The sequence below is a fragment of the Microtus oregoni genome, unplaced genomic scaffold (genome assembly GCF_018167655.1).
Source record: "Microtus oregoni isolate MIOR12 unplaced genomic scaffold, Mior012 000000F_ref0000247, whole genome shotgun sequence".
NCBI classification, from domain to species: domain Eukaryota; kingdom Metazoa; phylum Chordata; class Mammalia; order Rodentia; family Cricetidae; genus Microtus; species Microtus oregoni.
In genome coordinates this window covers 74,703,804-74,847,982 of record NW_024543059.1, presented here as the reverse complement: position 1 = coordinate 74,847,982, position 144,179 = coordinate 74,703,804, and the positions used below count along the sequence as shown (strand labels likewise).

At 44.5% G+C, this 144,179-nt stretch overlaps 1 protein-coding gene across 2 annotated transcripts; it reads left to right on the top strand.

Moving 5' to 3' along the window:
- Positions 1 to 27,471: 27,471 nt before the first annotated feature.
- On the top strand, positions 27,472 to 135,254 carry Elovl6 (ELOVL fatty acid elongase 6). Of its 2 annotated transcripts, none has more exons than XM_041646984.1 (5): positions 27,472 to 27,502; positions 27,891 to 28,011; positions 102,929 to 103,060; positions 124,048 to 124,199; positions 129,932 to 135,254. In XM_041646984.1, exons 2-5 carry the CDS (start codon positions 27,923 to 27,925, stop codon positions 130,354 to 130,356), a joined length of 798 nt encoding a protein of 265 aa, XP_041502918.1. In that variant the 5' UTR covers positions 27,472 to 27,502; positions 27,891 to 27,922; the 3' UTR covers positions 130,357 to 135,254. The 2 variants fall into 2 exon arrangements, with proteins under 2 accessions (XP_041502918.1, XP_041502851.1); XM_041646917.1 differs by lacking the exon at positions 27,472 to 27,502 and adding an exon at positions 27,647 to 27,735.
- Positions 135,255 to 144,179: the final 8,925 nt, after the last annotated feature.

Genomic DNA, 144,179 nt, shown 5'->3' with positions numbered 1-144,179 from the left:
TGCCAAGTGCCCACATCAGGGTGCCAGAGGACAACCTGTGGGATTGGTTCTCTCCTTCTAATGTATGGTTCCCAGGGATCCAACTCAGATCACTGGGTTTGACAGCAAAGCACATTTACCCAGCTCTCCAGCCGCATGGCTCCTCCTTCTCCCTGTGATTATTTAGACTACTAGAAAAGCATTCGTTCACTATTTCTCAGACTTGCATTAGCTAGCACCTTTCATGTGTTGTCTTACTTGATATGCACAACGGGGACTGGCAAGACGACTAAGCCAGAAAAATCTCTCTTGGTTCTCCTTGCACAAGCCTGATGACCGGAGTTTGAGTCTCTGAATGCCCATAAAAACGGAAGGGGAGGGAAAACTCCATAAAGTTGTTCTCTGACTCTGACACACCACACACTGCGACATTCTTGTAACCCCCGCCCCGCCCCGAACACACACACACATCATACACACACAACAATAATTCTAAAATGTTGATATCCACAATGACTTCATGGTCTTGGTTATGTTAGCATTTCAAGGTATGTGAAAAGAACAGTGAAGGATTAGACATCTCATGTTTACAGAGCTAGTAAAGAAAAGGCAGTCTTTGCCAAGAAACATTTTTAGCTAAGCGCACGCTTTTAATCCCAGCACTTGAGAGGCAGAGGCAGGTGGATCTCTGTGAGTTCGAGGCCAGTTTGTTCCAGGACAGTCAGGGCTGTTACACAGAGAAACTCTATCTTGAAAAACAAAACCAATTCAATGCAATGCCCAGCAAAATTCTTCAAAGACGTCGAAAGAACAGTACTCAACTTCACGTGGAAAAGCAAAGAACCCAGAATAGCCAAAACAATCCTGTACAATAAAAGAACTTCTGGAGGCATCACAATCCCTGACTTCAAACTCTACTACAGAGCTACAGTACTGAAAACAGCCTGGTAATGGCATAAGAACAGACAGAAACCAAATAGAAGACCCAGATACCAATCCACACATCTTTGAACACCTGATTTTTGACAAAGAAGCAAAAAATATCAAATGGAAAAAAGAAAGCATATTTAACAAGTGGTGCTGGCATAACTGAATATCAACATGCAAAAGATGAAAATAGACCCATATCTATCACCATGCACAAAACTCAAGTAAAAATAGATCAAAGACCTCAACATAAAACCAGCCACACTGAGCCTTACAGAAGAGAAAGTGGAAAGAACACTTGAATTCATTTGCACAGGGAACTACTTCCTAAATATAATCCCAGCAGCACAGACACTGAGAGAAACAATTAATTAATGGGACCACCTGAAACTGAAAAGCTTCTGTAAAGCAAAGGACATAGTCAACAAGACAAAAGGAAAGCCTACAGAATGGGAAAAGATCTTCACTAACACCACATCAGACAGAGGTCTGATCTCCAAAATATACAAAGAACTCAAGAAATTGGCCATCAAAAGATCACATAATCCAATTTTAAAAAATGAAGTACAGACCTAAACAGAGAACTCTCAACAGAGGACTAAAATGGCTGAAAGACACTTAAGGAAATGTTCAACATCCTTAGTCATCAGATGTAACGGCGTTAACGAATGCAGACAGATTGTAAATATGTAAATATTTACATATTTAATGGAGAAATAGACTTACAGAACCACTGTTCCAGTGGAGACCAGGAAAGCTGAAGTGAGTGCAGTGAGCATGCTCGCCAGATTTATAGGTAAACATTAGCCCGAGGCGAACATGCCCCCTAAGAGGTGGGACTTATCCCTACATCTCCCCTTGTAGCGGCGTAAACGAATGCAGACAGATTGTAAAAATATATATAGTTTTAATGTAGAAATAGACTTACAGAACCACCGTTCCCGCCGAGACCAGGAAAGCAGAAGAAAGAGCTCGGAGCATGCTCGCCAAATTTATAGGCAGACATTAGCCCGAGGCGAACACGCCCCCTAAGGGGCGGGACTTATCCCTACATCTCCCCTTTTTGTCTAAATAAGACAGAACTAAACCAAATACAACTACATACAATAACAACAAATAATAAATATAACAAACAATATTGAGAACAAAAGCTTTGCTAAACATTCTATCTCAAGGAGTCCAAATAATGTAAAGAGTAACTACAATTATATAATCTTCAACTCAGTCAAAGATCTGAGAAGGGAATAAACACTACTCAACAAACGAGATATATCCAAAATGTGCAACAATTGACAGAGACAACTGACTACCTGGGCAATCACCCAAAGTCTCGTTTGCAACGTTGAGTCAACCAATTTTGGCTAAGGCCTAACATAACTGACATACCATTATTAAAGGCAAGGAACTTTTCAAAACTATCTTACCCTGTCTTGGCAGGATATGACAGTCCTGATTTATCCATTGATGCATGCTCTGTATCTGTGTCAGTGGTTGAGGTATGGGCATTTCTTTGCCCAAAGGCCAGTTCTGCCAAATAGAAAGGCTCCAGGTGGAGTGTCTTTGGTGCTCAACATTCTCTCGGGAATAGAGCAGTGTTGCCAGGAGCAATTGTGTCTCACTATCACGAAACTCTGAGTTAGATTAAAGGCCATTTTCTACAACTCTTTGAAGAGGTTGAAGATTATCTATCTATACTGAGTATAATCTCTATATATCTAAAGAACCTGATTAGTCTGATTATAAATGACAAACTTAGATGACTATTTATCTATATAATTCTCAATATCTATCTAACTTAAAGACTAAGACAATAAACAACTGTGTAACAAATGAGGATAATGACCTCCAAATATAAACACTGTACAAATATACATTGCAATATGGCAAATATATATCAATACACAAACATTATATAAGTATCTTAATCAGAGGTAGAAATGTACATTGCAATATGGTAAATATATACAATATATATATCAATACAATATATGTCAATACATAAAAAATATTTTAAACAGAGATAGAAACATGCATGCATACAATAGTCAATATAATTTAACTTTGTATCAATATACAAGAATCTATACCAATATATTTGTCTAAAAGCAGTAACTCACAAGTATAAATCTATTATCCCATCATCCCTCTTTTTTTTTTTCAAAATGATCCCTGAGCTTATAAAATTCCTCCCCCAACCTCCCAACCCCTAAATGATGTCCCTAAACCCAGGGGTAAACTTTACTGGGAGAGGGGACGTCGTCCTCTAGAATTACTTCCAGCTGTCATGGGGGCGACGTTCTTTCTGGGGGATCCTGTGAAAGTAAAATGATGGTTAAATTTCAAGATCAATGTCTTTTAAAATTGCAAATAGTCTCTGAGTATTTTGTGGAGGTCTGGCCAGAATGTTGTACAAGATGTGCATCATTTCAGCTAACCAAGTTGGGATCGTCTTGTGCAGCTGGTACCCAAAACAGGTCTTGTAGTAGCGCTATCAGTATCATGACGTCATATAAACCAGGTAGAGTTGTTGTTGTGGGGCCCCATCTTCTTCCTGAAAACTTCAAATGTCACTTCAGGAAAAACTCATTTTTCATTATGAAAAACTTAAACATTAATCATATAGACATACATATATATATTCAATGAAAGGCATGATAGATATATTCAATGAAAAGTATGATAGATATGGAGAAAAGCAAAGATGTTTTCTAAACTCATATTTCTTTCTGTCCCATATCATGGCTCTTGACATGAGACAGAAACTCCAGAAACTCTGGGTTTTCTCTTACTAACAGGCTTGGAATTGGAGAGGGACTGAGCCAGAGTCCAACTTCAAAACCAGCTCTATATATTTATAAAGAAATGTTTAATAAGACATATATATATATTTATAAATTAATACTTACAAAATGTGTCCATCCATCAGTAATTAAATATTCAGGGTCCCTTAATTTCTTTGAAGATGAGTATTTTCCTGTGGAGATAAGAAAAGAACCCTGCCTCCAACCTATATGTATTTCTTACCATCAGTATGCTCGCCATCCTTATGAAAGAATTGTTATTTATCTTTTCCAAGTGCCTTCTCTTCTTCAAACCGAACCTTTATTAATTTTGACGGTATCCACAATTTTTCCTCACCTGTGGAGATAAGAGCAAAACCCCTTCCCCAACGTAGCACATCTCCTGGCTTCCATTGTGAGGTCAGCACATCCTTGAAATAAACTGGTTGATGTAGTTCAGTAGACTTTTCCATTATCCAATGTCTTTCTGCAGCTGTTGATCCCTTCTCATTAGCGTTGAGAAAATTCAAGGTTAACAAAGCATTCTGTAACCTATTTCTGGGAGTGTTTTCCACCCCTTTCTGTTTGTTCAACATATCCTTTATAGTTCGATTTGATCTTTCTATGACTGCTTGACCTGTAGGATTGTATGGTATACCTGTAACATGCTTGATATTGTAATAATCAAAAAACCGTTTCATTTTCCTAGAAACATAAGCAGGACCATTATCCGTCTTTATTTGTGTAGGTATACCCATGATAGCCATGACTTCTAATAAATGGGTTATTACTGAATCAGCTTTTTCTGAACTTAAAGCAGTTGCCCACTGAAAGCCTGAATAAGTGTCAATGGTGTGATGAACATATTTTAATTTTCCAAATTCTGCAAAGTGGAACACATCCATCTGCCAGATTTCATTTCTTTGGGTGCCCTTTGGATTAGCCCCTGCAGGCAGTGGCGTTTGGTTATAGAAAGAGCAAGTAGGGCATTTCTTTACAATCTCCTTAGCTTGTTGCCATGTAATTGAAAATTCTTTCTTCAAACCTTTGCTATTAACATGATGTTTTTTATGAAATTCAGAGGCTTGTAGCACACTACCAATCAATAATTGATCAATTTCTGCATTACCTTGTGCTAGAGGACCTGGCAGACCCGTATGGGATTGGATGTGTGTTATGTACATAGGGCAAAGCCTGTTCCTGATCAAATCTTGAACCTGGAGAAACAATGAGGTTAGTTCTGTATCATCAGGTATAAATTCAGCAGTTTCAATATGTAAAATAACTCTTTCTGCGTATTGTGAATCAGTGACTATATTAATAGGTTCTTTAAAATCCCTTAGCACCATAAGAATGGCATATAATTCTGCCTTCTGGACAGAATTATACGGACTTTGTTCCACCTTACCCAAGTCTTCTGATTTGTAACCTGCCTTCCCTGATTTATTGGCATCAGTATAGAATGTACGGGCTCCAGTTATTGGAGCATCACGGACAATTCGAGGAAGAATCCAAGAGGTTCTCTTTATGAAGTTAAGCCTCTTGCTTTTTGGATAGTTGTTATTAATGTCTCCCAAAAAATTAGCACAAGCTCTTTGCCATGGTTCATTATCTTCCCATAATTTCTTTAGTTCATCAGCAGTGAAAGGCACTATAATTTCTGCTGGGTCTATGCCTGCTAGTTGACGAAGTCTCAGCTTGCCTTTTATAATTAACTCAGAGACTTTTTCCACATAAGTTTTCAGTTTCTTACTTGGTTTATGTGGTAAAAAGATCCAGTCCAAAATATCATCTCTCTGCATTAAAATTCCTGTAGGAGAAATTTTTGATGGTAGTATGACGAGAATACAATCGAGCTCTGGATTCACCCTGTCCACATGTGCCTGTTGTAATTTTTCCTCAATCATTGTCAGTTCCTTTTCTGCTTCAGCTGTTAATTCTCTGGGACTGTTTAAATCTTTATCACCATCCAAGGTTTTGTTCAAATGAATTATTAGATCAGGTGTTATTCCAATAGCTTGTCGTAGACTGGAAATGTCTCCTAACAGTCTTTGAAAGTCATTAAGAGTCCGTAGGCGATCTCTCCTAATTTGTGCTTTTTGTGTCTTAACTTTTTGCAAACCTATTTTATAACCTAAATAATTAACAGAATCTCCCTTCTGAATCTTTTCAGGAGCGATTTGCAATCCCCATTTAGGTAAAAGTATCTTTATTTCTTCAAACAGTCTGTTCAAGGTATCCATGTTTGAATCGGATAACAAGATGTCGTCCATGTAATGGTATACTATAGATTTGGGAAATTTCTTGCGTATTATTTGCAATGGTTGGTTCACAAAATATTGGCACAGGGAGGGGCTATTTAACATACCCTGGGGGAGAACAATCCAGTGGTACCTCCTCGAAGGCTGAGAATTGTTATGAGTAGGCACTGTGAAGGCAAGTTTTTCTCTATCTTCTTTTTGCAAAGGTATAGTGAAAAAACAATCCTTTAAATCAATAACTATGAGAGGCCATCCTTTTGGTAATAAAGAGGGCAAAGGAATTCCAGATTGCAGAGGGCCCATAGGTTGAATAACCTTGTTGATGGCCCTGAGATCTGTCACCATTCTCCATTTACCTGATTTTTTCTTAACCACAAATACAGGAGAATTCCAAGGGCTGGTAGATTCTTCTATATGTCCAGCATCTAATTGTTCTTGTACCAGCTGTTCTAAAGCCTGTAACTTTTCCTCAGCTAAAGGCCATTGTTTTGTCCATATTGGTTTCTCAGTCAACCATTTTAGAGGCAAGGCTGTTGGTATCTCTGAAGGGACATCAATTGCTTGTTCTTGTACAGCCCGAATGGCCGGTTTTCTCCGTTTGTAATATCTTATAATATTATTCTCAGAAATATAGGCTCTAGATTTAGCAGGAATGTTAATTTCGGTATTCCATTGTTGTAATAGGTCACGACCCCATAAATTCATTGCGATATTGGCTACATATGGCTTTAATTTTCCTATTTGTCCCTCTGGCCCTATACATTCAACCCATCTCGTGCTCTGCCTTACTCGAGATAGGGTTCCAATTCCCAGGAGCTGAACATTTACATTCTGAAGAGGCCAATACGGATGCCAAGATTCTGGGGTAATGATACTTACATCAGCACCTGTGTCCAGCAGGCCAGTAATAAAAATGCCATTTACACACACTCTCAGTTTAGGTCTTTGATCATTTATAGAAGTTTGCCAAAACACATGTAACTTATCTTTCTGACCATTATTGCTTGTAACAGTAGGCATGGGGTTTCCTAATTGTCCTGATGAGGCACGTTCTCTGCAGAAACTGGAAATGACTGAACCATGTTTGCCATGGGGGCCTGTGAGGCCCCCCCTCTCACGTTTCCCATCTGTATCAGGTTGCCTTGTCTATCTCTTGTAGACCTGCATTCATTCGTCCAATGTCTGCCTTTTCCACATCTTCTACATAAACCTGAAGGCTGAATCCTCCTATTTCTGTTATTTCTAGAAGATGCATTATTATTATTTCTGAAAATCCATTGTCTACAATTCCTTTTCATATGACCCATTTTGCCACAATTAAAACATTTGGTATTCTGATGTCTCCTTTTACCATTGGAAATTGCTTCTTCTACCCATGCTTCAGTGCCATAATCAAATGTATCAACAATCAGTGTATGCAAGACCCATTCTTCCAAGGGCGCTGATCTGAGCGTTAAAGGACCCAAAATCCTTTTGCATTCCACATTTGCATTTTCATAAGCCAAAGACTCAATCATTATACGTCTTGCTTCTGGGTCAGATATCCCTATTTGTACAGCCTTAGTTAGTCTTTGTAAAAAGTCACTAAAGGGTTCTCTCTGACCCTGTTTAACTCTGACAAATGATTCCATTCTCTGTCCTGGGTCTTGTGCCCTGTCCCAAGCCCTTAAGGCTGCTGTAGTACACATGGAGAGTGTGTTTTCTTTTTTTTTTTTTTTTTTTTTTTTTTTTTTTGGTTTTTCGAGACAGGGTTTCTCTGTGGTTTTGGAGCCTGTCCTGGAACTAGCTCTTGTAGACCAGGCTGGTCTCGAACTCACAGAGATCCGCCTGCCTCTGCCTCCCAAGTGCTGGGATTAAAGGCGTGTGCCACCACCGCCCGGCTGGAGAGTGTGTTTTCATCCAAATTAGCTTGTTCCTGAGGGTCGGAAAAGAGCCCTTCACCTAGAATTTTATCTAGGGAAATGTCAATTCCCTTCACTTTTTCCTGCTGTTCTAAAAGTCTAGCCTCTTGCCTGAATAAGCATTTCCATTTCAATTGCGGTCCACTCTCAAGTAGCGCAGAGCTTTGCTGGAGTCAGTCCAAGGGGGTTGCTCTGTTTGTCATGGCCCAAGATTTTAGCATCTCTTTAACAAAAGAGGCTTGCATCCCAAAAGTCATGACAGCCTGTTTAAGTTCTCTGAGATCATTCATACGGACAGGCTCCCGTGTATCTTCCTTGATGATCCTAGGGTTTCTGGAACCAATCACCTTCTCTATTGTTATTACTGGAAAGGCAGGTAGAGCTGTAGGTAGAGCTTTGTGGAAATTGTCCCAGAGAGATTTACCCACAGATGTAGTTAAAATTTGCCTTTCTACCCTTTGCTCTTCTTCATCAGAATTTAGAAATTCCTCAATCTTTTCAATTCTATTCATCATTGCCTTCTGCAATGTCTGAATCTCCTGTCCAGAATTATGTTCCAAAGCCTTCATTGAGGATTCTAAAGCATGAAGTTTGTCCATTAGAGATAACATTTCATCTTTGGACATAATTTTTATGGCATAAACCGTGCCTTCTTGTATTGACAATCTTTCCGTCAATCTGTCATAAGCTTTAGACAAAATTCGATTGTCACATTCAGCAGTTTTGATTCTCTCAATTAATGTTTCATTTCCTACAGAAAGGGACTGAACCTTACGATCCAAATCAGCTGTTCCCTCTTCCATAGTAATCTCCTTAACATCAGCCTGTACCTTTTTTAAATTTTGCTCAGTTGATCGAGTCATGTCAAACTAAGATCTGTTCTCTTCCTGGAGAACTTCAAACTGATTCTTGAGAAGATTGTTGTCATTCTCAATTGTTTTTAAGCGTTCAATCTCTGCCTTAAGAATCCTGGATTCGTCTCGTAAAGACTTTATCATATTTCTATTATCAAACCATTTAGTGCCAATGAAAATTACGAATCCCAGAAGGATCCATAGATGTGGGGTGATAGACACCTCTTGTAAAATCTCCCACATTGTACAATTAAAAAACTGTTAAAATCTTGAATAGTAACGTGTTCAGACATTTTATTTATAAAAGAAAACTTTTTTACCTGCAATGATCGGTTCCTGCCAGTGGTGGTCTCTGTGTTTTTGGAGTCTGTCCCGGAACTACCTCTTGTAGACCAGGCTGGCCTCGAACTCACAGAGATCTGCCTGTCTCTGCCTCCTGAGTGGTGGGATTAAAGGCGTGTGCCACCACTACCTGGCCGGCCTCGAACTCACAGAGATTCGCCTGCCTCTGCTTCCCAAGTGCTGGGATTAAAGGCGTGCACCTCCACTGCCCAGCCAAGTCACTTTGTATCAGACCAAATCTGCTGCTGTGGCGGCTTTTGTTGCAAACCACAGGTACTTGAGCTTCCGCTAATTCAGGTAGTGGGGTTCTGCTGCAAACTTAGCCAAGGCAGGCAGGGAGGGGTTAATTGCTCCAGCGAGCAGGCCCGGCAGAATGGGCCTGTGTGGCCGAGTGTGTCTCAGACTTGGCACTGGGGCCCGAGTCACGAACTAAAAAATGGCACCCGGGAGCGTGCTGTATTAGCTATCAGGCTACGTGCTTGAGTCGGGGGCAAAATAGCCCGAAGTTGGACGCCAAAATGTAACGTCATAAACGAATGCAGACAGATTGTAAAAATATATATATAGCTTTAATGGAGAAATAGACTTACAGAACCACTGTTCCTGTGGAGACCAGGAAAGCAGAAGTGAGTGCAGTGAGCATGCTCGCCAGATTTATAGGTAAACATTAGCCCGAGGCGAACATGCCCCCTAAGGGGCGGGACTTATCCCTACAATCAGAGAAATACAAATCAAAACAACTCTGAGATTCCATCTTACATCTGTAAAAATGGCAAAGATCAAAAACACTGATGACAATTTATTCTGGAGAGGTTGTGGGGAAAAGGGAACACTTCTGCACTGCTGGTAGGAATGCAAGCTGGTACAACCCTTTTGGATGTCAGTTTGGCGATTTCTCAGAAAATTAGGAAACAACTTTTCTCAAGACCCAGTAATACCACTTTTGGGTGTATATCCAAAGGATGCTCAATCATGCCACAAGGACATGTGCTCAACTATGTTCATAGCAGCTTTGTTTGTCATAGCCAGAACCTGGAAACAACCTAAATGCCCCTCAATTGAAGAATGGATAAAGAAAATGTGGTACATTTACACAATGGAGTACTACACAGCAGAAAAAAAATAATGACATCTTGAATTTTTCAGGAAAATGGATGGAGCTAGAAAACATTATTTTGAGTGAGGTAACCCAGACACAGAAAGACAATTATCACATGTACTCACTCATAGGTGGTTTTTAAACATAAAGCAAAGAAAGCCAGGCTACAAATCACAATCCCAGAGAATTTAGACAACAATGAGGACCCTAAGAGAGACTTACATAGATCTAATCTACATGGAAAGTAGAAAATAGAAAAAGACAAGATCTCCTGAGTAAATTGCAAGCATGGGGACCTTGGGGGAGGGTTGAAGGGGAGGAGAGAGGCAGGGAGAGAAGCAGAGAAAAATGTAGAGCTCAATAAATATCAATAAAAATGTATAAAAAAAGAAAAAAAGGGAAAAAAACAAAACCAAATTAAACAAACAAAAAAAACCTAAAAACACTTTTAAATCAGTTTCCAGTTCTGTTTCTCTTACCTGTGTTGATGTCTCTACAAAATGAGGTCAGCAGCCTAGGATGAAAAGCAGGCACGGCTCATGCTCTCACCCTCTTAGTTAGAACTAAAAAAGGCAAAGGGGCAAAATCCAGGCCAGCCTCCTCCATGGGTGAAGACATCCTGAGACTCCGGGTGGTTGCGTGGCTTTTGAGAAGGATTTTGCTTTTAGTCCTGGTTCACTTAGAGAGAAACAAAGCTTCCCACTTACAGATCACTAATGTTGACAGCCCAAAGAAGCTGGACCTAAACCTTCCACCAGGAGAACAATAGCTCAGTCAAGCGTCACCTGCTGTCCAAGGGAACATCTGCCACCTGTCCATCTTCAGAGCTCAGAGACGAAGCTGGGTCATGAGCTGCACATCCTTAAATAAAGTAAGCAAATGAAGCCCACGTTTTTATTTGTGTTGCTTTTATTTTATTTTATGTGTATGGGTGCCCGCATGTATGAAGGTGGGCATGCCTGGTGTTCGGGGATGTCAGAAGAGGGTATTGGATTTCCTAGAACTGGCGTTACAGAGGGTGGTGAGCCACCAAAGCCGGTGCTGGGAAGACAACACAGTTTCTCCGCCAGAAGCAGCAAGTCCTCTTAAAGGCTGAACTACCACTCCAGCCTCAAACTTGTGGTTTTATTGTAAACTCAGACAACACAATCATAGGACTTCCCCTCCCCATACTGAGGATTGAGCCTAGCGCCTCTTGCATGCTAGCCAAGGGCTTTGCTGCCAAGCTAAATCCCCACCAGCTGCGTATTGAGCTCTTATTAGGAGACAGGCTCTCCCCGGCTGGCCATCTTTACTTTTGTTTTGTTTTTGCTTTTGAGACAGGCTTCGAGCTGGTTGGAAAGCAGAAGGTGGCCTGGCATGTCAGATCACCTGCATCGAGCTCCTAGGTACCGAGGTTACAGGCGTATGTATATACCATCCCACTCAGTTTTATGTGGTTCAGGAAACAGAAGTTAGGATGCTATAAATGCAAGACAAGCCCTCTATCAACTGACTACATCCTCAGCCTCTGTCTGCCTCCAGTGGCACTGGAATTACAGGCCTGTGACAGCAGGACTGGCCCCCGTTTGCGGGTTTGTTTTAAGTAGTTAGGCAAGGACACCATTCCCACAGCCTCCCTGTGTCTACTCACCAGCCAGGTGGTCTGGGTGAAAGATTTGTCTCTCTGGCCTTCAGGAACAGCATCAACCTCCTAAAGTGGGTACAAGATTAAATAGGCTATTATTTGTGAAAAGCGATTTTGAACTGGAAAAAAAAAATAGCACCTTCAAAGTCATGGAGGTGCAGTTATGAGAAATTATAGCGTTGGGATGAGAAAAGTCCCCAGAACTTGGTGACTGAAGGCTTGGTTCCTAACCGCTTGTGCTGTTGAGAAGTGGTGGAGCCCAAGCTTGCGGGCACATGGGCCTAGGGAAGCAGTCAGTGGGTGTGCCTCTGAGGCCTGTATTTTGTCCATTGCTCCTTCCTGTCTCATTCCATTGCTCTGGCTGCCATGAGCTGAGCAGTCTTGCTCCTTTACACCTTGTTCAACCATGATGTTTTCCATCTTGCTTCAGGCCCAGAAGCAACGGAGCCAAACAGCGAACGACCACAGCTGAAAAGGTCTCCAATTGCCAGGCAGTGGTGGCACACGCCTTTAATACGAGCACAGGCAGATCTCTGTGAGTTCAAGGCCAGTCTGGTCTACAGAGGGAGTTCCAGGATAGGCTCTAAAGCTGCAGAGAAACCCTGTCTTGAAAAACAAACAAACAAACCCACTAAAAACCAAAAGCAATAATAAAAAAGTCTCCAATTTTGCCTTTTTTCTGCTGACTTTTCTCAGTTTGTCCCAGCTTGGAAAACTTGTTGATATAGTAACAATCGCCCACTAGATACAGAGAATGTACCAGACATTTGGTATATGGTCTCATGCACGTAGAAACACCATAATACCTCCATCAATGATAAACTGCAGACACAGGGAGTTTTGGTAAGAAAATATAATGAAAGCTGAGCATGGTGGCCCAGGCCTGTAATTCCAACATTCAAGGAGGCTAAGGCAAGAGGATTGCGAGTTCAAGACTAACTGGATTTATGTAATTTCCTGGCCCTAAATAGATGAATAAACTCAGTATAATAGCGAAGCTCGTGTTATTGGTAACACCTGAGACTTGGGAAGAAGGCTGACTTCTGGCTCACAGTTTTTGGACCTGTCTGTCTATGACTATTTGGTCTTCTTGCTTTAGGTCTGTGGGTACAGCACAGAGCAAAGCTGCCCATCTCATTTCAAGGACATAGAGGGAGAGTAAGGAGGGGCCCCGAGTCACCCAGCCACTCTCAAGGGCAACCCCACCCCCAAGGGATTCAAAGGCTTCCCACAAGGCCAGTTCTCTTAAAGGTTCTGCCACTCACACTGCCATTCTGAGGCCCAAACCTTTAGCCACATCTGATGCGGGTGTTCAAAATGCAAACTTCAGCCTAAGAAACCCCGGCCCTCCATCATGGGTAGCCATCCAGCTCAGAGCTCTTTGGATTACTCCCAACTTTGCGGGGACACGGGTGTCCACTGGCCCGCTGCACTGGCAACTGTGCAAGTGCATAGTGCTTTGTCATGACGGCAAACCACAGTCATCGGATGATGTCTTTACTGCACCATCTTTTTAATGACTCAATGATTTATATTCGTGTCTGGGTCTGTTTGCATGAATGTGTGTTCCACGTGCACGTAAGATGCCTGAGGCGGCCAGAGAGTTTCCTCCCCTGGATTTGGAGTTGCAGGTAGTTGTGAGCCATCTGATGTGGGTGCTGGGAACTGAACCCAGGTCCTCTCCGCAAGAACTTTAAGCGCTCTTAACCACTGAGCCATCTCTCCAGCCTCTCTGCTTTTCCTAGCTACTGTAGAGCAGACTGCTTCTGCTTATGAAGTTGACTATAAATAAGTATGCCATGTTGGGCCGTAGATTAATTTCACCTCATGTTCTGCTGTTCATTGTGGCCCTAGGGGTAAGAGTCTATCATACACTCACACACATACAGACAAACAGACAGACACGTATACAACGTTTGTGAATTCCCTAAGATTCTTTCTGTTACTAGACGTCATAGAAACATGACTAGAAATACTACCTGGAGTGGACTGTAATCTTCTTGGGTTTGTGAAGGCTTGTTTTCTGATCCAGCACTGGATCCGTCGCTGAGAATGTTTGATACCTGCTAGAGCAAAACATCTGCTCCACGGCTGGGATGGAAAATTCCATCTGGTCTGAAGTGAGCTTCGAATCCAGCACTGCTTCGCATGCACTCTGTCTGAATGATCTAACTACCTTGGAAGTGGAATGCTGACATCACCTACTCTGTTTGTCCTTCATATTTCTATGATGCTTCTTCATGTCCTTCATTTGTTTTACATGGTTAGGCACTCCAGTTTAGGCTCATATGGTTTGTAAGGGTTATATCACACTGATCAACTGGATCCTTGCGGCTACGTAATGACAAGCCTTTGTCGCTAATAAGTTTTTCAATCTACAAGTTTCTATTTATATTTATTCTCTCTCTCTGTGTGTGTGTATGTGTGTATGTGTTAGTGTGTCATGGCATGCATGTGAAGATCAAAGTACAACTTGCAGGAGTTGGTTCAATTTTGTTGCCAGGCTCGGCAGCAAGTGCCTTTATTCACATGACCACCTCACCAACCCTTTGATTTGAAGTTCATTTTATCTCATAGAAAGACAACCATCTATCTTCTCCTTTAAAACTGGAGCATTGGGCCAAGCGGTGGTGGTGCATGCCTTTAATCCCAGCGCTCAAGAAGCAGAGGCGGGCAGATCTCTGTGAGTTCGAGGCCAGCCTGGTCTACAAGAGCTAGTTCTTTCAGGATAGGCTCCAAAGCTACAGAGAAACCCTGTCTCAAAAAACAAAAACAAAACAACAACAACAAAAAAAACTGGAGCATCTTCTGTCTTTCACATTCTTATTTATATGGTGCACATATGCCAAAGTGTTCATGCAGATGTGAAGTGACAGCTTCAGGAGTTGGTTCTCTCCTTTGTCCATGGGCTCCTTGGGAGCAAACTCAGATCATTGGGGCTGGCAACAGTTGCCTTTACCTCCTGGGCCATTTTTGGTGACCTCTATCCTTCACTTTCAATCTACTGCATGTTCTTTTTTTTTTGTTTGTTTTTTTGTTTTTTTGAGACAGGGTTTCTCTGTCCTGGAAGTAGCTCTTGTAGACCAGGCTGGCCTCGAACTCACAAAGATCCGCCTGCCTCTGCCTCCTGAGTGCTAGGATTAAAGGCGTGCGCCACCACCACCCAGCTCTACTGCATGTTCTTACCACCAAACTGGGTCTTTTGTATACAGTATATATAGTTGGAGTTTGTGGTCCATTATAAAATTCTTTAAATCTAATCTCCCTTCACTGTGTGTGTGTGTGTGTGAGAGAGAGAGAGAGAGAGAGAGAGAGAGAGAGAGAGAGAGACTACTCTGTTACACTCTCACATCTTCCTTTGAGATGGGGTCTCTGGGTCTTCAATCAGGCAGGTAGACAGCAAACTACAGCAATTCTTTTGTGTCTACACCCCACAGCACTGGGGATATAGGCAGGCATGCACACACACATTATGGAATTTTATATGGATGCTTGGATCAGAACTCAGGTCTTGACATATGCTTAGCAAGTTCTCTTACCCTTTGAGCCATTTCCCCAGCTCATCCCATCCAATTTCAAACTTCAACTGTTTTTCATAATTTATTTATTTTTATTTATATGCATTGGTGTTTTGCCTGCATGTATGTCTGTGTGAGGGTGTCGGGTCCCCTAGAACTGGAGTTATAGACAATTATGAGCTGCCATGTGGATGCTGGGGATTGAACCCCAGGTTCTCTGGAAGAGCAGCCAGTGCTCTTACCCACTGAGCCATCTCTCCAGCCCCCATACTGCAACTATTTAACACATTATGCTTTTGGCTAATTTTTATGGTACCTACCTTTACATGTGAGTATAGCTCTACATAGCTGTTTGCATTCCCTTTTCCATAAAACATTTTTCTATTTCCCTCGGTCCCCTCTAAAATCAATAAGGAAGCGTATTGATATGATTGTCAAGGCTTAGATAAGGAGAGGGTTGGGGTTCAGCCCCCAGCAGGTGGTTCTCTAGTGGGTAGTCAGGAGGCGGGGCCCAACTGATACAAGTAGTTCAATGGGGGCAGATTCTTGGGTACCTTGTCCTGGGCACCCTCCTATCCCTTTCTTCTTGTCCTCTGAGGTGTGAAGAAGCTTCTCCACCACATGCTCCCACAGCCACTTTGCACAGGCATATGGGACCAAGCAGCCATAGACCGAACCCTTGACCATGAGACAAAAGGAATCTTTCTACCTGTTAAACTGTTTACACTAGGGATTCTGTCGAAGAATTGTGAAAGCAAACTCATTCAGTTATCTTTTAGGACAGGTTCAGTTGTATCTCTCACTGAACAGGAGTATGGAAATTAGGGTTCTGTCTCATTGAGAGCTTACGATGCCAATTATTAGCTAGCCTGAGCACTGGACACCAGGGCATGATGCTCCTATTTTATCTGCACAGCAGCTACACTGTAAAGCTTGTGCCACTGTCATTCCCAATGTGTGTGTGTGTGTGTGTGTGTGTGTGTGTGTGTGTGTAATCTATATATGTTTTTGTTGTTGTGGTTTTGTTTTTTTAAGATAGACCCTCTGTAGCTCAAGTTGATCTTGAATCAGTTGGGTATAGAGGAATGACCTTGAACTTCTGATCCTCTTGTCTCTATCTTCCTTGTACTAGGATTATAGGCCTGCACCACCACCCCTGGTTTGATGCAGGGTTGGGTATCAACCTCTGGTATAGGGCCCATGAGTTTACCCCTGCATCTGGGGTTCATTTTGAGGACAGTTTCTGGCCAGCCAGCATTTCCTGTTTGTTCCTGTACTCCCTCTGCCCTGCCTGGTGATTATCTATAGGGCATTGTTGACTCCACCTTGGGCATGGTAATTTCCCACCTGCCTAGGGGGTATTCCTTTGTGCAGCAGCTAAGTATTTAAGGTTTTTCCTAAATTTGAATAAATGGCATTTGGTTAATCTCCTTTTGAATGACCCAGGTCTCATGTGTTCTTTCAACCTCCAGGCCCTTGCCTGGCTTGCGCATACCGTACAGTGGTGTGTGAACTGTACTGAGAGTAACAGGTAATAGGCTTAACAGTTGGAGACACTGCTGGGATCAGGCATTACAGTTGGAGGCCCCAGCAAGATCAGGAATTAGGGGACCCCTGAGAGAATGCCCTCAGATGCTGGTCAGCAAAATTGATTGGTGAGGGTGAATTTAAAATGGGTACAAGTAATTCTGTTCCAGTGTTAAGGGGCTGATTAACAGGCCAATTGTTAGTTCTCTTAGAGAAACAAGGCACCAGTATTAAAACTGAGACAGCACAAGAGATCATTAAGACAGTTTTATAGTTTAGTCTCTGGTTTCTACACGCAGGAGGCTTTAATATTTCTGATTGGGAGCAGGTAAAGGCTGATCTTCAAAAAGCATTGAAAGAGCGAGGGCCAGAAGAATTTCCCATAGCGATATTTTCACTATGGCGCTTAGTCAGAGATGCTCTTCTCAGTGATGATGTAAAAGTTAAAGAGCAATTAGAGAATTTGAACAAGACCTTTGAGGAGATTCAGGATGTAGAATCTGTGAGTTCTATTAAGAGCTTTGAGGAGGGAGAAGTTAAGAGTACTAAAAGGGACATAGAAGAGGAAGGAGAAATTTTAGAGATGGAGATTGCACTGATAAAAAAGAAGTTAGGAAAAGAAGAAAGGAAGGGAGCAAACAGAGATGTCTCCATGAGACCTCCACTGCAAAATCCATTCCTTGCCACTCCAAATCCTTGTGCTGCTGCTTCTGCTCCTATAGACTGAGAGGCGGAAATCTGAGAGATCCAAAATAGACTAAATAATCTAAATAGAGAAAGGCGAATTTATCCTGTTGTGGAAGTTACTGATTCTCAAGGACAGAGGATCAGGCAGCATAACCCCCTGCCCTTTAAGGACATCAAGCAACTAAAAGCAGCAGTTACAGCCTCTGGAACTCATGCCCCCTTCACTGTGGCTTTAATGGAATGCTTTATGGAACTCAACCTTACACCAGTGACTGGATGCAGCTTTGCAGGGCTTGTCTTTTGGGAGAAGATTATTTGTTATGGAGAGGCGAAATGCAGGAAAATTGCAAAAAATACTACACTGCCTAACACCACTGTGGGTTTCCCCCAGCATAACCTTGACATGTTAACGGTTGCAGGATAGTATACTGGCTTAGTTTGCTTATGGCCCTGCTGTTTATGCTCAGATAGCTGCTATAGCCGTTAAAGCGTGGAAAGCTTTACCTAACAAAGGAGCAGGAGAACGACTGTCTAAGGTTCTTCAAGGGTCTTCACAACCTTATTTCGAGTTTGTTGACCACCTGTTACAGCTGGGAAGTCACACTTTTTGGGGATGTGAACTCAGTTATGCCTGTCATAAAGCAATTGGCCTATGAAAATGCTAACAAACACAGTCAAGAGGCTATATGTCCCCATAGAAATAGGAGTTTAAATGACTTTATTGAGTTATGCAGGGACATTGATAACACTTATGTCATGGGTTAGGTAATTGTTTCTGCCCTTAGCCAGAGACAAAGGCAAGCTCAAGTCAATGTCGCCACTTGGCAAGTTCTCTTAGCTATTGACCCGGAGAATCTTTCGGTGCAAATCTGGCTGTACTTAGTGATGGGTGACTAGTGAGCCAATGATGGGAAAGGTTTTTGGGGGGCTGCCCCAACCTAAGACAGGACATATGCTTTGACCTGGATGCTTTCCCATGACAGGTAAGGTGTATTGCCTAATGTCCAATGCCACCTAAGAGAGGAATTCCTTGTGCTGTAGCTAGGTATATAAGGATTTCCCCAAGGTTGAATAAACAGCATTTGGCTGATCTCCTTTCGAATGACCAGGTCTCTTGTGTGTTCTTTCATCCTCTAGGCCTTGGCCCGGCTTGCACATGGTTACAGTTGGAGGCCCGCCAGTGAGATCAGTGAGATCAGGAGTTACACCCTAGGCTGTATAGATGCTAGGTGTATTAGTTACTTTCCTGTTGCTATGAGAAAATGCTACGGCCAATGCTTATGGAAGAAAGAGTTTATTTTATCTGACAGTTGCAGAGGGGTAAGACCACCATGCTGGGAGGTGTGGCAGCAAGAAGTAGGCACAGTGACTGGAACAGCAAGCTAACAGCTTGCATTGTCAAATATACACATGAAGCAGAGAGAGTGAACTGGAAGTGGAGTGAAGTTTTAAATCTCCAAGCCTACCCCTAGTGACATACATCCTTTAGTAAGGCAGCACCTCCTAAGCCTCCCCCAAACAGCGCCACCATGGTGCGACCAAGTCTTCAAATGTATGAGACTATAGGGGATGTTTTTCATTCAAACCCACCTTACTGGGTAACCAGTATGTTAGTAGTAACTGAACTACATCCCCAGCCTTATAACTAAGTAATGGAGCTAGTACTTTATAAAGCAGCATTTATCTGGGCATGGTGGCATACAGCTGCAAGGTCACCATCTGGAAGGCTGAGGCAGGAGGACTGAGAGTTTGAGGTCAATCTGAAGCTCTCTTGCTTCAACAGAAACAACAGAAAGGGAACAGATGAGGTTGTGTGGGAGGGGAGGAGGGGAATAGAAACTTTAAATAGCTCATAAAGTTCAAGTCCACACAGCCCCTCTGTTTTGAATGTGCTGGAGAAAGAGAAGTGGAAACAGCTGGCTTGAAGCAAGGGTTAGGCTTGAGAGGTAGGTTCATTTTGCTGACCCCATTTTGGGGAATGAAGTCACTCCACATAGCCAACATTAATCCCCTCCTTAATGGTGCCCCCACAATCTAATCCCCAACAGGCCTTTACTCTTACAGGCTCCCTCACTACTCAACACCACCACCCTGAGCATTAAGTTTCTAACTTGTGGCTCTTGGGTACACTTTCGAAACATATCGAACAAATGGGCTGGAGAGATGGCCTGAGATAACATATCAGGATTGGAAGCTTGACCTGAGCAGGAAGTAAAATGGACAACATCCTTAACCTTTTCAAACTTGTTTTCTCACCTACTAAAGGAAAACCAAAAGGCTTATCTTGGGGCTCAAGAGCAAAAGACACTTGATGCTCTTGCAAAGGATCCAAAAAGGTTTAGTTTCCAGACACAATGTAGCGGAGCAGCTCACAAGCATCCATAACTCTGGTTCTAACACCCTCTTAGGATCTCCATGGACACCACGATATCTAGTATACACATGCATGAAAAGTGTTCAAACACATAAAATAAATCTTTAAAAATGGTTACTGTCACGACGTTGTTATAAAAAGCTTTAAACAATATGTTTAAAGTCGATGTATAAGGTATATTGTATGAGACACATAAAGGATAATATTTATTATTTCTGTTAACATGTATTTTCTCTATCTACTGATTATCTCATGTGAGACCCTGCTTTAGGCTTTCTCTCATTCATTGTTGGGAGGATACAAATTTCTTATTCATTTACAGATACTTTCCATTTATTTAAGACATATATTTCTCAGCCATGTGTGTTAAAATGTCTTACTTGCTAGCAAAGTTTTCGTGGCATCTAATAAGCCTGTTGGTAGCTATCACAAACCCAGAGTTAAATCAGATGTATAAACTGATACTTTTCCCAACCCTACACAGATGATAAAAGAGACCCTCTTAGTCAGGCAAGGAGGCAGGGGCAGGCAGATCTCTGAGTTCTAGACCTGATCTATAAAGTGAGCTCCAGAATAGCCAGAACTACACAAAGAAACCCTGTATTGAAAAACAAATAAAAAAAGAAAGAAAGGAAGGAAGGAAGGAGGAAAAAAAAGACCGTCCCTTCCAAAATAATCCTCTTTACAAATGTCTGGTTTGCCAATGGTCCCTGAGACAACAGGAATTGGAAAGGAACATGGGTAGACTATATTCAGTGGTCTAATGTTAGGATAGTTGCCTCTTTGGGATTCAACATGCACATTCTCTGAACAGGGGAAAGAAGAGGGTAGTCATGCACAATGGAGCATCTAACTTTACAACTAAAGAGTTGGGAGGTCTTGGGAATGCTTGGCTTCCATGCCTCACCTACTGGAAGGATCCTGGGACCATTTGTAAGCAGAAATCACACAAGAAGAAGGCTACTGGGCAGCAATGCCTGTTGTACTGGGTGGTGTAGTCTGACCTTATATATAAGGTGGCCTTAAAGCCGGGCGGTGGTGGCGCACGCCTTTAATCCCAGCAATCCCAGAAGGCAGAGGCAGGCGGATCTCTGGGAGTTCTAGGCCAGCCTGGTCTATAAGAGCTAGTGCCAGGACAGGCTCCAAAGCTACAGAGAAACCCTGTCTTGAAAAACTAAAAACAAACAAACAAAAAAAAAAAGGTGGCCTTATATAGAAGAAGGGTCACTGCAGAGGTGATTCTGCAGGACTGGTTTTAAGAGAAAAAGCAGAAGTGTGTGCTAGAGAGAGTTGGTAAGTCTTTTTTTTTTTAAAGATTTATTTATTTATTATGTATACAACATTCCTGCAATGTATGTTTGTATGCCAGAAGAGGACACCAGATCTCATCATAGATGGCTGTGAGCCACCATGTGGTTGCTGGGAATTGAACTCAGGACCTCTGGAAGAGCAATCAGTGCTCTTAACCTCTGAGCCATCTCTCCAGCCCCCAAGAGTTGGTAAGTCTTGACTGGATCTATTAGTCAGTGTAGCCAAATAACACATTTTGATAGCTGGACCTTTGTGTTTTGTTCATTGGACCTTGGAGTTTTAGACAGGTATAAGGAAGAGGCCCAATTAGGGAATGGACCTTGGGGGGCTAGCGTTAGGAATGTGGTCTGTTTAGCAAGGGAGAGGGCAAGATCTGCCGGTGCCATGTTTGCCATGCCTGGGCCTCTTTGAGAGCCCTTCGTTCACGGATTCTCACCACAACCCCCTCTCTGCAGCCTCTACTTAGATCCACATTTAATTAAATTAAATATTAAAATTATCTTTGGCAACCTTCTCTCTGCTGTTGTTTAGCTCAGCCATAGAAAATGATAATGTCATTCTTAGAAAACATCCCGACAGTTCTCAAGAAAACAGATAATGCCCTATGTGAGACAGATGAGCTAAGAGCTATGACAGTTGAGCTTGGCCAAGAAGAGCTATGCCCACAAAGGTTTCAAGAGTTTAGGAGACAAAAGAAAGAACAGAAAAGACTTCAAGTAGAGTGTACCTCAAAGGAACCCACAAAGTGGACTGAATTTACAGGCAGAAATGGGGGAAGAGAGTTGGGAGGGAAGGGGGATTCCAAGTAGAGACTGCCAGGGAAGAAAAATCATGAAGGAGGCAAAGCTTATGATGCTCAGAGATGTCAAGTGGTCCAGATTGGTTTAAAGAAAACGGTCTTAAAAAAAAAAATTAAGTCATTACTAGAGGTTTTCAGAAACAATATATGTACATTAAAATGCATTTGTATGCTAGATAAATCCCAAGCTAGCATCAACACCATCCATCTAAGAATTTAGGATCTGTTGTTTTATATCAAGAATGGGAATTAAAGATTCCATTGAGGGAACTGATGTCAGAGAGGTGGATCTGTAACAGGGATGAGACTAAACTCTAAATCCTTTGTGTAACAGTCGTGTGTGTGTGTGTGTGTGTGTGTGTGTGTGTGTGAATCTATCTTTCAGAACGAGCCCATGGGCTGTCGAGATGGCTCAGTGGATAAAGACAATCAGTACTCAAGTCTAACCACCCAAGATCAGTTCCTGGAACCCAAGTAAAAGTGGAAGGAAAGAACTGAATTCATGCTGTTGTCCTTTGACCTCCAGGCATCCACCATGGCTCAGTGTTGCCCACACTCACACACACATACCATGAACATCCACTAACAAAAAATAGCAAAGTTTAGAATTTTTTATTTATTTATTTATTTTTGTTTGTTTTTCAATACAAGGTTTCTCTGTGTAGCCTTAACTGTTCTGGAACTCACTTTGCAGACCAATCTGGCCTTGAACTCTGAGACCTGCCTGCTTCTGCTTCCCACTGGGATTAAAGGCGCGTGCTACCAAGGCCCAGCTCAAAATGCAAATTTTTAAGTAGAAAAGTGACTCATTATTTTCTCTTCTGTCCAACTGTTGGATTTTCTTTTTTTTAAAATATTTATTTATTATTTATTATGTATACAATAGTCTATCTGTGTGTATGCCGAAGTCCAGAAGAGGGCACCAGACCTTATTACAGATGGTTGTGAACCACCATGTGGTTGCTGGGAATTGAACTCAGGACCTTTGGAAGAGCAGGCAATGCTCTTAACCATTGCACCATCTCTCCAGCCCCTGGATTTTCTTTTAAAATGAAGTACATGTACATAGGACAACTCAAGTATCTGAAAAGAAGACCCCAAAATTTGCCAAGTGTGGCCATACATGCCTGTAATTTTACTTATCACTGGGGAGTTGGAGACAGGAGGGTCAGAAGTTAAAGGCAGTCTCAGTTACTATCTAGTGAGCTTGAGGCCAGCCCGGGCTGTGTGAAACTCTGCCCAAATCAAAATAAATAAAACTCACAATGATTTATTGATACTGTATGTGTTTAGTGCAGATGAGGAAACACATGATGTTTCCTATGTACATGTATTTTGGAGTCTTCTTTTCAGAAAAAAAAAAGTATACAGTAGGCTCTCCTGCTTCCTTCTCTCTCTGTTTCCAGACAAGGTCTTCCTATGTTGTCCAAGCTGCAAACTGTAATGCAATCTGCTTGTGTAGCCCAGGCTTGCCTTGAATTTTTGATTCTCTCGTCTTATTCTCTATAATGCTGGGATTATCATTACTCCCCTGCAACTCACACATACCGTGTCACCTCATCCTCTTCCTTAAACGTGAATTAGCAGCTAAGGCCCGATGGGAGATACCAGTGACCTCAGCTACTTCTATACGAAGGCAGGAAGACTAGAGGTATTTTGTTTTTTGTTTTTTTCAAGGCAGAGTTTCTCTATGTAGCCCTGGTGGGTCTGGAACTCCCTCTGTAGACCAAGATGGCCTTGAAGATACATGTCATAATAATTTCACTTGAATTATACCATGTCTAAAAATAAAAATTAAAACAATACCAGATCATTCATTTTAATGTGTGTTAAATGCCACTCTCCACCCCTACACCGCAATAAGAATGAGATCTCAATATCTTAGCTTATTTAGATCCCAAGTGGGGCCTCCTCAATGCTCTGGTCATATTTTCTACACTAAAGTCCTTGTTGACAGCCTGAGATTTTGATATCCCGCAAAATTTTTAGGTCCCCTTTCCTTTTTTGGGGGGGGGGGTTTGAGACAGGGTTTCTCCTGGAACTAGCTCTTTAAAAAAAAAATCTATTTATTATGTATACGGTATTCTTGGTATTCTGCCTGCATGTATCCCTGAAGGCCAGAAGAGGGCACCAAATCTCATTACAGATGGTTGTGAGCCACCACATGGTTGCTGGGAACGGAACTCAGGACCTTCAGAAGAGCAGGCAGTGCTCTTAACCACTGAGCGTCTCTCCAGCCCGGAACTAGCTCCCGCAGACCAAACTGGCCTTGAACTCACAGAGCTCCGCACGCCTCTGCCTCCCGAGTGCAGGGATTAAAAATGTGCCCCACCACCGCCCAGCCCCCTTTGTTTTTCACACTGACTAGAAACTGCTGTGTGCGGACTCTTTTTACTTCAGGGCATTTGGACTGGATCTCTGAGAGACTGTAACAAGGGGGCGGCTCTATGTTAGTGAAGTCTCAACTCCAAGTTTTTTCCTCAGCGAGGCCTTCTGGGTTGATGCGGACACTCCTGGTTCTGTACAGTAGGCTGTCTAATTTTAATCTTTGTATTTTGCTCGAGAAAATTGAAACGGCAGCAGGCAGCCGCTGGAAGCAGAGAGCTCAAGCCCAAAGCAAAGCAAACTCACGAATGGCCCAGAATCTTTAAAATCTCAGAGCAGGCCTCCAGACACACAAGTCCCCAACAAAGCCACACCTCTTAAAGTCCTCCAAACAGCATCATCAACTGGGGGCCATGCGAAGATTCAAATGGCCGAACCTATGGGGACATGCTTATTATGCAAGCCTGGCTGGTTTGACAGTACTCCGTATGGACCAAGCTGGCCTCCAACTAGCAGTGATCTTCTTGCCTGATTATAGGTAGGTGAGCATTGCCAAATTTGGCTATCATCACTTTTTCTGCTCTTCCTGGTCTTAGCACTTAATCAATCATCCCTCCACTTCACTAGCTTGCCTGATGGCACACAGATCCAGGCATTATGCTAAAGTTTTTGTTTCATCAGCCACACACCCACCTGTAAGCCTAATGTTGCCAAGGGTTTAGGCTTGGGCCTTACCTTCAGTGTTACTTGAACTGACCTGGCACATCACCCTGGAAGGACAATCCCTACCCAAAGGGATATGCAAAATCTTTACATGGAATCTTTCTATGTCGCCATACATATTATTGCTAATCACCAACTAATCTAGCTCTGTGATTGATGTAATTAATACCCTTACTGGATTTCAACTCTTATTTATTTATTTAGCTGTGTGTGTGTGTGTGTGTGTGTGTGTGTGTGAGAGAGAGAGAGAGAGAGAGAGAGAGAGAGGAAAGGGGGGGGTTAATGTGGCCCCAAACAGCCTGGAGTTTGCTTCTTAGTTGTTTGGGTTAAGGCTTCACCCCAGTCCCTGGCATCCATGCACCCAATGAGTCTGGAATGTTTGATTGGAAGTTCCATCCCAAACCCCCTCCCCTGGGAGTTGCCTCAGTCCAGACTCCACCTCCCAGAAAGCCCGCCAAATGATGACCCCTCCCCAGAGATGCTCAAGACCACGCCCACAGGGTATTTAAACGGCCACCCCACCCCGAGAAAAACACATGGCTTTTCAGTCTTCTTTCCCCATTTCCTCTGTGGGGCTGGAAGGCCACCTGGGAGCACTGGCATCCATTAAACCTGGGCTTTTTCTAACTTGGTTTGATTTGGTCTGATTTGGATTATTGCATCGGTAGAGACGCTTATTAGGGCACAAAAACTTTTCATTAGCCCAAAATGACCTCAAACTCCCCATTCTCCTACTTCTGCTTTCCAAATGTTGGAATTATATGCATGGGTTACCATGCAGGCGTTATTTAATTTTTTTAACTAAAAAAAAAATGTGTGTTTGTGTATGTGTGCGCACATATGCAGGTGGAGTTGCATCTCTGAGCAGGTAAGTGAGCAGGTGCATATGGAGGTTGACTTAAGGATGTCATTCCTCAAGACTTTCATCTTCCTTTTAGAGACAGGATCTCTTATGATCTTGAAGCTCCCATTCAGGCTTGACTGGCTGGTCAGCCAGTACAAGGATCTTCCTGTCTCAGCCTCCAGGCACAGCGAACCTGGCCAGCTTTTTGTAGGTTCTGGGAATCTGAATTCAGGTCCTCCTGCTGAGACATTTTCCCAACCTTGTCTTGCAGCCTAGGGTAGGTGTGTCACTGTGAGGCACAGACTGATTTTGAATTTCTGGTAGGTTTACATGCTAGCACCAATCTTCTTGCCTTAGCCTCCAATGTAGGCTAAGATTACAGGCAAGGAAAGCCCAACTCTGTGTTACAGCTCTGGCTGTTCTGGAACTCACAGAGATCCACCTGCCTCTGCCTCCCTGGTGCGGTTGGTAGCTGGGTCATAGCGGCAAATGCCTTTAATCCTAGAACTCCTGAGTCACAGGCTGGTGGATTTCTGAGACCAGTCTGGACTACAGGGCAAGTTCCAGAACAGCAGGACCAAACAGAAAAATCCTGTCTTGAAAAACCAAAAACATTTAAAGTAATAGGTCTTTCGTCGCTCCCTTTTGTTTATGGCTGGATCCAAATAGAGTATTAGGTATCTCATTGTCTCTCACTTCTTCACCCTCTTAGGAATTGAAACTCCGTTCCCCCAGGAAAACGAGAGAGGGTAAGGTGTGTCCAGAGGGATGGACATGACATTCACCCCTCTCCCACATTAATCTGTTCTTCCTAATTGCACAAGGATAAGCAGAACTGGAGCAAAGCATACAGATAAAAAGTTTTGGCTTTAGGGGGCTGGAGATATGGCTCAGAGGTTAAGAGCATTGCCTGCTCTTCCAAAGGTCCTGAGTTCAATTCCCAGCAACCACATGGTGGCTCACAGCCATCTGTAATGGGGTCTGGTGCCCTCTTCTGGCCTGCAGGTATACACACAGAATATTGTATACATAATAAATGAATAAAAAAATGTTAAAAAACAACAACAACAAAAAGAATAAAAAAAAAGTTTTGGCTTTAGACCAGTAGGCCCAATTCTGTCTGCGGAATTCCTTTCCCCCTTTGTTCGCTAATATCCCCTTCCAGGTACTCAAACTCTTCATTGCCCTTCCACTGCCGCCTCCTAGTCACCCTTGACTCCCCAGGTCCTCATCTTCAGCATCCTGTCTGCTTGTAATCCAAGGGCTTTGCGAGCCACATGGCTCCGCGGTCAACTTGAGCCCACGCCCAACTTGCCCCGTGGAGGTGGTCTTTTGAGACCCTTTTGGGGTACTGCGGAGTCTGGGAGGCGCGCTCTCCCGAAGTGATCCTCACGTTCATTTGCCAGGAGTTCTCATACGAGAGACCTGGCAAGTCTTACTATTTCCCAATTGTTTACTCGCCAAGCTTTCGGGTCCACGCGCCTCCCAGCTGCGCCTCGCACGCTGAACTTCATTCAAAGGCCAGGCAGGGCGGCCCACGAGGTTGCGAATGGGCTAGTGGATGACCTCCGGGCTACTTCCTCCCTCTCGGCGCCCTTCCCCCCACTCCTCCAACCACCTTCTGGTAAACAAAACTGTCCCCCAGGGCGAGGGGAGGTCTTGCTCTTCCGCGCCCTCACGCGCAAAGGGTTAATTTTCCTGATCGCATGAGGGGGAGGAGATTTCCCTGTAGACGAGTAAAAAGCGTGATGGACAAACGTGCGGGCACTAAGACCGCAAGGCATTCATTTCCTCCTACCGTGGTTGCGGACGCTGGGAGGAGAACCCCTGAGCCAGGAGCTGGGAGCTGAGGCGCAGGCAATGCTCAACCCTGGATGTAGCTGAGAGACTGGGAGAGAGATCGGCTGAGGAGACTGACAGCGGGGCCATACCCAGGGGGGGGTGGGTGGGGGAAGCAGACAGGAGAGCACTCAAAATAAAAGGCTCTTTACAGATTTTTTTATTTTGTATAGAGAACACGTAGCGACTCCGAAGATCAGCCCCAATGAACATGTCAGTGTTGACTTTACAAGAATATGAATTCGAAAAGCAGTTCAACGAGAATGAAGCCATCCAATGGATGCAGGAAAACTGGTAGGTGATGCTTTTCGCGTGGTACTGTTCCCGGGAGTGCATTAATGTCGGTATTCCCGGTCAGAGCGTGAGCGAAGCGGCGAATTGCTGGCAGCAGGCAGCAAGCAGATCGAGGAGTTCTCGAGTCTGCAGGAGTCTGAGGCTGCATGAAGCGTGCGGTTTGGGGGTGCCCTGTCTGAGCCGCGGCCACGCGGGCATCTTTGTGTAGATTATATAACGTAGACCATATAATATGTGTGCCTGGAATGATATACGGGAGTCAAGGGAGACAGACGCGTACTACAATCCAGATACCCCACCTGTGCTGTCTCCCGGCTTTCGCCTAGATTTGGGGGTTTTGCTTGGCCTCCGGCAACTGGAGCGTGCGAGGCAGTGGAGGGAGGACCCGGTCTCCGCTCCCTTTAACCCTCTCCAACCCACCTCTCCCTGAGCCTCTCCCTCTCCCGGTCCCTCGTGCCCTTCCTTTCTCCTTGTAGTTCTTACACTTCACTGCCCTCCCCAGACTGCCGCCCCCAGCCGTAGATGTCTGAGGCCCAGGACCCCTTCCCCACTCTGATTACTCTCCGGTTTCTTAAAGACATCGGTGGAAGAGGGGGACAATGAAAACTGCAATAGAAATGAATGAACCCGAGCAAGTGGAGCCACGCCATTATTAAGTTTCTGTGTAAAGGAAACGCCTTTTGGACACACTTCTCAGTGAGGAGCGGCAGGAGTTTGGGCACTAGAAAGCTCTTGCCGGGCAGCGTCTTGGGGGTCCTTCCCCAGAACTTCGAATCTGGGAAAACATCTTGTTTCCTGTGTTCCCTCCGTCCGTCTTTTGAAAAATCCCTGAGTGGGAGGCGATCCAGTGTCACCTTGCAATACTTAACAAGGGAGGTCCCTCTTTCCCCGTAGACGGTGCTGTGGTGGAAACGTTTCCCTCCGGTTTAGTGCGAGCCCTGTGATCTCCCCCGGCGCAGCGGCTGGCCCTCGGGGGGCTTCCGGGCTCGGGGAGGTTCCGCTGCCGCGTGCGAGGGCGCTCGCTACCTGCCTTCCCTCCCTCCATTCATCAATGGGAAACTGGAGACGCTGCCGCGCCCGGGGCTGGCGCGGGTGGTGGCAACCGGCAGGGGTGCGTGCGGCGGAGGCCAGGAGATCGACTTCCTCTGCCCGGCCCAAACGTTGTGGCTCCCGCCCCTTGGCGCCCACCCTTGGCCTTCTGCCTGCGAGTTGGGCCCTTGGGCGATTTACGGCGGCCACCGGGCGGGCGGAGCCTGGCTCCCGGGCGCGCGAGTTGGGCTGCGGCATGGCGGCTGCCCGCGTGAGGCCCGAGCCCCAGAGCTAGCTTGGTGTTGTCGCTGGTGTCCTCCGGGGCTCCGAAGCCTCCGTGGGCGCTGGGCTGGGTCTGGAGGATGGTTACACCCAGGGAGTCTGGATCGACCCGTAAGGGGGCGGTCATACGGAGGCCAGGGCGCTGCAGGAAGCCCAGCCTCCTCGGGCTGGTTTTCAAGGGTCCTAGAGGTGCACCTCCTCCTCCTGCTGCAAGGGGCTTGGGGGTGCGGTGGCCTGAGAACAGCCTTCTAGCCTGGGACTTCTAGCCTAGGATTTTTTAATACCATTTGTCACCGTCCCTTGCCGCACCTACTCTAGCCCGCCTTTCTCCTCCAGTAACCCGCTGCTTGCCTTTCCAAACATGCATTAGCACTGCTTGCTGTATCCCGGTTGGGCCTGCCTTTTGGGAGTAGGCTTTCCCAGCCTCTGCAGGAGCATGGCCCTCACTATCCAACCTTCGCTTCGCTGCACCAATACTGTCTATGTTTGTTGCCCTCCTCACCCCCAAAACTACTTTCTGTTTCTGCCCCAGGACCATTTCCCGCCTCTTTCTGCAGACACTCAAGTAAGTGACAACCAGACAGGTCCTTAGCCCTGACAGGACTGAAAATAACCCAAATCACCAATTTCTTCTCTCTTGTTCATCTCTGGCCAATGTTTCTTCTTAGCTCTTGAACAGTCCCTTTTTTTCCTGTTAGTGCCTTTTCCTGTTTCTCTGTTTTGTAAGAGGTAGATGCTTACATATGTGCCTATGCTTCCTAGAATATCCTGGGCTGATAGGGGCAAGGTTTTGCACATTCTCTCCCTTGATTGTGCAAAGCACTTAGCCTGCTTTTTATTCATGGCAGATGGTTGCAAAGCCCAGTGATGAAAATGCTCACTTTGCCGCCAATAGTACCTGCCCATATCCATACTACCACGAGTTGAGCATGCTTGGCTTTTTGCATTTTGCCCTTTCCTTCCGCCTGATTTTAGAGTGCTCCCACCTGCCTTCTCAAGATAACCCCCAACAGCCAAAATGTCTTGAACAAAATGAAGGTTTTTTTTTTCTCATGTTGTCATTAGAAGAGAGTGCCATCATAAAAGCTCATGGACCCTCTGGAGAGGAATGTGGATGGCTTGAAAATCACGGAGGCTCATCTTAACTTGATCTGGTCACTCAGAATACTTTGCAATAGCCTCTGGAGGAAAAACATGTAGTAGAGAAGCTTCTTCCTTGGCCTTTGAGGACTTGTTCGTAAAAGTTTTTTAAAATCTCTTAGACCTAGTCTAAGCGTATCTCCACAGAGCGAGCTGCAGGGGCAGCTGAAGACTGGGGGGACAGGGAGGGAAGCAGGTGTGGTGTCTTGATTGTAGTAGTCTGAATGTACTAACTAGCATCGTGTAGGAGGACTCAAAATAAGCGATGGGTGACACTGACCCTATAATGTTTACCTTAACTACCTCAGCATCCATTCGAATGGGGCCCCAGGTTTTGGGTAAACTCCTGAGGGCTGGACTGAGACAAGCTCCTGAAGTTTATTGCCGCTTTGAATGTTTAAACCGATACTAATTGGCCTAGAGATGAAATATTGTCGACTTTATTTTTGTAGCAAATAGTTTTATACAGAATAAGCTGAGATAATTTCAGTGAGAAGTAGTGTCATATCTTGAAACTGCTTCCCAGTTAAAAAATACCCTGGGTAATATTTTTCCGGTACCGTTTCTAACATGAGGCACGGGAAAACGCCTGCTTTTTAGTTCCAAATAACATTTTTTGAGTTGCAGGCTTAGAGTGAAAGGCCAAGTTAACCGCGTGGACATAGGGACATTTTGTTCCTTTAGGAGATGCCCAGCCTTTACCTGCTGTGTTCAGTAATAGCTGACTTGCTCAGTAAGTGCTGCTGGCCAGGGAGAGGAACCCAGCCGTCCTCAGGAAGGGTTGGAAAGGAGACATAAACTTCATTGAGAAGGAAAGCAAGCTGTGCCTTCTCTGCTTCTGCAGCCTGCCAGGTTTGTGCTAACCACCGCCGATGCTAGTTGCTCCGGTTGTAATTGCCTGGCCAATGATGATTATCTTCTGATGTCGGCTGACACGGTGTTCACCAATAGGAAGGCAGGAGGCCTGTGCTGACTGCTGTAACATTATGTATGTGGGGTGATGTCATCAAAGGGCTTGCCTGGAACCTCATGAAACCCTCCCCCCTCTCCTGGCATTCTCCACACATCCAGCTTTGAGTGCTTTGTATGTTTTTCTGACTTTCTCCTCGCCTGTGATTTCTAGAAGGCTTTTATTGTTGTTGACATTTTCTGTCTGTATTCTAGGGTTATGAGACAAGGTTTTAGAATGAAATAGTATCCTGCAGAGTAAACATTTTTACTTTTACTAGGGGAAACACTGACTTTGCATGTCTCTGTATTTTTCTGTATATGAAGCTTTACAAAGTAATGTGACGTGGCATGTCAGGGTTCTAGAACATTATAAACCCATGTTAGCTGTTTATTTCCTTTCAAATGGAGAGATCTGGACTGTTTTTCCAGGAGGGAGAACTGCTTTGAATTGTTCTGGAATTTTCCCCTCTTCCCCAGCAAACTTGCTGTATGTATCTGAGGAAAGTGCCGGGAAACCGTGGGCATGGAACAGAATAGGCCAGACTTTGCCTGGGGGATCATTAACAATACAGGAAATGTGATCAGGGTTGCTGTCCAGGAAAATCTTGTGTCCATATTGAAATATGTGTGTCATTCCACTTACTTGGAGAACCATAGCTCATGCTAACGTCACGACTGGGAGTCTAAGGAACCTTTCCAGTGAACTGGAGTGCACAGGGGCATAGGTGTTATATACAATAAGAGGGGCAAGGCTCTCACTTTTATAGAGAAGAGAATCACCATTTGTGTAACACAGGAAGTAATAAAAGGCTGTGTGGGAACTTTGACCTGAACTTCCAAGTAGTCAGGTCTCTTTCCTTGTTCAGGGTCCCAGGGATGAAAGCCAGTTTAACGTAGATTACTTGATTATTCTGCTATCTACCTATATGTTTGTGTTAGTATATGGGGATGAAGGGGTGTTTGTTTGCTTTTTGTGATTTGTCTTTGCAAAAGACCTCTTGCTCAGTTGGTCATTTCTTTATTTCTGGAAAATTGCTGATTGCCTTTACATCGCTGATTCTAAAGGTGTCATGGGACACAGTAGAATTTAACCCTAAAGTCCCCCTACTTTATATTCAACCGATGCTTTATATATTCGCTTGAAAGAAGACTCACCCCAAGACAGTGGAAAAACTCCAAGAGGATGGGAGGCCTTCAAACACTTTGGAAAAAAAAATAACCCACCCAGTTAGTTATTAGCCAGCGAAGTAAAATGAAGATGATCTATGTCCATGATCTGGAATATGTTGGGTCCATGTACTTTTTGAAATTAGTTTTCCAAAATAACTTTCCTTGGTCGTTTATTTAATCTTTGACATATGGATGGGTGAGCTGTGTTGTTCTTTATTAATAGTCAGACACCAGTCTGTCAAGCTTGCCCTGGCGCTTCCTTTGCTTGTCCCTGCATTCAGATATGCCAGCTTCCCCTTGGTTCCTAGTTGCCTTTGTTAGGTGAGCTCAGACATGTAATTAGAAAAGTTATCATACTCCAGACCCCCCCCCCCCCCCGCCATGGTTTCTTTGTGTAGTCCTGGCTGTCTTGGAACTAGCTCTGTAGACCAGGCTGGCCTCTAGCTCACAGAGATCTGCCTGCCTCTGTCTCCCTAATGCTAGTATTAAAGATGTGCACCAACACCGTGAGGCTTCTCATGATTCTTGTAGACAACTCTGTGGGGGGGGGGGACAACAATAATTGGGGCCTCCTATATTTTTTTGTCTGTTTGTTTAATAGTTAAAACTTGTTTAAAATCCTCTCTTCTCTTCCTGTCTAGTCAGCCCAGTTGCTTAGCTTCTGTGCTGGGATGTTAAAGACAAGGGAAAAGCTTCAGCCGCAAGGCGAACTGGAGCATGGACTTCCTGGTGAAGGGCAGTCGGTGGCACTGAATGCTTCTGAAGTTGGGATTTCAGGGTCCTGTGTTGGGAGGTGATGCAAAGATTTGTCCCCCAAACTTGTTTGAGTTCTCTTTTGAGACTTCTGGTGAGGCCCCCCAGTACCTTTGCAGGTGGCAGAGTAGCCAAGAAAATGGGTTAGCTGTCCTGAAGAGGGTAAGAAGGAAGCTCAGTAAAAGGCATTTTACAAGGAGAAGTACCTTACACATCAACTCCCGTCAATTCCCTCTGAACTTCATATGGCTTTTTGGTTATAGAAGGAAGGATGGAGAAATGCAGAACAGGCCTCCTTTGATTTGGTGGAAGGATGCTAATTATTGATTACAGCATTTCCTTTAAGATGCTTTAAGACCGTTGATTAATCCCCGCATCAAACTTGCACTGCTTTATTTTTTTTTACACAGAAGAAAGCAGGCGCTGTGTGAGTGTGTGTGTGTGTGTGTGTGTGTGTGTGTAAGCTTCTGGTCTACCTAAGGCTCAGGCTGGGGAAGGAGTCACACGGACCCACTCTTCCTATTGTTCAAATATAGTATCCAGTCCATCTGACAATATACAGGAAAACTTAGCTACCCTAAAACGTTCCTGTGGTTTTAATCAATGATCTGCAAATGTCTCTTGTCTTAATTTTCTTTAAGTAGATCCCAAACACTTAGAACCAGAATAACTACAGAAAGCCCTTGCTCGTTTTACTGGGTATAGTGAACAGAAAGCATTGTAAATACTTTAACCACTGCAAGTATTACTTTCCGAATATTGCTTATTCCCGAGTTTCAGCACCTTTAATGATACTTGAATAATAAGACTGATAGTTTTTCATCTAAAATGCTGGCACAGGGATTTGGAACATTTATTAAGCTTTGGCCTTTACAGGGCTGTCTGCCTTTTGTGATGCCCACCTCTTACTCTTAGCTTGGTCCTAGATCCCCACAGGTGATGCTGGTGGCCGTGCTTTCCTGGGGACAGTTTCAGTTGCTGGTAATAGTCACTAGTCTGCAGATGCAAAGGCTAGGAGTTGCCCTGCCCTCAGAGGTCAACTCCACAGTGTGAATGCTTAAAAAACATCTTGGATTTTGCTTTTGAAACTTTCCCTAGTTCTAAAGCAACAAAAGTGCTTGTTAGAAAAAAATATAAACTCACTTAAAAAGAAAAAAAAAAAAACAGAGCCAGGAGAAAGACATCTTTAATTTTTACTTAGAATAAACGCTGCTCTTTCTATACATTGCCTTCAGTTCTCTTCCCGGGGCTTTTCTCCCCACTAAGGCATTTACTGATTTATGTGTTAGGCGTTGCATTGGGTAGCGGCTGTTTTCATATTGCCTCCTCTCACCTTTCTGTGTTGCTGTTGTTATCTTTACACAATAGATTTGTGTGTGAGTGTGTGTTACTAACACTTTAATATTAGTGACTACTTAGTATTTTGTTGACTGGGTCTCTTTGTCCAGCTCTAGCTGTCCTGAAACTCACTTTGTAGACCAGGCTGGGCTTGAACTCAGAAATCTACCTGCCTCTGCCTCCTGAGTGCAGGAATCAAAGGGCATGCACCACAACCACCCAGCTTGGGTAGACATTCTCAATACATAAATGTTATATTTCTTGTATTTTGTATCTAGGAATAATTCTCTGAACCTCTTTAGATTTATTTATTTCTAATCTTGGGAGTGTTTGCTTGCATGTGTGTGTACCACATGCATGCCTGACACCCTCAAAAGTCAGAAGAGGGTGTCAGCTCTCTGGCACTAGAGCTGCAGGTGCTTGTGGACTGCCACGTAGGTGCTGGGAACTAAACTTAAGTTGACTACAAGAGTGGTAAGTGCTTTTGACCTCCGAGCCATTGATCCACCCCCAAGGTGATGATGAGCATCTTTATGTGTTTAACCGTTTACTCAGTGATTTCCTTTGGAGGAATGTCAGTTCCAATTTAAGAGATTATGATGTTTACAGTAGAGCTGCTGTCAGTGGGAGCTGGGTCAGTTTATACTCTGGCAAGGATGGGCACTATTTAGACTTGTAACAGTGAAGATAATTTTCATGTGAGACATCTTGAATAAGTTGTTAAGGACAGAATGATAACCCATCGTTTTAATTTCTACTTTATGGTGTCTGGAGAGATTCGGCCTCTGTTTTCCTTTCGTCCTGGCAAATTATTACTCCGGTCTTTGTCCACCCAGCTAGTTGCATACCATACGATGCTTTAGGGAGATTAGCAATTTTTGTCTAGCGTGACTTCATACTTTCCTCTCTGGGAGGATTAGTGTGACCTCTACTGTACTAATTACGTAGTTGAGCAGATTAGAAACCAGTTTTGTGGCTGGATAATGGCACATGCCTTTAATCCCAGCACTTGTTGGCAGAGACAGGCAGAGTTAGCTCTGAGTTCAAGGCCAGACTGGTTTATATAGTGAGTTGTGGGAAAGTCAGAGTTCCATAGGAAGACCCTGTCTTGAGAAAAGAAGAGAAAAGAAAAGAAAGACCCTAAGATGGATCTAATCTACATGGGAAGTAGAAAAAGACAAGATGTCCTGAGTAAATGGGGAGCATCTAAGAATCTTGGGAGAGGGTAGAAGGGGAGGGGAAGGAAGAGAAGGGAGCAGAGAAAAATATATAGCTCAATAAAGACAACAAATTTTTCACTGTAAAAATTGTATGTTTACTAAAGCAGTTCAAAGGAGAAAAAAGGAAAAGAGATCAGTGTGTACAGTAGCCCAAGGGTCAGCTGCCTCAGGAAGAAGGGCCTCGAATTCATCTTAATACAAACAGTTTAAGCATTTCTTTGGCTTCCTGCCAGTTCGGACGTTCTTACTGCTGCACTGTTCGGGTTTTCATGGGTGTGGCACCAAGCACTTGCTAGGGCAAGGTAATGTAGTGGTGAGTTGCAGAGACTGCGGATTTAGGGTGGCTGGGTTTGGGTTCTCAATCTACCAGGTAGAAGCCGCGTGGTTCCTGCTTTGTTTGGTTCTTTCTTCTGCAAGCTGAAGATGTTCTTGCTGCTCCCTTTTGGCTTCTGGTTGGGCAAGGTGATGGAATGAAGTCAGCTGTCCGCAGGCTGTGAGAATTCAATGAGGGCCAAGCGTGTCTGGTCTCCAGTGCTGTGCCCAGGACATACATTTTTATTACACTATTACAGTCCCCTTCACCACTGATTCTGAGTTCAGGAGAGAGGAGGGAGTCTCTGTGGAATCATAATGTAGTTTCTGAGGTAACTCCAGATGGCTCTGTGTCAGCCCCACAAACTGACAAGTGCCCCTGGGTGGGTCCCGAGGAATAGGAGGGAGTGTGACTTCAGCTCCACCTGGAACACGTCTGTAATCCACTTCGAAAGATCTTGGCAAGAGAATACATTGAAAACACAAATGTGGTTTTATCCGACACCTTTGCTGTACCCATTTGGAAACATTTTGAGAAGCTAGGCCTTTTCTGTAACCACACATACTGATGAACAGAATGAAGGACAGACAGCCTAGCAATAGACACAGATTGCTAATATATTTTCTGCAGAGAACCTCTCTACGTGGTACACCAATAATAAAATTGCTCTGCCGGTCAATGAAATGATGGTGACCGAACATCTGGGAACTTGAAAATGCTTTCATGAAGTACTTGGTGATTGTTCAAAGAATCTCTTATTTTTAGGTGGCAGAGGTCTGGTTCTTTTATTAATGGACTTAAAATTCGACAGTATTCCATGTTAGTTTATTTTACTTTTGAGCCAGGGTAAGGGGGCAAGGGTGTTTTTTTCTGTCTACTTGTTTAGGCTGGGCCTTTGCTAGGTGGATTGCAGTGGAGGCCTCTGGCTTGCCTTGCAGCTAAGGTGAAGCCTTGCATTATCTCACGTTATCAGTGGCTTGATCCTGTGGGCAGCTACACGCAGATTTCTTCCTCAGATTTAGTGTTTTAAATCCTTGGGATTTATGATCTTAATTTGCAGGGAAGCAATTCTTGGTTCTTTATATGCCTGCACACGTGCACACACACACACGCACGCGCGCGCACACACACACACACCCTGTATCAAACTCATGGATGCCAGGCCAGTGCTCTGCCCCTAAATTTCATCCTCGACAATGCTTTATTTTTGACTTGGTAGTGCAGGTTCAGAAACGGAGAACTTCCTGAAGTTGCTTTCCCTCTCCAGTGGCTCTCATTGCCTGAGGCTCTTTGTGACTAAGGATTCTTCTATCTATTGATCTAAAAGCTACCAGTCAGCTTTTCACGGTTCTGACTGTACTTTACTCTTTCGCAAGGCCATCAGTACATCTTTTAAAATGCCTATTGAGCCCTCTCGAGGCCTTTCTAATGCATTCCTCAAATGCAGTTTGTGGTCCCCTGGTGATCTGCATAGACGCTGTTGAAAATAAGCGAGCATCTTTGGATTTGAACAATCACATATGTTTTTTTATTAGCATACTAAGAAATTTATTGACGCTTATGAAAATTTGGCACATTCAAATGAGGAAGCCTGTGTTAGAGACCTGATTGGAGGAAGGGATGGAGACCTGAAATTCTAGAAGATGTAAGCATCCTGACACGAGCAAACCACCGGGGTTGAGTTTGCTTGTAGTTGGTCTCTTTTTGTTGTGTTTGTTCTTACCTTGTGGCTTGCTCTCATTTGGTTCATAAAAAGATTACTGTTTTCTCTCCTACTAAGTCTGTGTCAGCCATAGGATTTATCAATAGTTAAATATTTGTGTATCGATTAGAAGAATGGATATATACATCAATGCCCAAGTCCAAATGGATCTGATTGGCATCTGATACATCTTTTGTTTCCTTAGTGAGTTGTGGAAGACTGTTCAGTATCTTGAAAATGCGTATCGTAATTGTGTCAGCTGGTCTCCTTTTTAAGAGGAGAAGGCATCAGTTTGGCATGACTAACTTTTAAGGAACATTTGCTAATTTGGGGGAACGATTCGTTCTTTTCTAGGCACTCAAAACTATCCACTCATCTCAGAAAGAAATGACTTTTAAAGAAGGGGCTGGAAGGATGGCTCGGAGGTTAAGAGCTCTGGCTGCTCTTCTAGAGGTCCTGAGTTCAATCCCCAGCAGCCCCATGGTGGCTCGTAACCATCTGCAGTGAGGTTTAATGCCCACTTCTGGTGTGCAGGCATACATGCAGATAGAGCCCTCCTACATGTAAAATAAGTAAATAAATCTTGAAAGAGTCCCCTGAAATTGAATATGGATTGGTAGAATCGAATATGCAGGGGAAATGGTAGGTAGAGGGACCGGAAGAAAATGGAACAGTACTCAGATGTAATTGTATAAAGATGGCGGGTGTCAGTTAATATTTCTCTCTGCTGTTATTATTTCCTGGAGTCTATATTATATTCTAGGTAGGTGTGAGTCCTGAGGTCTTATCTTTATTGTTGTGCTCTGTGTTTTTGTAAAGAAAGATTCAGATTATAAGACATTTCCATGAATAAGTGTGTAAAACATCTAGTGTCAGGTGATAACATGTTTTTAAGTGAATACGTTTTAGGATGAGAATTAAGGCCAGCAAAGAGGTGAGTGGAGAAGCAGTTTGAAAGGACGATGAATTGCAGTCTCAACCCCACTGAACGTGCTTTCTCGAAAAGGGTTAGGGTTAGGGGTTGGGTTAGGGATTAGAGTTAGTGTAGTTTCCTGTTATAGTCAAGATTTTCTCCAGTAATAAATGATGTGGTCATTTTATTTATTTGTTTCTTTTAGTAGGAAAGGACCATATTCTTTAAGAGAGAAGGTTAAAAGATAATTAATTAACCTTAATATTTTTATGCGCAGGATCTAGTGGGGCTCGCGCTCCCTACGGATGGAGTTATCTAATCTAATAGAGAAGAAGGATTCTACATAAACTTCTCCCTGGGGGGAAAGAATGAATAGTGTAATTGCCTGAGGGACCTTGTGGCACCTGGAAACACGCTGCACACGTCCCTGGAATACCTCATTAGCAAAGATGTCTCACACCGAAGGACACTTAGGCGATATTTAGGAAGACTCAGGTGCTGAAATTAGGGCTGTTACTGGCCGGTGTGTCCCAGGGTATGGGTCCAGGGAGCTGGTGCACACGATGTGGGTGGGACAGTGTGGTGAGCTTCCTCACAGGGCTGCATGGTGGAGCAACGGTGGAACAAATTGTTCTAGGCGTCGTTTATGGCATCTAGCTGCTTCTAGAAGCCCCTTCCCCTCTGGGAGAGATGGAGGGTCACTTCTGAGCGTACAAGTTTTTTGTTTTGTTCTTTTGTGCTTGTTTTGTTTCTTTTTTCTTTTTTTTTTTTTTGAGACAAGGTTTCTCCTTGTAGCTTGGAACCTGTCCTAGAACTCACTCTGTAGATCAGACTGGCCTCAAACTCACAAAGCTCTGCCTGCTTCTGCCTCTTGAGTACTGGGATTAAAGATGTGCGCCATCAAGGTATCAAGGTGGTTTTTTTTTTTTTTTTTAAGTTGTTCTTGCTTTGTTATCTATCTTTATGTAGTTGGCAAGTTAGCCAGACTCTAGGAAGTTACTCTAAGTCCAGGGTTCACCTGTCAATCCTCGTCTTTCCTGTCTACCAGCTGTGCCAAGAAACAAGATGGAGGGGGAGAGACATTCTAAAACTCTGTTCTGAGTTGTCTGGGTACCGTTTTGTAAAAATCCTCTGTTGGTGATCCTCGGGGTTCTTTTTTTTTTTTTTTTCTAAATTTAGGTGAAATACCATTTTTAAATTATAGACTGAGTTAAGTACTTCTGAATGCAAAAAACAAACTGTAGTAGAGAGGTAGAATGCTGTTTCAGTATAGATTTGTTGTCAGCTAAATGCTGTGGAGAATCAGCATTACCGCCAATTAGTAAGCTAATGATTCATGCGCTCGTTGAATTAAGATGATTAATGTTTTCGGGATATTAGACTTGGCTTTTTTAGAACAACATGCGAGGACTCTTTCCTCATAAAGATAGTTTATCCTGCAGTACTTTAATCACTTAATCTTCTCAACATTGTGGTACTTGTGTTAGGGGAAAAAGACAGGATTCTCTTTCAAGTGATTTTTAAGGGAAATTTTTTCTTATTGTAGAAAAAAAAATGTCTTTTGTTTTCTCGTTTTCAGAGACAGAATTTTCCTGAGTAACCCTGGCTGTCCTGGCTTTTCCTCTGTAAACCAGGCTGGCCTTGAACTCAGATCCTCCTGCTCTTCCTAGTGCTAGGATTAAAGGTGTGAGCCACAACCTCCTGGCAGAAGTTCATTTAACAATTAGCTACCCCAGAATAAACCATAAATACTTATTCAACGCTTCATATTCTGTGGCCACCTCTTTTTACACTTGTTAATATTAAAACTCCCACTTATTAAACATACAGTGTTCTGGCTAGAATTTCTGAGCATGTCAACACGGGCTTCCAGTTGAAAAGAAAGGCCACCCACGTGCCCTGCCCCCAACTCTTCCTTCTACATTTTTGCCTTCTACAAAGCCTTCTGTCTGCGTTTTTAAAAACTGTTTGTTTTTGTTTTCTGAGACACGGTTTCTCTTTGTAGCCCTGATTGTCCTAGAACTCCCTCTGTAGAGTAGGCTGGCCTCCTCCATGCTTTCTTTAAAAGTCATGACTGTTTTTTTCATTGTTTGCATGTATATCTCTCAGTGTGTGTGTGTGTGTGTGTGTGTGTGAGTGTGTGTGTGTGTGAGTGTTCCAAAATAGATAAAGACAACTTGCTTAGTCGTTAGAATGCTACTTGTATGTTTCCAGTGCTGACCTTTCTGTGTTAGGGAACCAGTTGGCATGCTCTTCCCCAGGGAAGGCCTATTTCTCCCGCTCTGCGCATCTCTTCAGTTACCTGCCGTTCCTTGTGGAAGGTTGAGTCTCCTGGGCTTTTACAATCTCTACGCAAAGGTTAAGCTTATTTCTTTTTAAAAATAAACTTTGATATTAATGCTGGGTGCGATGAGTATTGTAATTAAAAATAAACTTCACTACCGATGTGGCTTATTCCAAATCCAGCAGGTGTGGACAAGCGCCTCCCATTTGGCTGTGTAGACGAGCTCGATGTGGGATCCTATGGTCTGGGATTAGAGTTCAGTGTAGTTTCCTACGGCAAGCCTTGGGTTTTGCTTTGTTTTTTAATTTGCATTATAAGGATGAAATAACACACCCAGGATGGAAAGCTACACAGATCAAACAAGGTCTCCATGTTGTTTGGAATTACTTTGAATAAGGAATAGAAAGCTCAGGCTCAGACCTATGACTGAAGCTTTTGTGGAGAGTATATTCTCCACAAGGGACCAGGCATACATAAGCACCTTTTCCCAAGTCCTGCTGAGGGTACAAGGACCAGGGACTTGGAAGCTGTGGGACTCAGTGTATTTCACTGTGTCTCAATGAGTATGCTCTATACCGAGAAGGTGCAAGGCTGGTCCTGCCTCACGACTAAGTTTATGCAGTGGAAGGAGCTAGGCCTCTTCTGCGCTGAGTTTATTATGTCTGGGCGTGCTGGAACAGATCTTGTGTTTTCTTTAGGTAGTTAACAGTGTAACAGCTCCATATGTCTTGTTGATGTGCAATGACTGGGACATTTGGAGCGCAGCTGTCTTCTGAAACAGCGTCGTAAGTTACGTTTTCCTTGGTCTCTGGCCAGACCATCAGATGCTTGCCAGTTGTCCCCCATAGTTACCTGTCATTGCTGTTTCTTCCTTTCATGTGAGGACAACAGGCATTACTTACATTTTCCTGGGAGTTCAGATGGACTTAACCACTCAATACATACACCCAACCTTCTGAAATAAAAACTTCCAAATTTATATTTGTGTAGACATTGCTTTACTTTGTCAATTTATCTTTTGTGAGAACTGGAATTATGAAGCTGGGCAAAGCATTTTTTTTCTGTTTTAGTGTATGTGTGCGTGGTGGGGTACTAGGTTTTAAATTGGTAGAACAAAGATGCATGTTGTCTCAGAAAAAAAAATTTACATTATTTTATGTGTTTGGGTGTTTTGCCTGTGCACCATGTGTGTGCCTGGTGCCTCTTAGGATCAAAGTTACTGATGATTGCTTGTGAGCCACCATGTTGGTGCAGGGAATAAGAGCTGGTCCTCTGCAAGAGCAGCCAGGGCTCTTAACCACTGAGCCATCTCGCCGGGCCAAGTTTAAAAGGAATGAATTATCATTTAATACTTTGCTTATTCTGAATAAGCCTGAAACCAGAAATTTAACACACTGGGAAAATAGAATTAAACAAAAAAAGAAAAAGTGTTACCTGCACCGAAATAGTGTTTACATTTTAATATTTAAAAACATTCAATCCTTTTGTTTGTTTTTGAGACAGGGTCTCACTCTTTAACCTTGGGTGGCCTTGAATTTGTGGATATCTTGCCAGCTGCCTCCTAGGGCTGGGACTGAAGGCGCGCACCACCACAGGCTTGCACCACCACAGGCATGCACCAGCACAGGCGTGCACCACCACAGGCATGCACCAGCACAGGCGTGCACCACCACAGGCTTGCACCACCACAGGCTTGCACCACCACAGGCATGCACCAGCACAGGCGCGCACCACCACAGGCATGCACCAGCACAGGCTTGCACCACCACAGGCATGCACCAGCACAGGCTTGCACCACCACAGGCATGCACCAGCACAGGCGTGCACCACCACAGGCATGCACCAGCACAGGCGTGCACCACCACAGGCATGCACCACCACAGGCTTACACTACCACAGGCATGCACCAGCACAGGCGTGCACCACCACAGGCGTGCACCACCACAGGCATGCACCAGCACAGGCGTGCACCACCACAGGCGTGCACCACCACAGGCTTGCACTACCACAGGCTTACACTACCACAGGCTTATACCACCACAGGCTTACACTACCACAGGCTTACACTACCACAGGCTTATACCACCACAGGCGTGCACCACCACAGGCATGCACCAGCACAGGCATGCACCACCACAGGCGTGCACCACCGCAGGCTTGCACCACCACAGGCTTATACCACCACAGGCGTGCACCACCACAGGCTTACACTACCACAGGCTTATACCACCACAGGTGTGCACCACCACAGGCTTGCACTACCATAGGTGTGCTCTACCACAGGCGTGCTCCACCACCACAGACGAACACCACCACCAGTCACATCTTTCTTTTGAAAACACATGTTATCACAGTATTCATTATCTCATCTTTTCTGGAACGTTCTGTTTACCTCTGTGTTTGTCTTTTGAGACTGGTTTGCTGCATAGCCCTGCCATATACGGTACTCACTGTATGGACCAGACTGGTCTCAAATTTATGGTAGCCCTGCCTTAGTCTCCCAAATCCGGGGATTATTGGTGTGCACTCCAAGAAAATGGAATGGGTATGTATAGTACAGTAAATGGAAGCATTTCTTTAATCTAGTTGACATGGAAACTTGTGGGTACTACATGTAATCAGCGTGGTGTTTGTTTGTTTGTTTATTTGGTTTTTTTTTTTATTTCTTAAGACAGGAGAAAGAAAACTAGGAGCTTTAAAAGAAAGCAGAGCTTCTCTGAATACTAGTATTTCAATGGTTCTACCTCTGGGCTGGGGGATGTAATTCAGTAGAATTATTGCTTCCTTAGTCTGAACAGAGTCTTGGGTTCAGTCCCTGGGACTGCATAAATCAGGGTGGTAGAGGCAGGGGGAGCAAAGGTTTATCTTCAGCTACCAGCAACTTCAAGGCTGGTCTGCTGTGTGAGATCAAACAATACCTTCACCTCATTCCCACATTTTTTCTTTTTTTAAAACTGATCACTGGAGCACAACATTTTGTCAACAGCGAGAGCTGGTCACAGGTTTTTGCTGCTGCTGATGGCAGCTTGGGAGTTTTCTCTCAGGACCTCTACTCAGGTGAAGCCAAGATTCTTGACCTTGACACAAAAAACACCCAACATTTCAGAGTCATCCTTTGTTTTTGTTTTGAGTCTCACTCTGTAGCCTAGGCTCGTCTGGTACTCAGATGTCTCCGTCTCTGCCCCCAGTGATGGTTTAAAGGCATGCACCACCATGCCCAGTGTATTTCAGTGTCTTTTTGGTGTGTGGGGGGGTGCTTTTTTGAGGCCAGGTTTCTCTGTAGCCCTGGCTGTTCTGGAATTTGCTCTGTAGCCCTGGCTGTTCTGGAATTTGCTCCCTACACCAGGCTGGTCTTGAACTCAGATCCTCCTGCCTCTTGTCTCCTGAGTGCTGGGATTAAAGGCTTGTGCCACCACCTCAGTGTCTGAATAATATCTATGCATATAATGTTGGTGGCTTCTGAAATTACATTGTTCAAAGTGTTTTTAAGGAAAAGTGTGTGTGTGTGTGTGTGTGTGTGTGTGTGTGTGTGTATGTTGAGTGTGTGTGTGTTGCCATCTTGCCTCCCCTTTTTAAGTAAATGAGATCCGAGGCTGGTTTTTGAGGTGCCCTGGATGGGACTACAGTTTGAGAAGATAATAAAGATGAAAACAGTCCAAGAAGTTCTTACTATAAGTCACAAGGAAGTTAAGAAACATTTCGACTATAAACAAAGTTCCCAGTCTGAGATTTTTCAGGAATTTCTAGTTTATAGCTAGGGAAGGAGTAAGGTTCACGTTTGTATATTCTGAGGCCTTAAACGTGTATGATTCATGGTTACCTTGACATTTTTATTTGAAATATCATTTTATAAAAACAGGAGTATTATCTCTATGTAAAAACGTTCCTGAGAGTTTTCTTAGCTGTCAAGATTTGTGACTCTTGGCTGTCTTAGAAACTTTAACCAGACACCAGGCATGAGGGGCCCTTTTTCCTCCCCAAGTCCTCTTCATTCTCCTTGTCCTTCTGACCTCCTTCATCTTTGTATTATTTTTTTTCCTGTACTATGTCCTCCGTGGTGATTATTCTTCATTTTCCTGTGTAGAGTGCGTTTGCCAATCAACGACTCTAGAGCCGTTTAAGGCTCAGAACGTAAAGGTTAATCATTCTACAGAATCATAACCTAATTATTCGCTAGATTATCGTGTCAAGTTCTAGGTTCTATCTGAATTGCTGCTGTTGCTCTGTGAACTTTAACCTACAGGTAGTAGGTTCTGTGTAGTTACAAGGCAGCTGCTAACGTATTGCCAAGCTTCCTAAACAGAAGTAGTGAGAAAGTGGTCATTTCTAGTTCTCTCCCCTCGCAAGGGGAAACTTCAGCCTGGCATTTTTTTTTTTTTGACATATTTATTTTGGGTGTGTATGTATGCATGCAGGGCATACGTGTGGAGGTCAGAGGGCAACTTGTGGGTCCTGGTGCCCAGACTTAGATGCATGTCGCCAGCCTCCTAGTGCGTGCATGTTCATTTATACAAGTCTTCACTCAAAATTGTCATCCCTGCCAAACCTAGGCCCCAGGTCTCCCTTGTAGACCCAGCACTGGCAAAGAGCCTGGGGTTTCTTTGCTCACTCCTAACAAAGACCTTTCTACCAGTAATGTCTTTGTGTTAGCACAGGGAGGCACGTGGAAGATGAACTTTGCCCATGCTAGCTAGAGCAACTACTCTGAGAAGAGAAAAAAAAAAGCTTTTAAGACTCAAAGAAATCCTATTCATCTTGCACTTCTTGCAGAATGCGCCTAAGAATGTGGAAGCATTGCGTTATTAATGATGTTAAATGTGAATTACTCTTTAGCCTCTAAAAATAGAGCTTCCTAATGGAAGTGGGAGAAAAATGCGTAACTACTGTGTGAGAATTCAACCCTTCGGTATTGCTGGAGCAGGAACCATTTCTGCATTCCGAAAGATTCCACATGGGTTCTTTTGAGGAAGCGACTGTAAAGTTGGACTTCGCTTTTAACACCATTGACCATTGGTGCAGTAGGAAAGAGATGTGAAATTGAACCACTTAGAAAAAGCAATTGAAGTTTTTTTGTTTGTATTTTTTAATCTGGGTAGAGTATTTTGTAACCTGGAATTCCTCTCCCTTTTGTTTACAGCTATGTCGGATATTTCTATTTATTTATTGAATGTGTGAATTATATCAGTATATGACATCGTGACGTTTGAAAAGTGAAGTGTAAGCAAATGACTACTGTCCAGTCTGAGATGGGGGCTCAGGGGACACTGAGGCGGATTTGGGGGGAATGGAGTTTATTAGAAGAGGACATGCTGTCTCTTCTGGACAGACAGACAGCAGCAGCATGGCGGGGACTGTGAGGAGAGAGAGTTCAGGTCTTATCATATAGGGTGTGTCGGGGTCTTGGAAGAGGAAATCCCAGCCCACATTGCAGAAGTGAGGGGGTCTCTTTTTTATACCTTTCAGAAGGAGGGGATGGATGGCTGTACAGCACAGAGCCTGCCACCTGGCCATGATTCTCAGGCAGGAGGCTGGGAAGGGGATGGGAGGCAGGATGTATGGCTAACTGTACCCCTTTTTATGTAAACTCACTGGCCTTATGAGAGACCCCGGCATGCCAGGAAGTCTGGTCCGTAGGGACTCACAGACAATCTCAGTAGGGTGCTTGTCTGTACCGCTGTAGAACGGCTGCTCTATGCGCCATGCGCTAAGGTATGGTTCGCGAGTCAGGCAAGGGGCTGGAGATTGAAACACACACACACACACACACACACACACACACACAAAACGCCAAGAGTGCCCCTTTGTTGTGCTCCAGGGCAGCTTATATAGGGTCTCCTTGACTAATGGCCACACCCTAATTTTCAGCTGCAAGCCCACCAGAAACCACTCCCCTGCCATCAGGAACTCCCTGAGGGTCTCATGCTCAGAGCAGCTGCAAAACAAGTTGTTTATGCCGTCAGGCAGGGGGTCACAGGAAATTCAGGGTCTGGGAGTCCACAGTCCCTAACTGTCTTCTCTAACATTATGAAAGTTTCACATGTTAAATGGGCTGAAATGGGAGCCTTAAAAACCCAACATTGCCAAGGCATCAGGACCACAGACATCAGAATGAATCTGAACATTTTTGCTCCGTACTTGAATATCTTACTTTACTTTCCAAAGCAGTGCTGTGTTGATAGTGTGTTTGACATCACAGACCACGGAAAGAGTGCCCTTCTGGGATACACCGTGTGGTTTCTGACCCTTAGCCAGACACGATTAGCTCTTAGGTGTAAGGCCATGGCTTCTCTGAACTTCTGTGTCCTCCTTCGTATCTGAAATGAAGTCGCCTTGACCCAGTAGGCCTGCTGCACAGGTCCTGGGCGTTGATGCATGTAAAGCATTGTGTAACGCTACATGCAAGCTGTAATTATGCTAACACGAAGTTTTAAATGTTTCAGTATTTAAAATTTTACCCAATAGCTTCACATTCTCTCAAGTTCCCTGTTGCAGCTGTGTTGGAACTTTGACCCTGGTTTCATGGGGAGCACCATTTCATATCCTGGTGTTTTCCCTCCCTTTCTCCCTTCTTCCTTCTTCCCAACCTACCCTGCCCTCCCTCCCTCCCTCCTTATCTTCCTTCCTTCCCTTTCTTTTGACTGTACTGAGGATCCAACCCAGGACCCTCGTGAATGCTAATCAAGCTCTCAACCAAGAAGTTCAAGTGGGCTTGGGTTGGATGGATGTCCCTTGCATGTATAGGGTATAGATGCCACTTCCTAGAAACTGTCCAATTTGTGGTTTTTTTTTTTTTTTATGGTTAGGTTTAGTTCTGATATAAAAAGCCACAATGAGGATTGGAAGTTGGGGAACCCCCTAGCTGCTAACATTAGTTCTTTTTTTTTTCACTCTTTTTTTTAAATTTATTTAATTATTAAAGATTTCTGTGTCTTCCCCGCCACCTCCTCCCATTTCCCTCCCCCTCCCCCAATTAAGTCCCCCCCCCTCAGCCCGAAAAGCAATCAGAATTCCCTGTCCTGTGGGAAGTCCAAGGAACCCCCACCTCCATCCAGGTCTAATAAGTTGAGCATCCAAACTGCCTAGGCTCCCCCAAAGCCAGTGCGTGCAGTCGGATCAAAAATCCATTGCCATTGTTCTTGAGTTCTCAGTAGTCCTCATTGTCCGCTATGTTCAGAGAATACGGTTTTATCCCAGGCTTTTCCAGACCCAGGCCAGCTGGTCTTGGTGAGTTCCCAGTAGAACATCCCCCTTGTCTCAGTGTGTGGGTGCACCCCTCGCGGTCCTGAGTTCCTTGCTCGTGCTCTCTCTCCTACTGCTCCTGATTTGGACTTTGAGATTTCAGTCCTGTGCTCCAATGTGGGTCTCTGTCTCTGTCTCCTTTCATCGCTTGCTGAAGGTTAATATTCAGGAGAATGCCTATATGTTTTTCTTTGGGTTCTCCTTATTTAGCTTCTCTAGGATCACTGATTATAGGCTCAATGTCCTTGGTTTATGGCTAGAAACCAAATATGAGTGAGTACATCCCATGTTCCTCTTTTTGGGTCTGGCTTACCTCACTCAGGATAGTGTTTTCTATTTCCATCCATTTGTATGCAAAATTCAAGAAGTCCTTGTTTCTTACTGCTGAGTAGTACTCTAATATGTATATATTCCATACTTTCTTCATCCATTCTTCCATTGAAGGGCATCTAGGTTGTTTCCAGGTTCTGGCTATCACAAACAATGCTGCTATGAACATCGTAGAGCATATACTTTTGTTGTATGATAAGGCCTCTCTTGGGTATATTCCCAAGAGTGGTATTGCTGGGTCCAGGGGTAAGTTGATGCTGAATTTCCTGAGAAACCGCCATACTGCTTTCCAAAGTGGTTGCACAAGTTTGCATTCCCACCAGCAATGGATGAGTGTACCCCTTTCTCCACAGCCTCTCCAACAAAGGCTATCATTGGTGTTTTTTATTTTAGCCATTCTGACAGATGTAAGATGGTATCTTAAAGTTGTCTTGATTTGCATTTCCCTGATCGCTAAGGAAGTTGAGCATGACCTTAAGTGTCTTTTGGCCATTTGAAGTTCTTCTGTTGAGAATTCTCTGTTCAGTTCAATGCCCTATTTTATAATTGGGTTGGCTAGCCTTTTACGGTCTAGTTTCTTGAGATCTTTATATATTTTGGAGATCAGACCTTTGTCAGTTGCGGGGTTGGTGAAGATCTTCTCCCAGTTAGTGGGTTGTCTTTGTGTCTTAGCGACAGTGTCCTTTGCTTTACAGAAGCTTCTCAGTCTCAAGAGGTCCCATTTATTCAATGGGGTCCTTAATGTCTGTGCTGCTGGGGTTGTACGTAAGAAGTGGTCTCCTGTGCCCATGTGTTGTAGAGTACTTCCCACTTTCTCTTCTATCAGGTTCAGTGTGTTCGGACTGATATTGAGGTCTTTAATCCATTTGGACTTGAGTTTTGTGCATGGTGATAGATATGGATCTATTTTCATTCTTCTACAGATTGACATCCAGTTTTGCCAGCACAATTTGTTGAAGATGCTCTCTTTTTTCCATTGCATACTTTTAGCTCCTTTATCGAAAATGAGGTGTTCATAGGTTTGTGGGTTAATGTCAGGGTCTTCTATTTGATTCCATTGGTCGACTTCTCTGTTTTTATGCCAATACCAAGCTGTTTTCAATACTGTAGCTCTGTAGTAGGGTTTGAAGTCAGGGATGGTAATGCCTCCAGACGCTCCTTTGTTGTATAAGATTGTTTTGGCTATCCTGGGTTTTTTGTTTTTCCATATAAAGTTGATTATTGTCTTCTCCAGATCTGTGAAGAATTTTGATGGGATTTTGATGGGGATTGCATTGAATCTATAGATTGCTTTTGGTAGAATTGCCATTTTTACTATGTTGATCCTCCCAATCCAGGAGCAAGGAAGATCTTTCCATTTTCTGGTGTCCTCTTCAATTTCTTTCTTCAAAGACTTAAAGTTCTTGTCAAATAGATCTTTCACTTCCTTGGTTAGAGTTACCCCAAGATATTTTATGCTATTTGTGGCTATCGTGAAAGGTGATGCTTCTCTAATTTCCCTCTCTGTTTCCTTATCCTTAGTGTATAGGAAGGCCACTGATTTTTTGGAGTTGATCTTGTATCCTGCCACATTACTAAAGGTGTTTATCAGCTGTAGGAGTTCTTTGGTAGAGTTTTTGGGGTCACTTATGTATACTATCATATCATCTGCAAATAACGAGAGCTTAACTTCTTCTTTTCCGATACGAATCCCCTTGATCCCTTTATGTTGTCTTATTGCTATTGCTAGGACTTCAAGCATTTGGTTTTGTTTTTAAGGCTTATTTTTGTTTACCTCTGTGTCTGTCTATGTGAATGTATGCCACCAGTGTACAGGTGCCCCCACCAAGGCCAGAACGTCATCAGCTCCTCTGGAGCTAGAGTTGGAGGCGGTGGTGAGCTGCCCACTCCAGGTGCTGAGAACAACACTCTGGTCTTTGGAAGAGCGGCAAGCTCTCTTAACTGCTGACCCATCTCTCCAATCCCCACCTTGTTTTTTAAACAGGGCCTCTCTCTGACCTGGAACTTGCTGATTAGGTAGGCTGAACTGAGTGACTAGCAAGTCCCAGGTCGCTACCACTTGTCTCTGTCTTCCCAGAGCTGGGATTACAAGTAAATGCCTGTCCTTGTTCTGTGTGGGTTCTAGAGGTCAAACTCTGATATTCATATTTGCCTGGTAAACACTCCCCTGACTTGAGCCATCTCTCGGCCCTTTTCTTTTTAGTTTTCTAATTACGAACTTTATTTATATATAAGCCAGAATTACATGTAGACTTTTTATTCTTATATCACATGGCCCATGTCGGTCTCATAGAGAAAGGAACATTGAACAATGTTTTAGCAGTCATTGGACTAGGTGAGAATAACATAGTACACGGTGTCACATTGTGGGTGTGGGTTTAAATGCTAGCTTGCTAACAACAGTGGTACAGCGTGGCAGCTTGCTGGGCACTGGTTTATCCAGTACCTGTACATTTCCCATCAGTGTCTGATGAACTGATGGAAAAACATCCATGTATCGAGTCTGTGTTGCTGGTTTCTAAGTTTCATGCATCAGGGAATCTAAGGCCCATGGGAAGCTTGGCAAGTCAGGTTTATTTCAGTAGGACAGCAGACAAAACTCAGTGAAGGAGACTTCTCTTATTTGATTCATGCTCAGATGTAGAATTCATTATGAAAATACACATTTAAAATGGTGGAATGACTTTACATCCCTTTAAGTCTTCTTAAAAATTACATTGGTAATGATAGTTTCTTTTTATGTATTTAGTTGTTTCACATTTTGATACAGAGTCTCCCCATGTAGTCCAGGCTGGTCTCCAACTTGTGTCTTCCTACTTTAACCTCCAAAGATGCAAGGGTTCCAGGCTTGTGCCGTCACATCCAACTCTTGATTCTTCAGCCCCCAGCCTTCAAGCATACTGACCAGCCAGTTAAGAAAGATTGGTTTCTTTTGCTTTTTTTTTTTTTTTAATAGTTGAGGCAGTCAGGGCTGAGTGACATGGGCTGTTATATTTATCCATGCCTGCTGTATATCATGAAATCAGGTCAGGAATTATTCTCCCCAGGTTGAATTGAAGTTTTCCATGACAGTCTGGAGTCTTTTCAGGGTCTACCAAACTGAATGTCTTAGGATAAAAGAGTGGCTAGCTATGGGTATTGTGTTGTCGCGGGTGCTAGCTGTGGGTGTTGGCAGGGGCATCCACAGGACTTGGGGCAGTTGTTGCTACCCTGAGACTCGCGCTCACAGAAAGTTGGTCTGTAGATATCACATGGGCTGGTTTCCTTTTACTGCCTGTCTCTCGCCTTCTCACCCTGCAGTCTGTTCTGTTTAGGTGGAAAAGCAGGCCAGAGATGTTATTTTGGTACATAGGTATGCAGATGGACCTTGAGCCCAAATCTGTGTGTTTGCTCAGCACAGGAGACAACCAAAATGTCGCTCGACACAGGCACATGCGAGAAGGGGCGTGCTCTAAGATATACTCTTCCTCTAAAAACTCAAAGACAGACTAAATTTTGGGGGGACTAGGAGATTATAGTTGAGTTTTTTAACTTGAGCATGAGCCTCACAGGTTCCTGCATTTCAGACGTATTTTACGTATGTGTGCTGTATCCGCACATCCACCTACATGCCAGACAAGGGCATCAGATCTCACTGTTGTGTGGGAACTGAACTCAGGACCTCTGGAAGAGCAGCCAGTGCTCTTAACCACTTACAGTTGGGCCTCGTGAGGCCCAGTGTAACTTCCTAAGCCTAACTTGAGTTTGGTGAGGCCTAGTTCAAGTTTGGAGATCTGTCTCTGCTACATGACCTAAGCCCACCTCTGCCCAGCCCCACCGCTAACGTGGCAGAATATTATTGGCGCTTGTTCCTTGCTCCACCTCAACCCACCCCAGGCTTCCCACCCCCTGTCTCAGCCTATATAAGTTTCTGCCTGATGCAATAAATGAGATCCTGCTTTGACAGACTCCCAGCTCAGTGGGTGTGTTTCTTCCCGATGGTCAAGGGGGAGGTCTGGGTTGCCCGACACTCAACATCCCCCATCAGTCCCAGGGAAAGTCCAGTGGGTCCTGCTCTGCCCCCGCCCTTTCTGCCAGAGAACCCGATGCGTACCCATCACTCCTGCCTAATTCAAAACTCTTTGACGTGTCACAGAAAGAACCTTGCATTTTTAAATCCTTGAGGCTAATGTGTACTTCCTTATTTTACGCCAGATGCACTCAGGTTGCACTTCTTAAGAAACAACCCATACCAAACGCGTGCTAAATCTCTCCAGGCCCTGGCTGCTGTTGGCCTTGGGTGGGTAAATCGTCATCTGCCTTGGAGCCTTAAACTAAACACACCTGTAGGAGGAGGTCTAGACTCAGAGATGCCATGGGCTGCAGCAATGCTCGGAACACATGGTGCAAATTGAACTACTGCACCCCGGGGAGATACCGAGGTGTAGGGTTCAGGAAGTCTCCAGTCAAAGTACTTCGGACTAACTGTTCAAATGTAACCTTATTTTATGGGTGCTTCTGGATGAAGTCGCCTATTGCACACGCGTCAACAGTTGGCCGCCACTGAATTTGAGGCTACTGCACAGCCCCTCAGGTTGCAAAGCAGCTCATTGAACGCATTGTTTCTTTGCGAGATGTGGACAGCCTTGTGCGTAGAGTATTAAACAGCATTTTAGTCTTAGGGTTCTTAGTATAAATATTGTGACTAAGAAAACTGAGGAAAAGGTGCTTTGTTTAACATAGTGTGAGCTTCAAAGAAGGCAGACCACCATCTTGCTAGACGTCAGTGAGTATGTGCCATCAAGTCTCAGAATAGCTCCTCCTTTGGGGATGACTCAGGTGACTGTGAGCACACGCAGGCAAAAGAGTTTGTTTTTAAAAGAATATGAAGTCGGGCAGTGATGGCACATGCCTTTAATCCCAGCATTTGGGAGGCAGAGGCAGGCAAATCTCTGAGTTCAAGGCCAGCCTGGTCTACAAGAGCTAGTTCCAGGACAGGCTCCAAAGCTACAGAGAACAGAGAAACTCTGTCTTGAAAAACAAAAACAACAAAAAAAGAATATGAGTTTTTAAAAGAATATCTTTTATTTATCCTTTGATAACTTTTTATGGATGCAATGTATCTTGATCACACCCACCTAGAGCTATGAAATTGTAAATCAACTTTCTTGGAAGGTGCGTTCTCAATAGCGAGCCTTGGCAACACCTGTGGAAGGCTCATAGACAGGGTTGTTCTGTGGGACTGGGAACGGATGGGCTTGGCGATAGAGCTCTTGTCTACCATGCTCAAGGCCCTGAGAAAAACCAAAGCACAACACCAAGTTCGCATTTCCCTCCTGCCCTGGGTAATGGCAGTCTTCACCTAAAATATTTTCCCACAGGACACCATGAAGACAAGTCCTTGTCTCCTGTCACAGTTGAGCCATCAAAGGCTCCTAAAGGAGGAAACTCGATAATTTAATTAGAGGAGCTCAGAATGAGAGCTAAAGAGTTCTGTTTTCTCAGAATCCAGAGAGAAAGGTGGCTCACTCTGGATACACAGTGCATTGTTTGTGTCCTTCTGTGAAGCTGGAAGGGGCGTTTCTGCCTGAGATGCTTAGTTGGGGGCTTGTGTTGAACATTCACCAAGGATATCACTTAATTACGGAGAGCTTAGCCTGTGCCTACTGAGTGAGGTCTTTGTGGTGGACAGTGTGCTGCCTTGTGTCGTCTGAAGTTGGTCCCTGTGATGGAGTCCTGCAGACTGGATGGCCACAGAGTTCACTAACCTGCAGAATGTTGTGCATTTGCTAGCCGGTGAGCCAGGTTTTAAACCCAGTCTGGTGGGGTCCCCAAGGAGCTATGACCTACCTCTTCTCCTTCGGCTTCCTCCTCAGAACATCATGGAAACCATTTCTTAAAGAGGGGGAGGTGGGCGTGTTTCATTAAAGAAGGATCAGCTTAGTTACACGGGATACCAATTTCTGAAAAACACCCGCAGCATCATTTACCTAGACCGGTAGTCTGCTAATTCATAGCGGTGGAACACACAGGGCAAAGATGGAGCCAAAAATGCTGACTCATTCTTGAAGAATCCTAGTATTTTTCTTTGAATAATTCTTTTTGTGTCGCTTAAATTCTGGTTGTACTCATGAAGCAACATGAAAGAAAAGTTTCTACTGAAACATTAATCATAAATAACAACCGCTCCCTAACTAGCCTTTCAAGCACTGAGTCTAAAATATCATCCCTAAAACACACGGAAAACCTTCCTTCAATGGTCAGATGCTTAAAGGCCTCAAGGAGTTTTATGCAAACCATCAGGAAATGTTAAATAGAGACATTGGTTCTTTCCTGTAGCGCAATGCCTGCCCTATGCACCATGTGCTCCAGTATAGTTCGTGAGTCAGGCAAGGGGCTGGGGATTGAAACACACCGACACGGGTAACCCCAAGAATGCTCACTTTATTGTAGTGCGGGGCAGCCTATATAGGGTCTCCTTGACTAATGGCCACGCCCTAACTTTCAGCTGCAAGCCCACCAGAAACCACTCCCCTGCCATCTGCTGCTCAGAGCAGCTGCAAGCATAGGAAAACAGTTGTTTACTCCAGCAAGCAGGGGGTCATAGGAAATTCAGGGTCTGGGGGTCCATAATCTTCAACACTTTTCCCTCTATTTAAAAAAAGAGCGAGACTCCTACATGCCTTAAAAAAAGTCATTGGAGCTATTTTGCATGTTCTTGACAAAGATCGATAGATCAATAGTAAGGTGGAATTTTTCTCAGTCCCCAGTCCTTCAGTAAGTAGATAGACCCTTATGTCACCATTAAAATCTTGCTATTGAAGAATATATTTTGACAGGAAATGTACACATTATTGGAAAAAGTCTACAGCGAGTGTAATACAAGGTCAACTCATAGAGCGCACACATGTGTACAATATAAAAATATAAGTAAAGGCTTAGGATTTATACAGTGTCTACGCGGATCATAATCTGATTGTCTTATGAGGAGAGGATGACATTTATATGTTGTTAGGAAACTAAAAGTCAATCCCAGTGCACCAAATACTACGGCTAGCTCAGAGCTTCGGCCCATAGCAGCTGTGTGCGGGGAGGCTGTGCAAGCTGCCCTTTGGTTGGGCAGCTGGTGGCTGGATGATTGGAGTCGCCTGTTGTTATTATGGGAGACAGGCAAGATAGCCTCAACTATTGAGTTGCTGTCTACCCCGGAGAGAAAAATGTGCATGCAAAATGCAGGCCAGAAGTTGTAAAGCAGTAAGCAGATCTTCGCATGCTGGCGTGCAGCAGCCACCGGCCACTCCGAGAAGAAAATGACTGGGTTGAGGGCAATGCAGATGGCTAAGAGGCACGGCCCTTAGTTGCTAGCTGGGTTAACAAAGGCGGTGCTGCTGGTGGAGGTACTTTCTCGAAGGTAACAGCGGAATACTGCCTTGTGCTAACAGTGGGAGGGCTAACCACACTGAGGCCGGCTGGCCGTGTGCAAAAATAGAAACACGGGATTTAAGAGTGTTCTTACTCTCTCCAAAGAAGAGTGATGTCTAATAACTGTTGGGGAGGGGGAGCGTATGCTCTTACAGGTGGTAGTCAAGGATAAACCGCCGAATTAAGACAGACTCGGGGGGAGGTCAGAGATGAAAATGTCAAAGAACATACAGTCCAGGGGGCTAAATTAATATGGGCTTGAGCAGCCTTCGGAATTTTCAGCTGATGGCAGCTTAGAAGTTGAAGTGCCTGAGGAACAGGCTGTGCTTGCAGAATCTGCTCCTAAGATCAGCCCTGGGCTAGGCTGTTTTTTATTTATTTATTTTTTATTTTTTTAAATTTTGCTGAGCCATTGAAGGAGTTGCTGTAGCTGTTTATTGGGAATCTAGAGAAGCCCATGTCAGTCATCCCATTTGGAGAAGCTAAACCCGCCTTCCCGCATTTCCCTGGTAGACCAGAGGGTTCAAGCAGCAGGTGTGGTGTTGTCTTCGGGAATTGTTCTTGGACTTTTCTGGAACAAATATTCTGTTTTTCAAAGCAGGTGTTAAACCTAAATGGTTTCCACATCACCTTTTATTCATAAGTCCTGATAATCCTGGCAGGAATGCATTATCATTGTTAGCCTGTAATCCAGCAGCCATGATTAGCTCACCCCTACCCTACTTGGGGTGTGTGCCTGAGATCAGAGCTGCCCAGCTCCCAAGACCAGGGCCTATGCTTCCCCCGCCCACGCAGCACTACCACGTGTGTGGGAGAGAGCGCAGCCTAGGTTCCACCTTCTCACGCCTTTGTGAGCTGGAGGAGCTCACTCGGGATCGTTCTGATTTTTGCAGCATCGTTGAAATGCTGCTTTGATAAGCATCAGCAGCTGAGAGATCCAGCCGGACATGACTGAGTGGTTATTGGGGCGAGTAAAGTTGGGTACCTGAGTGAGTGTAGGACCAGCAGCATAAGGACCTGGAAAAAAGAGAGCAGACAGGAAGGGACCAGGAACAGGATGGCCGAAGTGCCTTCGTCGTCTTTAGACCTTGATAGTATCGAGGATGAGCTATACAAAATTACTCGTTTGGACCAATGAACTGGCGTGGCTCCACCGAAACAGGTTTCCTGGCATTGCTTTCTTTCCACGTTTGCTTTCATGTGGAGGGTAATGCAGAGGCTGTCCTGGCCGCCCGCTGTTTGCCAGTGTCGGGGAACACAGGCAGTTTGGCTTGTCCAACTAGTTGAAGCCAATTCTCTTTTTGCAAAATAGAGGTCAAACAAAACCTGCCTCACAGGCTTGTGTGTTGGCACACTTTGGGTGGGTGTTATAAAGACTAAGTACACAAAACAGCCACACAGCAACGGCATCGTCGTGTTTACGCAGGCAATCCTACGCACTGCTTGCTTTCTCTGAGTCTTTCCAGCACTTGTGGTTGGCTTGGGAAGCCTGAGTTACGTGAAAGTGTTCGGTTGACCACCCTGCTCAGAATTCTCCAGCCATTCCTGCAGCTTTCCTTTCTCAGGTGGCCATGGCCTCCTCTTCCTTTATCCTGAATGTCTTACCAGTGAGTTAAAAGTGCGGGGCTTACGGGTTCTTATGCAAATCTACGCATGCTTTTCCTCTGAGCAGGCTCTTGCCTTTCTAAAGGTGAAAATGGGATCACCAAAGGGGGCTGCGGTAAGAATTATACAGGTTAAGGTGTGTCGATGACGTACATAGCATCAGACACTTTATGACCTCTCTGTAGACAACAGAGCTGCCAATAGGAATGTCAGAAACCCCAGGAGCCCCGCCCTGCATTCAGCACAGCAGCAAGGTTCCCACCAGCAGTGCCTTTTAACTTCTTAGGGTGCAGGAATGCCGCACCACCACCCTGCCTACAACTCTCACTGCTGCCAAATGACCTATCCTGGTGACTCTGGTTTGTCATCCTGGTAGGAAAGACTCCTCGTGTTCTGCACCCAGCTCATCAATCATTTCAGCCTTGAAAAGGCAATGCTTTCCTCCCAGTGTATAGCTTAGGACTCTGGCCAACTGCAGGGCCAGCATGCTACCCGGAATGTCACTCATGTCTTTGAAGGCTCTCTGGTAGTGTCTGAACTCCTTCCTCATCCTTCAGCTCATGCTCCCTGCTAGACACTGGTAGCTTATCTCATAATCACTAATGATTAGTACTATATAGGCTATACTGTTGCTATACTCCTATATTAGTACTATATAGGCTATAACTAGATGGGTATAACTGTTGCTATACTCCTGAGAAGACTTGGCCATCATCTTTCTAGCTGCAGAGTTGCACTGACTCAATAAGACAGTTGTTTCTGGAGGCATCGTATTTGCCAGATGCTGTTCTAGGCCCAAGACCCCTGTTGTCATAGTTAAGGATGCCATGGTGTCAAATAGGCAGATCATGAGCGCTGTGTAACAGTCCAGGAGCAGCCGCCAAAGACTCGCCGTCATTGAGAAAAACCATGGCAGTGCCCAGGCCGTGGGAGAGGAGGATTCAGACGGGACCAGGCAGGGCAGAAGCTTCCTCTCCCTCTGAGCCACGGTTAACATCAGCTTCCCGTTCAGTTTTGTAGCAGCGCTCAGATACAGGTGCAGAAGTCAGATTTGGAGTTTGACTCAGTACTGGTCAGAGCTGTTGTTAACTAAATGATGGGCTGTTCTCCCAGGATGCTGCTTTTCCCTTGCATGTTCTTACACACAGAACATTTAGTTCAAGTCCCTTGTTTTTCATTTATTACCTGGATGTAAGTTACATACACACACACATACCCTCAGATTTCTGTCTTGAATAAGGATCCTGTTGACTACTTGGTGGGATTCTGAGACTCATGAAGTGATGGATAGCAAGTGCCTGGCTTGTGATAGACACTCAAAATACAGTAAAATTCCTTATACATTTTGTGTTTGTGTACTGCTGTAGCTTGGTATACAAGGATTTCCAAAAAGTCCTCATGGTAAACGCTGGGTCTCCAGCAAGGCACTACTGAGAGATGGTGGGAACTTTATTTTAATAGGCTATCCACTTCATCTCATTCTGAGGATATGGGCAGGCATCTGACTTCAGCACTTCGAGAATTGCTCCTTGGTATGGATAACATTTTTGTTGTAGTTGTTTGTCTTTTCATGAGACCTGAGCATGCACATAAAACTTAAAATCTGCACAGCAGCCTGCAGTGGGTGGGTGCTCAGTATGAAGGACAACACACCCCTTCCTGAGCCGCATGGCTCATGTCCCTGAGGATTGCCAGTGGAACTTTCTAGAGACAAAGCGAATTATCTGTGCATTCGGTGATTGCTCCAGTTAGCTCAGTGAAATGGGTTCGGAGGGCCTCCGGGAACAATGTTTCTTTGTAAATTTCTTATTTTTATGTGTTGCGGATGTTTTACTTACACGTAAGTCTGTGCACCCCGTAGGTGCCTGCTGCTGTCAGATCAGGTGAAGTTGGCTCCCCCAATACTGGAGTTGAGGTGCTTGTGAGTCATCATGTGGGTGCTGGGAAACAAGCCCTAACTAAAAAGTTCCTAACTGCTAAGCCATCTCTCCAATCCCTGGGCACAACATTTGACAAGTGATTGCTACGTAGCCTTGCTTGCTTTTGTGTTTTGTTTAAAAAACACTATTTCACAGGTACTGTTGACTCACTAACGTAGAGTTTTCGTGCCTGGGAAGGCTTATTTCGTACACATTTTCTCTATGAGACACACCACAGCCTTCTCGTGCTAAGGTGCCACAGAACTGCCCTAAACACAGGGCCATTTGAAGTCATAAATACAAAAATGAAAAGAAACGCAGAATGGAAAGACGAGCCATTAAATAAGAACATTTCTCAGTCGTGCAGAGTCAAAACTGGACTTTTATGGCCCCCATCCCCAGCTGCAGTGCACAGGACAGTTCTGCCTCTGGTCTCTGTGGTCACACGGATCCTGCTCGTGCTCTTATTTAATGCCGCGTCTTTCCATTCTGAGAATCGCCGGGACAAAGTCATGGTTATTGGTTTTTGTGGGGACAGTGTTAGTGAGCAGGAGCGCTTGCTAGGAGAAAATCAGTGAAGACGATCAAATGTGTGTTCTGTTTGTTGTTCCTTGTTAAAGAACAAATGGTATCATGCAGGACTTGATGTTCTACACCGCCCTGTTATTACTGGAGGCTGTGTTTTAAAGGTATTTGATAAACACTCATTTCACTTAGGGTAGGAGAGTCTATATTCTATTTCGGCTTTGAGGGTATATATTCCATTAGATGGGTAATTCTTAATCATTGCAAGTAGTTGTATCTATCCACATACAGCCATATAATACATATATGAGTATTTATAGATATATATCGGTTGCATCGCACTGGAAATATTAACAAATACTGTCACCTTGCCCTCCATAATGACTGCATTATATATGCGTTCCTGCCACTCCTACAAGCATGGCTTTCTTGCAGTGACAGCATCCATTGCTAGTTGTGCAATTCTGTTTATTCCTTCGACCCATCCTGTCACAGAAACCAGTGACTACATGAGCTCACCATATCATATAGAAAAGAAACAGTTAAAACCTCAGGTGCGTCAGTGAGGGGCTTGGTGTCCTGTCTCTGCTCACCTGTGCAAAGCCTTTATCCACCATTGATGATGCTTGCTCCCTTGACAGCAGCTTGCCGTTTCCTTTCCTAAACTTTCTTTAGAAAAATGGTGTGAGTCCAAAATTAGTGCACGTTTGAGCAACACACCTGAAAATCCATTGTTTCTGGTATTGTTACTATAGCCGGGAGGATGGCTCCAAGACTGGCTACAGAAGCTTTAGGACTGTGAGGGTGATATTAGCAGAGAGTTGAAAATGGTCAAGCCCCACAAATTCCTGATCTTTGGTTTCATGGAGCTTTCGTTCAATAGCAAGAAGTAGACCAGGAGTATGAAACATGATGTGATTTGTCGTTTGAGTGTCTAGTGTGACTGCTGATTCCTCTTAGTGGGAAAAACTACATGGGAAATTGGGGAGAGAGGTGTGGTTTTTTGGAGGTGGTTATTATTTGAGTAAAGACACGGGTAGCAATAGGAAGAGGGTAATGAACAGGTCTGATGTGGAAGAAGCATATTTGACAAGGGAGATGGTGGTAGGAGCAGGTGAGTGACAGAATTGCGGGACCACTTCAGCACTTGGACTGGTCTTAGGCTTAATCAATATCAGTCTGTTGAGAGTGTGGGGCACCAGGCAGTCATATGTTGTCAGACAGGCAGCTGATGACTGCAGTCTTCTTGGGGAACTTCCGATATTATCTGCCCAACTATGCCCTCCCTTACCTACATGTCTAGAAAGACACAGATATGAGCGAGTTCTTTACACAATCATGTATTACAGGTAAATGATTAAAAAAGAAACTAAGAGGGCCAGGTAGTGGTGGCGCACACCTTTAATCCCAGCACTTGGGAGGCAAAGGCGGGCAGATCTGTGAGTTCGAGGCCAGCCTGGTCTACAAGAGCTAGTTCGAGGACAGAGTCCAAAACTACAGTAAAACCCTGTCTCAAAAAAAACAAAAAAGAAAAAGAAAGAAAGGTCTAGGCACTTCCTGTGACTGCAAGTGTCCATGTTTCGTGTGTGTGCATGAGTGTGCGCACGCATGTGCAGTGATCAAATCATCCTTAGATACTTTTTAATGACATCACACTTTGCTTTTCTGTAAGTGTGCCTATAATATTAGGAGGTTTTACAGATCCATAAGAAAAAGATAAGTAACTCGGTAATGAAGGCTTGAGAAGGAAGATCACATACAGGAGAATGTTAGTCATTTTTTTCCAACAGAGATAGAAAAAAGCGCTCAACTACACTCAGAACCAAAGAGATAAAATTGCAGTTATTTTAGGATTTTAGACAGTGGAAGTTTTGAGCAGTCTCAGTGTTTGAGGAAGATGCTGCGTATGGAAGTGTGAACTCCTTCACTCTTTCCAGTGCTTTTGGGTTTTCTACATGTTAAACATACCAATCTCAAGTGCTGCGAAGAAAGACTTCAGAAGGACGTCAGGGTGTGGGATATGCCAGATTCACAGTGATTGATTGTGGTTTGCACCTGAACGTCTGTCTATTCATATACATAAGTCATGTGCAAAACTGGGGCTGTGGGATTGAGACTAAAGTAGGAAAGTGAGACTGGACTTTACTGACTGATCATCCCCTTGGATTATCAGTACTTGTGTGTCAAGCTCTTTACCAGCTTCTGACGTCTCCCCAGCCACGTGGGAATAGGCTGTCCATTATCCCAACATTCCTACCGTGCTTGTCATACACGTGATAACTTAAAATTTTACAACTGAAAGCGAGGAGGCACTCGACAGATCTCCCCAAGTATTTTCAAAAGGTGATCCAAGTAGGCTAAGAAAAAAATTAAATAAAACATCTGCACCAGGTACGTTTAGTATTGAAACAGGCTAGACTTGTGGGTCACGGTGTGTTGTGGTGAGCTGTTTGACCGGTGGATTATCTAGCTTCCTCATTCCTTTTGAAGGTGGTTGTGACAGTTGCCCTGGTTCTGGACCTCGATAAGGATGGAACTTTTCTCTGCCAAAGACGTATTCCTATCTCAGTTAACTAGAATGTTTGTAGCTTGATTCTACACTGACAAAAATATTTTGGGGTCATGCTTCGTTCTTTTGTGTGTGATATTGAAAAGCGCATGGTGACCCATAGTGTAGCCCTGTGGTCTGTCTGTGTGACGGTGCTGATGTTAGTGCTGTCAGCACTAACAGGCCGACTAGACCATAACGGCATGAGTGTGTGATACGACTGACTTTTGTAAATAAATAACGTGTATTCTGAGTGTTCTCAGTTGAATCCAAGTGTAAGAAAATTAGCATTGTTTGTTTGTTTGTGTCTGTTTTTGTTTTTTTTTTTAAGACAGGGCTTCTCTGAGTAGCCCTGACTATCCAGTCCTGGAACTCAATTTGTAGACCAGGCTGGCCTTGAATTTGGAGATCCACCTGCCTCTGCCTCCCCTCCCTAGTTCTGAGATTAAAGGTACCATTATTACTGCCCGGCAAATTAGCAGTTTTTTAAGTGAGTCACTTAACTATTTAGACCTAGCTAAGTCACTGGATACTGTCCCGCCCCCCCCCCCCCCCGTCCGCCCCCAGTGTACTTGATGACAAACCATAACCAACACAACTTATAAAAGATAGCATTTAATTTGGGCTCACTGCTGCAGAAAGTTTATCTTTGTGTTTGGTGTAAAATAACTGCACATGTATAACTTTCATCTTTTGGGCCTTCAGCTTCCAAATACTGACACGGAGGCTTATTATTAATTATGAAAGCTTGTCTTTTTGCTTAGGCTTATTCTCAACTAGTTCTTAGAAATAAAATTGTTTCTATTAATCAATATTCTGCCATGTGGCTTTTTACCTCTCCCCCATTTTATATGTTGGGTCCTCTTCAGGTCTTGCTGGCTCCTCTCTGGTGCATCTAGAGTCCCTTCCTCTGCCCGAAGGGCCACCAAAGCTCTCCTGCCTTGCTATTGGCCATTCAGCTTTTATTTAACCAATCAGAATAATACAGTGACACATTTTTCACACAGTGTGATCACTATCACCCCACAACAACATTCAGTTATCATTTCAGTGTATCTTCTTGATCCTGTTTCTGGGAAAGGATTTTCTCCAGCACACTTTATCTTGAGAAGTTTTTTGTTTCCTAGTTACTATTCTTGTAACGATTTAGTAATAATGAAACAAAGTATTTCATGTTTCAACTGAAATAATTCCCTCAGGCCTTTGGGGTCTGCTGCCGGGACTCTGATTCCCTCGGATGGTTGGTGCTTGATGGCTCTTCACTGGCTCTTGTTTGCTGCTGCTGGGTTTGCTTTATTTTTGCCTTAGAGCAGGGATTGGAACCTGTGGGTTGGGACCCCTTCGGGCGTTGCATGTCAAATATTCTGCATATCAGATATTTACATTATGATTCATAACAGCAGCAAAATTATATTTTGAGCCACTGCCTTAATTTAAGGGAAGATAAATATTTCAGGGTATTCAGTAGTTTCTTTTGCTTGTCTCCAGTTATTGTGATATCATTTAGCACGTGCTCCTCAAAATAGAATAGTGCTAAGAATTCTTGCCTCACAGTCTACGGATTGAGTTCATTTCTCAGACTTCTGCAGACTCTTCCTACTTTAAGCAGTGGTTGTTGAAGAGACTTGCATTGCAGCCTGTGGGTTTTTTTTTTTTAAAGGGGGCTCAAGTCTTGGCTTGCCTTCTTCACATCTGATAGGTTTTGGCCTCCCTGAGTGTAATGCATTAAGTAAAAATGCTGCAGGTCCCCAGCGGCAGCAGTGCGCAGTGGGTCCTGAGAGCAGCCAGTCCCAGGCAAGGATGGCTCAGTTCCCCAAGTGACCAGTCCCGGGCAGGGAGCCCTGTGGTGGGTGAGAGATCTTGATAGGGCAGCCAGTCCCATGAGGAGAGACAGACAGATGGGCACACCACAAGACCATGCCACAGGTCTTCAAAGGTGGTTGGTTTTGGGCAGGGAGCCACTTGGCAAGCGAGGAACAGAGATATGGATTGGCACGCCATGCAGAGTGAGGTTGGATATCTATGGAAGGGAAGGGGAGAGGGGGTAAGGAGAGAAAAGGGAAGAGCAGAGAGAAAGACAGACAGACAGACAGACAGAGGGGGGCTAAGTAGGGGAGAAGGGAGAGAGACAGGAAAGGAAGGGACTCAGGCTGGAAGCTGAAGATCAGCTGTGGACAGGGAGAAAGTGGGCATGGCTTGTCTCTTAAAGGGACAGAGCAGACCATTACACTGAGGACCTCAAAGTATAAGCTGACCTTCTCCTACCTGTCAGTGCAAACCTGTCAGAAGTGCATCAGGGGTTGGGGAGATGGCTGGGTCAGTAAAGCACTGCACATGTGAGTACTGAGTTCTGATCCCAGCAGCCAGGTAACAGCCAAGTGTAGAGCCATGTGCCGCCAGTACCAGTAGATTCACTGGCCAGCTGGACAAGCCAGTGATTGAATCCCAAGGTCACTTTCTCAAAAAATAAGGAAGACCAACATAGACACTAAAAACATCTCAAGATGGGTTCACAGAATAAAAGTCTGTGGGTAACTCTTGTATGAGAAGCCCATTCCCGTGTCTGGGGTTGTTGTCTTTCTTCTCTCTTCTCTTAACATTTGTGCTTTACATCTCTATCAGTATTTCCCAATTCTTTTCTATACCCCTGGGTTTGCCTGAGTCTGAAATCACCTGGCGGCTGCAGGTGACGGACAGTGGGAGCTGTGTCCCCGCTGCAGTTGAGACTGTGGTGGAAATTCTATTCTATAGGAAGAGCTTCCCCTCCCCGAACCCTAGTGTACGTGTGGAAGTGGAGCCAAGCGTAGAAGTGACCTGAGTCCCGGTCAGGAAAACGTATGCTGTCCTTGGATGTCCTTGCTCTGGGCAAAGGGACTCAGGTGCTTCACCCCTCCAGGGATGCCGAGCTACAGTATTTGGGGCTATTCCATTCCCATCCGTGCGTACACGCATGCGTGTCTGCGTGCATGTGTCCCCAGCTCCCCCATCACCACCACGCCATCTAGATGGAAGATATTAGGCGAATCTGATGGCTGAATGGCTCAGGACACCCTTGAGGAGTTAGCTGAGACACTCAAGTCTGCGTCATAGCACAACTTCTGCTCAGTCCTGCTATGGCGGAATCGAGCTTGGGGAAAGAGAGGCGTCCAGGTTAACATGATGACAGAAGTCAGGTGGTAGAAAGATTGGAAACCCCTCTCGCCTACGTGCCCAGCCCCATCCCTGTGTGGGAGTGGAGAGGGAGGGAGGCAGGCATTGTGGCAGGGGCTTTGGAGTTTCAGGCCTGTTCCAGCCCTCTAGCTCACTTCCGTTCTCAGACATACTTTTCTCTTTTCAGCTATGTTTCTATTTCTCTTACTTTAAATCAAAACAAAACAAAAAAACCAGAAAAACATGATATTTTGTCGTGTGGCAAAAATTGATCAATCCTATTTATTGACCAAGGAAATATCTAATGATTTGCTTTAAAGAAAAAAAAAAACTTTCCCTTGAAATGTAACCTGCTAAGTCCTAAAAAAGAACATTTGTTCCCTTGCCAGCGAGCCCTGTTTTTCTGTTACGTGGCTCTGGCTATGGATAAGGTGGCAGATGAGAGCCTGTTGACCGTCAAGCATGCACATATCCTCAAGAAAGCGCTTAGCTGCTCGGTATACTGCAGACCTTTCGGGAGAACCAAATTCTGATTGTAGGTCATGTGTTATCTAATCCTTAGCTTCCAAACATCCCATCCAGAAGATATTTTAACTTCATGAATGTTTAGATCTTCCTGATAGGGTCATTCTGACTGTCAAGGCCTTGTTTGGTCAGGGTGGCCATTCCCAAACCTTGCTATTCCTTAACTTTATCCCTCTGCCCCCACCTTTTGTTTATGCTTTTAAAGAGGCAGGCTTGCTGTGTAGCCCTCGTTAACCTGGAACTTAGGGCCTCTGATCTCTGATTCTCTTTTTATTCTGTCTTTCTTGTCTTTGAATAGGCATTCAAAGCAAGGTAGTCATATTTTGAGTTCTGCCTGCTAAGGCACTATTTTAAGAAGTGTTTGTATGACAGCTTTTTGAAAATTCGTGCACACTCATGCCCTCACGTGTGTGGAAGCCAGAGGACACTTTGCTGGAGTTACCTCTCTCTTTCCATCTTAGGGGACTGAACTTAGGTCCTCAGCACCTTTACCCACTGAGCCGTCTTCCCAGCTCTACAACACTCTAATGCTGTGCACTTTATTATTCCTGTGCTTTTTGCAGCAACCATCAGTTAGGCTAGTGGTTCTTCACATGACCTGTCCTTCTTACCTGGAATCCTAGGAAGGTTTCCCAGCTGGAACCTGTGGCGGTCTCCCACACATCCAGGCCCTTTCATGAGGTACCAGGCTTTCTTCTCAGCCTAGGAGGGACCCTGTGAGAGGAGTTGGCACAGTTTGAATTTGATGAAAGGTATTTAAAAACTAACTTAGGGGCGAAAGTTAAACCACACGTTAAAGTTAAGAAATTACTAGTGATTAGCCACAGGCTGGTGCTTTTGGGATTCCCTGATGCCACAAACTGGAAGAGGATTTGGGTTTGAATTGTTTGAGTCAGCCTCACTGTGTAGCCCAGGCTGTCCTCTCCCATCATCCTCCTGCCTCAGCTTGCCAAGGGCTGGGATTGCAGGGGTTATTTTTATTAGACAAGGCCTACACTTCAGGGAAAAGTGTGGAGAAAACTCCCATTTCTTTCCCTTGTGGATAAGGTCAGGAATGCTGTTAGGTCAGCGAGGTGAGCTGAGCCTCTGAAAGCCGCTTATATTTGCAGTGAGAAGTTCCACAGTAAGAAAAGCCCGTTACTTATGCCATCCGAGAGCTGTTTCGGGAATGACAGTGGAAGGGGCTTGGGGAGCCTTGCTTCAAACAAAGACCTGTAAACCTTGCCGAACTCTGTGAACCCAGATTTAAATTCTCAAACTTTTAAGATCATAACACTTTAAATATTACTAAGTTAAAACTTAAACTTTTAAAAGATTATAATAATAAAATTCCTGATTTCTATGGGAGCACAAAGTTTTAATTTTCAAGATGCCTTTTTGAAACTACTTTAAGAATGTGATTTAAGCCGGGCGGTGGTGGCGCACGCCTTTAATCCCAGCACTCGGGAGGCAGAGGCAGGTGGATCTCTGTGAATTCGAGGCCAGCCTGGTCTACAAGAGCTAGTTCCAGGACCGGAACCAAAAGCTACAGAGAAACCCTGTCTCAAAAATTCAAAAAAAAAAAAAAAAAGAATGATTTACATGAGTGTGTGTGTGTGTGTGTGTGTGTGTGTGTATGCGCCAGTATATATACAATTTTTTTCAAGACAGGGTTTCTCTATGTAGGCCTGGAACTCAGAGATAGCTTCTAACCGCCCTACTAAAGGCGTGTGCCTACACACCTGACTATAGTTTATAAATCTTAGGAGAGTGTTTATTTACTTATTTGAGACAGGTGTTTTAGGATGTAGCCCAAGATGATCTGGAATTCTACATAACCTCCCATAGATTTTCCTGCCTCAGGAGTGCTGGGATTATAAGCCCTGGACCAAGCTGGCTTAAAGGAACATTTATTTAACTTTCCTTTTTATTTTTCACGACACATCTGACCATCAGTGAGTGAATTTCTCATCCTCTATAACCCACGAGTTCTTCAGTTACCCCACTGTCAATGGAGGCTCCCCCCCCCCCAGTTTATAGTTAGCTGTTAAACATTCATGCTGTCTATTAAAGTTGAAAGCTCTCTTAAAAAGAGCTGGTGTGGTGGTACATGCCCTGGGTCCCAGCATTTGCGAGGAAGAAACAGGGTAGTCGCTTCAAATTGAGTCTAGCCTCCTGTTCACTGCATTCTGAGGCAGCCTGGGCTAGCTAGGAACAAGACTCCCTGTCTCAAAACACCAAAAACCAAAACAATCAAAAGAACTAGGTCAAGTAAATGCTGGCACTGTAAATACTTTGAGTGGGAAATGAAGTCAGCTCTAAGACGCGTCCCAAGAGATGCTAGCTGTAGTCTCTGGACGTTTATTGGATGCTGTGCTTGCCGTGGTCTCACTATAATTGCAATTCCTTTCTCGTCCGTTTTATTATGGAACTTGAAAAGCTTTGCCATGACGCCAGCAAGCTGCCCTGACCTGAATTCTGGATGAAGTTGTGTCTGTCGGTTGCCGCTGCTTTCTGGCCTGCAGCACGGGTCAAGCTGCCTACGCAGAACATGAGGCTGTGCAGTTTTTTTCTGAACACACCGCCTTCAAACAGGAGGTTGACCAAGGGTCATACATCCTTATTTTGAGAGGAAAAAAAGAGATTGATTTTGGAGAGTTCCACCTGTAAAGTTTTGGGGAGAGTCAGACGTTCCTTTTGAAAGAATGTTGGGAGGAGAGAGCGGAGGGACCCTTCCGCTTTAGTCGTCTAAAGCCCTCTGGAATATTTTTAGCTGCCCACCATATGAGCAAAGGTGTGCTGGAGTGGGTGTGTCCATGAATGCACACAGAGTCACACCGAGGTGGTCCGGTTACCCCAGCCTTTCTCACTGTGGACTGTGGAGAAGCCCCATGTGTGTGCAGTGGCAGGCTGCAGAACCTGCAGGATCCCAGGCGGGACCTAGCCGAACCTATCACCTTTGACTTCTCACATCAACAATGCACGCTGGACTCCTTGGGGGACACAGCCTGGCAGGAGCTCGAGGCATGGCTTCCCATTGCTTTCCTTGACTGTTCTCTTTTCCTGCCTGAGAGAACCCATACTCTTTGTAAAATAAGAGAAACAGGTGTCAGCGAAGTAAGGTATGGATAGAATATTATGACTGATGGCTCTCTCTCTGAAGTGCTCTCACTGTTGATACATTCTGGGAATTCTCTGGGGGAGAAAAAGAATAAGGTGGTGATGGGGGAGGGTTGTGAGGTAGGAGGCAGACTCCTTACAGGTGTTCAGGGAACTGTCCCAGTATTCCTGGCTGCCTTGAACGGAAGATCTCTGACTCATCCTCCTGCATGCTAAGATGTCAGGCCTATGGACCAATGCTCAACTGGAAATTGTTCCTTACAGGCTAACCCAGCAAGTATTAGCCTTTGAAAAGACTTGGAGGGTAGAAGGTAAGAGAGCCTAGTGTCAAGGCAGTGGCGGCAGCTATTTGTAGACGGACACTTCTCATGGGAATCTTCCTCCCTGTGACAGGTACATCTCCGTTTTGTCATCAAGAAGTAAACATTTAGAAGTTAAAAAAACAAAAACAAATAAAAGTTCTCTTGCGCCATAAAATAAATGCAAAATTGGCTCAGGAGGAAAAAGCTTACTTCCTTAGAAATAATATCCATGCTCTTGCAAGTCCGGCCTCTGATGACACCAGATACCATCCAAGCTGCCCTTGTGGCTGATGGCATCGGCTCTTCGTGACTAAGCGTGTAAAACCTTCCCATTACTGCACTAATTAGTCACAGTCCTTTTGTAATAATTACACACAGGCTCAACACACCCACACAACATGTATCTATCCCATTGTTCACGCCCCAATGCTGATCTTATTGGTAGCTTATTAATGAATCCGTGAGACTAGATCTTCACAGGCTCCAGTCCTTGGGAATGTAGGCCTTAAAGAGATGCGGACATTCAGGACTGGGGAGGTAGCTTGGTAGGTAAAACTTGCTTTGCCAGCACAAGGACCCGAGTTTGATCCCGAAATCCTACATAAAAGAAGCCAGGAACAGTGGTACAGGCTCGTAATCTCGGTACTAGAGAGGAGACGGGTTTCTGGAACTCTTGGACTTACTAGAGCTTAAATAGGGAGCAACTGTCTAAAAAACAAAGTAGACAGCTCTTAAGGAATGACATCTAAGGCTGTTCTTTGACCTCCACACACATGAACATAAACTTACACACACACACACACACACGCGAGACAGAGAGGAAGACAGAGAGAGAATAGGACAGAAGTAACCATTCATTTCAGAGTTTGCAAGTTTAAATTTAAAGCCATATTATTTTAAAACATCACTTAATAATACTGCAAAGATTGTTTAACTCAAAAAGGATCCAAAATCATTTAAACAATGTCAAAATTTTAAATAGTCTGTTTTCAAATTTGGTGGTGGGAGGGCCCTGGAGAACTGGCTCTGGTTAGGAGCACTGGCTGCTCTTCTGGATGACCCAGGTTCAATTCCCAGCTCTCACATGACAGCTCACACTGCCTTTAACTCCAGTTCTAGGGGACTGGATGCTATCTTCTGGTCTCCTTGGGCACCAGGCACTCACATGCCACACAGACACACATGGACACTGACAGCCCATACACATAAAATAATATTAAGAACCTTTCATTTTACAAATATAAACCAGAGGACTAATTTTTTTTTCTGTTTCTGAATTGTTGATAAAGTCATCATTTCAGGAAGTGTCTGATAGAGGAGCCATGTAAGTTCTAGTGTTACAGTGCCCAGGAATTGTGTTGACATGGTATTTAGGTATGGCCAGTGTACTCAGACATCCATCCATCCATCCATCCATCCATCAGATCGAAAACCACTTCAATCAAGTCCAGATCGATTAATGCAAAGACTCTTCAACATGCAAGACTTATCCCTTGCAGCCTTGTCTGTTCAAGTTTGACTGACCAGGCCAGGCAATGGAAAGGATGCATGAACCGGATGAGAACACATCTGTGACCAGGCCAGGCAATGGAAAGGATGCATGAACTGGATGAGAACACATCTGTGAAGGGAGCTTTATCTATGCATCTGCAGAGTTATTTCAAAATATCCAAAGTACCGTGCCAAAATGGAAGAATAGCTTCTGTCAAGAATTCTATTTCTCAACACATTCCATCCCTCCTGATGGACTTGCTTTTAAGGAAAATGAAAAAGGCTTAAGGTAAGCAAGCTCTTTAAGCCTGTAGGATTTGGTCTTTGACAAAGAATCTGTTCACATGTGTATCAGTGATTTCTCGTGTGCTTATGTCATTCACATAGGCAGTAAACACGTCTAAGGAGGAGAAGTGGCAGAAAAAACATAGTAGCTTCTCAAAATATTTTAAGAGAAATGGGAACATTAGGGAGACTTTTTTGTCACTCTTCCCCCTTTTGATTTCTCTGCATCATGTAACATTTACATATTTGAGCTATTGCTTTGTCTTAGAGATGAAGAAATGGACAGATCCTTCCAGGCCAGTGATGCTATTGCTTTGTCTTAGAGATGAAGAAATGGACAGATCCTTCCAGGCCAGTGATAGAATTTGAGCCCTTTATAGAGTTTAAACCCACACCTGCTTCCTTCCTAAAACCACATCCTGTGTTTAATAAGAACATTGTGCCATCCCATCTCTGTGCCGATTTGCTGTCTCTTGGATGTGAATAGGTTGATCTACAACTCTTCAAGGGCCAGATTGGAAGCCAAACAGCTCATTCTGGGGGCTGGTCTCAGAAAAGCTCTTCTTCGCCATTTCCTGCGGGGAGAGCTACTGACCGGCAGCCTCCTCCCTGGGTTGAGAGAGAGAGTGTGGCTGCCAAGAATTGCCCCAGGAGGCTTGTTAGGCAGGTCCTTTATTTCTGCCAGTCCTGTTAGCCAGAAACTGAGTCCTAAATCACACAGCCCTTGCCCCATGCTTGAGTCTGCTCACCACCATCGACAGATCATTGCCGTCCAAGCTGGACCATCTGCATCCTCCCTGCCACCCCTACTACCATGACTGTGGCTACATTGCAGCTTGCTGAGTGCCAGCCTTTTTGAGCCCTGTGGGTACGTCACACATCTCCTCAAGCATGTAGGCCCTTTAGACCAGCGCAGAAGGAGAGGGTAGCTTGCTTGATGACCAGACAAGAGAGCCTTCCAGCAGTCCGTGGCTTCTGTCATTTAAATGGAATCTCAAGCACTGGGACACTTTAACCGTGTGCCTTCTGGCAGACTGCCTCTTCACAGTGATAGAATTGTTCCCTTTGGAATTAGTTCAGCTTGTCAAAGCAGGCATAGTCTGTTGAAACATTGACGATTGATGAGTTTGGTATTCTTTTGCTGTGATAAACACCTTCATCAAAAAACAGGTGGGGGAGAAGGCGATCATTTGGCTTACACTTTCCCATCTTAGTCCATTATGAAGAGAAACTAGGGCAGGGACTCCAGGCACTAACCTGGAGGCAGGAACGAAAGCAGAGACTGTGGAGGAACAGTGCTTATTTATGGGCTTACTCCAGCTGACTCGATGAACCTGCATTCTGACACAGTCTAGGACCACCTGCCCAGAGGTGGTACCCCCCACCTTCGACCAGGGCCAGCCACAGTCATCATTAGTCAAGAAATTACCCCGCAGACTTGTCTGAAGGCCAAGTGGATGCAGGCACACTTCCCCCTTGAGGTGTCTCCTCGGATGTCTCTAGCTTGTGTTCATTGTCTCTTCCATCACATTCTCTCTGCAAATACAGTTGCAGTGGAAGGCAGGAGCATCGCTGAGGTAGAGCTTCGTGAGTGGCCAGCACAGTGGTGGCTAGCCACGCCCATTTCCCTAAAATGTTCCTACTCGTCAAAGAATGGGAAAAGGAGGCAGACAAACTTGATCTTTAGACCACTGCAGTTTCCTCTATATGTATACTATTAAACATATGCTATTAAATGAGCCAGGTGCTTGTTTTGCAATAGGAGAGGGCTGTTCTGTACACAGAGTATCCATAGCTACTCCCAGCGCCTTTTGAGAGACTACCTAAAGTTATTGACCTAGGTGGAGTCAATGTGCAGGCATTTGCCTAGATGAGGGTGGCTCCCGCAGAAATAGACACTGACATGAATTTCTCTTTATCTGGTAGAAAATGTCCCTGTGTGGCAGAGTCAACATTGTGTCATTCAAATTGCTTTATTAGTTCCTCAGTTTTTCACATTATGATCCCATGAAAGTGACTCGTCTTATATTCTTGTTACTGAATTTTATTTTTTAAGATGGAAACCAAATCCTCTAGTGCAGTGGTGATCAGATTTTAGTATGCATCTAAATATCCTCAGGGAATCCCACAAAGGGTAGGTTTTTAGATAGCAACACAGATTCTTACCTTAGATAATATTAATGAAACTAGTATTCTCATTTGTTTTCCTTTTTTTAAATAAAAAACAACACATTTTTAGGATGGGTATTTTCTATATAAACTAGATTTTCTTAAAGCCATTCCATGAATGCAAATGTATTTAAAACTGAACTGACAAAATAAAAGATCTGGAATATACATTAAAAAACCTTCAGAGGCAGGCTGGGGCAGGAGTTGGTAGAGTACTAGGTACTAGTTCAAAATAAATGAAGCCCCGAGTTGGGCAAACTGTGTGTACTTGTATATATCCTATCGTCCTAGCGCTCAGGATGTGGAGACAGGAGTAACCAGCTCAGATTCAGCATCAGGAGAATCAGGAGTTCTTCATTCAGCATAGTGAGTTTGAGGCCGAGCTGGGTAACAAGAGACTCGGTCCCACCAAGTGAAGGAAAAAGAAATCTTCAAAAGAGTTGGGAAACATACTTTGGGTATTTTTGTGATCACATTGATTGGAGTGTTGGAGAAAACTTAAAGTGCCACTTGCTTGAGAAGTTGTATGTTGGTAATCAGCTCACTTCCACGGTGGAATACCCCTCAGATCATTTCTTAGCACCAAAATGTCTTCATTGCAAGAGCCAACTGGCTATGCCGTTCTGCTTTCCACACAGGGTAGCTTTTCTGTTTCACACGTCTCTTGGAGAGGCAACTGGTCTACCACCAACCTCTTAGATGGAAGCTGCATAGTTGCGAGGCTTTGGACAGTCAGGAAACACGCAGCATGTTTGAAATCCCCACTATGCCTTGGCAAAATGTTAGACAGAGCTTGGAAGATAGCCCAGCAGCTTCCCAAATATAGAGGCTTTCATACATATATTCATGTATTGAGCAGTTTCTGTAGTGATGGCAGTTTCTTCCTTATTTCCCAGTATTTTTTATTTTTAATAACAACCTGGCTATCCTGTAACTTCTGTAGACCATGCCGGCTGAACTCCACTTGCCTCTGCCTACTGAGTGCTGGGATTAAAGTGTCCGCCACCACCACTGAACTTCAATATCAATTTTAAATGTTGCGCATAAGTATGTAATCTGGCCAGGTGGTGGTGGCACACGCCTTTAATCCCAGCACTCGGGAGGCAGAGGCAGGCGGATCTCTGTGAGTTCGAGGCCAGCCTGGTCTACAAGAGCTAGTTCCAGGACAGGAACCAAAAGCTACGGAGAAACCCTGTCTCGAAAATCCAAAATAAAATAAAATAAAAGTATGTAATCTGCATCCTTGCATCCAAGACAAAAACATAAGGTTTTGTACCCAAGCTGGGGCTTACTAGACCCAAGGGCTTCTAATGTCAGTCTGTGGTTTATCTGTGTTTTATGAAACATGTTTTCAGCCCTGCACTGTTTCCTGTTCTCCCTGGAGAACAAGAACATCTCAAAGAAACAGAGCACCAAAGTGTGAAACAAACATAGTATTTAGGAAAGAGTTTATTGTAAAGATAAACACAAGACCCTGGGGTAAGGGCATTTGCTGTTCTATCAGAAGACATGAGAGTTCAGTTCCCAGCACGTGCATGACCATTACAACTATCTAGCTCCATTTCCTGGGATCTGAAACCCCCTTCTGACTTCCACAGGAGGTAGACAAAATACATGAGGTGTATATACATACATGTAGGCAAAACACTCATGCTCATAAAATAAGATAAATCTAAAAATAAAACTGTGTTGAGAAAGACGCGGTGGAGGAACATGCTCTGTATGAAGGTCTTCTGGGTGTTGGAGCTGAGGGACACCATTAGCACCTAGCAATGTGGAAGAGGCAGTATTTGGTCTTGTAGCGACGATTCCTGGTCAAGTCCTGATATTCTCCCTGTGCTTGTCCAAAATTGAACACCTGTGGTCACTCCAGCCTTCCTCATTTCCTATGCAGGAGAGAGGTGTTGGGTGTTCCATTTTAAAGATTTTATTTTTTGAATTTATGTGTGTGTGTGTGTGTGTGTGTGTGTGTGTGTATACATGTGAGTACATATGTGTGTGTGCTTGTGAATACAGGCCAGAGGCATTGAATCTCCCTAGGGCTAGAGTCATAGTCGTTTTTACGATGTACACACTTTTAACTACCCCATCTCTCCAGTGTTATTAACTTATAATATTAGAATCAAGGGTCTAAGGAACCTGGAAAGAGATGAGTCATTTTGCATGTTCGGAAGGAAGTAGGTGGGAGTCAATAATGGGAAATAGAAAACCAATAATTCAGTGAGATTTTTGTTTGGTATAATTAATAACTTTTTGAAAGTGTATGCCCGTAATTAAAAGATGGGAAAAAAATCAATAGGCTATAGCTTGCTTGATAAGTGTGGGGGGAAGATGGTGACTAGCCAATAAATCTCCCAGCCATAGGGCATTAAATGGTAGAAAAAAATTAGCCTGGAGTCAGTAATTATATCATCTCATTACTCATTATGAGTGGACACATGCCATGATCTGTCCTGAGGAGGAAGAACCAATTCAATTATCAAGAGAACAAGAGTTCATTTCAACCAGTTCAACATTAATTAATTCTTCCAACTGTATTATCAAAAGTGCCTTAGGTAGACTAGCTGGGGAGATTGACATCAGTGGTGAGAGAATTTAGGATGGAAACAAAGCTAGTTCTGCTATTTTTTTTTTTAGTTTTTGAGATTTATTTCTTTTAAATGTATTATTTTTTTTATGCACATGAGTGTTTTGTCTGCATGTATGCCTGTGCACCACCTGCGTGTTCGGTGCCTATAGAGGCGTGGGAATTGAACCCTGGTCCTTTGAAAGAACAGCCAGTGCCCCTAAGCACTGAGCCTGTTGATAATTTCTTTTCAAGCAGTGGTTCTCAAACTGTGGGGTGTGACCCCTTTGGGTCAAATAATCCGTTCACAGGGGTTGCCTAAAATCATCGGAAAATACAGATATTGACATTATGACTCAGAACAGTAGCAAAATTACAGGTATAAAGTAGCAGTGAAAATAGTTTTATGGTTGGCGGTCACCACAACATGAACTGTATTAAAGGGTCACACGCAGCATTCGGAAGGTCGAACCACGCTTAAGAATTTCCTATGATCCTGTGAATATTACCAAATGCTAGTTAAGGGCAGGACATCCAGGATGAAGTTCACTGCACCTCAGAGACCCAAGAAATAGATGGCGGTTGATAAAGGCCAAGATCAACTTTGCAATAATACAGTCACACCCCTTCCTCCTCTGCTCAGAAATAGAAACGCCAGCCGTGCCACCAAATGGGCAGCAGAGTCAGTGAATGCCATGAGTAGTCACTTGCTGAGTCATTCGAATGGCATTGATCTTTATCCAAAGACCTTTGACCTAAAAAAAAATACTTATTTTTTTAATTCCACAGTCCAAAATAAAAATATGATAGTCTCAGAAAATACATGTCTTAATCAATTCCTTTTGGGTTTTGAAGCCCAGTCCAGTGTCACTTAGTAAACGCAGAGTGGGGTAAACAGTATGTGCGGTGCCCTGCCAAGTTCTCACACACTTACCTGCAGCTTCTGTGACAGAAGCCACAGCCTGTTTGGACCAGCTAGTGTGGAGTTTTACAGCCTGCCAAATGAAGAGAAAGCTCTTCATTGAGAAGTGATGTCTGAAAAATACAATATATGTGAACTTGGAGCTCTGATGTTCTCAGTCTAGACGGTTTGCATACCACAAGGGATTGTTTCCTGGGAGGATGAAATTCTTTGGAGTCCAGAGATCGTGTCCCTAGGTGGGAGCTAGTCTTTGGGGTGAAGGAAAGTGGGTAGTGCCCATTCAGGAGGGCTGCAGAAGCAGAAAAGGGTGCCTCTGGGGGATGTGAGGAAAATAACATTTCAAAACCTGTTCGTATTAAAGAGAGCAATAGCATTCGGAGGGATTCAATCAGGAAACGTCCTATTTAGAGAGGAGAGCTACTCATTTTAGAATCAATAATTTCATTTTATCAGAGTGAAGCAGGAGACATTCCATCCATGAGGAAATGAGATAGGAAGCAAAGTGCTTCTATAATCTTATCAAGTTTCCTTTTGGGTTGTCAGATTGCCAGCCCCACTGGGCTGTGACACAGAGGGCATTAGCATTTGATCAGCACTCCCCAGAGCTGCCAGCCCCACTGGGCTGTGACACAGAGGGCATTAGCATTTGATCAACACTCCCCAGAGATTACAGCGCCACCGGTCAAAAGTGGCCCGGCAGGCTCTCAGGGACGGTTTTGGTTTATTAAGGGCCCTGCTCCAGACTCCCACCCAGAGTTGCTGACATTTGAGTGACCACTGAGGGAGTGGGGCTTTGAACCTTGTACGCAGAATCAGAAAAAATAGAACCTGGAACCTGCTCCTGGAAACGTGAAGAAAGGGCAACGCGGGAGCATTGTAAAGCTTTTCTTCGTTATTCTGTTTCTGTGAAAAAACAGTTTGAGGCAAACGGAAAGGTGCCAGCTCCGGCCTTCTCACAGGCGACCCTGAGAACAAGGAACTGGCAGCCAATTAGGGAAGGCGCACATTCCTCAGTACTGCAGCGGTGCCGGAAGGGCGGGCGGAGCATAGGCCCCGGATGATGGTTGCATGGCAACCTTGTGATGCCAAGTGGACAGGAGGCAGCCAGCCCTGAAGGTGCAATGAACAGCCTAGGAGGTGGGTTATGTAAGGTTCCCTGCCAGAGAAGGGAGCTCACAGGACACAGTTTCAAGCCAAGTAGGGAAATGAGACCGCTTGCGGGGAGGCGATCCCAGGTCTGTCACCCGTTGAAAATATTCAAAGTGGACTGGGGAAGGTGAGCAGAGCTAGGCTATGGTCTGATGGGGCATGGGGGAAATCTCAGTTCTGCTTAGTAACTGTAAACCAAGGGCCTGGAAAGATGGCTATCAATAAATTTCCCGTCATACATCAGAACCTGAATTTGGAACACCCTCCCTGGGAAAAAGGAGACAGGAGGATCCAGGGCCATGGAGGCTAATCAGTCGAGCCCAGCCAAGCTCCAGGTTTTCAGTGAGAGACCCTGTCCCCCCAAATAAGGTAGAGAGTGACTGAGGAAGACATGGAACATTGGCCTCCGACCTCAGAATGCACATGTACCTGTGTATATGCACATACCCGCGTGAATCTGCACCCATGCACAATTCTAAAATCTAAAAAAGAAAAAAGTGGCATTTCTTCTTACATAGCAGGTCTTTTCTTTGCTTGCAAATGTATTCCCAAAGGAAAGAGAAAAGAATAGACCGAGGAGGGAGAAAGTCTATGTCCGGCAGAACATGGAAACAAATTTCTGATGTGCGTGGTTGGTCTCTCAGAAAGTATGCCCAAGCCTTAACAACAATGACAACAAAAAATCAGCTGAACAGGCAGAAGGGTAGCTTTAGGGATGAGAAGGGATGCTGCTCAGGTGGCCATGGTTCTCAGCATGTGTCTACCTGTTTCTATGGAGTGAAATATTGACAGATGAGTTCTCCAAATGGGTAGAAACGCATCTAGGTCTCAAATAAAAATATATTGGGCTCCATGCCAGTGAATATTCTTGGATTTGATTTTCTTCATTGCCTAATTTTAGCAGCCCATGTGGAAGATAATTTAAGTGTGAAAATTGCTTTGCAGTGAAACATAGGAACCCCAGTTTCTTCCTGAGAGAGATGTGCCTGTACCCTTTGGTGTGTCTATCAGTAGCTGTGTTTAGGTCACTAATTCGTGGTGACCTTTGTGTAAGGGATGGCGGTTCTGACATTTCAGAAGGCTTCTGTGTTTAGTCTGTGATAGCTCACAGTGTGGCTGCTCTAGCTGTCGTCCTTGGGTCACAGCGTTAGGAAGCAGGAGTGTGGCGCCCAGACACTGTGGGCTGTCCTCACCCCAGCCAAGTGGCAGTGGTTTGTTATCAGCTCCTGATAATGACAGATTCTGGTTTTCGGGCTCTCTGAGACGCATTCCCTTCTCTGTGAACCTCTTCCTTCCATCCAGGCTGTCTTGTGTGTGACATCAGTGTGTTTGCTATTTCTTAGGGAAACATTCCTGCTCTTTCTATAAAGCCCTCCCACATACATACATCGTGTCTTTCAGAACCCTCTGTACTTTGCTGAGTGATTTATTGTGGGCTACTGTATTTGTTCATTGCATAACATCTATCTCTCCTCTTGCCATCAGAACAGGCTCTGTGGGGCTCATGTCAGCGAATGCCTTGGTCAGCACTGTATCCACAGCACCCAAATAGGGCCTATTTGTAGAATAAGAAGGTGAACAGAACTTCATCAGTACAAACCCATGATGTCATGAGGCGGGGCGGTAGGGGGATGTTGTTTGAGTAGTGTTTCATAGATAAGTTTCCAAATTAAAAGTTACAAGTGGATCGTTGGTGAAGTGACATCACAGGTAAGTGATAGGACATGTAGTCGTTGCTTCATAGGTTTTCTGGACAACGTGAATACACCTGTCCTCATCTGAGCTAGGGCACCAACCCAAAGGAGGTTTCGCTCAAGTCCATCTCAGTAAACCAGTGAATTTAATTGGAGTTATTTCCAGGAACATGGATTGGAGGTTACTTGAGGACTATGGGCAACTTCCAGGCTGCTACCCCATGGAAGACAAGAACTACCCACCAATGCCCACAGCAACCAGCAACCCTGGGAGTCAAGCTGCTGGCGCCACTGTCTCATGAGCCATTCGTTCCTCGCGTGTCACCTCATGTACCCCATGAGCCCCTCCCTTTTCTCGGTAAGGAAGAGTTAGTGGCCCCAATCTTGGGGACCTCCCCATTGCTCTGTTATTAAGGAAGCCCATGTCGTGCCTGGAAGATTCACAGGTTCCAGAAGCTCTGTCGCTGAACCTGAGCAGTAGATGTATGCGTTCCTGTAAAAATTCAAGAAGAGGCTGCGGGAAGAAAAAGCACTGGTCTGGCTTTGAACCCAGGTCTGTAATGCTTTGGTCATTAATGGGTTCTTTTGTGAATCGCGCTCTTTATCTGTAAAAGGCAATAAGTTTGTCTCATCAGAATAATGTGACACCTTGGGCTTCCATTAAAACCCTACACCGTGTAAGCCGCTGCTCTGTCTTCTCATTCTTGAAGACAACTGTCTAGGAGTTCGGGGAAGTTCTGCAAGCATAACACCAAAACTTACCCTCGGCATGGAATGTGTGTGTTGTCAAGGACATTTAGTTAGTGAATGCATTTTGTGAATTATGAAAGTCCATGCAGATTTATGTTCACTGTTAACTATTGGTAAATGGTTAAAAATTCCACAGGCTTTATCAGTTAGTAAGAGGAATCCACTAACACTGACTAATGGCTCTCTTGAAAATGTTACTTTTTTAGATAGATTTGTTGAGAGGGTAAACTCAGCCTGGATATGAGACGTGCAATAAAGCTAAATGCTTTTATAAAGCCAGGGTTGCTGATTGTCGAGAGTGAGTGTCCTCACTAGGTGAAAGGTCAGTTGGCTCCATTTCTGGCTGACTTTGACCTTGGCGTCTCAGCCTTGCCCTGGCGGATGTCAGTCAGGATGATGAACGTGAGGAAACAGTCTCGTAGAGGAAGGTTATTTTCTAACAACAAAATGCCGTTGTTAAGAAACCTTGTGTGACATTGGTGAAAGGGTTTTTGTGAACTTTGAAAGCACACAGGCTCATATATGTATGCAGAACATGCAAATATATGCTCTATTACTGTTGCTATAGGGTTTAAAACTCCCATCCACTAGCTAGTAATGCAGGTCATTGCTCTTTAGGATGGCTGCTTTAATTGTGGCTCCAAGTCAGAATCCTTGGTTTCTAGTTCTTTCTTGAACTCATGGCTGTTCTTAAGAATCCTAATGTCTTCAGCTCTCTTGACTGCTGGTCTTCTAAGGAAATTAAAAAAAAAAAATGTTGACAGATATCTGTATATGTAGAGGTATATATTTAAAATTTCCAGAGTTAGTAATTTCCTTTCCCAGCTTTGATGTGTGATGTTTAATGTCATGGTGCCCTTTGCCTTCCAGCAAGAGAGCGGGTGGGAGGTAATTCTGCAGTTATGGGATTCCGCAGCTCTTAGTTGACAGTCCCAGACAATACTGGGAGACTCCTGTGTCCATGTCTCTTCTTGCAGTACCCCCCTGCCTTCTAGACTCAATATTGTGTCACAAGGGGAAACATGGTATGGTTGACAGTGACCGCTGGTGTTGATGATTTAGCCTCAAAGAACAGTTTTAAGAAGGAACAAGCATTTGAGGACTTAAAACACGAAGGTGATATGAATTCAGAAAAACTTGGCTGATCCTGAGCCAGCCGTCACAAGGGTCATGCTCCACGTGGTCATTGGGTACAGCCAGAATAATTACGGGGTGACAGTCCTGTAGAAAGCTGTTCAGGGTAAACATAATCAATACTCATTAACCTAGGGTGTCTGTGTCTCTAGTTTACTTCACCTTTTATGGAAGTGCGTAGGTCATTGTATGTGTTGGTAGTCCTGCCTTGGTTAGAAGAAGATATATTTCCTTTATTACTCCTTATGTGTTTCTGAAACTTGAAGGGAGATAATCAAAAAGGAATGAACTTTTTAAAGACAATCCTAAGATTATATGAATTCTACTCAGAAGTAGTATTGGCGCGGTCTTCTGCACTGTAAGAATGACTGGGCGTGAAACTCAAAGCGTATTTGTTGCTTTGTCCTCGCGTAGAGTGGAGGAACATCAGACACTTGTCACAAAAGAAATGAAACTTTATTGAGAAAACTGAGGCTGAATTTACATATAGAATTTCAAGTATCCAGAACCAGAAGGAAAAAAAAAGCAAAGAATACCTAGAACTTAACCCTTTTATTGTGTGTGTGTGTGTGTGTGTGTGTGTGTGTGTATGTTTGAGTTTGAGAGAAGGTCTCACTATGTACCTCTGACTGTCTTCAAACATCTGTGTAGACCAGGTTGGCTTTGAGCTCACAGAGATCCACCTGCCTCTGCCTCCTGAGTGCTGGGGATGAAGGCATGTGTCACCACATCTGGCAAGTTAATCTTTCTGAACAGAAACATCCCTGTGTGTGTGTGTGTGTGTGTGTGTGTGTGTGTGTGTGTGTGTGTAAGTGTACTTCAGTATATATATGTGCATATACATGCAGAAACCTCCAGAAGTCACAAGAGGGCATTGAACACCCCCCCCCCCCACCCACACACACACACTGGAATTGGCTTTAAAGATGGTTGTGAGCCCCCATTTGGGTTCTGGGAATTGAACCCAGGCTCTCTGCCAAAGTAGTGAGTGCTCTGAATTGCTGAGCCACCTCTCTAGCCCTGGATGTTTTGAAATTTGAGACTAATTTTAAGAAAAACATTTAGCTAGTACTTCATAAAGTAACTAGAAGCTGAGTTGGGTTTGTTAATATCAGAGCCTACAAACATGTTGATTTAACTTGGCAAACATGTTGATTTAACTTGGTGAACTGATATTTTTTTCTTTACCCTCTTAATTTTCTTATGAGACCATGATAGAGTATATTGGGGAATAATGACTCACTTAGCCTCTTTATAATTCTCTTAATCAGGTCTAGGAAGAGTCCTGAGGTCAAGCTGTTGCTTGCCTGCCCTCTGTCCTCAGCGCGACTGTCACCCTCCCCCTCGTCCCTGTTTGTCCAAGTGGCAACAGCAATACTCTACCTACAAATTCATTTCTGTCAGCTTAACACACATGAAAGAAGCCACTGCTCATGTTGGCAAGGAAGCATAGGACTTATTTGCTGTGCTTTCAGGCTAGGATGAGATTGGCTTTGCATCAGGTCTTGACTTCCTTGGACTGGATTACTGCTCTTGATCCCCTGAAGCCCTTTGACTTCTCTGTACCTCCTGGCTGAATCTTTGCACACTCACGGTTTCCTTTTGGCTTTCCACTTGGCTGGCGCTACTCCCGCCTGCTGACCCACCAAGCACGAGGGGCTGAAGGTCAGAGTGCAACTGGGAATCTTTGTAGGCTCTCAAATACATACCAACTGCCTTCTAAATTCCTGTTTGGCTTTTCTCATTAGACCAAAAGCAGCTTGTGACCTATGTCCCCACCCTCTGAAAGAGCGTAACCCGTTATCCCCTACACTGGGCCTCTGTGGGTCCTCCACAAGATGTCAGTATTTCTTGGGCCTTCTCCCCACCCCCACAGCACTTAGAGCTGTGTGGTTCTTAACCTTTCTAATGCTGTGACCCTTTAATACATACAGTTCCTCATGCTATGGTGACCACTCCCTACCATAAAATTATTTTCACTGCTACTTCATAATTGTAATTTTGCTATTGTTATTAATCATTATATACATATTTTTGGAGATGGAGGTTTTCCAAAGGGATCATGACCCACAGGTTGAGAACTTTTGATAAAGACAGTCAAAATCAATGTATTTGTTTACAGTAGAACCCCTCAGGTTGTTTGGTTGTTTGTTTTTTTTTCTGGGTTTTTGAGAGAGCATTTCTCTGTGTAGCTTTAGAGGCTGTCCTGGATCTCACTCTGTAGATCAGGTTGGCCTCGAACTCACAGAGATCCACAGCCTCTACCTCCAGTCTTGCGTGCCAGGGTTACAGGTATGTGCTGTATGTACTTGGAAGAGCATACTTGTCTTCCAAGGCAACTCCTACTAAATAGATCTATAATAAATATGTTAGAATAAATAAGTAAATCTGCTGAATCCATTTATTATATTATCTTCCCATACACTGCCGTAATTTAGATTTGTTGTTGATAATTCTAAAAATACACATCATGTTTATAAAACAGCAGTTCTCAGAGAAAAGATTGCTTATCTGTTCCAAAGTGAAGTGGGGATTTGGAAATCCCATGGCCAGTTTTGATCAACGTAAACAAACAATTTGAATAGTTGAGGTTAAAAATCCACACGAGAACTCCTCTGCTGTCTCACAGTGCGGAAACTCATCTTCCCTCCACACACATCAGAATCAGTGCAAGGCTCGGAACAGCCCCCGGGAATGGCAGCAATGTTGTGGCAGACATTTCATAAGTGTTTTGGTATTTTCTCCTTGTTGTCCAAGTCCAAGGTGCAGGCGTTAAGTGTTAATAAATTCGGAAGCTCCTATTATATTGAGGAAAAACAATAAAAGAAAACCGCAGCCAGAGCTTCTGTCCAGAAGCGGGAGTTCCTTTGCTAATGATCTTCATCGTGTGTGAAGCCTACACAGGGTCACTTCAAACGGAAACTCGTACTTCCCCCGCGTTCACATGCACACAGCTCATGCACAGATGCAAGCCTGCTGCCTTTGATTGCTTCAAGTGATTGCATGTGTTGCTCACAGAAGCCAATCAGAGATTCCTAGAGCCGGCCTAGCAGGTTATGCCTCTGAGTAAATACATGCAGTGGTTGCTGCCTGCAGCCCACGTGACACGTCTTATTTCAGGTGCACTATCTAGTAGCTGCCAGGGCGGATGGTGGCTGAACTGCTGGCTGAGTCCAAGATTGCTTAATGCGGTGTTACTTAAATTTCCCTAAGGATTTTCATGGACCCTTTTGTCTTCTCCTTTTTTTTACCCAAGAAGCCGCTTGGTGGTGGGAGGGGAGCAACTTAGCATCCTGAACTTTTCTTAGCTAAATTAGACTATTTAAGGGCAAGATGCCCAGGAAGTATGTGGAGAGTTTTGAGTTCTGTTTTCTGGCTCTTTCCCATAGGTTAGATCAGATCAGCGTCCTTATAGGAGATGGTATAACATTTGTTGTGTGTGTGTGTGTGTGTGTGTGTGTGTGTGTGTGAGAGAGAGAGAGAGAGAGAGAGAGAGAGAGAGAGTGCATGTGTTGTGTGTGTGAGCATGTGTTCTGTCTGTGTATGACTACTACAGAACTTTAGATTGTTCGCAGCAACAGCATTTCGTATGATACACTTGAGTTTGAACAGAGTATTAAGGCTGTGTTGTGCCGGGTCTAATGCACAGTCCACAGTCCAGGCCTTGATGCGAAAGTGGGGAGTATTTGTTTCACAAGTCCAAAGAGCTTGATGTGGAGCCTAAAAGCGTCTCCTCGTCGACGCTATCAGGAAAGCTCGTTGGTCTTCCACTCCGTCCTTTTCATGTGTGGATCACAGTGCAAGGTGATTGTCAGGCAAAGGTGGTAGCGCAAAGACCTAAAGCTCAAAGCTGTGTCCCCCTATGGATGCCCTTTCAGGGACTCTCAGAGGCGTTCCCCTTAGACTGTTTGCCTATGTGGTCAGCGCTCCAGCTTCACCAGTTGACTGTTTCCATTGTCACTGAGAGGAAAAGTGAAGGGGAAGCCTCCCGTGGCTGGGAGTTGAGTCAACCTGGAGAGGCGCACTGGGAGCCTGCCCAGGAACACTGGTTCCCCTCAGAAGACATCTTGTGGGTTGTGTCAAGAAATACATTGTTCATCCTGGTGTTGTGGGATCCGAGATTCAAGGTCTTGTGGACACTCTTTAGCTGTCATGCGGGGGAGACTCCTCGCAGTTGGGCATCCCTTAGAAAATACAGAACACAGTACTAGTGTTGATATTCACAAATAATTCCATTTCTCCTCAGGGAGGAAAGCTCCCTCGGTAATTTCAGAACACAACTCAGCTGCAGAAGAGACAGTTACAATCCTTTCCTTGGAGTAATTCTGCCATGGAGTGGAAGACGACAGCTCTGTTTTTATGTGTGAGGCCCCAAGTGCTTTTCTTGCTCATAATCTCATATTTACCTATTTTTATCAGTCCAGCCTTTCTTGGAGCTTCTAGAACACATTGCCAGGTTGCTGAGGGCTTTCTGCCTTGTTGTTTGGGAACATGGGTGGCAGTTTTCTTAGTCCTGAAACTGACACCGTTGACACGGGGAGTGGAGATGTCTGACCCAGGAGTAGACACCAAGACAAAGGAGGAAGTGTCAGGCTTGACTGTGTTCCCAGCGCTCGCAAGTCAATATGGAGAGAACCTGTTTGCAGAAACCACGCGCTGAACCTTATATACACGAACATCTGTGGAACATTTGACCCATTACCCTGACATGATTCCCAGCTAGGGCGTGCTGACTGCGAATGTAACCTAACAACACATGGTGCTTGCCTTCTCTGTCCCCAGCTTTGGGCCCTGCTCTGACATCTAGGCCACTCCTGTAAGACTCATTGAGGCATTTGCTTCTTGCCCAAGTCCAAGCCTGGCTTCATTCACTTAGAACCCCCTGTGAGTTTCTGCCGCTCAGACTTAAGTTTGTTTAGTCCATTAAAGCTGTCTTCAGTTTTTTTTTAAGTTATTTTAATTTATGTGTATGTGTGTATCTGAGTGTATGTATATGTACCACCTGTGTGCAGAAGCTCATGGAGGTCAGAAGAGATCATCGGATCCCCTGAAACTAGCGTTATGATTGGTTGTGAGCTACCATGTGGGTACTGGGAATGGAACCCAGGTCCTCTGTAAGAGTAGCAAGTGCTCTTAGAAGAAAAGCTTTTAACTAGAGCTGACTTAAAGTTCAGAGGTATTGGTCCATTTACTGTCATGGTGGGAAGCATGGTAGCATGGGGGCAACCATAATGCTGGAGAAGTAGTTTAGATTTCTACATCCGGATGCTCAGGCAGCAGGAAGAGAGAGTGATGCTGGGCCTGGCTTATGTATTTGAAAGCTCAAAACTCATCCCCCAGTGACACATTCTCTCCAACAAAGCCACACCTACAACCACAAAGCCCCACCTCCTAATAGTGCGACCCTCTACGAGCCTCTATGAGCCTTTGGGGCCATTATCATTCAAAGTACCACTGAAGCCCTAATCGCCTGTCTACTACACTGGGGCCTTTGTCTTTCACCCTTATCTCTCTGGGATTGGAGGTTGAGCACTGTTTAGTGTCTTACAGTTCCTGGAATGTGCTCTCTCTTTGGCGAGGCACAGACAGCAAGCCTTCTTGGACTCAATACTCTAGATCGCAGAGGCTCCTGTTTCCTAATTGTCCCTTATCTCAATTTGCCACTTACTTTTCTCTTTTCCTCCCAAAGCCATTGAAAGCCCTGAGGTCAGGGATGCCTCTGTTTTGTTAACTGTTCTGGTACCCAGGACATTGAAATATTTATTGTCTAACCCTTGGGGTGTTTATTGAGCTCTGTAAGAAACAATGGGTGAACCACTGCCCTCCCGCTCTGTGGTAAGAGCTATCGATTCTGAAGGATTGTGTGCCAAAACCCAAGTCTTTGTGAAATTTGAAGTTACAAATAAATAAATCCCTTGGCACTGTGTCTTTAGACTAAATTGTCATCCTCAAAGCCATTCCTGGAGAGCAGTGTATTTCATCCAATATAGCTGATTACTCATGAAAAGATGTTACTCTTAGCTTCAGTTTTCTTAAGCAGAAAACAAAATAGTAAGGACTTGGTGTTGTGAGAGTCTTACACGTATGAGGAGTGGGTGCTTTGTAAGACCCTGGTTTACCCTTGTAGGAGTAGAGCTGTGGCAGCCACGGAGCCCGGCCTCAGATGTGGGGAGAGATGGTCTCTTATGTCCCTTTGTCTTGTTATCTTTCCCCCTTCAAAGACTGTTCATTTTAATTCAGTCTTTTGCTTTCATTTCTGTTCATGATTTTTTTTTATGTAGATGATAGTTAGAAATGTTCGATTTTACTATAGGATGCAATTGGACTTTGATTGGTGGTCCAGTTGCAGTATCTTGAAACTGGGAAGTCAGAATCCGAGAGGGGTTGAGAGAGCGTTGGCTAAGGCTGTGAAGCTAGCTAAGCTAATCATGATGATCTAGTGGTTTGAGCTGAAGGCGATGCCTCTCCTAAGATTCCTCATATTAACTAAAATATAGTTGCATTATTTCCTCCTCTCCCCCCATCCCTCCTCGTCTTCCTCCCTCCCAAATTTCTGGTTTCCTCTTTAACCATGGCGGTTATACATATAAATGAATGAACAGATAAGTATAGTCTGCTGAGTCTGTTCAGCATTTGTGTGTTTGTAGGGTTGACCACTTCAGGGAAGACCCAATCACCCTCTGCTGAGGGTTAATTGTTAATTGCCTATAGCTCTTCATCTAGGGGTACCACTCTCCCCTGTCCCCCATGAGATTTCTCCCATCTGCATGGGAATGTCAAGCTGTTAGAATTTAGGAGTCCATGGGTGTAGCTTTCCTGTTACAGCTAGAAGGCATGGTCTCACGGCAAACTTTCTGGTCCTCTGCCTCTGAGATGTTCCTGAGCCTTGGATACCCAAGACTTCTTATAGATGTGTCGGCTGGGGCTAGGCCGTCACCCCATCCATGCTCTGTTGTTTTCTAGCACATTGACTAGTTGTGGCCTCAGTGCAGATTTTTATAGTTTCCTGGGTTCAGAATGCCTGGGAGGGGGAAATCAGCATTATTGACCTAGGGAGGTTCTTTTTGTGGGTAGGCAGGAGGCCATTTTAAGAAGACACATAGAAAGGCTGAGCATGCTGGACAGACAGCTCAGTTGGCAAGTGTGGACGTGAGTTATAGCTCCAGCATCCATGTAAAAGGCCAGCAGAGGTGATCATGTATGTTTGTGATTACAAGCACTGTACACATGGAGACAGACAGATGCTGTGTGCCTGGGGCTACTAGCTAGTTGCCATTAGGCAGGCCGTACGTAGGCCAGTGAGAGCCTGTTTTCTTCACAAAGGCCCTCGGCTTTTCTTTCAGATGGAAAGTTCTGTTCTGTTGCCTTTCCCTAAAGGCTCCTTCCAGGGCTTTCACTTCTGCAATGTCCTTGAGGCTGGGCTTCTGGATGCTCTAGAGTAGGGTGCATGGTCCAGTCACCCGTGGGGACTCTGCTCCCTGCTGACTCACGAAGAAAATTGAAAATCCATTTCCTGTCCTTGTCAAGAACGACTCTTTCTTAAATCTTGGACCTAAAAGCAGCTTGCTAGTGAGGCAGAATCAAGGTGCTTATCTAATGAAGACATTATCTCGCTTTTTTTAAAGAGCTGACCCCTGTTGGGAGGTGTGGGGGGGGGGGGGACCCTGTGTGTACATGCCTGCCTGTGGATGCCAGGCGTTGACTTGGGTATCTTCGTCAGTTGTTCTGTACTTGATTGACTTGTCCTGCCCTGGTTCCCGCAGTCATTAAGTCCCAAAGAAATCACACAGAGATCTGCATTAACTATAAACTGATTGACCCATTAGCTCAGGCTTCTTGTTAACTCTTATAACTTATATTAGCCCATTATTCTTATCTATGCTAGCCACGTGGCTCAATACCTTATTCAGCTAGGCAGTCCCATCCTGCTTCTTATGTGGCTGGTCAGGACTGCAGAGGAATGGGCTCTTCCTTCTTCCCAGAATTCTCCCGTTCTCATGACTTGACTCTACTTCCAGGTTGGTTGTCCCCCCCCCCCCCACCTGTACTTCCTGCCTGTCTACTGGCCAATCAGCGTTTATTTAAAATATAATTGACAGAATACAGACCATGGTCCCACACCACATTCTCACTCATCTAGAGCTCAGCTAGCTTAGCTGGCCAAGCCTTGCGCACTGGGGTGATAGGCATGACGCCATGCCCATCCGGCTTTTTTATGTGGGAGGTAGAGACTGAACTCCAGTCTGCATGCTCGTATGCTTTGTCCACAGAGCCGTCACCCCAGCTGTGGCCTGCATTCTCCTATGTTCAGGTTTGAGTTCGAGTTTGTAAGACAAACCCGAGTGGCAAGAACAAGATACACTTTCTTTGGTAGGGAAGGTTAAGTAAATCCCTTTAGTGTGAGGCTCCTTTAAATGTTTTAACTCAAAGCTGTACTGCGGTGCTTGATTTATTTGCTGTTTCTTCTTTAAAGATAGGGTCGGGGCTTGCTCTTCAGCCCGTGTTCCCTCCAACTGCCCACTCCATCTCAGCCTCAGCAATTTTATTCACCATTGTGCACAGCTATCTCTCGCTACATGCCATGTTGATGGAAGAAGCAGAGTTACTGCTCAAATACAAACTTAGAGCGACTTGCTCAAATGCAAACTTAGAGCGACTTGCTCAAATGGCATATCAGGGTGTTCATCTTTCCATTGCTTGGGGGAAAAAACCCTGAGGTAACTTAAAGGAAAACTTAACTTGGCTCATGTTTTCAGAAATTTCTGCCTGTAGTCACATCTCCATCCTTTAAGAAGATCAAACCAGGGAGCGGACATGTTTGAAATATACTGTATACATGTATGAAATTGCCAAGGAATAGATTTAACAGATTAAACTTAGAAAAAAAAAGAATCAAGATGTTTTGTTGTCATTTAGATCAAAACTCTACTAGTTTTATTATTATCCACAGTTACGGAGAAGAATTCTTAGCCAGGCGGTGGTGGCGCACGCCTTTAATCCCAGCACTCGGGAGGCAGAGGCAGGCGGATCTCTGTGAGTTCGAGGCCAGCCTGGTCTACAAGAGCTAGTTCCAGGACACGCACCAAAAACTTCAGAGAAACCCTGTCTCGAAAATAAAAAAAAAAAAATTAAAAAAAAAAGAATTCTTGACCACAAGCTCGTCGTCAGGGTGCCTTTGCAATGCTAGCCTTGTCCAAGCCAAATGTCACCAGCACTTTTATAGGCGGTCACACCTCTGGATGGATCTTGCCAAGAGTTTAATAAAGGAAAACACAGCTGAAAATGGAGAGGGCTGGGGTTGTAGTGGCAGAGCACAGCACCAAAAATAGAAAAATAAAACACAGCAATTAACCTTTTGCCACTTCCAAGAAAAAGAAAACCTACTTATTTATTTAGTATGTGTGGAGGTACCTGGATGTTTGTCACTGCACAGTTGCCAGAAGACATCTTATTTAGGGGGTTAATCATCCACGCCATGTGGGTCCCTCGGATCAAGATCAGGTCTTCAGACTTGGAGGCAAATGTCTTTACCTGTTGAACTATGTTGCCAGCCTAACAGGGCATTCTGGGTAAAAAGCTCTCCCTCGTCAGCACTCGTCCTGCTCTCTGCCCTGTGGCTGGTGGGCTCATGAACGCTGGCAGAGGGGAAACACTGGGTCACCATTGTTCATTAATTCTCTGCCTTTGCCAGGCCCTTTCATAACTTCGCAGTTCCTTTGGATTGTGACCCTGGTTATCTTGGAAGTTTTATAGACATCACCACCCTGCTGTCTCTTTCCATATCAGGATCTATGGGAGTTAATGGGCAAAGGGCAGATGTTAAAAACCTAAGAGCATGAGTTACTAATGGCCAAAAAGCTCAAGAAGCTGGTATTTGCTGAGGGTCAGTGGGGTTCACCCCACAGCAGGTTTGTAGAATTAAGGGCAGGCAAATTCTTGGCCAGTGGTCCCTCTGGGCCATCTGATGGTGGTGCCAGGCCCGCATTCCTCCATCTTGATACCCTTTACACTCAACAGCTGATACCAAACAGGCAGAGACCGGTGTAAGACACCTATGTTAGCCTTGTGATATGTCCTGCATTTATCACTCATCAACGCATGGCAGGACAATGACGTTTATAACACTTACGGGTTGCAACATAACACTCGGCTCTCATGGCTGATTGGCCAGCCCCAGCTCAGCCGGTACTCACCGACTTGAAAGGGATCAACAGTTCTTCTGATTGGTTGCGGAAAGCATGAGCAGTTTGCTGTCTAGGTTTTGTGACTGCAGATAATGCGTCGGTAATTACCAGCACATCATGGGACTTTGAGCTCTTGCTCACATCAGCCACATGGGATACATCGACTCTCATCCTTGCTGCCTCTCAGTAACTGATGAAATGAGTGTACAGGAGCCTGGTTTTCCTTCCACAATGAATAGGTCGGGAAGGAAAAAGCTAATCCTTTCTTTTTCATCATCTCTCAGAAACACCTGAAGAAGGCTAATAAGAGCCCCTTTATCACATCCTGTCCTCAGTGTCATGATTTCAAGTGGCCCCGTCCCTTCAGCTCAGCTCAAGATCGTCCCTTCCTAATTAGCTCAGAATTTTATGACCTCTATTGCTGACTTAGGACTTCTTTTTTCAGTTGTGTGTGTATGTCAGCACGGCGGGCAGACACCTTTGTATGTGTGTGTCTGTGCATGTGTGTGGGATTGTGCCTACCACGGCATACGTGTGGCGGTCAGAGGACAGCTTTTGAGAGTACATACTCTTCCTCTCTGGGCTCTACAATTCGAATTCAGTTTAACAGTGAGTCCTTTTACTCTGAGCTGTCCTATTTCATATTCCCCGCCTCCCCCTCCCCCGCCGCCCTGGAATTGCTTTGACTGAAATATTCTGATTATTGTGGTACAATATCAAGTCTTTCCCATTTTCAGGATGATCAGAACAGTATGCATCCTGGGAAATCCTCGCTTGCCAAACACTTGTTTGGTGGCTGAGCGGGAGGAGCCAGCTAACAGGAGGAAAGGCTGATACATGCACAGCACCAGTCAATGGCAGTTATTCCTGCCCACCCTGCCTTTGACTTTAACAGGCACACCAAGAAAATAGTAGGTAGTGCTGGGCCAGCCAGGAGTGGGTATTTAGATGCTGTAATTTTGCCTTGCACAGCAGGACCCAGGACAGCTGCTGAAGGAGCAGTTGCCTGCGAGAACACACCAAGTTTTCCATAGATGTTGGGGAAAAAACCCAATAGGCTTACAGTCCCTTGCAGGGCACTGTCTAGACTTAAGATTTATTGAGTTTGAAGTACAGACTCATAGCTAACTTTCACATAAATTATTCCTCTTAGTCTCTTGGTAATAATATTTTCTTTTTCTATAAAATATGTCCCGATGGAAGATTTTATTTTAGAAACGGGGTCTCCCTGTGTAGCAGTTCTGAGACTGCCTGATGAAAACAGCTCCATCAGAAATGGAGTTTTGAAGATCTTTTCTTTGAAGCCACGCCGGAGAATCTCGACTGTACATCAGTCATTTCCCAAGCATCACTGACTTACCAATGAAGAGATTACCCGGCTGCCTCGCAAACTAACAGTAAACAGAAACTTGAGGATAAACAAAGTCTTCTTTCATTGTCCAAAGAAACGGAGACAGGGCGCTTTCTATGCGTATTTTCTGAGTGATCTTGACGTTTGTTCCTGATAGGAATTCTCCACCAAGAGGCCTTTGTATCCTGTTCCCCCCTTGGCTTTGAAGTTATAAATAAAGGAGGAGGGGCACTAAAGTCTTTGTGGGAAATGATGTGGATAGATATAAAGATAAAAGTTGTCCAAACTATGAAGATAGTTAACAGGCTCCTGAACTGGCTGGGAGGCTCTGGTTTCCTTGTGGAAACTGACCAGCGTATAGAACAGCCATGGATAGAACATTTGTATCATCAGTCTGCCTCCAACATTGCAGAAATAGAGAGGAGCAAAAGCCCCAAGGAGCTATAAACGGTGTGAATGACTGTCGCCCCCCGCCAACTGAAAGACCTTAAACCTGCTCATCACAACCAACACCTAGCTCCTTCGTAATCCCAGCACTTAAAGATGGAGCGATTCCCACTCTCTAATGAACATTTATGTCATAGAAACCTTTTTATCAGATTCTTTCGTCATGAGCACTAGCTCACTCCCATGCTGACGGCGCAGAAACAAGGGGCCGAGCAGCAGGGCCGCAGCTCCCTCCTGGGTTGAAATTGGCTTTTGTGCAATTATCTCGCGGAGATCAAACTAATGGGAAGATGAAAGCAGTGGCAGTAATAACTGGAACTCTGCTGCAAGAACTTGGCCTCTTGTGTGGGTTGGGAGAGGGGATGTCTCCTTGGCAGCGGTGCCTCATTCTAACCTCTTCCTCCCGCCTACAGATCCCTTTTCAGACAGTTCCAGGTGACCTTCAGGGCGGGCAGAGAAGCCTCGCAGCGCTCCCGCAGTTAGCACAGTTGTCTCTAGCAGCCTGTCTGGGTAGCTGGACCTCTGTTCCACGGGAATGAGACTGGCGAAGTGGTCTCAAAGAAGGAAGGGAGAAATGGAGAAATGTGGGGCCCAAGTTGGCTGTTTGGTCACAGTTTCTCTGTATATCCCTGGCTGTCCTGGAGCTAGCTCTGTAGACCAGACTGGCCTTGAACTCACAGAGATCTGCCTGCCTCCGTCTCCCAAGTGCTGGGATTAAGAGTGTGCCCCACCACCATCTGGCTTTGATCACTTTGGCAGTTTTAAATGGGACTGGATGTACCCTGCTTGGAATCTGGTAGAAGCGATGTAGGTTGAAGTTGTACTATCCCATTATACTAACACTAACATATTTGTAAAGCTGTATCCTATTTTAACAACGTGACTATCCCATTATACTAACACTAACATATTTGTGAAGCTGTATCCTATTTTAACAACATGACTATCCCATTATACTAACACTAACATATTTGTGAAGCTGTATCCTATTTTAACAACATGACTTTGAGTTCTCTGACTTTTCTTAATATCTTTCTTGAGTTTTGCTTGCCCAGGCTTCCCTGGTCTCGTCACCATTGAGACATTGTGTTAAGTCATGTTTTGAGGTAGATGGCTGGAATTGGAGCCTCCTGTGTGTCCACAAGCTAGGAGCTATGTACCACCTCCCCGCCAGTTGGAAAATGCAAAAGATACCGTTATATACCTTCCTGGGGACAAAAGATATCACCTCCTAGTGTGCCCAGTGTTTGTGGGGAAGTAGGCTGAGCTCTGGGTCTTTGGTAAACTGCTGAGAGACCCTCAGCTCTGTGTATGTGATGCTCCTTCGTCCTGTGATTGATTTACCGGAGACTTTGTGGTTGTGCCTAGATTAAGGGATTTGAGCCGGGAAGATTATTTCAGAATAAGGAGAGCCAGTTAAACCTTGGGGGTCCTTGAGATTGGAGGACCTTTCTAGCCTGTGGTCCTGGATGAACTCGTAGCCCGTAGGAACTACAAGAACCTAGAAAGGGGACAGGAGGACAAGAGTCAGGGAAGTTGACATGACCATGCCAGTAGGCCTTGGGGACAGTGTTTGGAGATGAGGCAGTGAACGCGCAGGACCTCTCTTGTTGTGAAGGGCAGGAGCCACCAGGAAGAAGCAGCTACCTGACATCCTTGATTTTAGGCACAAAAGGCTTAGTTCTAATGATCTCCACCGCAAAGTGTTCTAAAGGGGCTTTTGTGATTACAAACCACCAATTTTCTTTGAAGCACATACAATCCAACCATGTCATTGAGTGAATGCTCATGCAGGTCTCATTGGCTTCCGCTGTAAAGGACTTTTAATTAGTATTGGAAGAGCAAAGGCACTTGACGTTAAGAGTATTTTCTTTACATGTTTTGTTTGTGTTAATTGTACTCAATAATGGATTTCACCATGGTGATGGGCATTCGGATTTGAAAGGAACAATATTAATATCTGATTAAAAAAATTGCCATTATTCTCCAGAGAAATAGATCCTTAGCCCTTTCCTCAGTAATGGGGTAGGTGACCTCCATTGGGAACAATGTGTGGGCCACTTTTCAGTTTGGTAGCTTGGGCTGTGTTTTTCCCCTGACACTGCCACGTTTTACTCAATGTCCATTTCTCACATTACTGTGGGGCTCTTGCCTCTCTGCCCTAGAAATAGCATTCTGTGAATTGTTTTTTTCATGGGCAAGCCCCATTTTCCTACTGGATTTTTATGTCATTGAAAAAGTTAGTGAGGGGTGTAGTGTATTCACTCATCCAGTGGTTACCGTGGAAGTGGGTTTTCCTGCCTTAAATTTATTTCCTAGCCGTCTGGCAGGCAATAAGTAAACCCTGTATGAAAACAAGGTGGCAATAGCAACAACACACAGTTCATCTTTCAATACTTGGCCCTTGAAGATAGACGTACTCAACAGCCAGGGTTTGTGCCTGTTTACCTAGCTGTCTGTGCGGCTGTCGTTCGTTTCTGTTTGGATTTAAAACTAGGAAAATTCTGTCCAAATTGAGTTAATCCTGTAAATCACTTTTTTGTTAATTTTTTTTTAAAATCTGGGTTCCGTTATCCATATCATATCCTTTTAATACATTCATTTCCAACTGTGGTCTCTAGCTCTTAGATAAATCTAGTTTTTTGTTTTTTAAGATTGCTTTATGTGTATTTTTGTATGTCTGCACACTTTTATGTGCCCTAATAATGCGCAGAAACCCAAGGATGTCAGACAGTGTCAGATGCACTGGAACTGGAGTTACAGGTGGTTATAAGGCATGCTGGAGACTGGGCCATGTCTTCCGGAAAAGCAGTAAGGTCTCTTAACTGCTGAGTCGTTTCTCTGCTCTCAAATCTGTTGTCTTTAGGTCTTGAAAATCCTGGTGGCTTCTTTATCTGAAGACAAAAAAAGCAAGCAGATTTTTGTGTCTTACTTTAAAATAGTTTCTGGAAGCTTGTTGTTAATCCACGGAGAAAAGATGAGTGCTGTTGGATTTGGGGTCTTTATGTGGTTTGTTTTGGGGGGTGCACAGATGCATGCAGATTCACGCGCATGCATACCCGTGGGACTCAGAGATCAGCCTCGGGCATCATTGCTCAGTGGCTCTCCACCTTGGTTCTTGAGTCTTGGTCTTGTTTGCTAGCCTGGAGCTTACCATGTAGGCTAGTCTGGCTGACCAGAGAACTCCGGATGCCAGGAGGTGCCACCATAACTGGCTGTTGGTCTACATGGTTGCTGGGACTCTAACCTCATGCTTAGATAATTTCTGGTGTGGGGTGTGAAGTTGTTAAAGTTTGAGAGCATCCCCTTCCCGCTCTAATCCTGTTTTCAGTTAGAACAAGGCCCCACATGTTTTTCAAAGGTGGCGAGTACGACATATTGTCCACCGAAATGACGGTGGATGATGTACAATACCAGGTCTGTTCCTAAGAGGGCTTGACCTTGATGGGAAGGTGCATGCCCTGTTCTATCTGGTTCGCTAAATGTCATTATACTTTGGCCTACTTCAAGATAGAAAAACCGAACTACAGAACCATGGTTTTCTCACCTTTAAAAAATACATAAGGAAAGCCTGTGACCTCTAAATTAGCACTTGAGAGGGAAGTGAGTGGGGTGGAGGTGTTTGGAAGTCACAGTTATTTAGGTTCTTGGGACAGAAGACACCAGATGAGAATACCCACCTTCTCGGTAGTAGCTTTGCCATTTCCGAGCCTCACAAACTTAATTTTCAGGACCTTGAGGAATGTGTTTTGTTTCTGCATGTTAAAACACTTAGCAAAACTAGTGCCGAAATTCTGATTGCTTTCATGGGGTGGGGGATGTTTGTTTGAAGTCTTAGAATTCTCAAAAATGTGGCAGAATTCAGTCCTCACTGGAAAATCAGGAATACAACCACAGGGCCTTTCTCAAGAAAATTTGTTTTTTAGCCTCAAATCAAACGGTGTAGACATCCAAAGCAGCATCACCTCCTTTAGTCTTTGGAGCCCCGGCTTTCCAAAACTACTTTCTAAACTGTATCAAAGCTTGAATCAGCATCTAAACTAGAGAATTCTTGGATTCCCTTGAAGTGTAAACTCTATTTTACTTTTTTTTTTCTTTTCTTTCCTTATTTTTCTCTTTGAGACAGGGTCCTGGCTGTTCTGTAACTCCCTATGTAGACCAGGCTGACTTTGAACTCACAGAGACCCTCTTGTCTCTGCCTCTCAAGTACTGGATTAAATGCATGCCTCACCACCACGCCCAGCTACATAAACACTTCTCATGCACTAAGTAATACCAACTGCACTGGGAGGTATACAGATCTCTTCTTTTTTTATTCCCCTCTGGAAAGTTGGTTTTCATTTTCACTTTGTGTATGTGTGTGTGCTCACGCCCACGCCTTGAACACATATGGACAGCTATATATATATATGGACAAGGTTATTTAGACACAACATGAAATACTGAGAAAGGAACTCAGACCTCTTTGCAAGGTGCTCATTAGGAGTTAGCCTGTGTCGAAATACTACCCACGTGAAAGTTCTCCTGGAAATCAGCCTGCTTGACTCTTGGAGGAGGCCCAGTCGCTGTCATATTTCAATGGGAAACTAAGGAGGTACAAGCTAAGTACTGGTTTCAGAGGCATCCCACAAGTTTAAAAAAAACAAAAAAAAACGCATTTGAATTTATACAAGGTGTTCATTTATTCTAGCCAGAATAAAGGCCCACCTCGGGGAGTGATTTAGGGATAAAGTAGTATCAAAGAGAAATCCAAATCTCTAAGAATATAAATTAACTGGTTTTTCTTAGTCATAAACTAATTTCCATTATTATCTCCTCTTATTATTGATGACGTAAATGTAAGAGACAAAGTTTCTGCTTGTTCAAAAAGAAGTCCAAGCGCAAGGGAGCAACACACATTAGTTGTGTGTGTTGTATGCATAGTGTGTGTGCAAGTGTGTGTGCCCCCCATGTCCCTATGTCCCTGCTGCAGAAGCTGAAGGAGGTGTTGTGTGTCATCCTCCACCTTTTTGGTTTTTTTTTTTTTTTTTTTTTTTTTTTTTTGGAGACAGGTTTTCTCACTGGACCTGAAGCTCACAGTAAGTGTCCCAGGAGACTGTCTAGCCAGGGAGCTCTTAAGACCTACTTGGCTCCTCTCAGCAACGATGGTGAGACAGGCACGCAAGGCCGGGTGCTGTCACGTCCTCTCTTTCCTTTTGACCTGTCTCCTGCTTGGTTCAGTGCCTCGGAATCAGCTGCAGTTTCGCCACCCTGCAAGGACTTGTCTAATTCCCGAGAGGAAGGCTTGTACTGTGTGATGGACATTAAGATTCATTAAGCAATGTAACTCCGTGCTACCTAGTGGTTACTAATTACCTGATACGAAAAAACATTGTAGTGGCCACATTATTCCCATCCCTGGATGCCTACAGGAAAATGAAGGATTACTGGATTACTGTTGAAGCATCAGGGTGCTCACTAATCCATGCTAAACACTGAGTAGGCCAGTAACCAGTCATTGCTCAACCTGACTATAATTGAACCTTTACCAGAGAGTTACTGGTAGGGAAGCCAAGTCTCAATCACTGAGACTACCCAATTTGCCAAGCCTTCTGAACAATGGAAAAGGAATTAGACTTTTTGAAGCAGGAGTTAATGCTTCAGTAAGATGAGTTTCTTACTGAGGGAGTCCTAAGCCTTTGACTCCATATTTTTATATGAGTATGCAATGTACTTTGAATCACATCCATTCCATACCCCTTTGTCTTCCTCCTGCCACCCGTCCCTTTTCTAAATGGTCCACCTTCTATTTTGGCTTTGCAGCTCGTCCTCTTTTCATTCCTCTGCTTCTCTCTTTCACCTGACTTTCATATGTGAGAGAAAGCGGCCTGTACTTGTCCTTCCGAATTGGCTTCTCTCCCTTGTTATTAAGACACCCAGTTTCGCCCATTTGCCCTGCAAGTGTTGGAATTTAGTTGTTTATGGACGAACCCGGTTTAACTCTCTAAACTCACTGAAAACATTGTTTGGATTTCACTACAGTGGATGTCTGTAGTGTACAGGAACACATGTTGTTCCCATTGTACTTAAGCCAATGTCATTCTCATCACTAACTGTCCGGGACTCACAGAGCCCAGAGCAGTCCATTTCTGCCTCCCAGCCTTCTTGGTATTGATTAACCACGAGCATTTTAGCTGGTCTTGACCAGTGTGTACAGTGACCGCGAGCAACTAATGTCATCGGCCTTCTTAGCCCCTCTCTTGTAGGATGAGGGACTTGGCCTCTCCCTGGACTCCATCTCTCAGGTTCCTTAAAATTCTCAAGTTCTGGGCCACTGTTTACCTTGGTTGTCCTAGCTGTTGAACAGATGATTTTTCTCAGAGATGGTCTCATGTAGCTCGGCTAGCCTAGAACTTGTTAAGCAGTTGAAGCTGGTTTTGAATTCTAGATCCTCCTGCCTCTACTAGATGTTTAGGGTTGCTTGTATGTGCCACCATGTCTTGAGTTTTAGAAGTTTTGTTGTTGTGGTTGTGGTTGTTGTTCTGACTGTCCGGGAACTCATTTTGTAGGTTGGCCTAGAACTCACTGAGATCTACCTTCCAAATGCTGGGATTGAAGGCATGTATCACCACCGCCTGACTGAGTTGTGGAAGATATTTTGAAAGAAACATGTAAAAAAGACAATTGGCCTTGCAGGAACATTAGCAGCAACTTAGAACTAATCCTCACTCAAGAAGTGGGGGAAATTACAGCGAAAAACCAAAAGAAGAAAGAGGGACATTTTATTCTTCCTTGGTTCTTGAGACACATTTTCTTCTGGATGTCTAGAATGATACAACTGTATAAAAACGTCATTTAATTTGGTTGGCACAAGTAATTGGGTTCATGCATCCAAAACCAGGACCTAAATTATATGACTAAGAAATAATGTTAAGAGATGAGAGCAATGACTCAGTGGCTAAGAGCATTTGTTCTTTTTTTTTTTAATATTTATTTATTTATTATGTATACGATATTCTATCTGTGTGTATTCCTGCAGGCCAGAAGAGGGCACCAGACCCCATTACAGATGGTTGTGAGCCACCATGTGGTTGCTGGGAATTGAACTCAGGACCTTTGGTAGAGCAGGCAAAGCTCTTCAGCTCTGAGACATCTCTCCAGCCCAAGAGCACTTGTTCTTACACAAGGACCAGGTTCATTTCTCTCTTCCTACATGGCTGCTCACAACCCTAGGTAACCCCAGTTTGTGGGGATATAATGCCCTCTTCTGGTCTCCTTAGACACCAGGCACGCACAAGGTACGCAAACATATGTGCAGACCAACATGCCTATACCTAAAATGAAAAGAAATCATTTTAAAACTGAGAAGCCGTCTTCAGGGACGTTTTCTTTGAGAATGTTCTCAGCGTTCTCTAAGAAACAAGGAGAGGAGTGAATGAATGTTTCTGAGACCTGGGAAGTTCAACCCTTGGAGCCCGATTGGGTGGGGTGGGTTCCTTGGGCTTTTCAGGGTAAAAATCTTTTCTGCTTAGCTACCTTTGCAGAGGTCACCAAAGAAAGCCTTATAGGCTAGGACCAACCTCCCTTTCTCCTGAAACTTTACTGAATAGAAACCTAAGGGCTACTTCACCTCTAAGCCCTTTTCTGTTTGTTTCTCTAAAATGGAAGTGGTTCTTAAACCACAAGGTGAGGTGATTAGGGGGATTAAGTGACCTTTCTCGCCTTTCAGCGGGATGTCTGCCCAGGGGAATCACTGAATAAAATAAGCACCTTGTGGTCCCAGTCATAGTTACCTTTATAATTAAGAAAATAAGAGCTATACTGTTTGACACTACCACTACCTGCTTTAACAGTAGGTTTTGATTTCTTTTCCTTTCTTTCTTTCTTTCTTTCTTTCTTTCTTTCTCTTTTTTTAGCAAGTCATTGCTCAAGCCTGGGCTCTGTGTGTTTTCTATTTCTTAACTTCATATGAATATAGAAAGAGTGGTTCTCATTTTGGGTGTTCTATCGCCATACCCTGGGCAGACACCAGAGCAAAAATACACTCGTGTGTATGTGTTTGTTTGTGAAAGTATCTCTTGAAAGATTGCCTAGTTATATTCTTTTTTCATAAAATTATCTTTTTTTGGCGGGGGGGGGGTGGTTTTGAGGCAAAAAAGAAAAAAGTTTGCTGGAGGAGGAAACCATGCCATAACCTATACGCTTCAGTGTTCTCAACCGCCCGTTCCTGCAGTGTTGGCTGAGGACCCATAGCGTTCTCTTCACTTCAAACACTTGGAAAGCATGAAGTCACTCATTCAGTACACATGCTCGCTGAATCTGCTTTGTGCCGGGACTGTCCGTCCCAACAAGCTCTTGCCATGGTTCCACGGTTGTGTTAGAACTAGTACATGGTGTTTATTTATGGGTCAACTCCTGGGATCATAGCTTTATCAGGTGGGACTCAGCGTGCGTGTAAGCACCAGTGTTTCTTGGCTCCATGCTAATGTTCCAGCAGTCAGGGAAATAATTGATGGAGTGTTTTGCATGTCCTTCGGCATACTTGGATTTTCATGCTGTGTCTTTCCACTTTATCCCTTCAACCATTGCACTGCTGCTCCACGTGTTCAGTTTGTCTTGCAGATGGTTATATCAGACACATTAAATTCAGTTTGTATGTATGTATCTCACAGTTTAGCTTTTTTATATATATTAATATTGAACATTAATGCTTATGTTCTACCAAAACCAAGGTTCTGTTTTAAATTCATTTCTCTAAAAAGGATAAAGTTAATTCCCCTAGTGAAAAGATCGCTTTTGTACCTGGGAACCACTATGTTGAAATTTTTGATCGTGGGGCCTGAAAAGAGCATCTGTCTACACTGAGTGGTGCTCACTGTGTCAGGTTGGCAGCCGCAGGATGATGCTGCCAACAGAACACCTCTCCAAGTGGATTAATGTTTCAGCAAAGTGGGCCATCTACTCCAGACAACGTCTCTAGCTCAGACAGGGCAGCTGTTGTGAAAAGGGGCTTCAGGTCACCTGTCTCACAAGGCTTGGTCCATTTCTTTCTTCACAGGAAGAAATCTTTCCTGTTTTCTGCGCTGTATGCTGCCTTTATATTTGGTGGTCGGCATCTGATGAACAAGAGAGCGAAGTTCGAACTGCGGAAGCCGCTGGTGCTCTGGTCACTGACTCTTGCAGTCTTCAGGTAGGTTGTGCTCTTCCCTTAAGCCTCTGTTTCTTGGAGGAAGGAAGCCTTGCATCTTACTTTATGTCTGACACTTAGATTTTCTTTTTTAATTCACCATGAATATAAAGTTGTATAAGAGAAATGTTCTGTTTCAGTTACATTGGCCCTGATGCGCTCAGTCTTCTATTGGGTGAGGTCCAGGACTTTCTCTTTTCCTCATTCAGTAATCCCAGTCCTCAGTAGACACCATATACCAACTGTGATTCTTGTTACATAAATATGAGGAGGGCGAAATGCAAGGACACACAAATAAGTTGTTAAGTCCACTGGAGAGCAGAACTGGGTGTCATGGTTGTGCTGTTGTGCTGAGACATAAGTCCAAGCCCTGGGCATGAGTCTGCAGCAGCATCACTAGAGCAGGGAGCATTGCTGCTCTGCATCCTCCAAAGTCCCCTCCACTTTATTCTCTGCACTTCCAGGCACGTGTTAGTGCAGCTGGTTCTTCTTATGTGCCTGGCAGAACTCACACCAAGGCTGTGGAAATGGTGCCCGGTGCCTCCAGAGATGCCAGTCAGTCTGCAAGTAGGCACACTCATTCGGAAGCTTTAAGAAGTATTTCCAGTTTTTAATATTTGTTGGCGCGGGCCATCCCAAGGCTGTGTGGCACGGCAGGAGTTCAGGCAGGTGCCAGGATTCACAAAGACACTTGATCTGTTTGTGATTTGCTTTTCAAATCCAGCAAAGTTTGTGACTCGGTTTAGGAGAGGAGTTGACCGGGGTAGGACAGAGGGGATGCAAGACAAAATATACCATCTTACGACTATCCCTTAATAGTTTTTTGAATGATACACTAGCATTGCTAACACTAAGGAGAGATGGATGGTCTCATTAAAAGCCTCATTAGTCCCCTAAAGCTTTATTAGGATCACTCACGAAGGAGATTTTCCCGTGGAGTTCCAGGGGTTGCACATTTCATTCCACTGACTGCCTGCATGTGAAACCCTCATTACCATGGGCTCTACTTTTTATCTCACTGGACTGGCGGGAGGGGAGGGCGGGGATATGAGGAGTTTGTGCTTGGGCCTGTCACTGAAGACTTCTCGTCCCTTTCCTGCTAACGTGTCATTCTCTAAAAGGAAGCCTCGCTTTCTTTCCCCTCTGTACCTACACTGCCGGTTCACTGTGCATGCCCAACCTGAAGATTTTTTTTTTTATAATGGCAGGAGGGCATCGTATCCATATTCTAAAGAGGACTTTTAGAAAAGTCGGGTTTTCAATATTCCCCCAAACCTCTCCCCTTGCTATTCTGTAAGCCATATCTGATTCTGATATCTTTAATCTGATTCCTAACCTTCTCCCCTCCTTTGTTTTCCTCTTAAGGAAACCCTATCTTGTCCTCCATAGAATTTTCCCTAGACTGGGTTTTGTTGACTTTACTCTTTCAAACTTATAAGTTCTAACTCAAAGGTTGATTAGATTCATATTAATATTTCACAGAACTTTCTCTAAGAATTTTATCTTCACAGTGTCTTAGGTTTCTATTACTGTGAAGAGACACCGCGACCGCAGCAGCTCTTACAAAGGAAAACATTTAACTGGGGCTGACTTACAGCTCAGGGGTTTAGTCTCTTCCTTGTCAAGGCGGGAAGCATGGCAGGGAGCCCACAGGCAGACGTGGTGCTGGAGGGGTAACTGACAGTTCTCCATCCAGATGGGCAGGCAGAAAGAAGAGAGAGTGAACCGCAGGATCTGGCTTGAGCATCTGAAACCTCAAAGCCCACACCCCCAGTAACATGCTTCCTCCAACAAGGCCACACTTCCTAATAGTGCCACTGCTTGTGGGCCTATGAATCCAGTTCATTCAAACCACCATAACCAGTAACCTGAAGTGCATGCATTTTCCTGTATCTTGATATGATATGGTTCTAAAAGCAAAACAAGATACCGTGAGGTATGTTTAAAAAAAATGTTGCTGAATAATGTACACACAAAGTTTCTTCATTGACAATAACATCTATATATCATTTATTAATAAACTTAAATATTTATAAAACTGTTTGAAAAGATACTAGAAGACACTTACATCTTGGGGAGGACAATTGAGAGCCCAGTTTTAGCGAATCTGGTGATTTAGAAATTTAAACTTTTTTTTTCCTGTGATGCATTATCTAATTCAGAACAAAGCAAATTTTGCCCCCCCCCCACCTTTTTCTTTAAATGATGGAGTATAAAAACCTAGTGCATCCTAGGAGCCAAAAAGTCTACTGTCCTTGAAAAATTAATCCTCTGTTTATCTAGCCAGCCCAGTTCTTCTGGCTCTCAGCCTGCAGGAAGGACACCTGCTGGCGTTTTCATAACAAAGACAACAGCATCGTGTCTGAAGAATAACTCGCTTTGTTTACTTTGAGCCCAAGTAGGTGTTTAATATCCCTTTTCTAAAATTAGTCAAGGAAATTAAGGACGGCGACGCACCAACAACTGTTTCACGTCTCTTTATACCGAGTCTAGAAACAAAGGCGTTTTTGAGTGTTTCTGAGAAAGTAGTTATTAGATTAATTAAGTAAATTCACAGTGTGTTCTTGTGGTAGATTATGTGATTTGATTTTAGTTTTTTAAAAGCCCTAGAATGGGAGAGATTTCCCAGCTGCTATAGGAGGTGTTTTCTGAAGAGAATTCAGGAAGGTATCATCTGCTCTGCCAATGGCATATGGTCTCTGATTAGTGTGGATGGTCGTCGCCTTGTGATGGGCACTGACCTGCAGGTCACTCTCCTGTTGAGGACCCTGATGCACACAAACTCGGCCAAGCTGCAGGGCTGTGTCTTCACAGAAAATAGCCTCTCTCTCCCAGGAATTACAGGCTTCCAATCTTTGCTGCCCTATCACCGAGAACGCTAGCCAGTAGTAGTCATTGTTGTTGATGCTGTTAATTAGTTATCTGGTAGCTTTTTAAAATTTACTTTCTAGTTTTACAAGTACTTTCCATTCATGAAAACAGAAAATCACAAAAGCAAAAAGAAGGCAAAGACATACAAAACCTTTACCCACAGATACTTACTCTTAATATTTTGATGAATGCTCTTCCAATAATTTGACGTTATGCTTGAGATTTTTTTGGTCACAGCTTAAAGTCTCTGTGACAGAATATTTGAATTTGGACAACGGCATGACTTCCACACTGATATAAGACAGCGTGACTCTCCAGGTGCTTCATGTCTCACCGAGAGGTTTGGATGTGAGTCACTAACGCCTCAGGGCTTCTCAGGCTGAACTGAAGAGTAGCATGCTTTTTCAAAAGGCGATTATGTGGTAGCGTAGTTTGGATTTACAGCTGCATCATTTGTTAGCGATTGTTTCGGAATTAAGATTAAGCAAGGGATTATGATGCCTGTAAATTTTCTGTGTTAGCTCAAATCTGTAAAGGATCTTGTTGGCGAGAGTTTTGCATGGGGTGTGTGTGTGTGTGTGTGTGTATGTGAAGAATTTGGATTTCTTCTGAAGCCCATCACTCCGAAGGCGTGAATTTTTGTGAAACTGAATAATTCCGTAATCTGAAATGTACCAGATGAGATGGACATCCATTACTAATCTGAAGCGACTGCTGTTATCTGTCCATTGGCGGAAGGAAAGCATGGGCGGGTGCTAGATACTCCTATTGAGATTCCTCTTAGCAGACAGAGAAGCAGCAGCAGCGGCTCTGAGAGACGAGCCTCCTTCTACCAGTAGCCCACGCATCCTCAGGGTGTGGACGCACATAGACCATAAGTGGGATCCACGGTGTAGGAACATTGCTGGTTCACATTGCTTCTCCTGTTACGTCACAAAAAATCCTGTGTCCCTTTCCTGTCTGAGATGATATTTGCGGGCCACTGAGCCTGTCCTTAACAGCTCTTTCCTGAAAGCTTTCAGCCTGTTTTCTCTGCATTTCCAAATAGTCAGTGCCTGGCTGGGGTGATGCTGTGGTATTGATAGGTTCAGTGCTTGACTGGGGTGACACTGTGGTATCGATAGCTTCTGTGCTTGACTGGGGTGATGCTGTGGCATTGATAGGTTCAGTGCTTGACTGGGGTGATGCTGTGGTATTAATAGCTTCTGTGCTTGACTGGGGTGACGCTGTGGTATTTATAGGTTCAGTGCCTGGCTGGGGTGACGCTGTGATATTGATAGGTCCAGTGTTTTACTGGGGCAACACTATGGTATTGATAGGTTCAGTGCCTAGCTGGGGTGATGCTGTAGTATTGATAGGTCCAGTGTTTTACTGGGGCGATGCTGTGGTATTGATAGGTTCAGTGCTTGACTGGGGTGACACTGTGATATTGATAGCTTCTGTGCCTGACTGGGGTGACGCTCTGGTATTGATAGGTTCAGTGCTTGACTGGGGTAATGCTTTGTTATTGATAAGTTCCTGGGTCTCGCTTGTCTTGATTCTGACCTGGGAAGCATGAAGTTATTTTCCCCTTGCGACTAGCAGTTCTTTCTGTCAGTACTACCATCAGATGGATTTGCTTAGTTAATAGTGAGCTCTCTTAGGAATTCATTGCCTACCCTTTGCAGAAAATTCACAAGTGGAAATGGGTGCAGGTTCTCTGATGCCTTTTTAGTCTCACTTATGACTAAATTATTACACTTGCCTAAGGCTGTGATATAAAAAAAAAACCCACTGATTCATTGCCATTTCAGATAGTTCTCATAGTTCTTAAGAGTCCTGGATTCAGACTTAGATGTGTGCAATGAAAGTGATTGAATTTTCTGAGACTCTTTCACTTGCCTGCACAAAGCAAGTTCCTACTATAATAAAGCATCATTTATAGTGATGCAGTGGTGTACAGAGAAGTTTTCTCCTTCTCCCCACCCACATCTTGCAGAGGGGAAAGCGTGTGTCTGCAACAGAGGGCCTGCTCTGGTGACTGAAGTAGGCAGGAGAGGTTGTGCATGGATGCCAAGTGTTTGTAGTAACATAGGTGTAGAGGAGAAATCGTTGGCTCATCCTGATAGAAGCACTAATGATTTGAAGACATTAGAATCCTAAGACATTCAGAGTCATCTCATGTAGGATGCCGTGTTGGGGTTCTCTGAAGGCGTGTAGCTTCAAATTAATCCTTACACTAGCTTGATTAGTATTGAGAGCAGTGCTTGAGAACACGAGAGAGACGAACTAAGAAGATCCATCCAACAGGCCAGCCCTTTCCCATGCTAGGATGACTCTGGAGTTTCCACTGACCTTCTGGTTCTTACCACCTCACACATACTTTATGAGACCAAACTCATTTTTCATCACACCCAGGAGTAAGGGAATCGTGCTCAAGTGTTTTCTAAGCTTCCCATTGACACCCAGAGTGGAAATATGAATAGAGGATGCCCTGCTTTTGAAAATGTTCTAGTACTCCATACAGCCTAACCCCCCTCCATCACACACACACACACACACACACACACACACACACACACACACCCTTATTATTTTTTATCAGTGGGAAAACCTGACCTCAAGAGGTTCAGAAAATTTAACATTAAAATCTAATCCAACTATTCTGTTACACGAGCCAGTGGTTCTGTCTGACCAGTTTAGTTACCAGCTGCAGACTGTGGTCCACTATGTCTTCCTCTTTGGTTTTGCGACAGGGTTTTGTATGTGTTGTCCAGGCTGGCCTGCTCAGCCGCCTGGTTACTGAGATAATGGATGGGAGCTACTGTCATCGTTTTTGGCACTGTAACATTTTTGGAAGACAACAAATCAAGTTGAGTAACTTGATCGTCTTCAAATATTCATGAATATTCAGTTACTATTAGCCCTATTACATTGGGCCAGCAATCATAGATTGAGGACTAGGAGGATTTGCCATATCCATGATCTTGAATTGCAAGCAAGACTCTCGGTAATATCTATAACTCGCTTGCTCTGCCAATGACAGTTGGTCCGTCTGCTCAAAAGCTCTCGCTCACCAAGGATCTGGGTCAACAGACATTAATTAGCAGCTCTAGTCAGGGTTCTCTGCTCAGATCTCCCGAAAGGCACAGGCTCTTGGGTCAGTTTCAACTCAGAAGTTGAACATCAACCTCCCATTTCTGAGAGCGGCTGTAACGTGAAATGCTTGTGTTCCCATCCTCCCGTCTCTGAGTCAATCATTAAGCTGCCTGAGCTTGTTTTCATCGCTGACTTTTCCTCTTTAACCATTTTGTCCTAAAATGAGGATATGAAGTAACTACCAATGGACATTTGCTAGAAAAGAGAAGAAAGTGACTAGCGATAATAATTAAAAAAAAAACAAAACACCTAGCATGGGTATTTCCACGGGGGGGGGGTGGGGGTGGGGGGGGGATTGGCCAAAGTTCTAGCTCACAAACTGTATTGTATCTCTGCAAGAAATTCCTCATGCTTTCTCGCAGTCATAGCAGTCTGCTTTTTGGTTAATTTTGACTCCCAGAAACTCCATAAGCTGCTGCATCCATCCAAAGGAACACCCCGTGTTGGCTTCTGATTAAGGAAATTCCATCCCCAGTTCCATTGGCCCCTCTGATGGAAAACACTTTAAGAACCTCCAAGTTTCCAAATGATTGATGGCTAAGGATTGTGTCATCCTGGCATGTACCCCCTTTGCTCCCAAGGTCAGAGACCTGAGAGCAACCAAAAGGCTTCTAATTACCAACCAATCATAAAATGAGCAACCCTTAGGGGCTGGAAAGCTGACTCAGCAGTTCATGGCACTTTCTTTGCAGAGGACCCAGGTTGATTCCCCCCCCCCCGACATTCCGTGGCTCTGGCGTCCTCTTCTGGCCTCAGTGGGCACTGCATGCATGTGCTGCACATATATCCACACACATGTATCCAAATACGCATAGCTAAGATGTTTTTAAAACTGTCTTTTGAGAAGCAAAGTCACCAGAAATCTTACTCGATTAGAGACATTTTGTAGTGGAAAAGTCACATGAAAAGCTTTTTAAAAATTATTTCTTCCTTCATTCCTCTCACCCAAAGCTGGAAAGTATTGTTTCTTCGTGCACATCCGTGGCCGTGAGCCAGGGGTAGCGGTCCATGCCTGTCCCTCCAATGCCGGGCAGACAGGCAGGGTATTGGAGAGTTCTAGGTCACCTTGGGCAACACAGGGGTACCCTGTCCCAAAAAATCATAAAATTAAATAAAAATAGATGTGGTGAAGTAACTGTACGAGCACAGTGAGTGTCCTTGCTGTGGCATTAGTGACAGGTCCAGAGTAAGAAACCCGTTCAGATAATTTCTGCAGAATCGGGAGTGTTGTCAGCAGCTGGCTCGAGAATGTTCCCGGAGTCCTTTATTATTTCCTGTTTTGGATCACATCCAACCGTAAAAAAAAAAAAAAAAAAAGATCACTTTGGCACTGCCAAGTTTTCATGCTGTTTGGATGACTCTAATCTTCCAGTGGAGGGTTTGGGGAGGACGTGGATCTGAGTCAAGGTGAGCACATTTTACGTAGCATTTCTGCAGGAACCTTTCTCCCGCCTGGGTCAGTGCGCTGCTGTAATTGGGAGACACAGTACAGCTGGCTGCTGAGAGCCCGCCGTCATGGCAGTGCAGGAGCTGAGGGCGGAGGACCCCCCCCCCCCCATATTGAATGGGAAGCATTTGCTGTTGCACCCTACTGAAAGCAAACAGCGTTCCTCCCTTGAAAACAGAAGAATTAACAGGTTTTCCTCAAAGTCTCTAACAAATGATTTTTTTTTTTAAACAATGCCTGACAAGTTCTTTATCCGCACCAGCCTACAAAGAGTATACTAGGTTTGTAATCTCTAGTTACGGCAGGCAAGTTCTTTCAATATGTCAGAACAGCCGAGGATTTCTGAACTCTGACAGCTCCAGATTAATTTCCCCGTAGGAATAGAAGTCAAACAGGGTTCGTCAGAACACATAGATCTATGTCCATATGTAACTCTGGGTTTGAAAGCATGATTTTAAATGCAGCAAATCTATACGAACAGTAATTTTCCATCCTAAAGGGGCTCTTTCTTTGAAAGTGTGGCCCTGATGGCGACATGGGTAGCATTGCTGTGGCTCACCAGCTGCGATTGTTGCAAGGGGCCAGGAGTGAGTAGCACAGTAGTAGCGTCGTGCCGGGGCTTGAGAGCTGGTGGCAGGAAGCTTGCAGGTTTGAGGACGGCCTGGGCTAAACACCAAGCAAGGCAGGCTGGCAGTGTGACTCAGGTCACTAGCACACCTGCGTAGCCCATCCCCAGCCCCAGTCTGCACTGAAGACTCGTGACTTGCCTCATCAACAGAATTTCTAAGGTGACAATGGAAGACCGGGAGAAACGTCGGGTGTTGCTCCTTACGACACTGTTATAAGCTCAGTCTGGACAATTGTCTCTTGAGTATAGTTTATGTATGGGGCCACATTTCATCAGATTTTATGCATGAGCCACGGTACATTATGGGAATACTTCAGAACGTTGGGATTCGTGTCCCTATGAAAGAACTGACAGAACGGACAGAAATGCCCCCATGGACATCATGGACATGCACACAGATGCCCCCATGGACATCATGGACATGCACACAGATGCCCCCATGGACATGCACACAGACAGCATGGTCTGACTTGAAAGAGCCATTTGCTCAGTTCCACCTTCTTTACATAATTGGATGGCCAGAGTTTGAAAAAGGCCTAAACCCGAGAGACTAACTCAGTTACAGAGGACTATTGAGCGGGGATGTAGCTCACTGGTGGAGTGCTGTAGAGAGCAAATGAGTACAGAAGACAACAGAGAGACGGTTTCTCAAGCCCTGGCTTCGGGGCCATGTTAATTAAAAATTAAAAGTTTTCTGGGTCTTCCCCTCAAACTGTTGCCTTGGAGCCTCTGGAGGCAGAGCCTAAAAATCTGCATTTATTATAACCAGCATGGCTTATTGTAAGTCACAATTCCATGTGATTGTAGGGGCTAACATGACCCATTCCTCGCCCTCGACGTCTCCTTCCACAGCCAGGGGCTGCAAAACACGTGGAGCCAAGAGGCCCCGTGTGGCCTGCTGCTGTAGGAAAATCTGGCCAGGACTCTGCCCCACTTGGCACGCTGATCTGTATTTATAAGCCTGCTAGTCATGGGCTGACCTCTGCCCAGCCATTTCCCCCACCTCTGTGGACTATGAGCTGGATGCTTTCACCCGAGATAAACTTTCACCTAGGGAGTGGCTCCTCTTCAGGCCGCCTCCCAGTTGGCCCAGTGCCATCTTGGCAAAGCCAGGAGAGAGAGGCAACCCTGGAGCATGTCTGTTCCCTCAGGTGTCTTCCTGAGAGGCAATAATATCTGAGTCTGGCTCCTTCCACCCTCAAAAAAAAAAAAAAAGAAGTTGTGTGTGATCTGATGAGTCTTCTGGGTCCCTGCTTCCTATCAGCCCATGTTTTCTTTCACTGAAAGTTCGTCTTGCCTCAAACTCATTGCTTTAAAGAGCTTTGCTAAAAAAAACAAAAAAACAAAAAAAAAACCTGGTTTTAGTCGGCTAACAAGTCCTCCCTATGATTAATCAGTAGCAAGTAAATTAATACTTAAGTTGGTTCCTCTTTATCTCGGTAGTACATCACGGTCCACAATGTTGCTGAGGCATGCATGGCCTTCGCCTCTTCTTCCTCGCTGCATAAGACCCTTGACAGGGTTTCCGAGCTTTCTTCCATGTCTGTCATTGCCATTTCAGCTCCCAGCATCCCTTTGGGAAGGAGAGAGCTAGCCCTTTCTGAATGCTTTTACTTAACCTGTTATGTAATAGCAAGAAGAGAGGTTCTTTACTCAAAACGCACAGTTGTGTATGGTAATAATGTAGAGGTTATTAGGTCCCATGTGATAGCCTAAAGTATAACGCATCTCATACTCCTGTCCTGCTTAAAGCCAGCCAGTGCCCTGACAGTGCTAGCGAGTAAATGACTTTTATCGTTGCTAATGATCGTGTCTTATAAAATCCACAAATCTCTGCAAGCTATGGCCATCCCCGGATCTCATTCCCACCCCAGCACAACCAGCCTTCCTAGCCTTGGACTGGAATGCCCAGCTGCTGTGATCCTTGTCTGCCCAGTGTGGCAGGGCAGGCTGCTGCTCCGTGAATTCAGTATCAGCTCACCTGTCACCTCTTTGGTTTCCCATCTCAGTAGGTTATTCCCCCCCCCCCCACACACACACACTAATCACCTTCAGTACTAAGATACTTAAGTACTACTTGAAATCATTGAATCACTTCTGTGTGCTAGATGATTCTGTGCCAGCAGAATATAGACTTGGTAAAACAGATTTCTTGTCTTTCTCTGTTTTCTTAATCAAAGAACACTAAAGAGAACCTAGCATATAGTTAAGTGTAGAGGGAGTTTTTCATAAGAATCATTGCAGATAGAAACAATCTAACTAATTAAACCAGTTTTCAAGGTGGTTATCTGTGCTCCCTAGCTTTGATCGAATGGGACACTAAGTCTCGTGTGAGCGTTTAGTTAAGATTAACTAGTTACAGTATCTACATATAACTGTCTGGAAAGAGAGAGCTTCATTGGTTTGAGATTTTCGTTGTTGTTGAAGGGCTTGTGGGTGTTGACGGAGTAGTTCATCCTGCAAACTTGATCTAGCTATCGTAACAATTATAGAGACGGTTCTGTCCTTAGCCATTCTCACCCCGTGACATCCACACCAGTGTTTCTCTTCATCAGCACCCATCTTGAATTCTTCACATTTTCCCATAAACTGATCTGAATCGTAGATTGAAATGCAGTCATTATCTAGGAATTTCTTCCAGGATCCCCTTGCAGGAGGCAGGCTGTGACATGGTACTCAGTTTCTCTGATTTAAAGGCCCTTTTCCAGTTTTCCAGAGCTGCTGTTTTTTGGGGGGCGGGTATGGTGAAACAGGGAGAGACTGTTCTCTCAACCATTTTTTTATGTGTATCAAGTGTGTTTGAATTGCTATGCAAACCAGATGTAGGGCTTTTTTTTTATCTTACAAAATTGAAACTGCCCATTAAAAGATAACTGTCCATTTCTCCCCCTCCACACACGCACCATCTCTCACCATTTTCTTCTGTCTGTCCATGTTTGACTTACAAGCTGAGTCATACCGAATTTGTCTTTTTGTTGTGGGCTTATTTCACTCTACATGGGATCCCTCACTGTTCGTCCACGCCGTAGTTGATGACAGAATTTCCTTCTGAGGCTCACTGGACCATCATTTGACTATGCCACATTTTGTTGAGCCGTTCATCCACTGACAGACACTTGGGCTGCTCCCACCTCTTGTCTGTTATGAATATTGTTGCTGGAACACGTGTGTGGAAATAGGTTCCAGTTTTATTTTTAGTTCTTGTGGATAAACTCTGTGCCATGGGGGTAAGACTGATGGATTGTGTGGTCATGTGTTTTCAACTTTTTGGGGGACTGCCATATTATCTTCTTAGTGTAGTCTGAGGCTGCTTGTTTGTCCCCGGCTACCCAGACCATGAAATAACTTAGCCTCTCCTTCCATTTTACGTCCCATCCGTCAGCACCCAAGGGGTCTCAGCTCCCTCCCTTCTTTGCATCACTGCTAGCTCTCTGATAGCAACCTCACTAATCATCAAAACCAAGATGGCCTTGAAGGAGGCAACACCTGTGGGATGAGGCGGGTAGAATGCTGGGCCGGGCTACAGTCCAAGGTATCAACTGTCGGGCCCCGGTAGGCCTCCCCTCACTAAAGATACGGTAAAGTGCCCACTGACAGCTCCAGGAAAGGTACCCAAGTTGCTACTCCCTTGTGTCTAGACCCTGGCAGTAGCTATGGAGGAGTTACTCCGTGACAGGAAAAGATACATTGCTGTTTAGGTTCACAAGTGAATGAATATTTCACAGATCATGCGCCTAGTAAAAAAAAAATAATGATAGTGTAATATAAAAATAATTATTATAATCTGGGAGAAAGCAGAACTGAACTCTTCTCAATGAAGAGTACCGCCTACCACCCAGAGAGCATTTATGCTGAATATTTGTGGAATAATATGGTCATCTATTAACTTCACCTTCCTTGATAGGCCTGGTGACACTAATGATTCAGTTCTGTGACAATTCAGACAGTGACAATTTCCGAAGGAATTAATGTCCTGTTTTAAAGGGTGATCAAGACCTGATGGATGTGCCCAAAGGAAGAAACTGGGTATGGGAGGGAGCAGAATCTTACTGCTCTGTGATTTCTTCCCTTCCTCGGAGCTGTACTGTGAGCTCTTGGAAGACGGCTTCCCCAGCCCATTTGTTTAAGGCTGTGAGAAGCTGAGGACCACGGTGACCTTCCTTCCCTCCCTCCTCCTCCTGTAGCTTCAGGAACTCTTCCCCCACGAGGGTGTCATTAATTATCCCTCGGACGAGGTCGGGCTACTCCCGCAGCTGTGTAAGCCAGCAAAGCCTCTAAAGTCCTGCCGATGGAGCAAGCCTATTAGTCTTGGCACTGGAATTAATTAGTGTTCTCATAATCTGCTCATATTCCAAACATGATGAGTTTTCCTGAGGAGCTAAGTTTTCTGGAGAAACAAGATGACTCGCCGTTTTTGTAGTGAGGTATTTTTGGCTTCAGTGTTCATCTCCCTGGCGGCCTCATTCATTTCGGGTGCTCTCTAGTTCCCGTGAGTCTTGGGGGTTTTCTAGCATCCAGTCACTAAGGTTCTAGGTTTTGTTGTTGTTCTCATTGTGAAAGTCCAGATTCCTGTATATTGTTCTTCCCAGACGAAATCGAAAATCTCCTTAGGCCTGGGCGAGCCTTCTCAGGAATGTATTGATGAGGTGGCGACGCATTAGTGTTTGAGTGAAGAGTGTAACTCAGAAAGAAAACACACCCACCACGAGATGCGTGGCCTTGTCTTCAAAGTCAAGGAGGGTTCTTACCTCGATACCTGTGGGCCCTAGGTGAGTGGGTGGCTTTTTCCATTGGTTGCCGACGTATCTTCATGCACAGATTCATGGGGCCAGGAGGACAGGCAAGGGCGGTATCTTGAACTTGGAATATCTAGAGTATCCTCTTAGCCTAGAGCTCAGACTAGTAGTCACTTCCAAGACTACGGGCGAGACTCCTTGCTGTGAGTTGTGTCCCAGGCATTGAAACCATTTTAGGGCACGCAGAAGATTTTCTTTTCAGACACACTGACAGACACTCGTTCAAGAGAGCCTGGTGAGTTTTCGGAAGCAGCTCCAAGCTAAGCTGTAGACTAGAGTATCTGCTGCTTGGGAACTTTCTGGAAGTCCTGAGGCTAGCCCCAAACTCTCTTGCTGCCTATGTCCGTGCCTGCAAAACAGAGATGGCCGTGCCTCATGAAGCTAGGGGATTGCATCTCCCAGGGGCTCAGTGGAGTTCCTCAAATGGGAGACATCCTGAGGTGTTTGCAGAATCATGTTTGAGCCAGCCAGACCTGAAGCTGGCACTGTGAGGTCTGAGGGTGAGGCTGGCACAGGCACTGTCCTTATTGGTCCCGAGGGAACCGAAGCCACCCACCATGTGCTAGGCTGATGTGCTGGGCAGATAGGAATCCATGTGACTCACAGTGAAGTGTAACAGTAACTCCAGTAAGTGGAAGATCTGGCTGCCTTACGAAAACCTGTGATTGATCCTAAGCGAAGGTGTCAGCTCCTACAGCCATATGTCCTGTTCCCCATGACAGCTGCTAATGGAAAGCCATTGTGATGCTGGTGCACTAGTAATTATTTTAATTTCTCCTTGCCTCTTCCCTTCCCCACTCGACAAAAGCTGTTTTTGTTTTTTTTGTTTTTTTATCAAGTTAGTCATGCATACTTGGCCCCAGAGTGTCAGTACCTTGCCAGGCAGGTTCTTGGAACAAGTGGGTCATTTCCAAGTTGTTCACTCCAGAGTAAGGACCATGCTCAGCTCCGTTTGACATGGCAGATCACTGGGAGTCATTTAAGCAACGTTCAGCCCTTTAAGGCTTTCTTTTTACTTGGAAAAAAAATTGCTTATATTTACAAGTTAAAGGAACTGAGCTGATCGATCAGAAGATGGATCGGAGTGAGCTCGTCCTATCAAACATAATCAGAACAACTGTGCAAGGCAGGAGCTCCTTGGCTTATCAAAGGGGTATTGTGAGTGGAGACGGCAGCTGTGCGCTGCACACCCACCAGAGTGCGTGCCTCCCAGGGCACACTGTGAGCAAGCTGTCTACTTACAAAGCCTCTCTGTACTCTTACACTTCCCCCGCCAGCTGTGTCCTGCAGGACGCCTTCAGGACTGGCGGCCTCCGTACTTCGGCGAGTATCGTTTACTTAGCCTGGTATTACCTTGTCATCTGCGCATAGCGGTCACTTCGTTGTCATTACAAATGAAAATCAACTAGAAGCTGCCTCGTGAGTCCAGTGTTACATGTCTGCTTTTCCTCCTTATTTTAAACTGGGCTTACCGTTTAACACCCAATATTCTTCTCCTTATCATCTGCCTTCAGTTCTAATTATTCCTTTCCATTGTTTCTTGTGATTGTTGCTCTTCGGGAAGGCAGTAGTGTCTGAGTAACAGAACTTCAAACGTAGATTCCCCAGGATTAAATTATGAAGCGGGTATTAGAAATGAGAGTTTAATCATACAGAGAAATCTCTTGCTTTGTATATTACTTAAAAATTAATAAAAACTGTTTTTAAATTAGAATAAAAACTGTTAAAGTTAGTTTTCTAGTAACTTCTGGGAGAAGAGGGTTCTGTGGTTGTCCTGTGTGGTTCTAGGGTCACTGAGTCCAAATACATGTGTCGTGTCAACTAATGCTTCTTGAGCCACCATATTAGGGAAGAGACAGCTCAGTGGTGACAGTCACTGTCTCGTTCACAGGACCCAAGTTGGATTCCCAGCCTCCACATGGTGGTTCACAGCCATCTTTAACTCCACTCCCAGGGGAACCCAACAGCCTCTTCTGGCCTCCATGGGTACTGCAGGCCAAACACTCATCCGTATAAAATAAAAGGAAAAATACAAATTAAATCATAAAACCTATAGAAATACTTCTCAGTAGTGAAAGAAAAATTATATAGTTAGACGCTTTGCAAAGCGGAGGGACAGAGTAAGTGACCAGATAGCTCAGATTAGCTGCTGGCCGGATGGACAAAGGCAGTCTGTCCTTTGGCCTGCTGTGTTGCTGCTGAAAAACGGTTTCGCCAAGGCTAAAGTATGACATTCTCTACTGAGTGTGGAAGGGATGCCCTGATTCTGTACCACGTGTGGAGCCTGCATCCTGTCCTAGGTGTGAGCACATTACAGCGGATGCTGGGTGCTGCTGGCTGCTTTGTGGGTTTGTTTCGTTTGTTTTATCCTGTTCTGGGATCATTGGGTGTGTTTGCCCTACTCTAAGAACAATGTCAGCTCAGATTTCATTATCAGAAGTGTTCTGTCAGTGGCCTCTCCTGAGTTTCTAAAGGGCTGCAATTGCTGGCTCGGCTGTTGCAATGTTGTAACTATGGACAAAATCCCAGACACTGATGCTGTGATAGAAGCATCATAAAACAGTTTCATTACCCAACCGTGGGAGTGATTGTACCTTTGGTGCAGATCTTGGGGGTAGTTGGTAGCTTACTGAGAGCCTTAGGGACCGTGTTAGAATTCTGAATACCATATGGCTATGCCAAGACCAATAAGGAAATGCCGTGAAAGAGGCTTTCAGAAATGGATTAACTGAATGTACTCGTTACACAAGACCCTTCTTAAGGTAGAGTTCTGAAATTCTTAATTAGTACTCAGATATTCTGTTTAGATATTTAGGTGATAATAGAATTTAGAGGTAAGAATAGCACCTTAGTCAGTATTAAGTAGGTAGATGACCAGGACATGCGTGAGTTAGCGGCCATTATTAGCATTATGTTATACGTCTTCTTTTTGGAATAAATTAAAATTTATTCTGAACCAGTTCTATAAGTGTATTCTTGAAGCATTGTATACAGCAGGTCACGACTGTGGGATAAAAGCCACCGGTAAACCCGAAAACAATGTGCAAATGACAATGTTTTCTGATTTACCCCACTGCATGGATCCCCAATAGCACTTTTGTTCAAAATCATGAGATACCTCCCTCTGCTTACTTTGAGTATATTGAAAAGGAAACTAATCGGACCATCTTTGTCTGTTTAAACAAAAGGCTGCACTTATTATACTTCTTTTTCAAGGATCCTAATACTTAGATCTTCAAGCTAACACAAGCTAAAGGCAAGTTTTTTCTAAGTTTAAGTGTTCAGCCACCTGAAAAGGAGTCCTGGCCATATACACACTCACTCCCTCCTACCTTTTCTGGTGTTTGGTGTGTGTGTTTGTGCATGTGTGTACGTGTGTCTGCCTACGTGTTTTAGGGGTCTCTGTAGCCTACAGTATGTTACAGAAGTTCTCAGCCCTCCCCATGAGCCCTGCAGTATCTGACACTTGGTGTTAGTTAAATGGTTGTTGGTTCAGTAAATGGATCAGGCTTTTCTCCAACAGTCCTAGTGCCGGTTTTTGATATTGTTTGTGTTTATTTTTGTTTTTACTCTTACATCTTGACTGCGGGTTCCCCCCTTTCCTCCCAGACCCCCCATGCCAGTTTGTGCTTAAATCACAGGTGGTTGCTATCATACCCCACCTTCAGGCTGGGCAGTCAGTCACAAGCCTGGTTGCTGCAGGCACCTCTGCTTTGGTTTATTCGGTGATCAGTGGCCGCCAGCTACCTATTTAAGTAGAGTTTTTTAAAAACGTTAATATATGCTATTGAAAATAAGCAATACTGAATGTATATGCTTGGGGTACAAAGAACACGGTCCTCTCGTTAACCCTTGGACTGTTCTCAGTTTAGTGCCCAGTAGCTATTCCTGGCATCTGCTGGGGAAATTCACAACCCTGGTCCTTACAAGGTGGCCAGAGGTAAGGAGCGCCTCAGCCAATTGGGGCACTTCACTGACCTCTGTCGACTCCTCCCCCCACGCTCTTGCTTCCCTTGCACTGTTGAAACAAAGACTGCGTGTGCCCCCAGAACGAATGAGTGGCTAAGTGTGGGAGTGGGGGTGGGAGCAGAAAAGGAATTCCTGCTGTGGTCGCCTGCTCACACTGTCACCCAGACTCTCCTGCTCACCTGCCCCTCGGAATAGCCTTTGTCAGCTGACTAAAGATACCATGTGCAGGAATTAGTTGCTTTCCCTTGCCAGATGTTCGTCAGAGTTAGAAACTTGCTAGCTGACTTGGATGGCGAAAAGCTGGCAGACATGGGATTTGCAATCTGGGTAGGAGAGCAGGGAGCCTGCGCCGACTAGGTATAGAGTGTCCTCCAGTTATGTATCGGCATCCCCGCCCTGCTTCCATCTTACCCCACCCCCATCCCCATCAGGGGCTCCTTGGCATCATGCCCTCAACAGCGAGCTGCAGGCTACAGGAACCTCCCTAGGGAGGGCTCAAAGAGAAGGATGACTCCCAACTGTCTTGTGGGTTCAGAAGACTTGAACTTCAGCTGTGGGGGTGGCTAGAATGTTTCTTTATAGAAAGGACTAGTCATGTGTCCCAGAGAGGGAAAGGCCCGGCCAAGCTTACCAGAGAATAGTGGTCACAGAACCGGAACTGCTCTTCCGTGGCTGAGTCACACCGTCTAGAAGTAACGCAACTTACAGACAAAAGAGGTCTTAGGATGTTTTAGTCCTCTGTCACCACATGCTGCTGTTGTAAGAGCCGCCTAATCCAGACCACACATGGCTGAGCTGAGGCCGAGCAGAGCTAGTGGGTTCCCTCAGAGGACCTGTTGGGCAGGAGGCGTTATCATAGCCCAACAATGTGGCTTTGCTCGTGAACACATGGGCCCAGTGGCTGGCACCGACATGGTCCCTCAGAAGTGCCTCTGTCTTCAGTTCTGAGTCAGCCTTACTGTTTAGAGCTCAAGGAGTGAGTCTTATGTCCAGACACGAGACAGTGTGTCATATGTATTTATCAATGGTATTGTGGGTCATTGTGATGTAAGAAGTTCTCTGCAGTGGTTTTCCCAGGGTCTAGCACTCAACCCTGTGAATAACTGTTTGCCCCCAGCTCAAACCCCAGTGTCTCTTGCAGTTTCATTCAGACAGAACAGATGAAGGGCAGCAAAACCATTCCCAGCCCAAAGGAACCTACACCAAATCCTCAGCACCTTGGCTAGAGATGGTCACATGACCACCATATCTTGGGGCCACATGGGCATGTATGATGGGCTGGATGTGATGGCAAGATTATGCTTTATAAAATATTTTACAGAAAACTCCTAGATCTCGCCCATGTGTTTTGAAAGGGTATCATGTTTCCTGGCCTTAGACTTTACAAGTCATTGATAGCTCCCCCTACTGGTATATGAGAGATAACTGATAGACTATGTACCGCCATACCAGCAGTACTGTATTTTGAGCCACAAAGGTGATTCTGTACAGAATGTTTTTTTTTAAAAAAAAAAATCACTGTTGTATCTACCTAGGGCTTTGGGCTACATGTAATAGGAAGAAAATTTGCCAGTAGTTTACGCGATACAGACTTACCACTCAAATGCAAGAAGTCTGAACCAGAGTAATTAAAACATAACTTCATTCACCAGCTCAGCCACGTCCAGAGCCATTGTTCTGCTATCCTGGGTTGACTTTGTTCTCAGGGCTGCAAAATGTCTGTGTTCAAACCATTCGTATCAGCAAAGAAGCGGGCCTCTCACCTTGGCTAGAATCGGCCAGATGTGTACCCTAACCAATCTCTGCCAGGAAAACCAGCGTGCTAAAACTGGGGTAGACACTCACGATTGCTCCTAAACTGCAGATGAGAGGTTTGATTTATTCTTAGAATAAGCTATTGGGACACCCCGAACAAAGGACTCTTATGGAAGAGGGAGGTTCTTGACTCTCCATCAGACAGCCCACCATTGGATCACACGTCCATGCTTCTGTTACCTTCTGTAACAGCAGAGTGTCTAAGACATAATACCTTGATTTGGAGAAGTTGGAACCTCTCCTCTTGAAAGTTCAGCCAGCACCTAGTGAAGCAGAAGGGAAGGCTGAAGGAAGTCCAGTTAAGAATAAGAAGCTCCATTATCCAACTTGGACTGATGAGACACAAACCACTGTCTCTATGTTGTAATAGGAGTGGTGGGCTACGTTCCTGGCACCCGGCCGCCCGCACAGCTAGCTTTATACCCGAAATAATTACACGGAAACTGTATTCTTTTAAACACTGCCTGGCCCATTAGTTCCAGCCTCTTATTGGCTAGCTCTTACATATTGATCTAATCCATTTCTAATATTCTGTGTAGCACCACGAGCTGGCTTACCAGGAAAGATCTTAACCTGCGTCTGTCTGGAGTGGGAGAATCATGGTGACTGCCTGACTCGGCTTCTTTCTCCCAGCATTCTGTCTATTTACTCCACCCACCTAAGGGCTGGCCTATCAAATGGGCCAAGGCAGTTTCTTTATTAAATGAAAGTAACTCCTCCATCATCTCTAAATTAGGGCTATTTTATTGACTGTAAATATGGAGGCATCCCTATCAGGAGATGATGCCTCTTTGGGATTTGAAAAGGACAAGGAACCAGCCTTGGGATGAATGCAGACAAGCTCCCAGGAGGAGGAAGTACCTAGAGGGTCCTGAGGAGAGAATGGGTAGTGGTACCCAGTGGTGCTGGCAGGAACTTCAGTAGGTGGGAGAGCAATAAAGAAGCCCTGCAGAATCACGTGATTCCTGGAAAGGAGGGCCTTCTGGGTGCAGAGAGCAACTGAAGGAGTTAAACTGGATCCGTAATCAAAGAGTGACGATACGTATTGAAATTAGGGACGCTACACTTGAAGATGCTGCTTACAGTCACAACTTAGACGGGCATGGGCACTGACTTGAGGAATTCACTTACTGTGGAATCCCTTTGCTCCAGTTGCCAAGTCCTCTCACATTTTCAGTTACAGTATTGAGTCAGCGTGTTCCACAGTACTCCTGTTTCCTTAGCAGCTCCAGGTTTTGCTTGTTTTGTGTTTCTATTGTCAAAAAGAAAAAAAAAACAAAACCCTTTTCCCCTTTGACATCTCTGTGGACCGTCTATGAGTGTGTGGAGGCAAGCATGTTGAAGAACAGTGTTGGTAGTTTGTGTGCACAGTTGGGTGGATACTTAGCTTTTTTTAGGGTGGGTGGAACTCATAGCAGGGTTGGTAGTAGAGGTGAGCCTAGAGGGCACCCCTGATACCATGAGGAAGATAACCACAGAGCAGAAGGAGGTGGCCAGGACCAGCGGCTTGGTTCCTGCTGCAGGAACCAAGGCATCTGGTCCAGATGTGGAGGGTGAGTTAGCTTCAAGACATTAACAGACTTTCAGGGCTGAGAGCCAACAAGACTTGGAAAATGACTAAATACAGATCAAGCTGAGGTAGTGCCAAGGACAGGCAGCTGTCCTGTCTCCTGTCCTTGAAGTGGTTCCCAAGCAGAAAGCCATTCCTAGGAGATTCTTAGGAAGATGCTGGTGTGGACTGAGTCTTCTATTCCATGACCTCATTCTGGAACACTGATGAGGAGCAAATGGTCTTCAAAACAGAGGACCGGGGGTTGTGTTAGCTCCTTTACAGGGTGCTTAAAAAGGTACCCAGGGCACTGAGTACAGGAGCCTTCTCTGCCTGCTTTGACCAGTAGCCAACCGATCTAAGCTTGTTCACATCCGTGACTTCTCATTGCTGTGAGAAGGAGGGACAAGGGAGGATGGGTTGATTTTGGTGTGCACCCTAAGGAAGGATGCAGTCCATCATTGGAGCAGGGGAGTGTGGCAGGAAGAACATTAGGTAGCTGGTACCATTTCCACCCAGTCAGGTGACAGAGAGACAACAGGAAGTTTGACCAGGCTGTACAACTTCAAGGCTACCTCCAATGACATAGTAAAAGGCTTACCTCTTAAAGGTTCCAGGACCTTCCAAAACAGGCCACCAGCTGGGGACCAGGTATTCAAACAAAAGAGCCTTCGGGGGCCATTTCACACTTACACCATAACAGATTAATGTGTCATAAGTGAAATTCTTTCCCTAATTGTTGTTTCTTTTCTTTGTTTTTAATCTCTCTAATGGAAGTATATTCGGTGCTCTTCGAACTGGTGCTTACATGGTGTACATTTTGATGACCAAAGGCCTCAAGCAGTCAGTTTGTGACCAGAGTTTTTACAATGGACCTGTCAGCAAATTCTGGGCTTACGCGTTTGTGCTCAGCAAAGCACCTGAACTAGGTGAGTGTCCCCATCCTCCCCAGTCCCCCACCCCCATCGCAGCTTCACACGCGCAGGACTTACTAAGACTAAAACACTCAGTGTGTACGTCTGTCTTGGTTGATTGCTGAAGGAGTAGAATGTGTGGACTTGAGGATTTTGACGGGGCTGTCCCATCCCTTTGCTCCCTCCTATTTAAATACATCATGTATATTGACAAAAAAATGAGGTTTCAAATGCCAATTTCCCAGCACTACTAAAAATAAGTCACTTTCAGGGATTTATAAAACAACACACTGTCTCCTCTCTAAGCTCCATTAACAACTGAGCTAACGTTAAAATGGGGGGAGGGCGAGCAACACAGTAATTTCCAAGTCACATAGATAAGCAGATGTTCATCTCTGGAGCCCGGGTTCAGATTGAGAAATTAAACTTCACTTCTGGGGTTCGTGTTCTCATTAACAAATGCTAACTGTTGAGTCCTGCCATTGGTTTTCTCCTTCCTCCCCCCGCCCCGAGTCTGGCCTGGGGAAAGTGAATGTAGGGCAGCTGCCAGAAATCAGTGGAAATCTTGCTCAGCTTATACGTTCTCTTCGCTCTTTTTGGTGGTCCTGAAAGTAAGGGAGGGATAGGTTTGCAGGAGCATTGACAAGTGACAAGTGGTGTATGTGCTTGAGGAAGACAGGTCACCTTCTCTCTGAGATTCCTAATATTTCTAATCATATGGCTTTAGTTCAAATATCTGAATTGTGGAATTAAAAGGCACTTGTTCATTTTTTTGTCTCCCTTAAAAAGAGGTTACAGAGCCTAATGGTAGTGTCGCACGCCTTTAATCCCAGCACACGGGAGGCAGAGGCAGGTCGATCTCTCTGAATTCAAAGCCATTCTGGTCTACAGAGTGAGTTCCAGGACAGTCAGCATGGCTACACAGAGAAACCATGTCTTAAAGAAAAGGAAAAAAAAAAGAAAAGAAACGAAAGAAGGACGACAGGTTGTAGGTTCATCACAGGACTTCTCCAGTCTGCATTGTGGTTGGTAACATTCTCACAGTTCATGGTCATATGCTCAGGAGTTCTCCTGAGTGTGATGGGGAGCAGCTAAGCCACCTGCCACAGTGTGCTGTGAAGTCTGCTGCCTGTCGGAGGCTGGCAGTTGGATTGATGGTTGTCTTCCAAGGTCAAAGAATAACAACGAGTAGCCAAACACTCTAAAACCTTTCCTGTGAGGATCAGAATGCAGACACAGGGCTCTACATGATCCAGAGTGAATGCTGTGTGTCCCCGCAGCAGGCACATACGCACATAGCACCATGAGCACAAACTCAGAATAAATGTGTTAATATAGATTCAGTTAGTCAGTCGATGAATTTATGTAAGCACCTATGATTAGAATGCAAAGCTACTTGACATAGATTTTTACAATTTGAAGACTACAGACCAGGCCTCAGGAAGTTCTCTGTGCGTGTGTGTGTGTGCACATTTGGGTGTGTGAGTGCAGGTATATGCATGCTCTGATGTGCATTTGGAGGTTGGAGGACAACCTTGGGTGTTGAGCTCTTCCCATTTGAGAGAGGGTCTCTGTTGTTCCTCTAGTGTGTACACCATGCTAACTGCCTCCTCCCAATTCTGTCTCCGCTTTTTTCTTTAGATGCTTGCTTAACACATGGCAGCTCTTTTATGACTTCTAAGGGTTTGGACTTAGGTCCGCACACTTCTTATTGAATTTGCTCGCATGAACTAACACACAGAAACTCTTTCCTAATGAATCCTGCCAGTTTTCTAATGGTGATACTTTTTTTTTTTTTTTTTTTTTTTTTGGTTTTTTCGAGACAAGGTTTCTCTGTGGTTTTTGGAGCCTGTCCTGGAACTAGCTCCTGTAGACCAGGCTGGTCTCTAACTCACAGAGATCCGCTTGCCTCTGCCTCCCGAGTGCTGGGATTAAAGGCGTGCGCCACCACCGCCCGGCGTGATACATTCTTCATACAGCCCCAGATCCTTCATAGAAGCATACTAAGATCTGACAACACTTTCCTAAATTAAAAATATGGAACAGTGGCCTCCATATACTCTAGATCTTGTGTAACAGTGTCTTGTCGGGGGTCAGCTGCTGAGTGTCACAGGTCTAAAAATCCAAACAGATGTCCCCCAAATCAGCCTCGACCCTTAGAGTGTGTTTGCCTGTGCGTGTTGAGGGTTAAATTAACTCCTGGTTTTCTGCAATTAGGAAGTCTTGTCAATATCATCTGATTAAGAAAGATTTATCCATTAGAATTATTTAGAAGTTCTCTTTAGGTCCTACGTTCTACTTTTCTGTAGTCTATGATTTATGGACTCCTTTACAAATACTAGAGAAATATCATGCGGGAATGCACGCATGCGCGCGCATGCGCACACCACACTGGTAGCACGTCACCGAAACTATCTGCAATCCCCCCAAAAGCATACTCCTGGATTTTTTCACCATTCTCTTCTCCCCGGGGACTAAACAGGCATAGTATTCATATTGTGATGTAGCCATCACATTGTCCATTTCTGGAACTTTCCTACCTCCCCCAGCTGAAGGTGTACTCACTCACCACTGACTCTGCTCCACTAACCTCTGAATGGTGACAATAAGGGCTCTCTCTATCTCAGTGGAAGTGGTGGACCCAGTGGGTTTAAAGGACTCCCCTTTATTAGCATAAGTGAGAGCAAGAGAGCTGCCCCGCTACTGCGCCTGCCAAATTGCCAGTGCCCACGGCTTGAATTCTATTAAAACCTGCTGAGATTTGCTTTTGTTAAGACTTGGAAACATCTGCTCTGTGTCTAGGCCCTCGCGCAGCTGAGCTTGTCATTGTTGGGGAGCTCTGACTCAGCTGCTTTGCAGCTAACTCTGCGAAGAGGAGCTCAGTCATCTGTGACAAGCCACACGCACAGAGTTGGCTCAACATGTCTTTAGTGGCCGTGTTTGCCCCGAAAAGAGCAGGCTGTCTGACATCTCCTTAGGCACACAGAGATCTTGGGTACAAGAAATCCCAATCTCTTATCTGCTAGCTGTCTCTCGGTTGAAAATAGCTGGGCTGAGGGTTTTAGGGGTGACCGTAAAGAGGAACGTGAGTCAAAGTGTAACAAAATAATGGCAAAGCAGACACCTTCAAGAGCTCAAAGTCCTTTCGTTTATACTCAACTAGCACCAGTTTCATAAATGCCAAGGGATATTTGTGCCAGAAGATTGACTAGCCAACATTGATCCCATCAAAGTCCTTAGGGTAGCATGTATCTCTGAGTTCCTCTATTGCTTCTGCCACACCTACAAATTTCACGATTTGGCACGACTTAGAAAATGGAAAATACGACGACGACGACGACGATGATGATGATGATGATGATGATGATGATGAACAGTGCTAGATTTGCATCAGAAAACATGGCTATGCAATCATAGCCATGAAGGCCATGGAGGACGAGGCTGGCCCTTCTGGAACCCAGCCATAGTCAGAACCATCGCCCTCATCTTCCCCTTCTACCGTCCTGAACGTGCGCTCTGAAAAGGACTCGGTTGTAAATTCAGGTGGATTTTGTTTTCGAGATTTCATGACAGATTGATCTCCCTCCCGCGCCTTCCCCCAAAAGTAGCTAGGCCTACTGAGACAGTCAAACATCCCCCCTCCCCCGACTCCAGACAGAGGAAAGCACAGCGTTCTTCAGTACCACAGATCCTGCTTCCATTCCCACACTGTATTGTTAGACAAGATGTTCTTCGTGTAAGAGGGCTGACAGAGTGAGAGTTAGCTAGGATGGAGGGGAATATTTTATGGCCAATTGCCGTCATTCCATTTGGGTATTGAATCAGGTTGATATTTTTTAATGAATGTTAAGAGGTTCATTAAAACATCTCGATTAGGACTGACTAAATTTGTTTAGAACATGAAATTCCCTAGACTTTTCCCTTCTTTCCATTCCTAGCAAAGGTAGGCTAGAATTATATCTACATTATAGTCCAAAGAAGGAAGGAAGGAAGGAAGGAAGGAAGGAAGGAACAGAACAGGCATTGCACAGAAATGGTGACTCTGACAGGCGTGCCGAAACAGCATAGTTTAATACAAAGTAGAATTTGGCCCTTCAGTCTACCTGAGAATGACCATTGCCGTCTGTCTTTCCGGTCCACCTGGCATTTATAGGCACAATGAGAAGCAGCGTCTCACAAGAGAGCAGAGGATTTTGATGGAAATTTCATCATTGTTCTAGAAATGTAGCTACTGGCAACTTTGCTTTCTTTTCTAAACAAATAAGAAGCAATTATGCTTAATAATTCATTGGGGAAATAAAGTAATAGCTCCTGGTAAAAGTAACGGGACACTACCTGTAGTAGTGTGACCACAGCCATGGGAACGTTGGCTTGCCAGGCCCAGCATGTTTTGGCCTTGTCTAGACCAGGAACCTAGGCCATCCACCAAGTACGTGACGGGTAAGACTAGGGTGTGTGCTTGCTCCATTTGTCTGTAATGAAACCTCAGAGTAGAACAAATTTCCAGTTCTTAATGGTATTAAAAAGAGTAGTTATATTTGTGAAAGACGTTTTACGCATGTTGTACATGTGCACATTCATGTTGCTGTATGCGTGTGTGCAGACGCATGCCCGTGTGTGTATCTGGCAGTCTGAAGTCAACTTCAGGTGTCTTTCTCAGCCAGCCCTCCTCCCCCACTTGTGTTTTGAGGCAGGGTCTCCTGCTGAACCCGGAGCTCATCAGTGAGCCAGTGAGCTCCAGGAATCGGCCTTTCTCCTCTTTCCCAGCTGGGATAACAGGTACCTACCAAGAAGCCCAGCTTTTTACAAAGGTGCTCGGAATCCGACCTCAAGTCCTCTGGCTTGTACAGCACACAGGTTATCAAGCCAGCCATTTCCCCTGTCCTGAAGCTGACTTGGCATGACTGAGCACTACAGAGACTGGGCAGTGGCTGCACCATTTACCTGTGTGAATCTGTTACAGCTCACTGTTTATCCAGTTTCCCCCCCTAAATGGTCCATACAGTACTTTTCTCAAAAATCACGGAAGGGGATTTGTGACAGCGAGCGGCTACATACCCGAGCATAGCTCTAGCTTTTATATAAAGTCCCTACTTCAAACCAATTCTTTTCTTCTTTGTAGCATGGAGAGGGAAAAATTGACATTCTTAGAGAATTTTTAATAGTCTTTTCATAAAATTTAAGTCTTAGACACGGTCATTTGTTTCCACTTTCCTCTGCCCTTGTCTCCTGTTTAATTTGGGTTTTCTTCTGGTTTCTGTTTTGTTTCAACTACTTGGTGGGACTGGAGGTCACACCCAGGGCCTTGCCAATGTTGGGCCAGCCCTCTGCCCCCACAGAGCTACATCTCCTATTCTGAGTCATGTTTTTCTTATTTACAAGGACACAGAGCTCACAAGATACATGTTTGAGGGCTCTATCTATCTATCTAGATCTAGATATAGTCTATCTAGGGTAATTATGTCTTTGTTATCAAGAGATGCCTAAGCACATTTTGTTGGGCATCTGAGTCTGTCTCCTGGTCATTCTTGTTCTGAGACCAGTCACCCATCCTCTTCTGGTCACGTTTCCGCCGATGTATAATTGAGTCTGGTTGATAATGTCCATTTCAGATCAGAAATAAGTAAGATTTCCTGTTGAGTGTCTGGAAAAGTAGCCTGCCTCGCTTGTTGAAGATTTCTACCCCCACTCCCTCCGGAGCACACTGTGGGCCTCACATCCCTTTCTTTCCCCTCTTTGTGTTCCAGGAGATACGATATTCATCATCCTGAGGAAACAGAAACTCATCTTCCTACACTGGTACCACCACATCACTGTGCTGCTGTACTCTTGGTACTCCTACAAAGACATGGTGGCCGGGGGCGGTTGGTTCATGACGATGAACTACAGCGTGCATGCCATCATGTACTCTTACTACGCCCTGCGGGCCGCGGGTTTCCGCATCTCCCGGAAGTTCGCCATGTTCATCACCCTCTCCCAGATCACTCAGATGCTGATGGGCTGTGTCATTAACTACCTGGTCTTCACCTGGATGCAGCATGACCAGTGTCACTCCCACTTCCAGAACATCTTCTGGTCCTCCCTCATGTACCTCAGCTACCTTGTGCTCTTCTGCCATTTCTTCTTCGAGGCCTACGTCGGCAAAATGAAGAAAACAGCGAAGGCTGAATAGTGTCCGGACTGAGGAGGAAGACATAGCTCAGGGTCATCACGAAAAAATACTAGACAAAAGATACATGGCACAAGGAATCACACATGGTGCAGCTAAAAACAGAACACACGTATGAGCAGACACAAACCCCGAGGCAGCTTGGGAGTAATGACTAGCTTGACTTAAACACAGTAAGTTTATGATCCTTTTTGGGTGAGGACTCACTGAGTGCGTCTCCATCTCAGTGCTGCTGCTGAGGGACCCTTTCCCTCTCTCCTGTCAACTCTACAACACACTTGATCCAAAGGGAGCCACAGGCGGAGGGATTAGTGGAAAGCAAGCAAAACACTATAGGAAGAGGGGAAAAATCGAGTTCAGAGTTATTTTTCTCTAAGGACAAAGAAGTTCCCCCTTCCAAACTATGTGAGCACACACACAGAGAGACAACTCCTTTCCATCTTTTCTACACGAAACCAGAGCTGGTAGAAATGGTAAACATGGAAGAGACACAGGGTTTATATCTAGAACAGCAATGCTTTTGCAAAAAAATCAAGGCCTTTTAAAGGAAGGTTAGCTCGTAGCCCCTTGACAAAAGATGTCTTAATTATTTTTACTGCAGCTGAAATTAAGAAGATAGATATGTTTCCCTTCACTGCACAGCCTCAGGCTACTGAGTTTGCTACAACCAAACAGAAGTCAATACTTCCTCACAATACTGTATTTCTGGGAGGATGGAAACCACGCAGCCCACATCCCAAGAAGGTGGTCCCACAGCAGACCCTGCGGTTGAAGCGTCGCCTTGACAACTGTTACTTCTGCTCTTCGGCGAGATATGAAGCATCCTTGGTTCAGTCGCTCCAGACTTTAGGACAGAAGAGTAAATGCAGAATTGAAAAGATAGAAGCTCAGCCAGTTGACTTGAAAATGGGGTTTTGTACTATCTGCAACAAAACTCAGCCAGTCGCCACTGAGCCGGGAAGGGGAAAGGACAATGGGAAGAGAGGGGAGCTGAAGATTCATCCGGGAGACTGACAGTATGTTTGCTTCTTCTTCTTGTTTGGCTTCATGCAGACTCCTGGCTTTCCATGAGGCCCCGTGACACAGTCCATGTTTTCTATCTTTTTGTGACTTTCAGAAACAGATCTCGGGGCTCTGCCTGATTTGGGGTAAACACTGTGTTTCTGCATCCTCTGCCTTTGCTCCCTAAGCAGCGCGGAGGTGTGTGGAGTGCCCTCTGCTGGCCGAGTGGGAAACTCCAACAAACACACTTAATACAGGCTGAATTAACAGGCAGACCACGAAGGGCCTGCGTAGATGAATCCCTACAGTTTTAAATGCTGTCAAATGCCCGCCATCCATTTGACCAAATCAGAACAGAGCCTCACTGCTTCAAGTAAGCGCCACTAAATTCTAAAGTGACTTTCGCTTGGGAACTCGGAGAAAGTCAATGTATTAAGAGCCATATTCTTAAAAGAAAGCAAGCAAGCAAGCTAGACAATGTTATCTGTAATATTTCAGTCCTCTACAAGCCAAATAAATGTGTCGGTGTTCCTAATATTTCAAAGACGCAATTATGTAAAGTTGTTCAATGTGGTTTAATAGTATTCTAACTGGTTAAGTAGCTTAATGATTAGGCAAACTAGAGGAAACCATTAGAGGCCGCTACACTTCGTAGATTATGTACTCCTAACCACTTATGCACAGAAATGTGAGGTACACTGAGCTGCAAAGCCCAAATGAACAGGAACACAATTTTTGGCTAGCAGAAACTATCGCTCTCTTCCTTTACTTGAGAGTGTACAGGAAAAGGGATTTTTTTTTCAAATTATTTTTATATTATTTTAGCTTTAATTGTGCTGTCCCACAATTAAAGGCAGCTGCGCAGCCTTTCTGTGAGATGGCAAGGGTGTTTTCGGCAGCTTGTTGATGTGTGGAATTAGAAAGGAATAAAGCTCGGTTCCATTCTGTGTGGATGGGTTGAAGAGTAAACAAAGAATCCAGTGCAGGTCAAGACCTGACTGAAAGACCAGGAGCCAAGCTGGACTGGGGGGCAGCTGTCGCAATCCGTGTTAGCACTGGGTGGTGGCTTCACGTTGGCTGGCAGAGGGGACGTGATTGGAAGGAGGTGTTATCAGGACAGAAGTTGACTCAAGCTGAAAGTATAGAGCCACAACGGCAAATAGAGTCTTAGAGTGTCGTTGTTTGTTTGACCTTTGTAAAGGCGCAGTCCTGTACAGTAATAAGCCTTTCCCTTGCCTTATAGAAGAAAATGTGCAAAATAATGAAAATGAAGGAAAGGTCACCTGTCAGCTGACTTGAATCTAATCAGGGCCAGCCCGAGGTTCACCTGGCCGACTCAGTTAAATTCAGATATTTATCGTAGAATACAGGCTACGCTATGGGAATAAGCGTAAACTTAAGAAGACTAAGCTATGCTTCCAAAGCACTTTAATCTTGATCTTCGCTTCATGCTGTGTTCACGTGTAGAAAAACTTAGACTCTTCGTTTGCAGGATGAATATCTAATAAATAGTTTCTAAACCAGCTAAATATATCTAAAGGCATTTCCGGTGTTTATCGTGGGGAAAAAAAGCCACATGTTTTTTAAAAAACAGAATTCTGATATAGGCTCAGCACACTGTTTTTTTTTTTTTTTAATATATCAGCTTAGCTGCTCTAATTATATCAAGATACGAGGCTGGACCACTGGCCTATGACACATCTGAAACCTGCCAGAGAATTGACTGCCACCTAGATGATACTGATGTCAGTTCACATTCCGGGCCAGCAAGTTTGTTAGCTGCCCCACTATGCTGCAATAGATCATCTTCCTATTGACGTCCCTGCTGCATTCCAATCCCAGTGCAGTCAGCACATTGCTCCTAGATTAAATGGAAACAGATCCTTAGTTTCATAGAAACGCAGTTTCATTCACTAGGTCTGAGCATTGACTCAAATGTGTGAGTTTGCAATGAAATTCTAGTGAGAAACCCTTCACACAGTAGGAGGTTTTGTCTGGACCCTCTAGTGTCACTTATGAGAAAAGAACAACTATTGCTATTTATTTTATCGTATTTATGTCCAATGCCAGGCCAAAGTATTGAATTAAAATCACAGTTCTCAAGGATATTGTTTTAGGCAGTCCTGTGTCATCGCCCCCGCCTCATTTTTCTAATCCTATTTTATTATAGACATTTGAGACTGGAGGGTAAATACATGTGCGTTGCTTCAGGAGGAAAGCAGCTTTGTTATGTCTCCAGCAGTATTTATATTATGATCCCCTAGCTCATGCAGAAGCTTCATGTGGGTGGAGAGCCTCCAGGAACCTAGGAGAACTCTTCCAGGGAGGACACCCACGGGTTGTTGTTCGTTTGTCTTGGGTCAGTTATATCTTTGTGATGAGATAAATCCTGTCACCATAGAGTGGAAAGCACCATTCCACTAGAGTAGAATGTTCCAGAAGTCTTGCTATATTCCCACACTGCTCGGTTACTGTCTTATTCTGATAGAAGGAGCTCTTCCTCCGAGCCTGCCACACCCAGACAAGCCCTGGCACCCGCCGAGAGCCTTTTCCAGGCAGATGCTGTGGTCCTTGAACTACCACAGAAGTGTAAAGGGAGTTCCTAGGAGAATGGAGCAGACCAAATTAGACTCCGCACCTGGAGTTGCAAGCTTCGGGCCTGTGCAGGATCCTTGTGTAGGCACATTTCCCTGGGAACGAGTCAGTCTCGGAGAGCAACAGTTGTGTGAGAATATCCTGATGCTAGCCCAGAGCTTTCTAGCCTTCAAACGCGTCTTTTCCTGGTCTTTGTTTGGATAATAAATATTTTGCTATCAGTTTGGGACAGTTGTAGAGCCTGTGGTCCTGTGAGTCATTGTCTTTTGCAGCTTAGTGTTATTCTGTCCCTGTTCTTCCGTATGCCTATTTCCTGGTCCCTGAGCTCCCTGCCATCAGAAAGCGATTAGGGCGAAAATTCACAAGGTGTGGTCTGTCACTTGTGCACATGAGAGTGACATCTGGTGAAGCGAGGATGACCTGTTTTGTTCAAACGCTCGATATGAAGCTTTGCATCCTAGCTGGCCTCTGAGCCAGCGAGCGTCCTCTGTACCGGATAGTGACGCAAAATAGATGTTGGTGCCTGTTCAGAATTCTCAGTGCCTGTTGTGATAGTCAGCACTTAGACACATGTATGAGCCGTAGCTGAACCCACAGCTGAGAAGGCCAGCTAAAATAGACCCAGTCGGAGCGCCACAGAACACCCAGAAGCCTCTTGTGTAACCCAGTGCTTTGAGGAGTCGGGGTTCTCAGATACCCAGGCTTCCGTGTTTACTGCCGACATTTGCTAAGGTTGTGATGGGTGCAGCAGGGGCCATCTGGGTGTTTGGAACAGGGCTGGTCTTGGAAACCACTTTGATTGCAGGTCAAACAAAGCCAAGCTCAGACGTTTGTGTGTCACTCGATGGCCACAACCATCATCACCGCCAGCAACACAAATGCACCGTAGTCAAGTTCTGCTGGCGTAGCTTGCTGATCAAGGTCCGAGCATCTTCGCTACCCAGCTGGGACACATCAGAATAGGTCTTACTCTCACTGGCATCTAAACAGTATCTTCCCAATGCTTGGTGGCACTTGAGAAGATCAAGATGTAGCTTGACAGTGCCTCCTACTAGTGTGGACGTGTTGTTTTAGTTAAGTATGGGTCTGAGTGTGATCGGGCTGGATTTCGCTCCCTGCTACCCCGAAATAGGCTGGCTTTCTGCTTCCTAGGCCCTAAACTCCTATTCAGAGGGAAACTCACTATCAAGTCTCACAGCAAATCACAGCAATGTCAGAATTCTTATTTTCAAGTGCTTATTTCACAACATTTAAAAGATATTTTTGGTGTATTAAGATTTAAAATAAAGTCATCATAACTTTTGATTTAAAACTGTTTCTAGTTTTTGTTGTTTTTAATCTCTGGTCTGGAGCAGTTCAAAGAGGACATCTAAGACACTATGGGCTCACCAGAATTCTCCGTAAAGTCATTGCTATATCCATGTGCTGATAGAATACCAAAATGGCTGAGATTTCCCTGTGTTCCCTGACAAGATCAGCCATGACAGGAAAGGGCTATGCATACATGGAGGTCAATTCTACAAGGTGCCCAGCTCTGCTGGAAGCCTTTAGTGGTGACCTGGTTCCCACCCCTCTTGGATCTATGTAGTCATATGAGACAGAGACAGGAAATGGGCTCCCAGAACCACTGTGGCGGAGGTGGGAATGAAGTTCTAGTCCCCTTAACCACTTCAGTTTTGCTATAGCCATTCATTTATTTGAGAAGAACTCCAATGTAAACGAGTAAAAATCCCCGTACTCTACACTGAGATTAGTCATGTGACAAGGCAAAGTGATTCGAGGCACACATTGGAGAAAGCATGGAGACTAGGTAGCATGTCCTTAGTCACACTCAGAATGTCACATGCCAGCTGTTGGTGGGGCCATCTAGATCATTCTGGCCTCGAAGTTCCACTGGTACACCCTTAAATTCCTGTTATCATCTGTTTGATGTATTTTCTTAATTCAGCATTGATGGAGGAGAAACCCATACTATATAAAGTATTAGTATAAGAAAAAGAGGGACTGAGTAGGAGATGTAATAGAAACTTAGAGTTTCTGTTCTGATATCTCTTAAGGAATAGGTTTCAGACATGAGTACCAAGCCAAAAAAGTATACGAGCTACCACTATCTTCCTATAAATACCGCAGTGGCTTTAATTCTAGAAGTGTCATAAGCAGGAAAGACCACAACGCCAATGCTACCATAGCTTGGGTGGGCTCAGGTTTTGTTTCAGAACTTTAATTTGATATCCTAAGCCAGTGGTCACAGTGAACATTTCTATCATTCATCAGACCAGTTAAAACAACCAAAACAGCTCTCCTGTTGTGTCTGGTATCCTCAGGCTCCACAGATATGTACTGGGGCTTCAGGGCTTTCTGTGACACTATCGGCAGACCCAGGTAAACAGAGGCATGTGTGTGTGTGTGTGTGTGTGTGTGTGTGCGCTCGTGCGTGTGTGTGCACTCACAATCCACAAAACCCAACAGAACACACACAATCACCAGCCTTGCTTCTCAATCTGAATTTCTGTAGCATGTCTAAGGACTCCAGGCAATGTGAAAAGTTGCTGAGCTGAAGACTTTGATTCCTAGCTATCTCCCCCATCTTGAATGACCCCCCAAAGTCCACCTATTAGAGCAGGTTCCCAGAGTGGAGTTATTTGGAGGTGGGCCTTTAAAAGATAGGTGGTCTTCGGCCTGTGGGGAGCGCCCACTTCCCGTCATGATCTGCCTCCTGTTTATGAGGTGAAAGATTTGGAGTGGACTGACTGTAGGCCGCTGCTCCTTGACCCAAAGCGGAAGGCCACCCAGTTACAGATTACAGGCTCCACAACTGTCAGACTAAACCTTTCTTCCAAGTTAATCGGTTCAGCTACCTGTTAACACAGCAAAGCTCTCACTGATAAAGCCCTGTTACATTTTTTTAATTGCCTGTTATATACTTTCTTTCGGCTTTTCACTGTTTTTCATCTAATGGCTGAAGGTGGGCACCTCTGGGTTTTTTTTTTTCTTTCTTTCTTGTTATGATTGACAGAGTCTATGTTTTGATGGAAGGGATCATAGTATGACACCCTGGAAGCCTAAGGGTTAAATGCATGTGGCAGCCTCCTCCTGACTCCCGGCCTGCCTTCTCACACCAGGATTCTGTAGTCTCTGGTATCTTCAGCCTTCCTGGGGTGGAAACCCGGGCTTCACACACAGCTTCCTTTCTTACTGACTACACTAATTCCTTTCATAAGAAAGGGAGAACTCCCCCCCACCACCACCCCCATGTTGCGCTGCTATGTTTTATTTATGAAAGCTCTGGGGGGTGTTTGAGGGAGCCAGTATCTGCGAGGAGAAAGGAAGCTTTGCCTGCATCCTCTGTGGCTCGTGGTTACACAGGAGTTGCTATAAAATATTGGCATTTTTGCAAAATGAGCACTTGGTGTCCAAGGGAGAAGCAATTCTGATTTCAACTGAGTTTTTAAATTATAAAATCAACAGAACATAAGCAAACTGACTTCCCACACTGCCTTGCCACTTCTGTTCATCTGTATGCGACCTGACTGGGAGCCACCAGCCTCTGTGGGACGCTTTATTATTATTTTTTTTTTCTGGATTCTAGTCCCACAGATAGCTCTGACATCTGCCAAGTCTCTTGCATCTAACTCTAGAAATCACCTGGAGGGAAGAGCACTAGCCAGCTTGAAGTTGTCCAGGTGTCTTCCTCTGGTCCTTACCAAACCCATCACTGCATCTTATGGTCCTTGAGCTCTGCAGGGCCAGTTCTGTGGCTCCCTGGCAACCACTGTGCCTCTTCCTTGGCTCCAAGATGCTGTTTTCCCATGGTCTGTGTGAGAAAGTTCCTCCCTCCGGAGCCAAACACAGGTCTGGAAACCAGCAGACTGGGTGGGGCTCTCTGTTCCACTCTCCCGCATGGGTCAAGGTTTCCTCTGGGTAGAGCTCAAGAGCCTAGTTTTCTCTTCCCTGTGTGGATAAATGTCCTTAGCCCCATCCTGAGTGGACCCCCTGGGGGTCATTGTATTATCTCCTAAATCTGCCCAGATGTAGCTGAGACCCATGGATATGAACCCCAGCTCTCCCCCTCAAGATACCTTTACCATAGGTACAGACATATCTGAAACTGAAAGAGAAGGAAGGAAGGAAAAGAAAAGAATAGAAAAGAAACAGAAACACACATACATCATGGAATGACAACATCCTTAGTCTCATACAAATCCAACCTTGGCAGTGGGAATTGGTTTTTGGCTTTGGTTTTGGTTTGGTTTATTTAAAAGAGCAGTCATAATTACCGAGATTATATTTATTGCTGCTTTGCAGCCTTCCCATGCGCTCCTTTCCCTGTCTGGAGCATGCGGAATAGGCTACCCTTGCATGTGCCCCTTTCCCTGTCTGGAGCGTGCAGAGTAAGCTGCCCACGCATGCGCGCCCGCCCCTTTCCCTATCTGGAGCATGCGGAGTAGGCTACCCTTACATGAGCTTTTCCACTTACTAGGCCTTGTCACTGCAGAAAATGGATTGGTTGAGAGTGTGTCCATTCGACTCCAGATTTCTAGAGACCCGTAGAGAACTATATATTCGCTGGAATAATGAGGAGATATTGATCTGTGTTGTTTGTTTGTTTGTTTGGTTGGTTGGTTGGTTGGTTTTGGTTTTGGTTTTTCGAGACAGGGTTTCTCTGTGGTTTTGGAGCCTGTCCTGGAACTAGCTCTTGTAGACCAGGCTGGTCTCGAACTCACAGAGATCCGCCTGCCTCTGCCTCCCGAGTGCTGGGATTAAAGGCATGCGCCACCACCTCCCGGCCTAATCTGTGGTTATTAATACAATACACGCCACAGTAGATCTCCAGTATCTTCTCACCCAAGCTTCGGGAGGAGGATCCTTGGGTTTTTCCACTCTGTGCATTTATTCATTCGTTCATTTGTTCTCTGTGTATGTGCAGGTGGATGGAACCTAAGGCTCATTCCCACATCCTCACTCGTTGTCCATTCTAGTTTGTGAAACAAGCTGTCTCACAGCCGCCGTGGGCTTGCTGATTGGACTAGGCTGGCTGGTCAGTGAGCCCCAAGGATCCACCTCACGCGGCTTATGTGGGTGCTTGGGACCAGACTCCCACCCTCATGTTTGCACAGAAAGTGCTTCCCTAGGGAAGCCATCTCCCCAGTCCTGAAGTGTGCACTTCTAACCAGCAGAGCTGTGTTTTCAACCTTTGGATAGGAACTTTTTTTTTTTTTTTTTTTTTTTTTTTATCCTACTGGGAACCTTGCCATTTCCTGTAGTGCACTGTCTGGGATTAACAAGGGTCGTCTTTCAGACTTGACAGCATAGGGATAGATATTTGACCATTCTGGGCCTCAGTTTCCTCATTTATGCAAAAGAGATAGTGATGGTACTTACTGGGCAGCTGTTAGGAGAACTAACATAGACAATACTTATAACGCCCTTAACACATGGCAACCGCTGGTTGAATATTAGTCATTATTGCTGCACCTACCGCTAGTGCGTCTCCTGCTGCTTCTTCCTCTTCTCCAGCTGTTACAACTTATGCCAAACAATATTCTAAACATCTGTCAATAAAGTTTTCCACCTGTTCTTTGTCAAAATATGGACAATAGTCAAAACATTGAAACGTCGAGGATAAGATGTAGGGGTAAACAAGTCTCAATAAAGAGACCATGTTTCAGCTTCGGTGGTGCAATGTTTGGCTTGACATTCTTGTTTCAGTTCGGCTTTGTGCAGTCATTCATGAAAAATAAGCCAAGACCTTTGAGAGAGAGAAAAAAGGCTTCTCCTGAATGCCCACTACCGATAGCATTCATTCCAACCTTCCCTAAGACAATTGTTTTATTTATTTATTTTTGCTATAGGCTCCTCTCTAACATTAATATTGTGAGAAAAAAAGAGTTTATAAGGCAATAGCGGGGAACTTCTGTAATTGTGTAATTTAAATACCAGCACTTCTGTATAATACAGTTTATAATTACCTGGTCATTACACAAATTTAATCACCTGAATTTAAAGAGGAATGACCTTCCTCTAGCATGGTGTTGATGGACACGTTTGTCAAGAACACGTAACTAGTGGTGCTTGGAAATGAAGGTGCAGGATTGGAGGAGCTGAGAGCTCCACTAAGCTACCTAGTGAGCAGCCTCGACTACATACTGAGGTGCTTTCCCCAAAACACAAAAGCTAGGATAAAACAGGATGAATGTGTGTATCCTACACAGGTTTCTCTGCTGCCAGAAACTTAACTCCAGGGACATAGCCAACGCCCTGAAGATCATTGTACCCAAAACATCGCAGTCTCGATTTCTCCTATAAAATCCGTAGCTAACTGAATAGGCACTTGTCATCCGAAGTCCGGGAGCACGTGTTACTCACTGAGAAGTGTGCTCAAGTGCACACTTTCACTTAGCTTCCGTTTTTAAAGGTCCCTTAGGAGCCCTGGGGAGAAAGTTGAGGAATCACATTCGCTTACTTGTCCATGCAGAGTGAGAGAGCTATCTATAGAGCTGTCTGTGGGCAGTTTAACTGTGCGAGTTACATAAAGCTCATCTCTATTAGATGTACGCGTCCTCTACGGTATCCACACACTTTCTACTTCTCCATTACTTCACCCTGAGATGACAGCACCTGCATCTCAGTTATATTCACGGCCCTCTGGCAGCTAATCAATGCAGTTCTGCCTTCATTAGTGCCCAGTCTAGTATTCACTGCATGCAGAATATCATGGGCTATTTCCCTCTCTCTTTTTTTATTTTTATTACAGAAAGTTTGCTAACAAAGAGAACCATCTATTCCATCCAAAAGATTATTTCAGGTCTCACTGAAATGGCTCGCTGTAAAAATTACACATGCATTTTAAAAAGCACAGCACTCGGGAGGCAGAGGCAGGCAGATCTCTGTGAGTTCGAGGCCAGCCTGGTCTACAGAGCTAGTTCCAGGACAGGCTCCAAAGCCACAGAGAAACCCTGTCTCAAAAATAAACCAAAAAAAAAAAAAAAAGCAATGTGACGTAGTTACTGCATTCTGAAATGTTCCTGATAGTTTGGCTAGCAATCAAACCTTCTATTGTGAGAGCTTTAGAAGAGTCAAAGGGCAGGGATGGTGCTGAGAGCAGGACATTGAGTGCTCATGTTCCCAATGCCTAACTTTTTTTTTCTTCTGACCACATTTATTTTAAAGCAAACCGCGAGCATGACATTTTACCTGTGAGACTGCAAAGTTTTTTTTTTCCCCAAAAAGCCATTTCTTCTTATGTAACCATGATATTGGTATTATGAAATTTTGAAAACTAAATAGCAGTTTTTATAATGGAATGTCCTAGTCATGTTTTACAAGTCATAATTTGTATGAGTGTATGGGCTGGAGATATGGGCCATTGGGCAAAGCCACTTGCCAGCTAACCTTACACCCTGAGTTCGGTCCCCAGGACAGAACATTGTGGAAGGAGAAAACTGTCAAAAGTTGTTCTCTGCTCTCCATACATAAGCTACAGTGCAAGCACACCACACACACACACACACACACACACACACACAAAACATAATTTTAAAATAAAGCCCATGGATATCCCCAAGATACCTGTCTGTTTGCTTGAGACAGAGCCTCCTCTCTACATAGCCTAGGCTGGTCTTGAACTTGGGATCCTCTTGCCTCAGCCTCCTCAGTGCTGGGATGAGTAGTGTGTACACATCACACCCAACTCCAAGAGGCTGCAGATCTTCCCATTTCTCCCAGTACAGAGATTTATCAAAAAAAATTGTCTGTTCCTATGAGTTGTCCACATTCTGGCCTTTTCTGGCTGCTAGCTCGTGGCACCATGTAGCTATTTTCTCTGCTCCCTGACATGTCTGTGAATGAGAATTGGGTGGGATACATGCATAGGACTTTTCTAAGAACACTGGAGGTGTTTCTTGGGAGTCTAGGCTGCTCCTTCCAGGAGACACAGTATGTCTGGATCCCCATCCTGGGTACCAGTGCCCACAGACCGGTGGGAGTAATTCTCTTCTTATGAACCTCCCTTTCCTGTAGTCAGCTCCTCCTGATGTCCTTCCTAACATCTTAGTGCCTATTTTGATGAGTCCCTCAATCGATGATTTCCTTAAAAGATGAAACACAAGTTTAGTATTCTGCCATTTTTTCCATATGTATCAACTAAAATTCTTCTACATGAAATTTTTTTTTGAAAAATGTCTTACCCTAAACCAGTCATTCTCAACCTTCCTAATGCTGTAACCCTTTAATACAGTTCCTCATGTTGTGGTTACCCCATCCATAAATTATTTTATTGCTACTTCATAACTGTAATTTTGTTACTGTTATAAATCCTAATGTAAATATCTGATATTCAGGATATCCAATATGTCATTTTTTTGGGGGGGGGGTTTTCGAGATAGGGTTTCTCTGTGGCTTTGGAGCCTGTCCTGGAACTAGCTCTATAGACCAGGCTGGTCTCGAACTCACAGAGATCCGCCTACCTCTGCCTCCCGAGTGCTGGGATTAAAGGCGTGCGCCACCATCGCCCGGCTTCCAATATGTCATTTTTGTGGGAGTCTCGACTCACAAGTTGAGAACCCCTGTCCTAAGGCAATCTGCATTTATACAGACAGGGTGAGCAAGTCCCTGATTCCTTGCTTAAATAATCAGTTTACAGATTTAATACACAGCCCCCATAAATGCTCACAAGTCCTGAACTTTTTCTTTCACTCTTTCATTATCTTTATGAATGCATTGACTCTATATTCAATACATTTGATCCAATCCTAGTCCTTGATAATTTTCAACTTCTCAGATCCTCTCATCCATAACCATGGGCATCTACATGTTCTTGTCATGTCCTCAGTACCCTTGGACAATTTCTGTTCTTCTTCACAGCATAGTAGGATGCCCCATGCTTTACAGACTCAAACTGAGAGCCAACCATTTCCCCAAAGACCCAATGTTTCTTTCAGGGGCAAAAACATGAATATTTTCTTACAACTCTAAATCACTCATATTTGGATACAAAGAACTACATTGCCAGGTGGAAAACAGGCATATTTCCAAGACTGAAATCCCATGGGGGTGCATTTGCCGAAGTCACTTCCATCAACAGAAGCACCAAACACTGTAAGATTACCCACGAGCTTTGAGCGCTTCCTCCCTTTTGGCAATATAACCATTAAATTCCTCCAAGGCCATTTTATCCCCCAGTGACCCCAGCGAGCTGACTAGAAGTGGAGAAATCTAATTGTGCAATCAGGTGCATATAAAACCCAAGGCGCCAAACATGTTCTCTCACCATGACAAAAGCAGGTCAGAGCTTAAAGAAAATTCACGAAACCCACCGCGCAGCAGGCTGCAAAGGATCACGACAGTTGCTTAATTATGTTTTGGTTAAATAATTCAAAAGAAGTGTTCTGATCATAATTTTAATATTTTATTCCACATAAAACAGGAAGAACGACCAGAGGCTTAGTGTCTCAGCAAGGGCAAACATTTATCTATTCAGTCAATAAATATTTATGTGCCCGGAAATCTGCGGCACCCGTTCTTAGTTCTTATAGCTGTGAGATTTGAAATTAATTTCTCAAATAGGCATTTTGGATTTGGAGAGATGACTCAGCAACAAGGAGCCCCCTTGCCGTGCAATCATGAGGAACAGAGTTTGGATTCTAGCATCCAGTAAGTCAGTAACCTGCAAATGCCTGCAACTCTAGCTTCCAGGGATCTGATGGTCTCTTCTGGCCTACACACACACACACACACACACACACACACACACACACACAGTCACAGACACTTACATAGACAACATACACACATTTTTTTACAAGTTAAATGAAAAGTAATTAATTTAAAGTTTTAAATACATAAAATATGCATCCTTGTGCTGGGCATTGTGCATATCTATCTCAGTACCTGAGAGGTAGAGACAAGAGGATCAGAGATGGAGAAAAGAGGCCATCTTCATCAACATAAGGACTTTGAGGCAAGTGTGGGTTACACGAAACTGTCCCCCAAAAAGGGAAATTCGGCGCAGGGAGAGGCGTTGAAATATAATCAATTACAACCAGGCTATTTCCACGCTGTCTAGGGTAAACCGATGGTATCGTGATACATACAAGCAATGCAGAAAGAGGGAACTGCCTGATTTCCCCAGCTGACAAAGCCCCAGAGTCCTTGGGCCTTTGTAAGTGATAGTCCCTTGCTTTTCACTGTGCTATGAGCTCAGCTTTCAGGTCATAAATCTGCTTTATGCT

Coding starts and splice junctions, on each gene's coding strand:
- Elovl6 (XM_041646984.1), top strand. CDS start 27,923: ATGAACATGTCAGTGTTGACTTTACAAGAATATGAATTCGAAAAGCAG. Junction 28,012..102,928: donor CAATGGATGCAGGAAAACTG/GTAGGTGATGCT, acceptor CTTTCTTCACAG/GAAGAAATCTTTCCTGTTTT. Junction 124,200..129,931: donor CAGCAAAGCACCTGAACTAG/GTGAGTGTCCCC, acceptor TTTGTGTTCCAG/GAGATACGATATTCATCATC.